Source organism: Lycium barbarum, chromosome 4, assembly GCF_019175385.1.
Source record: "Lycium barbarum isolate Lr01 chromosome 4, ASM1917538v2, whole genome shotgun sequence".
Lineage (NCBI taxonomy): Eukaryota > Viridiplantae > Streptophyta > Magnoliopsida > Solanales > Solanaceae > Lycium > Lycium barbarum.
Window position 1 is genome coordinate 12,120,502 of NC_083340.1, and position 128,534 is coordinate 12,249,035.

Consider the following 128,534-nt stretch of genomic DNA (forward strand, 5'->3'; position numbering starts at 1 on the left):
TATATACCTCGTGTTAGTCGTGTAATTTATTATACATTGTATGATGAATTTTATGTACCTCGTATAATTTTTTGCGTGAACTAAATTTTATATATGTTGTTATACCTCATATAATAATTATCTTTTGGATCTATTATTTTGAAAGGTATTTGCTGGATATTTTTTCTAACAAATGTTGCTTCTTTTATGAACTTTTGATGAATCTATATTACGTAAAGTTAAACTTGTGCAAATCCTCGAAACTCACTGAGGAAAGATGGAAATGAACAAGGAGATGAGTAGTGGCAGATTAAGGTGTATTAGTTGAAGAAGAGAGAGCAGTGAGAAAGATGTAGATATTTATCTTAAAGAAGAGAGATAATGATAATAAAAAGGAATTCATCCTTTCAAGAAAGAAGATAAATGATAGTGTAATACTCAATTGAGTCCCTGATTTAGGGGGATTTGTATTTTTTTAGCATATAAAATTTGCTATTTTTGAAGGACTTTAAAAGTTATGCTAATTATGTGCTTAAATTTAAAAGCGTGACCTTGGTGTAATTTTCTCATATAAATACAATCCATTCAATCTTGTAAGATTCTTAATTAACTTTTTTATAAGTCAACATAAAGCAATTCAATACAATGAAAATTAAACAATGGCATGTTTCGTTTACTTTTAAGAATTATTGATAAAACAATATCTTTAAATCGGAAATATATGTATGTGCTTATTAAATATTGACTTGTGAAAATGACAGATCAATAGATTGAAGTATTTGAACAATATTTGATAATGAAATGGACATACTTATTAGAATCAAGCTTTAAGATAAACTAAAATGTATACTCTTAAAAGGCATATCAAATATTATATCCCACGAAAGGATCACAAATATGTCAAAACTATTTTTTAATGAAAAAGAATATAAAATTTAGGATACTTATAAAAAATAAACAGGAAGACCAAAACCAAATGACACCAAAAATTTGTCAGTTTTAAAGATGATTTGATTCGATTTTTCGATTTCACTTGAAACCCCTAACCTCAGTTAAGAATCGTGATGCTTCTACACAATGGTGGTAAAAATTCAACCAGATTAGTTTGAGCCAATGGAATGCTATTTTTAGCGCGGATGGAATACAATTTTTAGCGCGGATTGTCCTTCATTTCGGGTGGTCTTTAATTTTTGGTCTTCAAATTGGTGGTCTTTAAGTTTTGTCCTTCGCCTAATATTCCGAGGTTGTGGGTTCGAATCCCAGCTCAGTGAAAAAAAATCGCAAAGCAAATGTTTAGATTCGCAAGGCAGAATTTTACAAAATTCTGGCCATGCAAATTTTGCCTAAGGCAGAGTTTTGAAGGTAAAATTTTACCTTGCGAATTCAAACTCCACCTTGGGATTTTTTTTTTTTTTACTGAGCAGGGTTCGAACCCGAAATCCTTGACCAAGAGATTTCTAGTGAAGGACAAAAGTCAAAGACCACCAATTTGACGGACAAAAATTATGCGCTCCACCCCCAGCAGAGGCCAATCCTGCAAATTGCCCATGGAATATGGGCTGCTAGGCCCAATAGCCTCTCACTGATTCAGCAAAGCCCAAGATTCAAAATTTTCTGAGCCTACTTCATTTCGGGGAATACTCTCTGGATGATGGACCCAAGCTTCCGAATGCAGGCCAGAAAAGATAAAAGCCCAATATGTCAAGTTTAAATAACGGGTCATTTGCACTTTTGGCCATATTTTGTGCTGGTCTTTAATTTTTGTCCATCAATACGAATAACTTTTTCGCTGGATACATAATTTTATATTTTTGCATCATAACTAGTTATCCCGACCATGGATGGTTTCAAAAGAGGTAGGGGTAGGCCAAAGAAATATTGGGGAGAGGTGATTAGACAGGACATGACGCAGTTACAGCTTACCGAGGACATGACCTTAGATAGGAAGGGTGTGGAGGACCCACATTAGGGTAGAAGGCTAGTATATAAGTCTCGTTATCTTTCCTTATTAGTAGGCGCATTATAATTTCTTGTGCTTTGATTTATGTTATTATTTGCTACTTTCTGTACTTTGATTACTCTATTTTATCTGTGCCGCTTTCGTGATTTGCATTTCCATATCGCTTTGAATTCCTTGATTATCCTGTTTTACTGTGTCGCTTGCATTATTTCATTGCAATATCGTTTTAAATCTTTTAACCTTATCTGACCCCCTTTTTATGCTTCTATTGAGCCGAGGGTCTCTCGGAAACAGCCATCCTACCTTGATAGGAGTAAGGTCTGCGTACATTATACCCTCCCCAGACCCCAAGATGTGGGATTTCACTGGGCTGTTGTTGTTTTAACTAGTTATCCCGAATCCCTCAATGAACTTATGCCCGGTTAGACATAAGTTCGATTTTGAAGGCTAAAAAATTAAAGACCAGCATATTTGAAGATCAAGCCTTCCCAATTTCTTCTCAAATAACAGTAGTAATAGGACAAGCCCAACACAGAAAATCAAGTGGATAATTTCAGTGCGTGTCAATCCTCTCTCCACGAAATTGCATGTCAAATCTCTCTTGACGAAATTATGGGCTATTCTAAAAAAATAAAAAATTATACAAGTTATTGCCAGTTACATTTATAACATGTTGCCTAAAGAAATGAAGAAATAAATGCAATTATGAATCTTCAAAATGGTCAAAACCATAACTATTTTCAAATTATGAATATTTCATTGAAGTGACAAACTGAAAAATGTCGGTCACAAGAATTATGAGTAATTACATTTTGAAAATCGATCTCACTGTCTTTCATCCTTTGCATTTGCTGTGTGATGGTAATTTTCTTATGTGATAATCCTATTTATAATGGTGAAAAGAAGAGCGTACATTTTGTACATTGCGCGTGCATCCCATGCATTTTGTGCACCGTGCGTGTATCCCATGCGTGCGTGTACATCACACTACGGCTCAAATTCGGGGTACCGTGAGTTGAGAGGAGGCAAAAATGTCGATATAAATTTTGAAATACTTTATCACTCCATTTATAGTTTCGTCCATCTTCATCTTCCTTTGTATTTTCATGTGTTGTATTTATTGTTGACTGGAAGCTCCTACTGAGATGCAGGATGCTCCTGTAGATATGAAGATATAGGATGCTCTTGTAGAGGAGAGATATCCCGTTGAAACAGATGCAATTATTAATACATTTTCCTTGATTCTATTTTCTAAGGATAAACATAAAGGGATTGTATTATATGTTTTAGCTGAGTTTGTTAGGGGAGACTCCCTATGAGTTCTCCCTTGTGAACACATGTATCACGATTATTGCATCGGTAGATGGATGTCGACTAGTGCTACTACTTCTTCGATCTATCTGCGCGACTATTATAGTTTAGGTTTTTAAGATAGGTATTATGGAAGAATAATTTTTTTACTTATGTTAATATGATCTTCATGTATCTTTTGTGTAATAAACTAACTTTAGATTCAATTGTTTGAAATTAATTGTAAAGGAAAGCCATCCAGTTGACATGGATGTAATTAGTAGTACATTTTCCTTGATTCTAGTTTCTGAGGTTAGACATATAGGGGATTGTATTATATGTGTAGCCGAGTTTGTTAGAGGAGACTCCCTACGAGTTCTCCCGTGTGAGCACATATATCACAATTATTGCATCTGTAAATGGATATTGACTAGTGCTACTACTTGTCCGATCTGTCAGCGCGACTCTTATAGTTTAGGTTTTTAGGATAGATATTATAAAAGAATAAGATTTTCTCTTATGTTAATATGATCTTCATGTATCTAGGTGTAATAAATTGACTTAGATTCAATTGTTTGAAATTAAAATGTGAGTTTCTCCTTTGTGTTGGATTTGTAAAGCAGGATGCACATCATTTCATAAGTTATCAAAGTTTATGTAATATTTGGAGCAAAACCATAACTATATTCAAAATATGAATATTTCCTTGAAGTGACAAACTGAAAAATGTCGGTCACAAGAACTACGAGTAATTACATTTTGAAAACTGATCTCGTTGTCTTTGTCTTTTGCCTTTGCTGTGTGATGATAATTTGCTTATATGACAATCCTATATATAATGGTGAAAAGAATAGTGTTACATCTCGTGCATCGCATGTGCGTCTTGTAGACGACGCGTGCATCCCATGCATTTCGTGCATTGTGCGTGCATCCCGCGCGTGCGTACATATCACGCTATTCATCAAATTTCGGATATCGTAAGTTGAGAAGACTCAAAAATGCCGATATGAATTTTGTAATACTTTGTCACTCCTTTTATGGTTTCGTCCATCTTCATCTTCTTTTGTATTCGCACGTGTTGTATCTATTGATGACCGGATACTCTTGCTGAGATGCAGGATGCTCCTGTAGATACATGATGCTCCTGAGAGGTATCCAATTGACACATATGCAATTATTAATACATTTTCCTTGATTCTATTTTCTGAGGATAGACATACATGGGATTGTATTGTATGTTTAGCCGAATTTGTTAGAGGAGACTCCCTACGAGTTCTCCCTTGCGAGCACAAGCATCACGATTATTGGATCGGTATATGGATGTTGATTAGTGCTACTACTTGTTCGATTTGTCGGCGCGACTATTATAGTTTAGGTTTTTTGGATAGATATTATAGAAGAATACTTTTTTCTTTTATGTTAATATGATCTTTATGTATCTTATGTGTAATAAATTGATTTTAGATTCAATTGTTTGAAATTAAAATGTGGGTTTCATTCCTTGTGTTGGATTTTTAAAGCAGGACGCGCATCATTTCATAAATTATCAAAGTTATGTAATAGTTGGAGCTTTACTTATTCGTATTAGAAGTTTTGAGAATTTAACTTTTTCATTATGTTTATTGATGAGTTAACTTAGATATTATTCATGAGTTAACTTAGATATTATTCATGAGTATCCATATAACCTCATTGGTACTTCTGTTAGAAGATCTTCTGTGAGAAGATCCCCTTGACCCAATCGATGACAGAGCGACACTTCTGGTTCTTGCAAAAAAATGAGATAATAAATAAGTAAATAACTACTATTTCATTATTTGTTCTCTAACAAAATAAGTTGCAACAACCAAACAGATCTAATATACATATCGGCATGTACCATATCGCTATTCTGTATTTTGTCATAATGCAATAAAGGCTCAGCTTTGATTTATATTTAACAAAAGAAAAACATTTTACTACAAAAATATAGCCTTCATGAACCATTTCCACAAATCTTCCTCTATATCGCATTACAAAAAAAGTTGTAATTTGCGGAGGTTTTAGCCTCCACTAATTACCCATTTTTTTGTAGTGTCATGAACTCAACTCACTATGTCATAATATAGGAACTGTAATTTAATCTTTTCATTTTTTACCTGAACATTAATGGTTAATTAGTAGAGTAGATAAAAGGGCAAACAAATAATTAAGATAAGTTTCGTTTCAATTTTACTAATCCACTGCCTTCCACATTTGTCAAATAAGAAAACTCTATGTTCTTTTGTTCTTTGAAGTCGACTTCGTAAATTATATTTGCAAGTTACAAGAAAGGGTGTCCAACTCTTTTAATGTCAAAGACTTCCATCATATGTGTTTGAGATCTCAAATGTAAAATAGTGTTAAACAGATAGAACTTACCTGCATTAACGTTAAGTTTAAAAGATATATTTAGTATTTAAACCCTTTTTACTACAATAATGGTACGTAAGGTATCTTTTATATATGTTGTTATTATATAATATAAAAATAATTAAAATGTTATTGAAAGTTGTTTACAAAATACCAACATTTACTTAAAGACTATTAGCTAAAATAGATAACTAAATTACCCATATTTGGAGCCCGTGCGATTTGCAAGTATTGTATATATGACGTTGCCGATTGAACTCAAATAAAATTGGTATCACATTTAGCTAGCTATAAAATAAAATTCTGGACATTTAGCATCTTCTCTAGTTACTTTAATGTTGATGTCAATTTTTATTTTACTACTATATAGAAGCATGGGTCTCAACCCATGTTTCGTCGTCCGTTAAGTAATTAAAAAAAAAAAATTGTGGTCTCCATATTAAACACCAACCAATAATTAAAAAAAACAACAACCAATATTAAAAAAAAAAGTAAAAAAAATGGAACCCACCATCTCCAAACTCACGGGAAAAAAAAAGTGGACCCCATATTAACAAAATCAAGCAATATAAAAAAAGTGAATCCCATATTAAAAAAACAAACAATGTCAAAAAAAAAAAAATGCAGACTTTGTATTCGTAGCAAACACTAATATAATAAAGTTTTAAATACGGAGCACAAACTACAATGTTATATTAATCGTGTTTTGAACATAGTATCTCATATTGACAAAATCAAGCAATATAAAAAAAAAAGTGAATCCCATATTAAAAAAAAACAATGTCAAAAAAAAAAGTGCAGACTTTGTATTCGTAGCAAACACTAATATAATAAAGTTTTAGATACGGAACACAAACTACAATGTTATATTAATCGTGTTTTGAACATAGTATTATATATATATTATATGCATAAAAATAGTGCAAACTAATAATGTCCAAAAGGGTGAGCCCCATACTAAACAACACCAAGCAATATAAAAAATAAAAATAAAAAAAAAAGAAACTATATAAAGCATGGGTTTAGACCCATGCTTCGTCATCCGTTGTCCCTTAAAAAAAAAGAAGGGGTGGGCCTCATACTAAATAACACCGAGCAATAAAAAAAAAGGAAGAAAAAAAAGTGGAACTCACCATCTCCAAACTCATGGGAAAAAAAAAAGTGAACCCCATATTATCAAAATCAAGCAATATAAAAAAAAAAAAAAAAAGGAACCCCATATTAAAAAAATATAATGTTAAAAAAAAAGTGTTGACTTTGTATTCGTAGCAAACACTAATATAATAAAGTTTTAGATACGGAGCACAAACTACAATGTTATATTAATCGTGTTTTGAACATAATATATGTATATCAGTATATATATTATATGCATAAAAATAGTACAAACTAATAATGTCCAAAAAAAAAAAAAAGATGCACCCCATAAAGGGTGGACCTCATACTAAACAACATCAAGCGATATAAAAAAAAAAAATGGAACCCACCATCTCCAAACTCACGGTAAAAAAAGCGGACCCCATATTAACAAAATCAAGCAATATAAAAAAAAAAGTGAACCTCATATTAAAAAAAAATAATGTCAAAAAGAAAGTGCAGACTTTGTATTCGTAGTAAACACTAATATAATAAAGTTTTAGATACGGAGTACAAACTACAATGTTATATTAATCGTGTTTTGAACATAGTATATATATATATACATAAAAATAGTGCAAATTAATAATGTCAAAAAAAAAAAGTGCACTCCATATTAAAAAATCAAACAATATTCATGTAATTTCCAAAGTAATGATGATTCATTGCCACGTGCGTATCAATCCATTAGTGGGAACAAATGAAATTGATTTTCTTCAAAAGGTTAAGTAGTCAAACCATACAATTTTTTTTTTTTTTTTTTTATATTAGCCTGAGATCTAATCTAGATATTAAACTGTTGTATTTGCTATTCCGCCATGTCATTTATTTGTTATGTTTACTAAAATAAATATACTTAAAATATTTATATTTTAAAATAAGATAGAATTTAATTACTTTTTTATTTTTATTCTTATTTTAATAAATGTGAAAAGAGATTAATGTCGTAAAAAAAATATATCAAATGGAGATCAAATAATGAATAAGGTAAATTAGTCAAATTATAATTCTAATCGACGTTTTCTTAAAAAATCATGCAAAAGACAACATGACAAGTAAAATGAGCTAAACCGAGAATATTTACCAAAAATTAAAAAATAGTATTTCTTCGTTTAAATAGAAAATCAATTTCTACTTTGTTTCGTTTTAAACATGTAAAATTAATTTAATAATTTGAATTAGAATTATCCAAATCAAAATTTGATAAAAAATAATAAGTATTTTACAGCTTTAAATTAATCGAATTAAAATTAAAAGTATCAACTGATGCTTAAATATCGCTATCGTTTAATCTCAAAGAGAGGAAAATAGTTTCCTTTTAAACAAGTTTTCTCTTTTAAAAAACATTAATATAATAAAATTTTAGATACGGAGCACAAACTACAATTTTATATTAATCGTGTTTTGAACATAACATATATATATATATATATATAATCATTATTCAAAGACAACTACTTACACATAAATGCACTATAATCTAAAGTGTTGGCCCGTGCGCAACACGGACATAGGCCGTCTAGTTTTATGATATGACAGAGAATTGACAACTAGTTACTTTAACCCTGTGGCACTCCTTTGAATGATCAAGAGCAACATTTAATTGCGTTTGAAAGTTGAAACTTAGCCAAAAAAGCGAGATGCAACTTTCTTGGTTGGAATTGTATTGTCCCCATGATAACATGGCCAGTCACCAAAACCACCGTCCTAATATCTAAAAAAAAAAACATAATTTGGTTGTCATTATTTATAAAATAGTAAGAAAGGGAAAAAACAAAGTAAGAAAGAGATTGAAATGGTAGCTTCCACCTAACAGAAATCAATCAAATGTAATAATGATAATATAAGAACAAGAAATTGAATGTTGCTTCTGATGCCAGAAAAGTCATAAGAGAGTACTACTTCCTTGATAGCACCGAACCATTTACCTTAATTTGTTTTTATGTTAAGATTCTATTGGTTGCTATGTCATATCGAGGGACCCCTTTGCCTTCATATAACTTCTTATTAGGGGTAAATGTATGATGTGCTTGGTTGGAAATGAAAATGTTTTTCGCAAAAATATATGCTTATGAAAAAAATGTAATTTTTTAACTTATTTCTTTAGTGTTCCATAAGCAAGCAATTAATAGTGACAGAAGATAATTTAGGCAAATATTATGGCGATACACAAAAAAAAAAATATTAGCGGGGCAATTTCTATCACGAACAACAAAATTCGATTGCTAATACGGGCTATTTGGTGAGGGGGTTGGGGTTTGAGAGATTGTGGAAATGGGGTGGGGGCATACGCTGAGGGTAAGGAGGGGAAATAATCAACGTTGAATATCATTTACAAAATCTTGTTTAGTTTTCTTACTTCTACGGGAACAATGTAAGTTATTGGATATGAGATCGATAGAACTCAATAATTTTGGCTCTGATAAACCTCGAATATGCATGAAGGAATTTATTAAATATATACAAAAGAATATGCTATAAATAGCACTTGAGGTTGCTATCCTAACAAGAATTGAACCATGTAATGATCAAATTTTGAATCCCCTCTGCTACCGGTACCAGGAAGGTTATTTTTTTCTGATTTTTAAGGGACTTGTATTCCTACAAAAAATGTTTATCAAAATATTTCGACCAACCGAATACGAAAAAATTGGAGAAAGTGTTTCCTCCATATAGATACCCAGATAAAGTTACAAATGAAAGGTAGTGATTCCCTGAGACAAGAAGGGGAAAGATTGAATCTTGAAAGATTGAGTCCCCCACTAGTAAGATCCGGAGGGTTAATGTCCTCTTAAAAAGGGGGCCGACTTTTGATTTAGAAAGATGAAAGGCCCAAAAATCTAAATAAGTTACAAATTTTGCAGTTTAAAATGGCAGAGAGGAGATGTCATAATTTGGGTTTTGGATAAACGACCTTTTGATTCTTTTTTGTTTTAATTTTTTATTATTTTATCATACTGTATGAGTATTCTTAAAATAGCGGAACTATCTAAAGTCTAGTTTTTAAATATGTCAGAATCTTCGCGAAAGCTCCTTCTGCCAGCTATTCCTTACAATAAACAGGCATTTCATCCTTATCATCGTCTTGCGTCTATTATTGAAATTTACTAATTAATTGTTATGTAATACCAGCATTTCCCAAGTATAGTCATATGATTTGTATAGACGGATTAAAGGTCGAGGAACAAATTTTTAGAAAGCAATTATAGTCAAAGACAGTGGAAAAATTAGAAGAAACGTACACATGGGGCAAGTAATTAATTTGTTGCATCCTTGTTTCACTAATCGCTTGCTTACACTTGGTGGGGTTATTGAACGCTGCATTATGATCGGTCTCATAATATGTGTTTTGCTTAACGTGCCTTTCATATTTGGTTTTCACTTTTCATAGTGCCTTTTAGCTTATGGAATTTGAATGCAATCAGATAAATTATCTAGTGTTTGATTTGATTTGAGTCCATAATATTGGATAAGGGAAAACTGCTAAAGTATGTCAGCAGGAATAGCATTTATTAGCCACTTTTCGATTATGATTTTAAAAAATAATCAGTGTCAAGAAGTTCCAAATTCACAAACAAGACTTCATGATTTCATAGTAGAATTAAAAATTTCATAACAATGGCTGTTTTCTCCATTACAAAAACTGAAAAGTAACTGTTTATGAATTACCCTGTCCCTTTATACTAAAAAGCATCACTTGGGACCAAATGATAATAGAGAAATGTCACTGTATAGATATTATAATAAGTTGAAGAATTTTAAAAAGTAATTTTTACTTGGCATAACTTATTATGTTACATATTTATGGAGCATAACTATATTTTTTAATAATTAAGTTTAGTAGCTATAATATTATATTTTTACAACTTATAGCTAACCACTTTTCTACCAATTAACTTACCACTCCCCACACCCCTATTTTTTAGCTGCACACTTCTCTCTCCCTCCTTTTCCTAAATATACACGTTTCTAACTCCCCATCTCCCCTAATTTCGTGCTTTTCAAATCAGTTTCAGATTTCTTTCACTTTTTTTTTTTACTTTGTATTAATTGCTCATTAATTTCAACCTTTTACCCCCAAAATTCAACTCTATTTCCTAAAATATGTAAGATTCTCTATTATTTTTGCGTTTTAAACGACGAATATATATTTGAATTCATCTGTTGAAATATCGAATTCAAGTTGAGTTCATAATTGAGGTAACAACGTTTTCACTGCAACATTTTTTTTTTCTGAAATTTTGAAAAATATAGTCAAAATATATGAAAAATATATCTAAAATATAGTCAACAGAAACCAGAATAAGTAATATTGAACATATTAATCAAAATATAATTAAAAAATATAGCCAAAATATAGTCATAATTGAGTTCATAATGGAGGTAGTAACATTTTCATTGCAACTTTTTTTTTTCTGAAATTTTTCTAAATATAGTCAAAATATATGAAAAATATATCTTAAATATAGTCAACAGAAACCAGAATAAGCAATATTGAACATAATAATCAAAATACAATTAAAATATATATGAAAAACAACTAAAAAGTTCAGAAAAATATAAAAAATAAAAAAGTTGCAATTACATGGTGAAACGTGTAATTCAGATGATGAACAAATCATGCAAAGCTTGATTTATGAAACATTAAAAAGAGATTTTTTTTAGTTATATTTTGGGAAAAATATGAAGAGGGTTTTTGAATTCAAATTTTATGTGAGTGATTAGATGTTGAATGAGATATGTGATTAGATATGGAAGAGAATAAGATTTGCTCGATTTATGGAACATTAAAAATAGATTTCTCTTTAGTTTGAAAAAAAAAATTTCCCCTTAAATAGAGGCATTATTTGCTCAACAGTTCCGTGTATTTAGTTTATATTTTGGCTATATTTATGCGACGCGTCCAGGACCTAAATATAGGAAAAACCAGCTACGAATTGTAAATAATAAACTTGTATTTATAACTTGTTAGAAGCAGCTAAAAGGTAGCTATTTGTGAAAATTTTACTTTTAAAAACGATTTTCATCTGTCTGTCCTCCTTGACAAAAGGCCAAGGAGTCATCAAAGAGCAAATTGAAATACGGTTCCCTAGCTAACAGAAAAGAAAATAAAAACAACACACACATAATGATATTAACTGCATATATCTGTAATTTTCAGAAAAACTTTCGGTGGTTTTATTTTAAATTCAAAATTGACACTTTCCCATGTCTTTTTGTAATGTCAAAATTAACATTATTAGCTACTGCCATCCCACTGCACATCATATCAAGGTCCCAGAGCCTATACTCATTCATTATCACTGATTCCCCAATAAGCAGGACAGATCTAAACCACAAGTTACGAGTTCTATCGGTAGAATTCAATAGCTTAAATCCAAACTTTGCATTTGTATTAAAATAAATCAAGTAGTAATATAATACATTATATACCCGGAACTCAGTCATTATCTTATCCTAAAATTCGAAATTCATAAATTTAAAATTCTGAATCCCTTGCTCTACTAATAAATACTTTGATCAGTCTTATAGAAAAATAATAATGGAAAGAAGAAAATGGCTGTATGAGTATGTTAAGTTTCTCAGCAGTGTTAATTTGGCTGCCACCATTTATTGCGAAAATTGATAGGATCAGTATCAAACAAAGGGCAATAAAACTAAAAGGACAATTCATATTGAGTGGGGTGCAAAAAGTAAGTGACAGAAAAGAAGAGCCCCAGATACTTCAATTTTTTTTACCCCTCGGGTAAATTTTGCGAGGTATCTATCAAAACTTTCGCTGTATTTTTTTTAAAGCTTTATATGCAGATGTTTCCAAAATATCCAAGTCGTTCCATAGTAAACATTGCACCCTAGAATGTAGGAACGAATCTCATAAATACCATTAAAAGATTATTTTGATTCTTGTTAATGGTTGATTTGTTTTCACTTAGAAGAGTGCATTGTAATTATCTTAGGTTGTACCAGAAAAGAAAAAAAAGTGAAGAAGTTTTCAAGGCTTTTCATGAGATTTTAATTACTAGGTTTGGCCATAATCTTGTTCTCCAATTTTACATGATTATCGGTGGAATTTAAATCGCGTCCATAATTATTAATTTTGCAAAAGTAGGGGCAAGGTTTGCATACATCATATCCTCCGCAAACCCCATTTGTGGGACTGCACTGGCAGTGGCGGAGCCAGGATTTATGCCAAGGGGGTTCAAAAATATAAAGAAGCCATAAATGAAGAAGCTAAGGGGGTTCAACGTCTACTATATATACATAAAAAATAATTTTCACCTTGTATATACAGTGCAATTTTTCGCCGAAGGAGGTTCGGATAACCCCCTGGGCTCTTACTAGGTCCGCCCCTGTGCACTGGGTATGTTGTTGTAATTATTAATTTTAAAGTTCCGTAGACCAAAGATAGATGGGGACCAAAAACATAGGTGCAATGTTACTTGTTAAAATGTGAACCTTTCTCCTTGTTTCTTCATCTTGCTGCCTATCAATTAGAAGTGTAGCTACGTGGACCAAACGGTTGTCAGCTGAATATGTATCATTTGTTGGGAAAAATAATAATTAGATCATGTATGTAGCAAACAACACTATTTATATTGGTAAAAATTACTTCTTTTATATATATATATATATATACTAAATCTTAGAACATTCTTTGGTGAAATTTGGTGACTTCCGATATATACTGAGAATGGGGAGTTAGGATTTGCATTATTGTGCATATGTCTGCAGTTTAGCTTAGAATGTGTGATGAGCATTTAAAAGAAGGCAAGTTAATTTGCTGTCCATGATAAGTAATTCTGACTCGGAAAATAATTGATTAGGTACATGTTCTTTTCAACTTATAAGGCTCTTCTGCTTTCATTATTCCCTTACCTTATACTCTTAACAACAGGGCTTCAAACATCATGTAAACCAAATCAATCTAATATACTAGTATTCATTAGTACATTTTAATTATGTCTATTAATGTTTTTCGTTATTTTGATATTAAAGTGGCCAAATTAAGACCCTCTAGATCACTTGCTTTACCTTGCTCAAGTAGCTTTGGAGGATCCGGGTAAAGAATGAGTTAGAAAAATGAGCAGAAATTTATTCATTCTGTACATTTCCTTTTGTTTCATGTGGAAAGTGAATGTAATAATTAGGTAACTTAGCAATCTTAGAGCCTATTTAAATATTTATGACATAATTAGGAGTTAAAAGACAGTACTAAAGAATCTGACATCATGTAAAACGAGCTAATTGCTAGTACATGCAATATAACAGTCCGAGTTGTCTGTGTCACGCATGAAAGTTTACCTTGTTGATGTCATAATTAATTAAATACAAAAGTGTACTCATTCTAACAGCCTAATTTTTAGATAGAATGATCACGCAATTCGATATACCATTACATAAAACATGAAAAAGAAAAATTCCATGGGGGCATTTTGACACTTTTTCTTGGCAAAGTTCTTAAGGTTCAAGTGTTGAAAGGAATATGGGCACTATTGCCCCTATTTTGGGGTGGTCTTTAATTTTTGACCTTCGTCTAAAAAAGTGGCCGAAAATACCTCGAGATTCTGGGTTCGAACCCCCAGCTCAGTCAAAAAAAATAATTAAAAAATTACAAGGCTACGGTTTCGCAATTAAGGCATAACTAAATTTTGCCTAATAACGCAGAAATTTCGCGAAACCTTGCCTTGCGATTTTTTTTTTACTGAGCTGGTATTCTAACTCAGAACCTCAGGATATTTTCGGTCGCTTTTTAAGTGAAGGACAAAAATTAATTAAAGACCAGTGGATTTTTTTTTTTTTACTGAGCTGGTGTTCGAACCCAGAACCTCGGGATATTTCCGGTCACTTTTTAAGCGAAGGACAAAAATTAAAGACCAACAATTTGAGGGACAAAGATTAATTAAAGACCAGTGCTTTTGAAGGACACCCCACGCAAAAAAAAAAAAAAAAAAAAAAAAAAAAATGAAGGAATATTGGGCAGTCACATTTCACAGGCCTCAATGTGTTTGGGCCAAGAATTGGATTCAGGTCCATGGTCTAGTTGTGTTTTTTTCATCTTTCTCTGATCCGAAGCCATGCTTTGGTGTATTAGCCCAACAAAGGAATGGACGGAAAAGAAGAGAGAGATTAAGAAAAGCATTCTTTATAAAATCCAATCATGATTTATGGATTTATGACAAACAAATTTCATCTTTTTGGTCTCTCAAATACTGGTTAGTTTTGATTTTATCCTATATGAAATCTAACTAAGCACTTTAACCTTCAGTTAATTGAATTGTACACTTTTGAGTTACATTATTTGCTTGTAAATATTCATAAATTTACCATATATTTATTAACTGTTCAACTACTTAATTACTCACGTTTTATGTTAACTTTGTACTATTACTCCATATTTGACGGTAGTATAGTTCTATCAATAGTCAAAATTAACATAATTTCTACCTGAAGGTTTCAAAAACACACGTTTTAATCAATTAAAATTAAAGTTAAATATGTTGAGTCATATATTATAAGGATCAAAAGCGGAATACGAATAATTTAGGGACTGAAAATGCTATTATCCCTTTCTTTTTATCCCTCGAAAAATCTCTACAAATCATCAAGATTTGTTTGGTCGCCAACTAGCTAATTGTTTTCATTATTATAGATAGAGTGATGGTGCCTTGTCTTCTTTTTCAAATTATAATAATAATGATATACTATATTTTTCTTTCTAGTTTCTGTTTTGCTTTATTCTTCGTGTGTGTACCTCATATTTAAGCACCACTTTTCTTGGTGGAGGTCCATCTTTCTATGACCATTTTCCCTGTCAAAATGCTTTCGCTTTCAATTGCCTATGCACATCTCAAAGTCACCTTTCTTAACTAAAGCACCATCTAGAAGGTCAATATTGGTATCATAAGTGAAATTAGAATGATTATTGTGTTCACTTGATAGCTTGAAATTAACAATTTCAATGACATGAAGAAAAGGAACCTCTATATTTTTTGTTTTCTACCTAAATAATGGACGTTAAAATTGTTTACCACGGAATCGGATAATCAATTAAATTTATATGTGGGTATAGGATATGTGTTTGGATCTTGATGTATGTTAGATAGAGAAAATGTGTATGTGAAAGCTCTTTAATGAAACGTCTACTGATGACAATTTGTTATGATAGCAATGGAAAACACTTGATATAAGAAACACAATAATAATGGAAACAAACGGCCTTGGCCGAATCAAATATTGAGAGAGAGATTGGATATGTGAATTCTTCTATTATAAGTGTTCTTGGAAAGTAAAAGGAACCAACCCCCCCCCCCCCCCCCAAAGGAGGAGGATATGCCCTATGCCCTATTTATAGTGTCACCTCCATGGGTCTCATACAATGGGAAACAATAAAGTAATAATAACAAGGACAGCTCTGCACGGATTTGGTGGGATTAGACTGACGGCGCCGTCTGACACACGCATGGTAGGTAGTTGACTGTGGCAGGACGCTACTGGCGCGTGGTCCGAATGCAACGGCCACACGGACCAACGGCTACTCGGACAAACGGCCATGAATGCTCGGGTCATCGGGCTTGGATGCTCGGGTCACCTGGCTTGGCCACTACGACAACGTCGAAGGCAGACCTGTCGGTGCCCTTGCCCAACACCGGCCCAAGCATTACCCCGGTCAAGGGCGAATAGTATCCCTCACATTCTCATTCCTTCCTCTGGTTCCTCGTTCCACCGGTTCGCCTCATATCCGGTTTCTACCGTATACAGATAGCCCCCACACTTCCCGGATCTCCGATCTGTCGGAGTAACGGGGAGTGGTTAAATTCCCAAACCGGTGGTTCTGTCAGCCCGGCGTTATCTTCGTATTTTGGCGGGAACGGTTGCGTAACGCATCCCCTTTTATCGGCCACGTGTCTCGCCCCTGGTGGTCCACTTTTGTCAACCGCCTTTTTCACGTCGTTTCGAGTCGCTTCGTATTAATGATGAGGATACGTGGCGCCGTCTGATTGGTCGTCCTCAGTAACCGTTCCTCTCCCATGCCTATATAAGGCCCTTCACCCCTTCATTTTACCGTTTTCACGCTCTGCATCCTCTCCAACTTCACTTCATTTCTGCGTTTTTCCCATTTGTACCATACTCAATTAACTTCAAACTTGATCTGCTTACTGATTCATTGTTTCATAGTGCGTGCAAAAGAACCGACTTGGTCACCACTGCTGCCGAATATTTTCTGCTCGAGTGTTGTTGTTTCATACTTCACTCCTCCTCGAACCACCAGTTCCTTCGTTTTTCTTAAATTCCTCTCTCGGACCTTCTTTCTTTCCTATTTCCAAGATGTCCGAATCTACTTCCCGCGATGCTCCACCGGTGTCGTCCCCGGGGGCCGAGACTGCGTCTCTGCTAAATTCGAGCCCACGGCTTCAAACGTTATACCGACTAAATTCAACTTCAACAAAGACCTTGAGGTCGAAAAGCCTTCCTCCGTTTCGGACAGAGGATTCGACGTGAGGCGGTATCCCTCATCTATTACCGAGGAGAAGCTCGATACAGTCTGGGCCGATTGCCGGTGGGACACCCGTCCAGTTCGGGTTTTCGCCCCTGGACCAGATGAATCCGTTATTGACCACCGTGAAGGGTTTATATACGTTTACACATACCCCTTCATGCTCAAACTCGACCCTCCGGTGGATCCGGTCATCCTCGACATGTGCCGGACTTACGGTGTTACATTGGCTCAGATCGGCCCAAATGTTTGGAGGGTCGTAGCGTGTCTCCGGTCGTTGGCCAACAATGCCGAGAAGGAGTTCACACTAGCCCACCTGATACGCCTATGCTCCCCAAGGCTGTTCCGGGGTGGCATAATGAAACTGGCTAAGCGCAGCCGGAATCCATTCTTCTAAAAAATGGATGAAGACAGAGACCGGGGATGGTTGGAGCGATACGTCCGGGTGAAGACCGAGGACATTATCCCAGCCGACCATATGCCTTTCCCGGAGAAGTGGAATAACAAACGTAAGTCTGAAGTCCCGAATAGTTGACTTAGCGTTGTTTCGTCAAATTTCGATCCCGCTTTCTCACTGTTTCTTCCTTATTTTTGTCAGCCAATGGGTACGTTCCTCCGGTCATTTGGAATCTGAGTGACTGGGTCACTGTACTTCTCGACCTGTATCCTTACGACGATCGGACATGGCCCACCTGTCACGCGGCCGGTGGATCGCCCAAAATCATGGTAACATTTTGTTTCCCTTCATGCTCGTTGTATTTCCCACTGTTCATGGCTGTTTTCCCTCTCAACCCTTGCTATTGTCTTTGTTTTTCAGGTTTGCCCAAGGGCTCGGTGGCCCCTAGACCGGAATCGGGGACCGCTCCCCCTGCACCGGTGTCCAATTTTGACACGGTGGGTTCTTCCCGTGTTCTTGCCGATGCTGCAAAAAGGTAACGGCCTTCCGAAAGGGGGCAGACGCCAAAAAGTAAGAAGGCAAGAAGCGTTGATCGGTCTTCAAGGGAAGAGACGGAGCCCGACATTATTGTTCGAAGAGTGGCCTCAGTTCCTTTCGTGGCTCCCATACCGGAGGAGACAGTCTTCTGGCACCGGGGGGAGTTCCATCCGTTCCCTCGGGAACCGGTTGACGAACTCCCGCAATAGCTCATCGTCCCTTTGGGTTATCCGGAAGATATCGACCTTACGGGCCTGCACCTTGATGGCACCGGCATATGCCTTCACGAAGGCATCGACGAGCATTTCGAAAGAAGTGATCGAATGCTCGGGTAGGTGGTCATACCACGTCAACGCTCCCTTCAACAGAGTTTCCCCAATTTTTTTCAGCAACACCGACTCGATCTCATCTTCCTCCATATCATTACCCTTTATGGCACAGGTATATGAGGTCACATGCTCGTGCGGGTCCGTTGTGCCGTCATACTTCTGTATATCGGGCATTTTGAACCTCTTCGGGATCAATTTCGGGGCCGCACTCGGTGGAAAAGGCCTTTGAATGTACCTTTTCGAATTTGGCCTCTTCAGCAAAGGTGGAGCCCCCGGTATCTGGTCCACCCGAGAATTGTATGTCTCGACCCTCTTTTCGGTTGAATCTACCCGTTTCGCCAAAGTTTCGAGCATCTTTAGAACCTCGGTAGAGGAGCCGGCTCCAGAGTCGTCGCTCTCGACCATTCGTGCCTCGTTTCTTCCGTTGTCGGCAACACCCCTTGCCTTTTCCGGCCCTGCTTCACCATTTCCGTTCTGCAGCCGGGCAATTGCTATTCCTTGCTCGGCGATTGCCGCTCTTTGTTCCTGCAACATTTCAAAAATTAAACGTAAGTTAACACCGTCGTTTGGCGCGTCTGGTTCTCTCCGGCCCCGATCCCGGGACAGTGTAACGGAATTGTGTGTATTTAGAGGATCAGTGGCCGGTAGGGCGGCATTCTCTTGATCCACAGTATTTTGCCGGTTGAGTCCCTCCCTTGAATCAACGGGGTTCGGGTCAGCGGGGTTCGGCAATGCCCGTATACCGCTACCTTCATTTTCCGCCACAATCTCGGTGTTATTGACATGACCGGATTGTTCGATGTCAGCCATTTAGTCCGTTTTCGCAGAGACGGGCAGGGTCGTTTTTGATTTTGATGAATATAATAAAAATCAAGGCCAAACACCACTATTATCCTAGCCCCACGGTGGGCGCCAAACTGTTTACCCCGGAATCGGATAATCAATTAAATTTGTATGTGGGTATAGGATATGTGCTTGGATCTTGATGTATGTTAGATAGAGAAAATGTGTATGTGAAAGCTCTTTAATGAAACGGCTACTGATGACAATTTGTTATGATAGCAATGGGAAACACTTGATATAAGAAACACAATAATAATGGAAACAAATGGCCTTGGCCGAATCAAATATTGAGAGAGAGATTGGATATGTGAATTCTTCTATTATAAGTGTTCTTGGAAAGTAAAAGGAACCAACCCCCCACAAAGGAGGAGGATATGCCCTATTTATAGTGTTACCTCCATGGGTCTCATACAATGGGAAACAATAAAATAATAATAACAAGGACAGCTCTCCACGAATTTGGTGGGATTAGACTGACGGCGCCGTCTGACACACGCATGGTAGGTAATTGACTGTGGCAGGACGCTACTGGCGGGTGGTCCGAATGCAATGGCCACACGGACCAACGGCTACTCGGACAAACGACCATGAATGCTCGGGTCATCGGGCTTGGATGCTCGGGTCACCGGGCTTGGCCACTACGACAACGTCGAAGGCAGACCTGTCGGTGCCCTTGCCCAGCACCGGCCCAAGCATTACCCCGGTCAAGGGCGAATAGTATCCCTCACATTCTCATTCCTTCCTCTGGTTCCTCGTTCCACCGGTTCGCCTCATATCCGGTTTCTACCGTATACAAAAATAAGATTAACTTCCTAGAAGACTTCGTATCAAAAAGAAAAGCCAAATCAAAGTGTATGAAGTATGAACTGATTAAACCCTATTTAATATAAAGAAAATAATAGTATTTGCAAGTCTAATGTTGTTATTGGTGATCTAGCATAAGCCCACCGAACAGAGAGCTATATCATTTTTGTAAAAAATAAAAGAAAAGAAAAGAAAGTGATGTGACAAATAACAGAACGTGTAGAGTTGGGAAGGTTCATGCTTATGGAAATATTTATCTGATTGATTATTCTTACCTTTTAGAAAAGTTTCGGGGACTGTATTCTGCAGTGAGGAATCATGTCTGCATATAATTATGGAGTTTGTGCCATTTTAGATGAGTGAATTGATACCTCTTCACAAAGCTATGTGTTATGGTACCAATTGCTTTTCAACTACAGGGCCACCATGACATGTTCTTGACATTCATTTTTGTTTGAACCTGTATTCCCTAAATTTCTTCAATTTGTGTAAATCTTACTTTGATCTTAATTAATGATCAATGCTTTTATTCCTTAGTTATAAGGTAAAATTGAAAAGGATATAGTTGTTGGTGTTATTAAACATCACTTGGTTGAGACAAACAGGACTGAGGGTTTTATCAAGTTTTAAACAATTTCAGTAGTTGCACTCTCCTTCCATTCGGGAAAAATTCACAAACAGCCACTTTGTAGCTTGTATAATTTTTCATGTTACTGTCCTATAGTCTCAAATCTACAAGTGAAACATCAGGGTTAGGAATGACAATATTAACTCATAGAAATATGACTTGTTTAATCCGTTCAAGTTTGAGTGGATATGACACACTCATATATTAATTCGAGCCATCTTGATCTGTCCAAGTTTAATCAATTTAGAATTTTGGCTGATTTGTGCTAAGTATATAGCCCAAATTGAACCTGAAAGACTGTCAAAATATTTCATATTTTTTGTTGTTTAATATGTTACAATAAAGAAAAATATCTTATTTTTTTTGTTTGGTAATTAAATAAATTATAAGAAAATAAATAACTAAATTAAAATTTGTTTAGAGTTGGAGAATCAAGCTAGGATCATTTTGATTAATAACCCATCCCATCTTGATCCAATTAACTTTTGGTGGAGTTGAAAATGCACCATTTATTGATTTAATTTATTTTGATCCGTCCAAAATTAATCGCAACCGCCCATTTGCCATCAGGCTAGGATAGTGTCTTGAAGGTTCGTATATGTAATTTGCATTTCCAGGATACTAATTATTTTTTACAAGATCGAAAAGTAGCCAGTAAATTCTAATTTCCATTCTTGACATTTCACTTTCTTTACCAAACAACGACAAATATATTTAAAAGTTTATTGTCTATTTCTTTATTTAGTCAGAGACGAAGCACTAGCTTTTTGGTAGAGTTGGCTTAGGCAAAACCGTCCAATGTTCCGATCTAAATCATAGACTTCTAGCTTTCTAGGTCTAATGTTTCCAAGCACAAGCCTACTACTTAAAAGATGATTCATTTGTCATTTGTTTGGAGTACAATTATTCTTATCATCTAATTATCATGCTAACAAATTAAAGTTTTGACGACTTTTAATAGATTAAATTAAAGTAAACTGACGGGTTTTCAAAATTTTCTTTGTGGAAGCTAGCTAGCATCTCAAAACACTAACAAAAAATTTCTTAATGGACTTCATCATTTTAGGTATGAAAATGACCATAATAGAGAAAAAGAAGAACACATTATTGCAAGGGGTTAGTTAGGCCAACCCTCTTCAAGGATGATAATAACAATTCAAAAATCAAAGACAAAGGCATATTATAAGTTTCATAAAATTAAATGGTTCCTACTATTTACTTAGGATTCTTGAAACAATCTTCAACAGCGGCAGCCGTGGGTTTCCGTACTAATTACCTAAAACATGTGGTACTCTAATAATATTCAAATAGAATGGATTAGTTCTTGTTTAATACGTAAGTGGTTCTACTCAATATGTTGGATTAGGCCAAAAAAAAGTTGTTGTTCAAAACGGTATCGCATTATGTATTCAGGGACACAACATAATTTCCCCAACTAATTCCTAGCTAATATATCATACAAAAGCTGAGCTAGGCAGGAAATAATTTCATGCTGCAGACGGAAGAAAAAAACCTCGCAGTGAGGACATGTGACTTGCCGAAGGCATAATTTGACCAAAGCCAAAACAAAAAAGAGAGGAAAATATAAGGATGACAAATAAAAAAATAAGATCGATGTACATGCATATGATGGGGGTGTTGTGGATGGATTGAATTGAATTTACCCTTTGATCGGCTAAGAAAGTTAAGACACAAGAAGACCATTTAATCAATACTCCCTCCATTCCATAATAATTGAGTTTTTAAGCTTGTGCACACCCCTTGAGAAATTACTCACTCGTAAAAAAGTAGGAGTGTTTTAACTAACTTACCCCCAATCAAGTTTTAGTACTTTCCAGAAAAAGAAAAGTTAGTTAATGAATCTTGACTATTTAAATAAGGGTAATCTTGTAAGAATTTGCCCAAAGTCTTCTTAAAATTCTAAAGCACTACTTATTTTAGAAAGAATTAAAATGACTAAAACACCACTTATTATAGAATAGAGGCAGTACCAGTGTTTTAAAAGGTAAGGGCGTAAGGCGGGGCGTTTTACGTCTGCCTTAGTGAGGCGTAAGCCCGAGGCACGGGGCGTAAGCCCCATGTAGTTTTAATTTTTAGTATTTTATAAAATGATATAATTATAATAAATACTTTTAAATAGGTGAAATAGCGTAAAAAATTTGAAGAAAGCTATAAATAAGTGATATATATATATATGCTCCACCCAAAAAAAAAACTAATTAGAACAATCTATTATATATATATATTTATATATGCGCTCCACCTCCACAAAAAAACTAATTAGAACAATCTATTATATATATATATATATTTATATATGCGCTCCACCTCCACAAAAAAATTAATTAGAACAATCTATTATACGCTACTTACAAGTACAAGTGATTGCTCGTTACTTTTTTGAGATAGTAGAAGACAAGATAAATAATTGGAAAAGAATATATATTAGGCATTCTAGCAATAAAAAAAGGTCTTGACTTTTAAATTTAATATTTCAGTTCCTTTTTAAAACATTTGAGTAATTACATGTTGACTTTTGAGAATTTAGGCATTATATTAAGGACTTATTTAACAAATTTTGTTTTAGTTTGAAGAAGTTTTCTGGGCTTATGCCCCAACACGCCCCAACAAAAAAAACTCGCCCTAATCGCCGGGGCGTACGCCTTTGGAGACTTTCGCCCCGACCCACCGCCCCGGGGCATTTTTGATATGCCCCACCCTAGGGCTCGCCCTGAAAATGTCTTTTAAAACACTGTGCAGTACTAACCAAACACAATTGAAGAAGAAGAGTGTGAAAATTAATTTCTTTAATAAAGTTAAGCATGCCTACATTGTGTCATAGGGAATTTTTGTTTTGTCCATTAGGACTGATCTAAATGGGCGAGATCAATATATCAAATTATCAAGAGGGAGGCTCGGCCAAAAATATATCATGGTAGCGGAAGCATTTGATTGTTTACTTTAACATATATATACTCTTTCTGTTTCAATTTGTTTGACACTATTTTTTTATTGATTCATTAAAAAAAGAAAGTCGTATTCCTACATTTTCTTAATAAGAAGCTTTTACAGTCATACAAATATTATGACAAGTTTAAGACTATGAGTTTCATAAAATTAATAGTCACACAAATATAATGGAATATTCAAAACACAATTTTTTTTAAAATCTTTATTTCTTTGTCAAATTTTATGCCAAACAAACCAGGACAAATTTAGTGAAACGAATGGTTACGTAAGAAGTGAATGGAAATGGGAATATATGCCAAAAGAAGGTGTAAGATGAGTAGAACAAACGTGAAAAAAATAATGGCACCCAAAAGTAGGGCTTGTGGCACTCAAATTAGGATGCAACATGGCAAAGCAACGTGGATGCAAAGGAAAGCAAAACGGTTATATATACCCATTTCTGCACTTGTAATTAACTTATATATTGAAAATGTAAAATTTAGTTTGAGCTATTAAAGTGAAAAATCTTGACGATCACAAGAGGTTGTCTATGGGTTTGGCCTATAAAAATTTGTCAATTAATGTCTACCATAATGTTTTGCTTACAACTACCTTATAAATTACTTGTGATGGTGTAAATTATATTTATAAGATCATGAGAGCATAAAACCTTAAACTTTTTGGCAGGGTAGCGTGGTGGGTGTAGTAGAGTACTAAGAGACGACTTTGGTAGCCCATTCTTAATAATGTTGGTTGAGGAACAAGATGTATAGTCTATATAGTACTCCTATATGTGTTGGATTTAATTTGGTTGTTTAAATTGTTGGAGATGGAGTTTTGAATTGAACAAACTCCACCCATACCTTTCTCATTTCATGTCATCGATCTGCTATCTTCCTAGGCCCCACAAAAATAAACAAAATAAAATGACGAAATAGTACTAAACTATATTTATAAATTATTTCTTCCCTCTCTCTGTCATTCCCAATCTTTTGTCATGCCTGTAGGTTGATATTCGCATTTGGCTTTATATATATCAAGAATGAATCTATACCTTTTACTTGAAGTTTCCTCGCTTTATAGAGTGAAGAAGTTGAATTCATGAGTGTCTACTTTTTCCACATTGTAAAATGTGCTTAATTTGAATTTTTCCTTCAACTAATTCGTTTGATGATATATTCTATAATTCTATGATCAATTAAAGATATGTAAAAAAAGATTCTGAAATCCACATCAGTTTTCTTTTGATTGAAGTTTGTCTACTATATATGTTTAAGTGTGAGGGCAGGTTCTTTGGTTTTATCTCACGCCAAGCCCTATTCCTTAATCAGAATCTTGAATTCAAATTCAGAGAATAAAGTTATCTTTAGTATAGAGTGTTTTACTCTCGAAATAGAATTATTTGGTGCAAACGAAATATATACGACCTCAAAACTGTACTAAATGCGGGATGAAAAAAAAGAAAAAGAAAAGAATATAGTCAATATTGAAGGGGCCCGCAATTTGAAAATCTCAATTGTTCGAGCCGTTGAATCGGTGCGATAAATTAAAGTCTATGAATGATTCACTACGTTGCAATTATCTCATGCATGCTATGAACGCGTCAGGATTTGGTGGTAATATTTTTATCTCTTCGTGTTATTCCATTTTTAACTTACTCTTTACAACACATACAATCAAAAGTGACTAGATTTGTTTTGATCTTTAACCTTTGTTCCAACTCGTGATTCAAGAAAATCTAATAAAATTTGAAAGAAGAACGTAGTGTGATTTGACCTTGATAATGACAAGAGGCATAGTGATGAAAGAGGTTTCTGTACAACACCAGAAAAAAAGAGCAGCTCATTAATAGCAAAAGAATCAAAAGGAAAGAATACAAAAAAGTAAAAATAAGGGAACTCATTGAAGGAAGATCATCTCAATGTGTCATTTCGTTGATTCCAATTTTTTACAGCTTACACTAAAAACAACACCTACTGCCTGGATTTTCCTACAGTGTTCAAGCACCATTACACAATAATCTTTTGTTTTGTACTGACCCATAAAAAAGAAGAAAAAAGAAAAAGAAAACTGAAGCTCCTTCTTGTTTCCAGTACCTGTGTAGCTGTTATGGTAGCATTATTTTGTAGGTGAAGTTTTATGGATTCTGGCGTGGACGCTATAAATGCTTCTCTTTTTCCCTTAGGAGAAAAGAACAGAACAAAATAAAAAAACAGACACATATAGAGAAAAAAATGAAAATAAAAAAATCAGTAACTCAGACATATCTTATGAATCCAAAAAGGAAACAACAAGAAAGAGCATTGTTTTCAAGAAAGAAAAAAAATAATGGAAACAGAGATTAGAGAATCCTTCAGTCCCTTTCATGCAGGCCTAACAGTGGTCATATCCAGCCTGGGAAAGTAACAACTATTTACTATATATAGTTTTCTTGTGTAGTAATGGCGGAAAGCATATTCCTATCTTTTCTTTTACTAAAATATGACAACGACTTGAAATTTATGTGAAAAAAGGTAACAAATTAAACACCATATCAACAGTAACAATTCTTTGGTTATGCATAGATTTTCTAACATTGAAAATTAATTGGCAAAGTGATGTACAATCGAGGAAGACACTTGTGAGATTCTCCTGATTTACTTTATTATTTCTCCTTATCTATCGTCCATTTCTCTTTTGATCATTTGATGCAATGCATATTGCTACATGTTTTAAATCTTAGACAATTTTTGGCGACCCTGTAACAATTAAGGATGACCAATTCATACAGAATAATCACCGAGATACACTAGAAAAAAATTGGTCTATCACTGATAGTTTGTTTGTGGCGATTTATATGAGTTTTATAATTAAAGACTCACTAAAAAATGTAAATTATAGCGGTTTTGGAGTATTTTGCAGCAATAACAACGTTTCAATTGAAGAATAACAGCGACAATGAATTAATTCATCTCGTGGGGTTTATTAACAGTGGTTTATGGTAAACCGCCGCTAAGGTCCCTTAATAGGCTCTAATTAGACGGCAACTAGTGCGACTTTGGAGTATTTTGAGATAGTTGCACATTTAATCAGATTCTCCCAATTTTATTTGATGTTCCAAAGAAACATAAACATGCGATTTAGTAAACAAAAATCCATTGTGAGGTGCAACGGGCTGGGAATAACATCATTTGGAAGGATCTAATATTGAAAAGACAATTGAAAAATGGTTCCTAAAAAGGAGATTAAAATTGGACGGCTGATCCTCAGAATCTGAAAATAAAGCATAGACAGAACTAGAATGAAATCACTATATTTTAGTGACATATCTAATCACGTGACCCTTTAAAATAGAAGCTTCAGTGATTGTTAGAATTCTGGGGTGGGCTAAATTACATAACGAAAGGAGAGTTATTATATCAAAAGTAATTCGAACTACAAATCCTCAATTATGGGGTTCGGAACTAACAATGACCATTTTGGTGCATTTGGTGGCAGTTAGGGCAACAGTTTCAGATACTGACTAGCTTCGTAATAATTTGTTAATTAAAAATAATAGAAATTCAAAAGTAAGAAGTTGTTTTAAAAATATTATTATTAATAATAACATGTTCCTGAAAACTATTTCTAAGATAGTTTTAGAAAATATGGAAATTTAAAATTTAAATAATTATATGCAAATTAAATAGTAGTAACAAATTTAAAAGATAGTTGTCCAGTATACGAAAAATAGTTGTCCACTTTTACTTGTTCAGATTGAAAAACCACGAGATAATTTATTATTTCATACATATTTTATCCTTATTATTAGTTATTGGGTTGGAAAGTTTAAGGAATTCCTAATAGTTGCACAATTTTTAAAGTATGTTTTATTGATTTCAATCATTAAATGACATGATACTCCCTCCATTCAGTTTTATTTGTCTACTATTCTAAAAATAGATTTTCACTTTTATTTGTTCACTTTCACATATTAAGAGAAAAATACTTTATTTTTTCTATTTTACCCTTAGCATTGATTATTCATTCCAAATCATTTTCCAAATCCATTAATACCATACGCCAATTAATATGAATATCATGATAAATTATACACTTCATTTATTGTTTCTTTAGGGGCATGCAAAGTCCTTAATGGATCAATAAAAGTGAACGAAGTGAGTAATAATTATGGGTATTATATTTAATTATCATGACTCTTAAGGGGGTACTGGTTAAATACAACACAAGTAAAAATCGATGGATGAAATACTAAAGAAAGGAAGAATAAAGGTGGTAACCGGTTTGGCCTTACCGGTTTTAACCGGTAACCGGACCGGTCAAATCGGAACCGGAACCGGAACCGGTAGAACCGGTTAACCGGTTCCGGTTAACCGTTTAATGGTTTACCGGTCCGGTTCCAATATTTTGGAAACCGGAACCGGACCGGTTAAACCGGTTTAACCGGTAAAAAATTTTTTTAAAAAAAAAAACTAAAGTATATAAGTAGTATATATATATTAAGTTATACACATATATAAGTATATATAGTATATATATTAAGGATATATAGTATATATAGTAGATATGTATATAGTATATATAATAAGTAAATATATATATTAAGTTATACATATATATAAGCATATGTAAGTTATACATATATATGTATACGAAAAGCACTATTCTGTATTGCTGACTTGATGTTAGGCTGTTAGGCAGTAAATATTTAAACTTAAATTATAAAGTTGTATAACATATGAAAATATAGCTACAATATACAAATAAATACTATAATATATATATATAATACAAAAAACAAAAAAAAAAGATTTTAACCACTCCAAACCGGACCGGTTCCGGTTTGAGGTTTAAAACCGGTAAACCGGAACCGGCCGGTTTCCTAACTGGTTCCATAACCGGTTCCGGTTGGAACCGGTTGCCACCTTTAAGGAAGAAGATAATCCCTCCATCAATTTTTACTTGTTATGTATTGACTTGACGCCCCTATTAAGGAACAAAAAATAAAATGATAATTTTACTATCTCATCCCTAATTATTGCTAAGTAACCTAAAGATAAAAATCAATAAGATATACTTTAAAGTTGTGCAGCCAATAACAAGGGTAAAATTGATATCAAAAAGTATCTCTTAATTTTACAAATTAGACAAGTAAAAATAGATAATTATTTTTAATATACATGACAAGTAAAAATAGATGGACGAAGCAATAATAAAATAAAGAAAGTAGAAAAATCAGCTTTTAGATTCGCAATCCGTAACCCGTTGAGTAATCCATTTCTCTACTGCCACCGCCATTGGTATTTCCCGGCCACGCAACTTGAACTGGCGCCTCCGTCATTGGTATGTATACTTTCTTGCCTATTTTTATTGGATAATTGAGGGTTCTAAATATACGGCTGTTTTGCATAATCCAATTTGGGATTCTTTTATTGATATAAATTGTGAACTCTCCCTCTGTTAGGGTTAGACTACTGAATTCTCTTAAATTGTAATTGCATCATACAACTTTAGAAACAGTTATGCATAACCTAATTTTTTGACAGGGCACTTACTAAACACACAGTTTCTCTTCTCTGTTTCCTTTAATGATTTGATTCGTAAGGATTTAAATCTCAATAAATATTGTCAAAACCCTGAGATTCAATACTAGTAATTACTGTGAGTTCTTAAATAAGAGGTAACTATTGTTCCTGAAATTGCATCATTACTTATTATTTTGGAGTGACAAAAGATTGAATGTTTCTACTAGATATATGACATTTGCCTTATTACTTAATTTTGGTTTGATATTTCCTTAAATCCAATGATTGTTAGCTGCAGCTTATCAAAGAAGAAAAATGCTGATGAAAGGTGATATACATTAGAAAATAGTGAAGAAAAGAAATTCCAAAGAGAATGCATTTCTTTAACATAATGTTTAGTTATTTACCAATAGACATGTATGTGGTAAAGGTACAAGTGCCATTGGAAAAGTTTCCTAATCTATTGAAGCGTAGAATTTGGAAAGCAATTGTTATTAAAACCTACTGATTTAGAATTTTGAATACATCTGTTGCAGCCCACGGATTTTGAAGCATCCGAAAATAAGCGTCCAGGATTGACCATTACAACAAATTGTCCATATAGCCTATCTGGGTGGCGAACTATAATTGAGGCATTGGAAGCGTCTGCGACAGGCAAACTCCATATGAGGATAATCTGTTACTTGTAAATTCCAAGAATGAATGCTTATTAATGAATCGGTAAGCTGATTACGGATGAACGAAGTCGCTTCACTTCAAAGTAGAGGTGCAATGGAATTGAATGCTAACGAGACCACAACAAGGATAGTAAACCCAAGGAAGACGGATATTGGTGGTAAACCCTTCATACTCATCATCTGCGGATCCCTCGTTTACTACCACTGTGCCTATCGGAATTCTAGTCTCGTCTCTCTTGTCTCGGACGTCTTTATTGTACTCCTTTGTTCACTCGCCATTCTAGGCCTCTTGTTTCGTCAGATGAACATCTCGGTTCCTGTGGATCCGCTTGAGTGGCAGATCTCTCAGGATGCTGCCAACAGGGTTTTCGCCTGCCTCGCCAATACTGTCGGCGCTGCTGAGTCTGTTCTTCGGGTTGCTGCTACGGGCCATGATAAGCGCTTGTTCTTTAAGGTTGTGGCTACTCTTTATGTGCTATCAGCTCTCGGAAGGATAGCGTCGGGTGTTACCATTGCTTATGCTGGGCTCTGCTTTCTTTGCCTTTATTTGCTTGCTGAGAACTTGCAATTGATTAGCTCGAGGAATCCAAGGAGAAGGGACTTCACGAACACAGTTCAGGACGATTAAATTGATTTGATCTATTTCAAAAGGGAAGGCGTAAGAGGCATATTCCAAATTTTGCCAGGTCTGTCGCGTGTTCTTGCCAATTAGATGTGCATTCTCTTTGCATTTTCTGCAGCCTTGTGATTTCGTTACCTGTCTCTGTAATATATTTCCAGTCCCATGATGATTGTTTCCCTAGTTAATGAGGAGACATGATATAAATTGTTAGCTTGCTGTTAGCAGTGCTTACCTGTTCGCAAAAGAAAAATGGAAAAGAAAACACTTGTGATGTCAATTGATGAAAGAGCTATGTTCTTTTTAAAAATTAAAGCTAAGTACTTTATTATGATATCTACAAGATTGGGTGGTCAAATCTTTTGTGGACATTTTGGATATCAATGGCCAAAAAGGCGAACCACTAGAATGAAAGTAAAATATATATATATATATATATATATGACTTTGCATATTTGATGATTTAGATAGAGGAATCTTGATTTCCAATGACATTGGTCATACTTTTGGGTTTGTAAGAGAATCCTAACCAGTTGCTGTAGGTGTCAAATTTTGCTAGAACCATTATATTGGAATTGTTAGTTTGAATGACACTTATTCTCATGATCACTGTCAATTCGATCAAGTTGACACAAATATTTCCCGGTGAAAATTACCAATCACTAATAAATTATTCAATACTCTTTTATATTTTCTCATCCATTTTAATTAGCATTCAGTTTATGATATACTATTAAAAGGCGTAGTATGATATGGAGTTATTAGAGTCTGAAGATTGTTATTAGTAACAATGATATAGAATTTGATTATTTTCTATATAATAATTAATAGCACTAGTAATTTTTGTTTGAAGAAGCTTGTAAACTAGACTTTGTTCACAAACTCCCAATATTCGTGCCGTATAAACTATGTATACAGCTCTTAATATAAGGGAGTAAAAGGGGCGGTGGCGTAGCTGTCCTCCTCCTGACAGCGAGATAATTTGAACTAGTATCAAAGTAAGTATTACATGGAGTAGTAATTTTTTTCCCTTTACTTGTTGATGAGACGAGAACAAATTGCTATTAACTAGTTCTCCGATCTATTCTATTATGGCCGGCTTGGAGATCAGAGGAAGACCATCATCTCTATCCTTCTTAGTTAGGTTGGGCAGGATTGACCAGAAATGCTATGCATACATATAAGACTATCCCTCTTCCCGAAAGCTTTGCGAGGACTACTTAGGATGACAGACGGCCTCCGCGGGTTTACTGCACACGGTTTCTACAGAGGAAAGGCGTTATCCCGGCACATGTTACAACATACAGACAACTTCACATCTAGTTGAGAATATATAATTAGAAATAATGAAGAATAAGATTGGAGGAAAAACCAAAACACATGATTTTCAAAGGCTGGCAGTTGCCCTGATCGAGTTGATAAACTGACCCCTTCTTGATCATGAAAAGTATGACAAGATACGAAAGGGACCATATATAATAGTGTCATTGCATTAAGGTATATATCATGCATTTGTCAAAAAGAGAGGTGCCTTCCAAAGCAAATTCAAATGATGATATATTCTCTTGGCACCATTGAAAAAGATGAAGGGCTTCTCTATCTCTCTTAGCTAGCTAGCTAAATTTTAATTTGTTTTCATCCATGTCAACATACTGCCATTACACACAATATTCACTCATTAATTCCGTGAAAATTAATGGCCAGTCCGTTTTACATGATTTTCCCCACTCTTCTTGCCTTGCCTAGCTTGATGGTTCCCATGATAAATAAAGGAATACAAGAAAAAAGATGACATGAATACAAATATGTACGCGTATAATATATGTGTAGTCGTTATCTTTATACACAATTAATATAATTGAAGTTTCATACTAATTGATAATTACCGTATTGGTTAGTATTCGTGGTGTATGTAAACTTGAAATGATCAAATTCTAATAGGTGATTTTCTTATTCTATACGTAATAATTGAACTAAACTAGTCAAGTAAATGAACGACTTTTCTTCCCCATAAATACACACTTATACATGTATTATGTAAATGTTAAGTATATATGTGAACACTGCCATGAAAAGTAGAGTTTTCTTGGGATGCTAAAGTGTGGACACAGTAATATATCTCTTGAGAGAGTCATGGGTCGTGCCTCGTGAACTTGTCTAGTGGTTAACAAGTTTGAATTGAACATTAAACATGGGTGGTTATAACTATGAGCTCATGTATAGCCACCGCAATATATATATATACTTTCTAAATTATCTGAAATTTATTGACTCAGACTAATTTAAATTTATATTGATACGATTGATTTGAATTCGCGCTAAATAAGTCCACAAAGGAATTAGGGAGTTTGAATTGAAAATAAAAAAATGTGTGGCTACAACCATGAACTCATGGTTGGTTCAGCATCATATATAGTCACATAACAAATCGCTTTCTCTCCGACGTACCTCTCAAGGCATATTTTTTCTTCTTTAATTTCCTTGAGTTCCTCACCAAAAAAATTAAGGAAGATAGGAAAATATTGGCAATACTTTTTGTAGCTAGCAACTAGCTCTTCTTAATTGAGTAACTAATTGAAAAATGGACCGACAATCCAATAAAATGGTGCAGTCATAACTGATGTTATCATCTTATTAGATAACCAATGGGGTCAACTATTTTATTTGTATATTAGTATACTTCCTTGGATAGGTTATGGGTTCGAACCTTGGAATCAACTATTGATATTTGCGACAGGGTAAACTTCATAAATCATACCCGAATGCGGCATTGAATCCTGAAATCTTATGTAAACACGAGATACTTTGTGTCTGTCTTTTAGGTAAGTTTTGATTAGTATGAATGTCAAAGTTCATATAGTAGTGATCTCTTGCTGGCCTAAAAAGGCTAAGGGAGAAGGATAATACATAATAATAGACCAGCAAATGCCTGGATGTGAGGGGAATTCGGTTCTTTATGCTTAAGTTTTCCTTTCACTAGATGACAGTTCATGGGTCTTGTATTTAATTAATTAAAATAGTTTGATAGGAAATTATACTAATCAGAGTTTTTTCAATGGGAAAAAAAAATCTTGGAGTTTGCATTTGCTCGAATTATGACTAAACCAGTGGGACACAGCAGGCTTCTTGCTGCATGATCTGATTTAATTTAAGTAATGAAAGTAGAGATAAATTAAGTATCTTTAATTTTGTGGAGGTTTTTATGGTACTGCGTTTGATGTAGGCAATGAACACGTCAACAGAGTTAAAAATCCATTAACTGTAAAGACTTGTATTTTCTGGATCCGTGTGATAAAAAGATGTTACATTCTGAAACAATTGTACTACATAGTAACTATTCAATTGTTATTCTTTTCCATTTTCCACGATATATAATTAAGAAATGGTATATGCTTTAATACGTTAGAGAATATTCTACATACATCATATACAACAAGCTTCTAGTCGAAATAAAGAGGTGGTATTTTTTCTCCATATAGTAACTATTAATACTTCATATAGTAGTAGTAGTTATCATTATTATGTTTTAAACCAAAATGTTTTAGCACATGCTTCATAATGGACAGATACTTCTCTTGTTATATAAATTTAGTTAAGGAATACTTTTATGTTAAGAAAAGTACTCCACTAATGCTGCATTTTCCAACACTGGATTTCATCTTTTTAAATTTTGTGACGAAGACGGGCAAATCTAGTCTAGTTTGCCAAATGTTTTTCTATTTCCAATTTAAAATTGGTCCCCAGAAGTATCCTTAATTAGGGATTGACCCCACTTAGTTGAAGAAAGAACTGACATTCCCCCTTCTAGTAGCCATTATTTTAACTTTACCATTTGGAAAATGGAAAATAGCACTTTTAGTCTTTCGAATATTGAAACGATCTGATTTGGGTCCTCGTAGTATTTAGTTAAGCACATTTAACCTTCAATTAATTTCTACGTGCACTTTTGATTCCTTTGATAGTGATTCTTAAAAAATTTAACGAATTATTAAGTGCTAAACCATTCGCTTATAAATGTGTTTATGTTAAGTTTGTATGTTACTCCATATTATTTGTGGATATATAATTCTAAAGATGGTTCGAGTATCCCATATTTGTATTACTAGTATATAAAGAGATAAGAAACACACATTTTCGTTAATTAGCTATCAAATATGCTTAACTAATCATTAAAAGGATCGATATCCAAATTTACTAAAATTTAAGGGATCAAAATGCAATTAGTACTTTGGAATAATATTTTTTCGAAACCAAAGCATTTAAAAGTTAGGCTAATGTGATGTGCAGTGCTCTATAATTATCCTTTTTTTTAAAGGGAGGACCAATGATTTTTGTAGCCTTCGTCATGTAGCATTATTATTAGTCATTGAGTCATGACCCTCTCTTTTGCACATGAGATTTTATTAAAAATGAATCATGTCATGGAAATGTGATGCCGATATATGATATTTGATTCAATCCCTACTGTTGTGGTTGAAGCCATTTGCATGTGATGATCTGTCTTTTAAGTGTTGCCAATCCGCATTTCCTTTTTTGAATTTCTGTTTTGTCCCCTCTGTAACATTAACTATAGACATAACAGTCCTTGGTAGTGACTGTGTACGAAAAAAAGATTGGGATAGTTATTGCACTTTTTTGAAGGATATGGAATTATGGATTCTCTATAGTCTTCCTAAAGGTCCTCTTATTCTGATTTTTCATTTGGATTTTTAAAATTCCTTCTCTTTTACCTCTGTATTTGAACTAAATATAAACAAGATATACTGGTAAATTTGATTAAATGTAATACATAATTAGTATTATTCTATAACTAATAAAGTGAGCTCTTTGTACGATATATGATGCAAAACCTACCAGTATTTCTGGACAAATGAATTAAGTTCCCTGTATCTACACAAACATCTTAAGAACAATATTACGGTGGTGAAAATATATAAATTACCCAATGTCACAAAATATGGAGAAGGAACTTAAGTCTAAAGACTAACTGCAGGAAAAAAATTAAAAACTAAACGGGCCTTCTGTCTTTTTCGTCATTCATTTAAACTTTTGCAAGGCAATTAAAATAAAAGTTAAATGTGGGGGCTTTTGCTTGTCAAGACTCTTGGGACATATATTACATAGAAAATATCGAGAAGAACAAACGCAAACCTACCCAGGGCCCTCAAAATGACTCCAACACTGTCCATTGTGATCACAATGAATAATTATAACAGATTTTTGGCTTTTGAGATTCTCTTTTCTAGGTTATGGTAGTGAGGCAATGGGGTTGAGAATTTTGATTTGCATATATTGGAGCTTTGTATCTTTGCAACTAAATACAAGCAAGAGATCCACCACAGATAAATGGATTCAGGATTTAAGTTTTATAGTTTCAACGTTTAAGATCTTTAGGATTAAACTCAGATAGTTTTAAAATTATGGATTTAGACCTATTATTTGTTGTAATTTTAGTTGCTTTTTACACATAAATTTATATTTCGTATCGAAAGTATTGAGTTCACATGAACCTAATATTACAATGTTGCATCTATTTTCTACCACCACACTGACCGTTGAAAGATATGATAATCTTTAAATCGGAGACTTCTCGAACCATAAAATAAAGAACTTTGCCATTAATTTCCCTTAGGTGATACAAATTCAAACTAATCAAATGAGTGAGCTTTGAAAGCACAATGGCTAAACCGAAATTTTAATGGCCATCACACCCCACATGTACACACAAGTGATGTTGCTTCATTGAAGGAGAAGGGAGAAGCATGGTCTAATTTATGCATAGTAGCTCCTTTCTTGTGACAGCCATTATTCCTGATATATGCATATCACCACACAAAGAGGAGGACAAAAGTACTTTGCATTGCTTGGTTTATATATTATTAAACACCCCCACCTTCTTCCCCTGACATTTTCATTTATTAAATATCTACCACCCCTCTTTCTCATTTCTTCATAATACATCCTTATATATACAAAGCCTGACAAGTTCATTTAACACGATGCATGAGTACACATTGTCCCCAGAACCCAATAATTTTCTCAAAACATAAATTATATATATATATATTTATTTATGTTGTTGCTACTTTCTAAGTAAATCAGGAAAAAAAATCTTTCGAAAAAGAAAAAGAAGTATTATCTGTCTTTTTTTTTGTTTTGTTTAATATTTGTGTTCAATACGAGCCTAATCGTCTTCTTTTTTTCTTATATATATATATATTTATGTTGTTGCTACTTTCTAAGTAAATCAGGAAAAAAAATCTTTCGAAAAAGAAAAAGAAGTATTATCTGTCTTTTTTTTTGTTTTGTTTAATATTTGTGTTCAATACGAGCCTAATCGTCTTCTTTTTTTCTCATGACAAAAAAGAAGAAAATAAATTGGAAGATGTGATCATATCCACCTGCTAGCACACCTACGAGTAAAGCAAAAGCAAAGTCATGCTTATAAGTTGTCATATATTTAGATAATGGTTTTCATTTAAGTTGATCCATTAACCAATGGACCTTTCGTCAATACCAAACAATTAATTATTTATATTATACTTGTTTCACCACTTCCCTTTGATGTTCTAGTTTCAAAATAATATAATTCTCTTTGATTGCCTCTTCTTTGATGGATTTTGCACCAAAGATTTATTTAGTAGGTCTCTCATCTATGTCAAAGGTAATAACTTGCACCAACTAAGAGTTGTAGTAGAATGGTAAATACTTTTTTGTCCTTAACTAGATGTCTTGGACTCGAGTCCGGTATATGAAGTCGCTTTTGTATAGCGAGTGCTTTACCACTGGCATGAAAGTTTTTGATGTGAACCTTGATTTAGTCAGCCCAATATGGATACCGGACATTGGGCGGAAAACCAAGTCTATATCAAGTGAGATCTTTAAAGGTTTAAAAATACGTTCTCTTTTTTTTTTTAGGGGTTTTTCCGTGAATAAATTTAGGTGAACAAGATTGAAAAGGAGTAGATATGGAAGAGATAAAATAATGGAAATTAGGAAGAATAAATTTATCCCATTTGTAGATTAAGGTGGAGGATTGATTGAGATGTGCTTTTCAGTTTTGAGAAAAAGCACAAATAGTGGGTGGACTGTGGGGAATGGTGGAATAGGCATGGTGTTATATATATGTCAAGAAAATAAGCCAAATTTAAAAAATGGGGAAAGAGAAATTAGAAAACCTAGTGCATCTGAAAAGGAGTTGGGAAGAGTGTGTTTAGGTCAAGAAAATAATGGATGGGGAATAGTTGGATAAAAAGTTTGTTGCAAGTCGTGAAAGGAGTCTGGTTTCATGACAGTACTCTCGGTGATGACGATTTTTCAATTCTATAAGATACAAAAAAAGGAGAAAAACAAACAGTGTCTGGAAAATGAGTACTGTAGTACTTAATTAGGGAATCAGTCAAATCTATTTTTTGTTACATGTACACTTCGAACATGCATGATTCAGTCCCCAGTAAACTTAACTATGGTTTGTAGTTGTTTCCCAAGTTACAAGTTAAAACAAAGATTAATTTTCTGGAGAAACTCAGATTTTTTCTCATTTCCTATAATTGATTTTAGTGCCCGATTATTTTCTTTTAGACCGTTGCAGAAGTCTAGAATAACTTTATCTTTATAGTCAAAAAGAAATTAAAGACTCCAACCAACAACCATTTAGGTGAAATTGTAAGTATCATACTGTTTTAAATTCTTTTTCACTCGAACACCATGTTAGAAAAATCTACTTTTACATAAACAATTCATGAATTTGATTTTAAATTAACCATCAAAAGAATTTTATTATGGAGTATTTTTTAAGAGATCGATTAGGAAACTGTTTAAGTTTATGCAAGTTAGTTGTGTTAGCAACAAATTAGCTGGTACACTGTACTGTCTAAACATGTAAACCATGCATGCATTGTCCGAATTCAAACGCTAATGTCATTGATTCAGCTAATACAAGTAGTAATTTCAGATATACTTAATGCAAAATAAAAAGGTCCATTAGTACTTAGGTCCTGTTCTCGAAACATGCAATTAAATAGGAATTACGCGTGTATTCTTCTGTGGTGTATATATGCGTGATACAAGTAGTAGTTGAAATAGTAATACTTATTAGCTTTGTGATGGCTTTCAACATATTCATAGTCAAGACTCATAATCACAAGGGTTGCTTTATTTAAGTACTCCAAAACAATATTTAGGCAGCACTATATTAATTGTAGTAGCTTCCAGCACAGAAAACAACTTCGAGGATTCTAAGGGCCTCTAGAACTTAAAAAAGAATTCGTCTTACATGTTGGAATTTGTGTGCCTCTCGACTCTTCACGAGATTTATAATTAAGTAAAATTTCTCATTTAGCTCTTACACCTTTCGATTTATTAACTTATATTTTATATTTCGAAAAGTTGATTCAGGATTTATTTTGCGGGTTTAATTTTCTGAGTTTTAATATCAAATTCATTGTATTTTTAAGATTATGGGTTCAAATTTACTATTTGTTATAGTTATAGTAAATTATAACTCATAAATTTGTAATATGCGTCTAAAATACTAGATTCAAATGAACCCAATGCTACAAAACAGCATCCGCGACTGATAATATACTTTTTATGCAATAGAAGGACATGGCCGGACTTATCTTTAATTTTATTTTTATTTTTTATCTCAACTCATAAGAACCATCGTGGCCATCGTATTTTTACCGGTGTTTTCAAGAACACACGAGTAATTACGCGGAAGGACAGAATGTTACAATATGATAAACTATTATGTGTAACAAGGGTTAAATAAGTCCCAAATGACAAAATAGAGAAGGGAATTATTACATGATCTCTTTTTGTGCCATAAAAATAGAACTTCAAAGTGAACGGTTTAATCCCTGGTTTTCTCAATTAAAATATCATGGCAATTAAATTTCAAAGAATTAAAAAAAATTAGATGATTTCCTCTTATTTGTTCAAGCTTAGATGGACGGTAGCATAATTACCCGATACATGTGTTGGTGAAGGTAGTTGGTAATCCATGAAATTAATCGAGGTACGTGAAAGTTAAACCGAACACACATATATATATATATAATGGCAATTACACAAATGATTTAGATCATCTTAAATGATATATAGATCATCTTAAGTTAAAAGAAATTATATGGTCCCCCCTCTCCTCAAAATTGTAGAAACATCATTCTCCAATTTATCCTTGTGGATTTAGTCTCTGATAAGGTGGTTGTAGTCTTCCATTTTTATTTCATTTTTTAATTCTCGTGAGATGGAGAGTCAGTGTTACAGAATTGAATTAGGACCATTATTCGTACCGCTATAGGAGGCTAATACGTACGCGACACATTTTTTTTTTTTTTTTGGAACAAATTGATTTGAAGTGACACATAATGACATAAAGCATGAAATAGACCTATTATAGTAGCTGCTTAAAATTCTTCAAAAAACGTTGCGTACCTGCAATCTATGTTGAAAAACATATACACAAAAATTAGAAGGAAAGATCATGGATATATCATATATTCACTCACAAAAAAAGAAAAAAAAGGTCTCATTTCCGGCATAAATTTGTGACATAATTGTGACAAACTGTAATTTCTATCACAAATTTGTAACTAAATTGTGATGGATTATCACGTGCATCACAAACTTCGTTCATATTAATAAATTCCGTATAAAATTGTCACAAATTTTGACAGATTTATTTATCATAAATATTTCATCACAAATTTGTGTTTTTCATGTGGTGGGGAGGCTGAAGTTTTATGAAGGGATGAGCAAATAAAGAATGGTATAGGTTGGTTTGGCCACCTCTATTGCGTGAACAATTGTGTACCACTCAGTAAGTATTATTATTAGGACAATAATTTCAGTAATTATCTCTAAAGTCAATCAATTCGGCCTGCATGCATTTCTGACTTGACTTGGATTATTACGTTGTGCTATTTAATTTATTAGTCAATTAATCAAACAAAGCTTGCTAATCATTATCTCCCTTGTAATTAGATGTTAGGTTTTTGGTCCTACAAAATAAACGTGTATAGAGAAGTAGATGTGGGAGGGCCGGAGGGGGGTGTACACATCCATTGTCTTCTATATATATTAGTTGAAATGCTAATTATCTAAAACATATATTTGTGCTTAATTTACATTCATTGCTACAGAGTAGTGTACAGTACTAGCGTCGACTTAAAGGTAAAATATGTCTGAAATAAACATAAATCAGCCTCATAAAAGGTGATTAAATCCTTTGAGAACATATTATATGGTTCTTATCATTTTCCTTGAAGATATTAAATAGTGAATTTTCCGTGAAATAAGAGCCACATTTATCTTCTTTGAATTCTGTTAGAAATGATGATATTCGAACCTGCTAATGCATCCTTTAATTATTGCACTAGGTGTTTGGTGTAAATATTGAATAACTCTATTCATCAGAATTTGGCATATGAGAAATAAATCACTCAGCATTTTTGCTTTTTCGATGGTCCGATCTCTGCCACTTTGGTCTCCCGTAATTTTTTTTTGTTAGTTTATGTGCATCTCAACTAATTTTACTCAAGTACCTCCTACCAACACATATACCGAATTAATTTTGAACTTAACCCCAAAAATTAACTTGTCTCTCATGATTGTTATTACAGTTTTATCAACAACTAAGCCATACCTTTGGGTCCATTTTCGTTGAAATCATCTCGCTTGCATTTTTTTTTCTTCTTCCCTTTTTCTAGTGGGGGTTTAGTTGGGCGGTTCAAGACAATAACATTGTAGTACAAGTGTACAACCATGTAATGAGATTTCTATCAAATGCAACACGTTATTTGGCATCAGTTACACATTACGTGGCAAAGTAATTACAACTAATAAATATAAATAATGAAAATTTTGAGAAAAGGACAAAAACTCTAAACTTAAGAAAGAAAGAAAATTGGAATAAGAAAGTGTGTGTCATGAGAAAGAGACATAGCAAAAAAAACAAAATATACAAGAGTTGGATGGGGGAGAGGTATATAATTGTGCACATAGAATCTATGATCACCAAATGGTATGCTTGTGCATTAAAGAGTAGAGAGAGTTGTAACAGTACATGGGATGATGACCAGAAACGGAGTCACATTTAAAGTTTATGAATTTTGAACTTATCATATATTTATAGTTTGATTTAGGGTGTGTTCGGTATGGAGGAAAACATTTTTCAATTTTCTCATGTTCGTTTGGTCAAAAATTTTGGAAAACATTTTCTTTAGGAAAACAAGTTCCTCAAAAATGGAGAAAATGACTTCCCAAATAAAAGTAGGGAAAACAAGTCTATAAGTGCATTCAATCCACCCCCAACTACTCCCACCACGCCACCCCTTCCCCCATGCCTACCTCACCCACCCATCCTTGCCCCACCCCTGGCAAAAAAAAAAATAATTTTGTTTTGAAAAAAAAGTTTAGAATTTTTTTTTTTGGTTTTTTGCACCACCCCACCCCACCCTCACGCCATCCTCACCCCACCCACCCCTGCCCCACCCCAACCCCCTCCCAAAATAAAATTAACTTTGTTTTGAAAAAAAGTTTTGAATTTTTTTTTGCACCACCCCACACCACCCACCCTGTCCCCATCCCCCACCCAAAAAAAAAATTAATTTTGTTTTGAAAAAATAGTTTTGAATTTTTTTGTTTTTTTGTTTTTTGCACAACCCCACCCCACTCCTGCTCCCCCCACCTCCCAACCTTGCCCCACCCCCACCACCCCTCCCAAAAAAAATTAATTTTGTTTTGAAAAAAAAATGATTTTTTTTTGTTTTTTGCACCACCCCACCCCACCCCCACCCACCCCTCCCAAAAAAAATTAATTTTGTTTTGAAAAAAAAAGTTTTGATTTTTTTTTTTTGTTTTTTGCACCACCCCACCCCCTTAAAAAATTACAAAATCCAAAAAAATAATTAAATAATTAAAAAAAAAAATTGGGGGTTGGGGGTGGAGTTGTGGGGCTTGGGTGGGTATTTTCCTGAAAATGTTTTCTACCAACCTAACGAACATGAGAAAATAGGTAAGAAATTCACTTATTTTGCGCTACCCAAACGAACATGAGAAAATAAGTAGAAATTCACTTATTTTTCAAGAACACATTTTCCAGGAAAACATTTTCCTTCATACCGAACATACCCTTAGTTATTAAATTTGGGTAATAAAATATTTTTAGAAATTTAATAACTTTCTAAAGTTGTTGTCATGTGACCAGGAGGTCATGGGTTCGAGCAAGGGTAATGCCGCGTACAATAGACCTTTGTGGTCCGGTCCTTCACCGAGACCCAGCATATATTGAGAGCTTAGTGCACCGAGATATCCTTTTATAATTCAACTAACACACGGCGCATACATACTGTAAAAATAAAGTAAATTTAAAATTCAAAAGAATAAAGCAAGAAATGTGATCATTTGATGTTTTTTTTTTAAAAAATTCTCCCCTCCCCAGGAGATCCTTGATGACTCGAACCCAAAATCTTAATGTTAATATTAATTTAATCGATGCAGTGAGTTTTGCATTACGAGGACGTTAATATTATTGTTTATCTCATTTCTTTTTCTTCCAACTCAATTTGTTCGTTTGATGGAGGTTCTGACAATTCGTGAGAGTCGTGTAGGTTAGGGGTTTTCCTTAATGAGCACTTCATTTTATTTACTCTTAATGTTGTTTTCATCAATGGTGTTTGGCTCAATTGATGGAAAGGACAATTCCAAGAGAAAGAATGGGCTGGCATATGCTTCACGAATGAAAGCACACAGGATGGATATTTATAAATGACTTTTCATGGTTGACAGTAGGGGTGTACATGGACCGGATTGATTCAGATTTTTTAAACACCAAATCAAACCAATCGCGTCGAGTTTTTAAATTTATACACCAAATCAAACCAAACTAATAAAATTCGGGTTTTTCAACCTCGGGTTTTCTTGGGTTATTCGGTTTTCTCGGGTTTTTCGAGTTTTTTTTCCGGAATAGTCTTGATACAATACATATAACTTTTACTTCAAATATTTCTGTCCTAGTAAGATACAATTATATAATTAAGGTGTTTCTTAAAAAAATAACACAAAATGTGAGAAGAGTGATGACATTATATTTAAATATTCAACAAAAACTAATAAAATCGGTTAAAATAAATATTGCTAATTAACGAGCCATAAAGAAAATGACCATAATCTAAAAATACTAAGTCATGCTAAAATAAGCACGGCTAATAAGTATTAATTACATGACAAAGAAAAAAAACTTAAGTTATGTATTTTCACTCTCTAAACTAGTTATGCAAAACTAAAGAATATATATCCAACATTATTGTCATTCCTAGTGGTAAATTGAATTTCTTTTGTTAGCGTTAGTGTTGAGTTGGTTTTGGTTTGAATTTTATTTGAGTTATAAATATCCATAGGATATAAAACTTATTGACATTCAAAATTCTAAGTTCAAGCTTGAATAATATGATAATAGATAAAAAAACTACGAAAAAATAAAAGAAATGTTTATAAATTCCATTACAAATAAATATTTTTATGTATAAAATATTTTAAAAATTGAATACATGTAATATCGGGTTGGTTTGGTTCGGTTTGACTTTTTTTAGTTAAAACCAAACCAAACCAATTATGATCGGGTTTTTTTTTCTCAACACCAAACCACTAGTCGGGTTTTTTTCTCGGTTTGACTCGGTTTATTGGTTTGGTGCGGTTTGTCGGTTTACTTTGTACACCCCTAGTTGACAGAAAAAGATGCTAATTTTTGTCAAGATGGGAGAGATTTAATTAGGATGTATGGTGGAGATTTTTATTTTTTGCTCAACCATAAAAATGAACATATTTTCCAAATAGTCACCCAACTTGTTAGTTCAATATTAAACGTAAATGGTACAATTTAATTGGTAGGTAATTATGGGGTGTTCAGCTAATCAGCTTTACCACATGACTATGTTAAGAGGAAAAAATAGCTTGTTAATTACACAGTCAAGATTCCAGAATGCAAAATAAAAGGGAGAAAAGTTATATTCATAGCCCCATCTTTTTCTGATTCCTTGCAAATTAATCTCTCCTTTTGTTTTAATAATTAAAAGGGTTCAGGTTTCTTGAAGTTTCCATTTCCACCTGCTCTTAGGCAAAATAATAGGAAAAATGGAAGGGATAATAGGTGAGTGAATTTGACAGATTCATTTGAAGAAATTTTTTGGTATAACATTAACTTTGAGAGTAGAAGAAGCGAACTCAGCCAACAAACATAGCAATTAGGTCGGAAGTATTCGGGATATCTTCTTTATTTGTAAGAAAAGGATTGTGATGAATACTAGCAGTTAAGCTGTTTGAATCTTGAAAACCAAGTAAGATTCAACATATGTCAGTAAAACCTTTTTTTGTTTGAAATTTCAAAAAAAAAAAAAAAAAAAGACCTTTGATGTGTGTGTACATCTCATCCATCCGATTCCACTTTGGACAAGCTCAAACAGCAATATCTAATTTCAAGAATCATAATTTTTCAGGACCCACTAGGCAAATAATCATCATATTATAAAAATAAGAAAGAAAGGAAGAAAACTATTTCACAATGAAGGTGACCTCGGCTTAACAACTAGATAGGCATCTTGCATTAGGCAAATGGATCCTCTGTGACCACATCAAAAAATTAATTATTGGAACAAGAAACCAATCCCCTTTCTCTATGCATACAGGGACAGGTTTGTCTCTCGCTTTAAATAGTGCTCCATTTACCAAGACTATAGACTATATAATATAATACAATACAATTACATTTCCCCCATTTACTTAAAAAGATTAGACCCCATTTTCTTTGACAAATTATTCCCTTAATTAGTACTCTAATTTTTTTTTTTTTTTTTTTAAAAAAAGGGTGGAGGTAGTCATATGAGGGATAGGTGAGCAGCATGGGCCATATACAAACAATTCCAGCGGCAGGGGTAACGGCAGAGACCTTCTGCACGCCCAACAACAATATCAACCCCAACTCCAAGACTATTATCCTCACATCTACCTTATTGATTCTCCTTCTATTTCTCTATACTCTATAATTATTATATATATATGTACACAAAACTTTACGTATGTGGATAATACCAATATATATGTACAAGTGAAAAATTCAATGAATCATAAATAATAGGGGGTGTGAAGGAAAGAGTTGATAAGAAACACGAGAGTTCTCTCCAAAGAAAGAGCCAAACCAAAGCTAAGGCCACGCAAAAGGAGAAGAACAAAGCAAAGAGGAAAACCAAGAACCAGAATAAGACGGGCTACCCCTCCTCTTTCTTTCTTGGACTGATTCTCTCTATTTCTTCTCTCTCTCTTTTACATATGCTTTCAAAAGCAATTTAGCATACCAAAGAAGCAAGCATAAGGGAACAAGCAAAGGAAGGCAAGTTTTGAGGAGGGAAAAAAACAGAAGAAAGTTAAAAAAAGATAAAAGTTTTTATTAGGTTGGGAAAAAAAGTGAAGGAGCAGGCAGAAAAATTGGTAATGTTGGTGTTCTTGGAAATGGCTTCTCATATGTAAAAAGATTCATTCACTCTTTAACATCACTCACTCTCTCTCTCTCTCTCTCTCTCTCTTCTCTCAAAAAGCTTCTTTCTTTTTCCTCTTTCATAACTTGTCCTCATTCTTTACATTTCTTTGGTATTTTCTTGAAGGGTGTCAGTGAAGAGTCTGCCTTGGTTTAGAGCATCTTCTTCTCTATCTATTCATGCTGTTTATGTGTTAGCCCCTTTTAATCACCAATCACACATCTCTTCATTACCATCTTCCAACTTACAATCCCCTTTTCTCTCTATATAGTCTATCTATCTGCCTTTCTCTTCTCAATTCTCTAATCATATCCCCATTTCTAGAAATGGCTGTCCAAGCTCAATATCCATCTAATGTTCTCTTTTTAAACAGGTATGCATTCAACACCCTTCCTCTGTTTCTCTCTGAATCTTATCTCCCTTTCTATTTATTTTATTTTGTGTATACAAGTACTTAATGGAATTTTCCTTGATTCTTGGCTATTGCAGAAATGTACAAGAAGGAAAAAGCCCACTTGGTAATGATTATTCATTGCAACATCAACCTGGTGGTGGTGGTGGTGGTGGTGGATCTTTTCTTGATCAAACACAAATGCTATTCAATCCAGGAGGTAAGGAAAAAAAACTACATAGCTACATAACAACAACAAAGTTTCAAATTCAATCCCATAAGTCAAAAAAGCTTGAAACTTAACTTTTTTTTTTTCCATCTTTTTGAATCAATCCTGAATTGAACATACAAATTTCCATCTGCTTTTCAAATTCAAGCCCATAAGTCAAAAAGCTTGAAAACTTTACTCTCTTTTATAATCAATTTGAACGTACAAATTTCAATCTAATGAGTTTTTATGATCATAAATTGATGTGATTTTGCGATGGCAGTTGGGGAAAATACACGAAAACGAGGAAGAGAACTTACAAGTACAACAACAGCAGCAATGAATTATCCATTGATGCCAATGCAATCTCAGCCTCAACCGCAACTCATTGACTTAACTCAGCTTCATACATCGCCTCCTTCGCAGCAACAGCCTCCGAATGTTGTCTCCACCGGTCTCCGTTTAGCTTTCGGAGACCAACAGCAACAACAACAACAACATCATCATCACTCTCTTTCTCCTCAATCCTCTCAATCATCAGCTTTCTATTCAATATTAACAGATGACTTAGCTACTCATATCAAACACCAACGCGATGAAATTGATCATCTCCTCCTAATTCAGGTACAATTGTTGTCCAAAATTCTACCATACAAACAATAACAACTACGTTTTCAAAATAGTTGTAATTGACTATATGAATTGTCAGTATCGATTTTGCTCCAATCATGCCAAAAATGTATCATGAGAATTCATCATACTGTGGCAACTCCTCTCTTCTCTTTTATCCAAGTTAGGAACAGGGCGACTCAATTCTATTGGCGGCCTAAAGCTATTTGAAATCTATTTTCTAGCTTTTTTAAATTCAAAGTTATGAATAATTATTTTATAATCTATTTTTCTAGATTTTACTATGGAATTCTAGTTCAATATTCATCTCATTTGCAAAATCAGCAATGTGAGCGAGCTCATACAGATAGAATTTTCCTCCCAAATTTACCATGTTTTTGAATTTGTTTTCCGTATTTCTCAATTGCAGAAGATTATATTTATATTCAAATATGGAGAGCAATTGAGGCGTACGTTAGCAGAAAATTTTTCGCAAATTTGCTATATGCTATTTAAATTTGTTTTCTGTATTTCTCAATTGCAGAGGACTAATTTTTTTTTTTTAAAATCCAAATAGGGGGAACAACTGAGGCGTACGTTAGCAGAGAAGAGGCAACGTCACTACCGTGCGCTGATAGGAGCAGCAGAGGAGTCAATAACGCGAAGGCTAAGAGAAAAAGAAGCGGAAATGGCGAAAGCAGCGCGTCGAAACGCGGAACTAGAAGCGCGTGCAGCACAATTGAGCGCAGAGGCGCAAGCGTGGCAAGCGAGAGCTAGGCAACAAGAAGTTACAGCAGCAACACTGCAAGCGCAGTTACAACACGCGATGATGAACAACGGCGCGTGTAATAATAATAATAACAACGAGAGAGACGAAGGGAATAATAATAATGGTGAACCGGAGGATGCTGAATCGGCTTATATTGACCCGGACCGGGTTGTTGAATCGACCGGTCCGAGTTGCAAAGGGTGTAACAAACGAGCTGCATCAGTGGTGATATTGCCGTGTCGACATATGTGTGTGTGTACAGAATGTGATGCTGTTGCTCAAGCTTGCCCATTGTGTTTCTCCATAAGAAGCTCAAGTGTTGAAGTCTTTCTCTGTTAAGTCCCTGCCCAACTTGAGAGCGGACGGCTAATGCGTTTTGCTTATTAAATAAGGTTCTATGATCAATCTGTGATCCGGCATGCCGAGCGCTCTAAGTTTGGAAGATCTGCGGAATCCCTCCCGCTTATGTTAAAACTAATGCCCAAACTTTGTTTAATAACTATGGTAAAAAGGAGTTACATTTGAAAAAAGAAAGGTTAAACAAAAATTAAGAAAAGATGAAACAAAAATAATATTTCATTTAATAACTATATATTCCTTTTTTCCAGATTTTTTTTCTTTTCTTTACTCTTTTTCTTGGGGTTTACTTTTTCCAACAAATCAAGGATCTTTTCCTTTTTTTTCTTTTATTTAGGAGAGGTAAAACGCAGTTTGAGATGAGGCATCATTTTGTGTTCTCTTCCTATCTTTTTCCTTCTTTTAGAAATTTTATTCATTTGTAAATTCGTTTATTTACCGTCCGTGACATTATAAAACAATTTTCGTCATTTTTTTCTTTCTTTTTGCCTTCCTACGACGGCATCATGAAAATATTACTATTATCAGTTATTCATGATTCATATTTTATTACTGGCAGTTCATTGCAATTTACATGCCCCTGATTTCCCTGAGGTATATAGGAATAGAAGACACTGATAACAGATGGAAGGTTTAAAAAAGAAATATCACCACGAGTAAGCACCCTGAGTCACCAAGGAGCAAAAAGGGGAAAGCTCCTAAGGAGGGGTGAAAAGAAAATATCAAGGGCTGAGATAAAAATCCAAAGTCACCAAATAACATGCCAAAAGTAAATAAAAGTACCAAAACTTGGTGGAGGGTGGGGGGCATACTATTGAGATATGACAACGGAATTGAAAAGCTTAAGGTAGGATTTCAAAACAATTTGAGTGGACTGTTCTATTTTTGAACTTAATGTAACTTTATTATGCAAACGATTCAGTCAACTAATTGGAAACGTGTAATGGGATAGATGAGATTTGTTCGCGTTTAATGAGAAGTTTTGCGTTTGAGTCTTGAGAACAAAGAATTTATGGTTGCTACCTATTTAAAGAGCCCTACTTATGAATTTAAATTAGTCAGGCCAGTGAATACCAGTTATATTTTTAAAAATAGTTATAGACTATATGAGACAAAGTTGATTCGACAAGTTGCAACCTTAATTAACGTGATGAGATCGTTAGGTATTTTTGGTGTGGATGAGACATGAAAGTAATATTAGTAATATTTCCTTTGCCTTTTCTGGAAAGACAATTTTTTCCCGAAAAGGCACGTGCTTTTTCAGAAGACACACCTAATTTCTTAACAGACACCTGGTGTTGGCTATAAATATCTAGTCATCCCTTCAGATTTTCTTTATGAAAAATTCTTATCATCTTCTTCTTTCTTTTTTGTATACTTCAATTATTTTCTGTGTGTGATTTCTACCATGTGTTGTGTTCGCTGTTGACCGGAGTTTGAGGTACCGATTCGTTCTATCTTGGGAGGATATATTTCATAACCTCGGGTATTTGAGGGAAATAATTTCCTTAAGGACACACTGTGATGTGAATTCAGTGGACTCGAATTTATTTTCCTTTCTTTCCAAAACTTTTTATTTTTTCATTTTCATCCACTCTGCTCTATGAATAGCTAACTATGATTTCTTGGAGCTTTGATAGAAAGCAAGGTAATTTAAACCTAAGCTGTTAACCTGAGAAGATCAACTTATCTTATAACCTCTCTAGTTCTAGTGTTCTAAGAATGGTCCAAAAGTCTAGGAGAATAAAAGTGTTCCACTAACATATGTAGTGCTAAAATGGGAACCATTACACGGCCTAAAGAAAAGTCCGGCTTGACTTTATTTTTCTGACCTAAAAGAAATGAATTCAGGACCATGGCATAAATTGAACTTCGACACGGAGCTGGATTAAGAGTTTGGCTAAAATTTATTTAACTACCTATTTGTATTTAAACATTAATCTCCTTCTTGAACTTTAAGACATCGACATTCTCCTTTATTTTGTCAAAATTTGGCGTTTAATTATGTAGCTATTACGTATACATGAGTGGTACAATTGTTTCCAATTCCCCTTCTTATAAGCTTTTGCCATATAGTGACAGTTAAATGTATTTGATCTTTTAATTGTTAGTACATTATTTGTGGTTATCTTGAATTTTTAGAAAGAGGAAGATGATCATAGTACCTCATTAAATGGACATGTAAGATGTTTAGATATGGTGACCGACGAATTTCAAAAGCTCATTCCTATACACTTTTTAGTCTCTTGAGTTAATTTTCTTACTTCTTTTGAAAAAAAAAAGAAGGGCGTGTCTTAGCTAATGGATATTTCAAATCCTTTTCTGCCAACAAATAAATGATTTGAGTAAAGAGAAAGTAGATAGTAAAAGAAAAATCAAGAAAAGGCGATGAAGAGTGAAGAAGAAAATATTTGACTCACATTTTTATCGTGTTTGCATGTTCACGTATCATTTCACAATTTTTTAATTTTTATATGACTTTGTTCGTTCCATCATTGAATCAATTAAAACTGTTTTGAAGCATCAAACATGTAACAAAAATCACAATATTGAAAAGTGGCAAAAAGATTAATGACATAAGAAGAGGTACAGGATATAGTCTACACAACGACTATTTAAATATTTTCTTCGAAAATACAAGATAGTACAGAAAATAAACTAAAAGAGAGCATCAATGGATGAAAACTTGATGAATTTAATGTTGAACGGATTTGATATGTTGAGTCTAAAGATTACTTGTGACAGTCCACTGTCTTGGAATAACGTAATGCAAGAATGATCTTTGAGCACTTCATGGATTCTTTGATTACAATTTTGAGTTTATTTTTGAATATCTTTTTATTGGGATACTTGCTTGAACATGATTTTTCTGTAATTCCTATCATGTGGAGTCTTACGTTTTTAGGAGCAAAGAAAGCTCTTGTTAAAACAGTAAATGCTATATGTTTATGCGCATATTTTGTCAAAGCTCGAATCTATGACACGTATTATCCTTTTTCGCCAACATGCCTCACGAATTTGTCTCTCAAACTACACCATCATTGCCCAAAACTGTGTATCACGTGAACTTATGTTATGCCTTATGAAACCTTTCACATACTTTACTATATATTTTTTTTTATAGGTGATTCTCCATTCAGAGCGGGATTCATATCTTTACTTCTTTTGTTCACTTCAGTTATCAGTTCAGTTTCAATACTTAGAGTTCGTTCTTTCAGTTGCTTTACATACCAGTGCAATTCAAATGTACTGACCTCCCTTTTGCCCGGGGCTTGCATCTCGCGATGCAGGTAACGATTTTTAGGACGACGAATCTGCTCGCTAGGATTTCCAGTATCTGCTGATTGGTGAGCCCCATTCTTCCGGAGCCTTGTTATTATTTTACAGATAACTGATAACTGATGTGAACTTCTCAAAGTCAGTCCTTCACTTTAACTCAGCCCTCATCCGCCTACCCTCTATTATGCACACATTTATACAACTTAATTATGATTGATGTATTCTAACTCTTATTTTAACTGTAAAGATCAGATGCTTGATCTAATATAAATATCAAATACTGGTAAATATCTATCAAATTATAATTATCCTATTGTTTAAACCACCTTCAAGTTGTCTGTATGTCTTTCTTACCATCTCGTATGTATGTTGGATATATATCCTATCAATTATCGCAATAAATAATGGCAGCTACACACAGAGGCGTATGTAGCCTATAAGGTTGGGGTTCAACTGAACCCCAAACTTTGGACGCGGAGTCTAAATTTATGTGTAAAAAATTATTAAAATTGCAATAAATAGTAGATATGAACCCCTAATTTTAAAAATATAATGGGTTCAATGCTAAAATTCTATAGATTGAACCCATAAAATTTAAATCCTGAATCCGCCTCTGGCTACACATGCAACAATTTTGCTTCGGTCGACAATTATTTGCTCAAAGACTTATTGTATGTACTGATTCTGAGAACATCTGGCCAAGCTAGCCAGAAAGGAATAATAAAAATTGTACTACTCCACTAATAATGAATATGGACCCCTGAAATGAGGTGCAGTGCGATACTGACAGTAGCTAAGCGTCAATACTCAATACATTAAAAAAAAAATTGAACATTTCTGAAAATTAACACAGGCAGTTCAGTGACGTGGCTAGTTTATTTCTTGTGTATTTTTGTTACTTTTCGTTATGTGATTATGTTAGGTAATAACCCCGTTTCCATTTTTCTATTTGATACTCCTTCAGTTTTACTTTATTTGTCACATTTACGATTTAGAGAGTAAAAAGGGATCTTTTTACCACTTTTAAAAAAAAATATTTTATCAATATTTAAAATTATTTACTATTTTAATTTATAATACCTTTTATGTAGTTTAAATATGCGAATTATATTTTTAAGAACTTGAAAAATGTACGTACGAATTCACACAAAAAACTTAAGTACTTTGATATCAAACATAGTCCTGATCAGCTTCATGTCATTTGATCCTTTCGCCCACCTGCTGCTAATGGAAGCTAAGTTAGCCACCACCTGATGCGTATTTCTTGGCCTTCAAGATAACCAGATAAGCAAACAACGTCAATAGTATACATTTACGTTAAATCATAAAAAAACAATGTTGTCAAAACCAAATCAAGTTTGAGTACAAATTCATTTTGACAAATTATAGTTTAGAAAAACATAAACAGATGATGTGTTGATTTCTTCCAAATCGAAGATCTACAATAACGTAGAAGATACTGCAAGGGTATGATATGCCCTCCAGCTGCCTAGTTTAGTACGTAGTTTCATTTAGGTCCATCTAATCGTAATTTATTGAACCAAACGAGAACCCCAAGAATTTGACTTTTCAAAGTCAAAATTGCAATTGAGTCAAATGCCCCAAATGTCCTTTCCATATTTCCATTTGGTCCGTTAACCATTAAGGGGTCGTTTGGTTTGAACACAAGTTATGATGGGATTAGTTATATTGGATAAGTTATCCCAGGATTACTATTCCACCCTCTAATGGGTATAAGTTATCCCAGCACCATTTTTAATTCTAGGATAACTTATCCCACGATTAGTAACCAAACAAAGGATAAGATGGTACTATATATTTATCCCATCACTATTTTTGCTTATCCATCTTATCAAACCATCCAAAAATCTGATGCGTTTACTTTGAAATATACTGTCCTCCATACGAGACTATTTTGTAATGACGTAGTAGTACCCATTACTTTTAGTACAAAATTGTTTCTAGTCAAATGGAAAAATTAATTAATTAGGCATTCAGAAACAGATGGAAGAAGAATTGGCCCCTGACTTTAGGTCCATAACGTCTTGAGGAAATTAATTAAGTCGTATGAAATTAGCATAGGATATCAGTAACTAATTAATAGAGGTGCAACCAAAATAATGTCATTTGTTAGAGTCTGAGCGACGTACCAAACTCCAATCTATAATTGTTAGACGAGAAACGTTTTGATATAAATTTATCCATGCTCAATATTTACGCCAACTAATAAGTATAATATATTCACATACACATTTATAATTTAATTGTAGTTAAGTGATATATATGTAGTTCATGCCTGTTTACCTCGAATTTGGATAATCAATTAAATTTGTAAATGGGTATAGAATATGTGTTTGGGTCTCAATGTACACTAGATGAAGAAAACAAGTGTATGAATGTTTTGTAATAAAGCGGCTGACAATAGCGACTTGCTGTGGGTATGAACACTTATGAGCAATATGAAATATTTGATGGAAGAAGTAAGATAAAGATGAAAATAACAGATCACAGCCGAATCCAATATTTAGAGAGAAATTATATATATTTGCTATTACAATTGTTCTTGAAAGTGAGGAGGCCAACCCCTTCAAAGGAGGGGGATCAGCTCTATTTATAGTGTTGCCTCCAAGGGCCTTATACAATACAAGTCATTAAAATAATAATAAGGACAACTTTGAACGGATTTGGTGGGATTAGGTTGGTCGTACGGTCTGACACACGCATGGTTGGTGGTTGACCGGGCAGGACGCTACTGACGTGTGGCCTGTGTGCAACGGGCGTACCAGACTAACGGCACGGGTACTCGGGGTAACGACCTCGATCAACTCGGTGATAAATGAACCGGAACAAATGGTAAGCTCTATCAGCTCCGGACAAGCGTCCCTTCGGTTCGGAATGAGACTCTTCGTGTACGTTCTTGTTCCTTTCTCTATCCGGTTTGACTCATATCCGGTATTTACCGTATAGAATGCCAGGTTTTTAATCCCATTTTCCAATATTTATATCAGTAATGGACGTCAAAGCACGTGCATTTTGGTTGTTAAATGATTCATGTACCCTTCACCACCCTCCGGCTCCTATTCAATCACCAATCATTTCTCGGGTTATCAAGTTTATTTTTTTCTGCTTTTGGACGTTAATTGGCATAACAATAGATTTTTTTTTTAATAGAAAGCGTTTTCCCCTTACGATTCCTATGCCACTCGTTCGAATTTAAATTAAGCGAATAATTGGATTCCAAATACCAAATTGTTACAAATAAAAAAGAATGATAAACTAAGAAAGCATAACATATAATGACAGTCATCACATGAAGGTGTTATAAATTGTTTAAATAAAATTAAATATTTAAAATGAGAATGTGTCTTTTAAATGAAAAAATGTGTTTTTTCATACTTTGGTTACCACTAGTTCTATTTGAATTCAACTCCTTCTGATTTCTAACGTTACTTTACAGGAAGAATCCTTCTTTACTGTTTCTCAAAACTGTTTCCTCGTCCAACTTCTACTAAAAAAAAAAATCAAAGTTTAATTAAGTTCTTGATTTAATTTCTTGATGCATTTCTCCACTATTTACTTAGTGAAGGCTTGTTATATTTATTAAAGCTATTTACATATAATCTCATAGCAATCTCGTTGCTGAGATGGAGCAAATATTATTTTTAGGTATAAGCGCACCTCACGTGTTTCATGCCTTAGCAATTTTTTTTTTCCTTCATATTTTGCAAGCCTTTATCTTTGCGTTCTTGAATGATATGTTCTAAGGGGTCGTTTGGTTTAAGGTATAAGGTGGGTTATCCCAGCATTAATTTTTATACCATGTTTGGTATAAGGTATAAATTAGTGCTGGGATAAATTTATACCTTGTACCAAACATGGTATAAAAATTAGTGTTGGATAACCCAACTTATACCTTTTTAACCCACTTATACTGGGATTATTTTATACCATCTTTTAGATGGTATAAAATAATCCCAATAGATGAGATAAATTAGTCCCGGGATTATAATCCCGGGACTAGTGAGTCCTTAAACCAAACGACCCCTAAGAGAAGACTAGCATGGATAAACGAGATTGCACTTCTCCTTTTCCTTCAATGAGGTAAGGAAGAAGCAACATCACCAGTGTGTACATGTGGGCTGCGGGGGTTACTTTGTATTTGCTTCAATTATTCAAAGCTCCCCTATATGCAAATCAATGACCTCAAGTCCTCAACCCTCCTATCATCACTCTCCACCCCAAAAAGCAGAACAATAACAATAATTAAAAACAGAAAATCTCAAAAACCAAAAATCTCTTAAAAGTTATTCATTGGGATCATAACTGTGGACTGTGGAGTCATTTTTTGAGGGCCCTCTTAGTAGGTTTGCTTTTATTTTTTCTCAATATTTTCTGTGAACTTATCTAGGAGTAGATGTAACTTTTAACTGCTTGCAGAGATTTATGTGAAAGGACGAAAAAGAGATGGGGAAAGAAGGTCCATTTCGTTTAATTTTTGCACAATTAGTAATTATTGTTGAAGTACTAATAGTACATTATGTTTACACAAGTGGTGCACTTTTAGTCAAACTCTCAAATATTTTTTTATAAATTTAACGGAAAAGAACAAAATTGCCCCTAAACTTTTAGAAAAGGTATAAAAATACTTTTTATTCATCTATTTTGCTAAAACTACCCCTCAATTCAACTTTTTGGCTCATTTATTCCCCTTGACTAACGGACAACACTAATTTTTTTAAAAAAAATATTTAAATTGCACATGACATTTTATTACTGAAAAATTGATTTATTTTAAAAAAAAAAAAATCTGAAAAGTCGTTATTTGTAGAATAAGGAAAAATAATTTTTCAACATCCGTTTCTTTAAAAAACAAATGTAGTAAGCCTTTTATATATATGGAAAAAAAAACAGAATTGCATTTTCATTAAAACATGTGGAATTTTTTTAAATTTGGAAAACTTTTTTTAACGAGTAAAACCTTGACTAACGAACAACACTAATTTTTTTTTTCTTTTCAAAATGTGAATAACTGGATTTTTATAAAAATCTGAAAATATTAAATTTTTTATAGAAAAACTGTGTTTAAAAAAAAACCAGAAAACTATCTTTTTTTAAATCTAGAAGAAAATTATGGAGTATTAGTTTTGCACATTTTACTTAAAAAAAACAATCAGTTTTTCAGATTTAAAAATTGAATTATCTAAAAAAAATGGGGTTTCCACCCGTTAAAAAAAAGTTTTCCAAATTTAAAAAAATTCCACATGTTTTAATGAAAATCCAATTCTGTTTTTTTTTTATATATATAAAAGGCTTACTACATTTGTTTTTTAAAGAAACAGGTGTTGAAAAATTATTTTTCCTTATTCTACAAATAACGATTTTTCAGATTTCTTTTTAAAAAAATAAATCAATTTTTCGGTAATAAAATGTCATGTGCAATTTAAATATTTTTTTAAAAAAAATTAGTGTTGTCCGTTAGTCAAGGGGAATAAATGAGCCAAAAAGTTGAATTGAGGGGTAGTTTTAGTAAAATAGATGAATAAAGGGTATTTTTATACCTTTTCTAAAAGTTCAGGGGCATTTTTGTTCTTTTCCGTTAAATTTCTAAAAAAATATTTGGGAGTTTGACTAAAAGTGCACCACTTATGCAAACATAATGTACTATTAGTGCTCCATGTGAAAGAATATGTATGATTTTGATCCAAACTCAAACATAATGTATGATTTTGATCCTTTTCTCGATTTATATATTTACGTCTCCACCAATTTAAATATAATAATCAAAGGCATATCCTCCGGTAATTTTCTTATGATTTTTTGTCTAGATAGAGCGAGCTTACTTCATTTGTCTACATAAGAAACCATAATGCTCTAGTAGCCTATAGGTTCTGCATCATATTGTACACTGCAGATTCCACTTTTGCAATAATATTATAATATGATATAATCAAATTTACCATTATATCTTGTTTATATTTACGCCAAACAGAGATGAAATTCTATAAGAAAAAAGCAATTATAAAGTCCAAAATTAAAAAAATCAGAGCGAGAGGGCCTTTAGGAAGAATAAATAGAATACATGTCCTTAAAAAAACTCTGTAATAATATTAACACGTGACTATATTATCTATATTAATAACAGAGGGACATGACAGAAGTTCAAAAATGGAAATGGGGACCGATTACACTTCGAAGACAGATCATCAAACAAAAATGTATAACATAACAGTAGAATTAATAATAACGGAAATGACTCATTTATGCCACTCGTCAATAGTTTGGCTCATTTATGTCACTCATCAATAGTTTGACTCATTTATGTCATCGCTCGTTACCAAAATGACTCATCCATGTCATTTTTCATTAACGCCGGTTTTATAATACCAGATATGACACGTGGCTCCCATTAGAGGTCTACGTCATTTAATTAAACCAGCCAAATTTTAAATACCAAATTAATAAAAAAATCCGATTCATACACCTTACCCACCCACAACCATAATCTAGTTGGAGGCCACGTGTCATATATGGTATTGTAAAACCAACTTTAATGAAATATGGTATGGATGAGTCATTTTAATAACAGGCGATGGCATAAATGAGTCAAACTATTGATGAGTAGCATAAATGAGCCATTTCTTATAGTTCAATGGCATAAATGAGCCATTTCCTATAGCTCGATGGCATAAATGAGCCAAACTATTGATGAGTGACATAAATGAGTCATTTCTGATAGTTTAATGGCATATTTGAGCCTTTTCTGTAATAATAATCATATCGATTTATCAAGTTATATGACAATTCATTTAGGAAAACACATGCTTGCAAAGGAGATTAGGAGAGAGTCATGACTCATCACTATCACTAAACAGGACCGGCTCAAAGTTCTCGGTGGCCTAAAGCCAAATCTTAATGAGAGGCCCTAACTTTTCTTTTTAAAAAACTTCTAATATATTTTTATTATGAGGTCTATTTTTTCTAATAGGTGCAATCAACATTAGCAACTAATGTAAGTTTTTCATCCCTTTTTTTATTTAAAATTATACTTTTTTACTTTTAAATACTATTCCCCCGTCTCAATTTATGTGATATTTTTCGCTTTTCGAGAGCCAATTTAACTAAATTTTGAAGTTAAATTAAATTAGATTAATTAACTCAATATTTTAAGATTAAAATTTATATATTTGAAAACTACATGAAAAGTACGATAAGTTACAATTTTTCTCTTATCGATTTGGTGAAATAATACATTTAAAAATGTTGGTTAAAGATTATGCAATTTGAATCTCGGAAAACAAAAAATATTACGTACATGAAGACAGAGGAAGTAATTATTTAAAAATAATAATAATTCATGAACCTATTATTAGTGAAAATGGGACACCCAAAAATTTAGGGGCCTAAAGCCATTGCTTAGGCAGCCTTGCCCTTCAGCCGGCACTGTCACTAAATAATAATCCTGGACGTGAAGAAGGGAGTATCAATTATAAAAGGAAACAAATAGTATTAACATTGTAAAAAAGAAAGAAGAAACGAAAACGTCGGTCCTGTAAAAATAATAACTATAGAGGTAAATTTGGGCACTACACATGCAACAACATAACCTAAATGCTTTGGTGTAAAAAGAGTGATTTTCCAAATAGTAATGTTAAAATATCGATTGTTGTCATTCCCATTTTTGTGTAGGGACTTAATAGCTCAGTTGGTTGGCTACCTGAACTATCACCTTATTGGTGAGGATTCGAATCCTCATATTGTAATCGCCTCCCCCATTTCCCCTTTGTTGACACCCAATTTTGTCCCGCCTCTCCTCCGAAATACATATTTGCGCTTCTAATATTTTCAAAAAAAAATAATAATAATAATAATATATATTATGTTTACTATAGTTATTGGTCTCTTATCAATAACGGCGTTTTATTATTCTGTTACAACTATTATTATTATCATTATTATTATTATTAATAACTATTATTATTATTCTTAAATTATCATTATTACTAATTGTCATTATTATTATTATTGTTAATTACTAATCACTATTATCAGCGTTATTTTGTTATCAACTATTAATCATCATTATCATCGTTATTTTATTATTAATTATTGTCATTGTTTTATCAATAATTGTTATTTATTTATTATCATCATCATTATTATTATTATTATCATTATTATCTTATTATTACCACTATTATTGTTATTATTATTAATTTATTAACGTTTTGTCACTATCAATAATTGTTATTTATTATTGTTATCTTGTTATTAATTATTATCATCTTTATTATTATTATTAATTATTATCATTATTCTTATTGTTATTTTGTTATTAATTATCAATATTTGTTATCTACTATTATTATTATATCTATTATTATTTTTATCACCATTATCATCAACATTATCATTATTACCGTTATCATTATTGTTATTAGCAGTATTACTACCGCTATTTATTTGCTGCTATTATTTAGTATTATTCAAACTTGCATTTCTCAACGTTTCTACCAACTTCCGCATACGCATCGCATTTACTTCACACATTTTAATGATAGCGTTTGTTATTAAATATTATTGCACGGTCATTGCAACATCATGTAATTTTATTATCCGGATCTTTTATAATCGCATATTTCCGTATTAGGTGATATTCTGGCACCATTAGTACATCGTTAATCAAAATGGGTCTTTTATTCAAATTTAGAAGCCAAACTATTTCTTGCACTCGGTCCGTATTTTGATTTATCGGATCCCAAATCAAAGTCCAATCAACTCATAAATATTTTGACCAGCCCATATTTTGACCCAAATTTTAGGACCAGTCCATGCTCTTAATTCAGCCCATTCATTTAATACTCAGTCCAAAAAATAAATTGACCCAGCCCACAAATTTTCGGATCCGGCCCACCCCGTTCAAAATAAGGGAAACCCTTTTAGGGTTTCCCATCATTTTTTTCTCCTTTTCCCGTCCGCCGCCCCTACTCCTCTCTCTCCTCTCCTCCTCTCTCTCATCTTCTCCGCTCCCTTCCTCTTTCCCCCCACTTCTCTCTGTTCCTCTCCACTTGCCCCTGTCCCCCCACGTTCTCCTGTCCCCCCCGCTCCTCTCTCTCTTCCTCAAAACGAAACCCTAGCCCCAAATCCGAAAATCTAGCTATAAATAATCGTTTCCTAGAATGAGTAAGGGGGAGATTTTTTTTGGTTCATAAAATTACCTTGAATGACTGATTTTTCGGATCAGTGAAAACCCCTCCCAAAAATCAAAGTCTTTGAATCGCCAGATTTACCCCAAAAATACAGATCTTTGATTGTCTCCAGTTCTCTTTTTAAAACATAGGTTTTCAAATTTTCTCGATATTGTCACGAAAAAATCAAATCTTGTTCTGTTCTTGTCGAATTTTCGTTTGAATTTGAATACACGCGAGTTCGAATTTCGACGTGTTTCGAGGTATATCGGAAGCTCGAATCTCACTTCGCTGCGCCCGAAGGAGGTAACTTCTTCTCTTTAAACCATTTTGCCCGCAGTCTGGTCTACATATATGTCTGCTCTGTTTGGTGTTTTAGAGGAACTCGTCTTGATTTGTTTTGTGTACTGATTTTATTTTCTGTTTGTTATGTGTTTGTTAATATTTGTGATCGATAATTAAAACTAAGGATTAGTTCAGAGTTGTTATGGAGTCTTAGTATCATAAGTTTGTTTCTGTTTAGTTTAATGTAATACCATTTGTTTATAGGTTAGCTCAGCTGCTATTGCATTATTATTTTAATATAGTCCAGTTTCCAGTTTGGTGTTAGTTTTTGTCTGATTAATCCTTAAGTATGTTATTGGCTCTTATGTAAGTTTGGATGCTGTCTATTATCTTATTTGATTGGTGTTCATGTTAATTCATTCTTGGTCAGGTATCCTCGCTCCATAAATTTAAATCATGTGTAAGGGTCATTTTAATCTGCAAAATAGTTTGATTAATAGTGGCTTGAGTCATTGGCACCTATATGAAACTCCGTTACTGTTAGTTATCCTCTATACTCGTATGATTTCCCCCTTTGATTCAGTTAATCACGAGTCTGTTTAGCTGAATGTTAATGAAAGCACATTCATCTGTTTGTCATAGTTAAATAATTCCATGGTAATATGAATTATATATATATATGGTTGGCTTGCTATTTCTTAGAATAATGTTTGCTTTAGGCCAGGTCAGTAAGCCCCTTTTTTTTTTTGGCAGTGAATTAAACATTTCTGTTCGGATTATGTGTTTTATGTGCTTCATTTCTTTTGTTTGGTTTATTGTTGGGCTAGTCTAATAGTTTGACAGAATCAAAAGATATTATCCCAATTTCGCGTGAGATTATGCTTGGGTAGTTTCTGCATAGGAATTAGTTAATTAGTAGTCTTGAATTAACGTCAATTCTGTCTTAGTTTACACATCAATGTTAGCGGGTAGCAGTTGAGTTCGATCAGCCCATATGTGAATCTCCTCCCTTTAGTTGCTTTATTTCTGTTTTATTCTGTTTGTTTATCCTGCTATGTGTTCATTTGTTAATCAATATTTGGTAGTGCGAGCATGATTAGGGTGCATTTAGATACGGTTTGGCAGTTAAGTTAGTATGCTTAATTTGTGTTGTTTAGATAAAACTGTTGTTGAATGGCTATCTATATAAGCTTGTTGGCGGGTGATGGCTTAAATATGGTAAGTAAGCATTTAGCGGTCTATTAGTTAATTTTTCCTGATTGATAGTTGCTTAAGCAGGGTCAGAGTCAAGTTTGATTGGTTATGATCATTTAATCCATGTTAACTCTAAGAAGCCTTGTTTGTTGGTCTGAGATCAAATATCTGGTTATGTGACATTCTTCATGTATGAGTTGAATATCAGTATTTTGTCTTAACTGTCCCATATAAATTGGGAATGCACTGTTTCCCCTTTGAAATTTCAGTGTCCTATTTGCCTGTCAGTCCTTTACATGGAAATTCATGCTTACTCTGATTTCCTACGGTCATAATAAGACTGAAAACAAGGAACAAACCATCTAGCATGCATACCTGTCTGGTTATGTGCCATACTGCTAGAATATGATGTCAATTTGCACCTATGTCGATTTTCTACCTCAATAGATATCTACTATGCCAGTTTGTTTTTTTGATGTTACCCTATTGCCAATATGCTGAGTCTGTACCCTACCTGAAGTCTGTTGAATTTATCTATCGTGGACATATTTAACTTAGCTTTAGTTATGCCATAAGATTACCAAGAAATGTTGTCTGAGCTCTCCATTATGTGTAGGACCTGAGAGGACTGTGCATGTTGATTAAACCATGCATAAGCCACTGCCTATGATGGCTGTTTCTTTATGTTATACAATGAATAAAAGTAAAGTGAGTTCATAAGTGTGAGTTTGTGGTTGTTGAAATCTCCAAATACTGTTGGATGTGTCCAAGATGTATGCCCTTGAATCATAACAGTCCTTTGCTAAGTTCTGTAATTTCAATAGCATGTAACTTGTTCCCTATATGTAGAAATAGGACTGAGAACACCCCCTAAATATTGTTTGAATCCTGTATATCTCTCTGTACATGCCATGACCTGTTTGTCTTCGAACTCAACTGTTGCTTTACTATGCCAATCTATGCTTGCTGATTCTCTTCATCACTCCTTTCGACATGCCTCTCGGTTTGTTTTTTTTTTTTAAATTTCTGCTTATTCCTTTGGCTGTATCACTACTGCTGCCTGCACTACATGATTTCTGGTCTTTTCCTTCTCTTAAATTAGGAGCTTCCTGAGTTTGGATACACTTTTTTAGCAAATCCTAGAACAGTTGTACTACTTCATGCTTGGCTATGCTTGGTTTTCCCCATTTTCATTCAATTTTGTCATAGTCACACCAGTATGATAATAATACTGCTCCTTGTCCTGTATTAGCCTGCTGATCCCTAAAAAAATGAAGTTGCCTATGTATGTTTGCCTAAACTACTTGGCCCTTTGTCTGGTGTGGCATTTGAGTTAACTTAAAAGTGTAGCATGCTTTCATATAAAAAATGATAAGGTGTGACTTTGTAGGTCCTTTTTTTTCAGTCTCTGTTCATTAACACTAGCATGCATGCTTATCTGACCTAAGCCTCAATAAGAAAATGTGACTTTGTATTTGAATATTTGTCTAGATAATCCTACGACAATATGGTTTCCTTTCTATATTTATAAAATAGGCATGTCTGTTTCAGCTCTGCGCATATATGTTGGACTACTTTTGTTTGGTATATGGGCCTCGTTGTACATGCAATCTGATCTTACATGGTATAAATGTCGGCTGCAAGCTCTCGTTCGAGGCTTGGAATATTTGTTTGTCTGAGTGTCTTTTTTTTTTTGTATATGAGCTAATTCAAGCTCAATATTTAACATTTTGTTTAGGCCCCAGTCTTTTGATTGTACTCTAATCTTTTCATTTTTTCCTTTGCATGACCATCGCATACGAGTCTGAGAGACTCGTCTCCTTCCGCGTTTGGTGTTGGGCTAAAGGCCCAACAAGACTTCTTCTCAACCCATCTCTGTCCGCAGCCCAGTTTAAAGAAATAAATTCTGGGCCAAGCCCAATTCTAACAGCAGCAGCAGCAGTCCAGTAATAAAATTTGCTGGGCCGAAGCCCAACAGCAAATAGTAATCTCAAAATGGGCCGAGCCCACTTAATTTTATTTATGCCTTTGTTTTATTTTATGTCTTTTAACTTGTATGTATTATTTGACTAACACTTTCGTATTTTTCCGTTCTTCCTTAGCTTAGTTGAACTATTGAGGATTAGTAGATAGTTTAGTAAAGGGGTAGTTAGATAAAAAGACTAACGATCAATCTCATAAGTCGTGTTCTTCTCTTTTATGTCAAAACTATTTATAAGCATCTAATATTTATCTTATTTAGAATAACTGATTTACAAATGGCCTAATTTTATATTTTTTTTGAGTCAAAGGATTCACGCTTTATTATCTCGGGAATTTCGAAACGTCATTAACACGTAAATAGGAATTAAAGAACATTTTGAACTTCCAAAAATGCAAAAGTCAATCAATACATCATCGTTTAGTTTGTTTCAAATATTTGTTAAAGCATTACGCAAACTCGCGTTTTCTTTTTTGCTTATACATTTCATGCGAGTTCTATTAGCATCATTAATTAAAATCTTTGCAACATTTATAAGTTATTTTCGTATGGCATTTGCAGTTTCTTTTACGCGAATTATTACATTTTTATCTATAAAATTTCACTTTATACCGCACTTTTTCTTATATTTCAACGTTAACAATATTTACAAATTATATGGCATTTGAAGTCTCCTTTTATACAAATTATTACCTTCTTTTTCATAAGTTTTATTTAGTATTTTATTTTAAATCTTAGCAACATTTATAAACTTCTATTTCAAATAGCATTCTAAAATTCCCTCTCATGCGAATTACTAGTCCCATTTTGACAACCTTATTACTTGAAGTCTTTTTTATAAAATGACATTTAAAATCCTCTTTTGCATAAATTGCTATATTTTACAAGCCTTATCTGCATAAACTATTTTCTTAAAATTTGATACTATATCCAACATTGATTAATTAACCTAAGTTTGGCCGGATAACCATGTTTAACGGATTCTAAAGGATGCCTAACCCCTTCCCTTTAGGATGATATAGAACCCTTACCTAGAATCACACTGGTTAAGCAGACCATTAACAGAGGTTTAGTTTTAACTTTACCTTAGTTAATAATTAGGTGTCCTAATTCACCGTAAAATTAATTAGGTGGCGACTCTTTAAAACAAATCAATTTAGGAATCACCAATATGTTGTACTCCGCTTCAACCCCGTTAAAATGGGGTATAACAACTTGGCGACTCTGCTGGGGACTATTCTAGGTTCTAACCATAACAACTTAGGTTAATAATTAATTTGTTGGATGTTTGGTTGTTTTCTTTTGTTTTTATTGTCTTGTTTGTTTCTTTTATGATTGCTTTATTATGTGAAATTTTCTATGTAATAATGTGTTACTGCTTTCCTTAACTGGCATTCCGTTCATATTTCTTCTACTCCTGGAAATTCACACTATCACACGTACACGCGAGGTGTGTTTTGCGCACCCGCAAATTTCTTTCATAGAATCCAAATTTTAGGAGAGTTGGCGTATGCGCGGGGTGCCCGAGTAACGGGGACCGCGTAGCCTTCTCACTCGAGTAGTCCGCTCGGGAACCTTGTGTCATAGGAAGCCAACTCTTAGTCTGCCTAAGATAGAGCTAAACCAACACCCTTTATTAGGAGCATACATTTCATGACCTAGGAGGTTTAATACCCTTGGTGTATTAAATTCATTAGATGACTTTACCCAAACGTCCAAGCGGGTTCGCGACCCCGAGTGACACCAATCATACTTTATGTGCATGTTTGAAGGATAATTGTGCCTAAATATTGACTATTTGCTCTAATTAATTAAACTTTAGACATAGGAGCTAGAAGTTAGACATAGGAAACTTGTATTTACTTTACTTAAATTAGGAAACACTTTATGTTGTATTCATTTGACATGTAATAAATATTACATTATCTTGTACTTTATTTGAGAAATAGAATCTGTTTAATTAATCAAAGCAACGGGATGACATATTATGACGCACTTTACCCTTCAAACGACGATAGGCCTACCTCTGGCACAAAGGGATCACATGCATATTAGGACGCGTTATTGTTTGATATACTTGTTTGACAACTTGTTTGACTTATTTGATTAATTATTTGCTACATGTCTTACTTGACTTTACATAATCATGACTTTACCTAGATATGTTCACGAGACTAACATCATTTATACTTTATGTTTCTTTTATCTTATTCCCGAAGAAGAGTTGATTCGTGTTGACACTCAATGGCCGACCATCCTTACATCACAAGGTCAAAGACATTATCGTTACCTCAACACAGCTGGGTTGTCCAAGGAAAAGCAAATATTACGTCTGATCCAGCCGCATCTATTTCAACTAGCCGGAAAGCATCATGGTTTCTAATGACCCCCCCGAGATTTCTGAACACGGAACTACTATTCAACGGGATGAACATATCGCCCGCCTGACTCAAGAGATTGAGGATCTACGCGGAGAGCTAAATCGGGTTAGAAACATGACCAACTTATCCATTACACCCCAAAGTCCACCTCCTGAACCTAGGAGTGTCGCACCAAACCCGCCTTATTTTCCATCACTTGAACCTTTAGTTCCAGAACATTTTCCTCCACAAAACAATGCACCTACCAACAACAACTTACCTCCAATCACACCCGTCAACCCACCAAATCAATCACTAGGTAATACTCCTTACATTGCTTTATCCACCAACACTAACCCACCACCTACAATTACTCCTCTAAACCCACCAAACCAAGTCCTTACATATTTTGGCCATCCACAACAACCTTTCTACCCTTACCATTACGTTGAAACCTACCAAGCTCCACTATTCCCTTACCCTGTCTATAGTACTCCACCAAATTACTACCAACCCCCGAGCACCTCAATATCAAAACTTACGTCCATACCAATTTGTCCAAATTTCCACCCACCGAAATCGACCACATACCACACATAGAGCCCGTCCAAACCCTGTCATAAAAAACACCCGTAATTACACTCAGTTCGCTGAACCTCTGTCTCAGTTATTTGAAAGATTGAAAGCGGCAGGCGTGGTACAACCTATTGAAGGGAAAATTCTCAATCCTATCCCAAAATGGTTTGATAGTTCCAAGCATTGCGCATATCATTCTGGAGTTCCTGGGCATGCCACTGAGGATTGCTATGGCTTCAAAAGCAAAATCGAAGCCTTGATTAAGGAAGGAACAATCCAGCTCACTGGAGCTCGACCCGATATGGATCGCCATCCCTTTTCCTACTCACAAAAACGCCAACGTGAACATGATAATTATCGAAAAGTTAAGAATCGGAAGGAGGCTGTTACGCCAATTGGAAAAGATGGAGAGAGGCGTGTCATCAACGTTCGTTGCGCCTGTGGGGATGATCCGAAAACAAGTGCCAATGAAGATGGCTGCAACAACTACTGAGACACCAACCATCCAGGGTACAGAACCAGGAGAGACTCTGAAGAACTGGACTTGTACTCCGTCCCTGATTCGCCAGGAGCCTTGGTAGCATGAACATGTAGTGAACTTGTTTTCTTTTATTGATGCTTGAACCGTACCCAAAATTTTGTTTGTTTTGCTTCACCTCGTGGAAGCTTGAATTGCAAAACTATGAATGCATTTCTGATTTTCCTTAATCATCTATTGTCTACTTCACTTATCAAATCGGCCAACTCTACGATTGTGACATGAACGAATAGACAAATCCTGAGAGAGTAACAAAGAAACTAGGGGGCAAGACAAGATTCCACTCGAAAGAATTTTTAAATTGCCAATAGGTGATGACGTAAACCTGAAAGCTAGCAAACCAAGAACAAATCAAAGGACGGCAATAGGTAAGACAATCTAGTTTTGCAACCTTTCCTTTAACAGCAGTCCGAACTACGTTGACCTGATTCCCATGGTGGGATACGTAGGCAGCCCACATAGGGTTCGGTTGCTTTATAACAAAAATCCAAAATATTTTATGCGTCACGAACTACGCTTGACCTGATTCCTCGGTGGATACGTAGGCAGCCCACATAGGGACTCGGTCATACTAGGTTAGAATTTTTCCCATTTGCATACATACGAACTACGTTCTGACCTGATTCCTTGGAGGGATACGTAGGCAACCTATACAAGGTTCGGTCACACCGCATCATAAATTTAGCATACTTTTCTGAACCCCAAACTGGGGCATATTTTGAAAAGATATAGACGAAAGAACGGTTGGACATCGACAATATTTAGGCTATCAGACAGGAAGTATTATAGACCAATTACTTTAGAAGTGTCACAATCTGAAGTTGGCAGAATATTTTACAACTTACATATATATACATTTACATATATATCTTTCCTTACATACATACATCTACACAACTTATATACATATAGTTACATTTCCTTATACATATACTTGCATACCTACCTTTCAAATGAAATACTTTCTTTCAATTATTTCACTACTGTCCATCTACCGAGGCTTGAACGGAGATCACAAGATCCAAACAAACAAGACAAATGGAGCGCCAACAACGTCAAGCTTCGAGTCAAACACAAATCAACTTCCCCCTCCCCAAACTAAGAATTTTTCTTTGAGTGCAGGAATCAAAAGGCCACGAAATCAACAGTCAAGCCTAGGTCACGGCTAAAAGCATCGCCTAGCCATTGTGGCCTCGCCTCAAAAGCCATGCGGCTTTGCTTTCAGCCTTATCTTTTTTTTTTTTTTTTTTTATTTATTTTTTATTTTATCGAAATAATTCTATAACTTTATACACCTGTTTTTGAAGGTTGACGAGATTAAAGACGAATCAAATCAGGATTACGTGCCATCAATTCAGCCTGTCACGATACCGTCAAACTACAAATTCTAGAGCTTCTTGTGTCCTTCTTTTACGGGTTATCTGGCATTAAACATTATTTTGGCTGCGAATCTGCATTAAGGACGAGACACAATGGCAAAAAGATTTGAGTCATTCAACACCGGTGTGGGGTTGGTGCAAGCGCAAAATGAGGATAGCGAGAAGAATGTAGTACAAAGAAGCGTATTGGTCAATTTGGAAAATACCCTCAGCCTTCTTCCTAACACAAGTTCAGCTTCCAGCTCTACCCAAAACATTTCCTTCACTATTTCTCCTCACCCAGCTCCTACAAACATACCGCCAAGATACTCTATTAAACCAGAAGCTTTGCAAGTCACATTGATACCTAATGTCCAAAAGCCTGCACTTGCAGCGCCCTTCACAGAAAACCAGCAAAATCAGCTAGCGGTATACCCACACAAGAGATTGAGAAATGAAATGAATACAATCAATCAGAATAACTCGAATAGAGAGCTTCACAATTTAAGGAGAATTATCGAAGAAGAGATGCAGGCAAGAAATGTCCAAAGTTTAAGATATGAAAGTTTGTGCATGCTTCCGAATGTTGATTTGCCGCCAGGATTCAAAGTGCCAAAATTCAACACCTTTAATGGCAGAGGAAATCCTGTTACGCACTTGAAGGACTATTGTAGCAGATTAATGGGAATTGGACAAGATGAAGCCATAAGAATGAAATTGTTCATTCAGAGCCTATCAGGGTTGGCGTTAGATTGGTACACGGAACAAGACTTTCGCAAATGGTACACATGGGAGGACATGGCCCGCGACTTTGTAGAACATTTCAAATTTAACATCGGGGTTAGTCCAAATCTGTATGATATGCTTGAGATAGAAAAAATGCCACATGAGTCTTTTCAGGAATATGCCATCCGGTGGAGATTGGAAGCTTCAAAAATACACCCTCCGTTGCCCGAGAATGAGCTGATTTCAACTTTCATCCAAATGCAAAAGGGCATATATTATGAAAAGTTGTTATGTGCGCGGTTACGCGACTTTTCTGATTTAATTCAAGTTGGAAAGCAAGTAGAAACGGGCATTCGAGCAGGAAAAATTGTTGACACTTCATCAGTACAAGAAACTTTTCAAGCCGAGACATTCAACAACTTGCAAGGCAAAAACAGAGAGACCGACTCAACTGTCAGGTCCACACGTCAGCCGCAATCACGGCAGAACCATCAATGTTCGCGTGATCATGTATACCCTCATCAACGAGGCTTTCAAGACCAACCCGATCAAGCACAGTCTAGCTTACGACAGTCAGAGCACGCAAAATTCCGCACTTTTACTCCTCTTGAAGAGTCATTAACCAGCATATTTGAGAAAATGAAAGCCAAGGGACTCCTGAAGCCAAAGAAAGGATGGATCCCTAAAAGCCTACCGCCAGATTTTGATTGGTCCAAGAGTTGTGCTTACCACTCTAATATTCCAGGTCATGACACAGAAAATTGCCCGGCTCTTAAGCATAAGATCCAGAACATGATCGAAAAAGATAAAATAAGTGTGCAACAAAATAAATTGTGCGACAATGATGGCCCTTCAGTTGCAAATGCAATTATTGTTACCGGTGATCTGTCAAAATTGGCACCGAGACATTTGAAAAGGAAGTGTGGAACTAAATAAGACGATTGAAAGGATCTACCGTCACTAGCATTCTCCACCCATCAACTTTCCTTCTTCTAATTTTTGCTAAAGCTTGTTATGAATTACTTTCGACCTGATTCCTTCGGGATAAGTAGTGTCACGACCCGACTAGGGGGCCACGACGAGCACCCGGTGCTACCCCACCCGGGCACCCCGTTATCATGCATATCATAACATCTAGGTGAACCATAATTCATTTCATGCATTTTAAATCATTAATCAAGCTAGTCCCATTGGACGACCATCATCAATTAACATATCATGGGCATCTATGCCATGTCAAATATACAAGGCCGACGAGGCCAACAAAAGATATACAAAACATAGGCCCACATGGCCAAACATCTCTACCCACATACACATGACTACGAGCCTCTAAGAGTATGACATATCATGAGCGGGACAGGACCCCGCTATGCCCATAATTATATACACAAAAGAATGAGTACCCAAAATATATGGCTCCGAAGGAAATGGAGCTCTCTATGAAATCTTCAAATAGGCAGCTATGGGTCAAATCTGTCTCCCTGTGCACCTGCGGGCATGACGCAGCGTCCACAAACAAAAGGACGTCAGTACGAAGAATGTACTGAGTATGTAAAGCATGATTAACATTGATATACAACATAATGAACAATATATGGAATAGCATAGGAGGGGAGACAATAATATCATCATCATCATGTCGCTTACTTACTCACATCGTCATTCGTGCCCCATAATAAAACTCGTACCATGCTTGTGCTCGTATTAGTGTACATGTCCTCATTCGTCTTCTTATACATAGTCTCATCACATTCTTTTACATAATATATACATACATAATCATTTCGTATACATGGCAGTTACATAACGTACCCGACCTCATTGGATCAGTATTTCATATACATACTTGGCCAACCAAGGCTCAATGTTACTCATACCTGGCCTTACCAAGGCTTCAGGGTTATCCGTACCATCTGCAGATGTGTGCGCGCGTTTCGTAATCGTATACATATTCTATACATATTCATACACATATATTCTACCCGGCGTTATAAGCTCGGGGTTTCATTATAGCCCTTCATAGGCACGTATGAGTATAACAGCCCATAGGCACCTTTAGCATCATTATTATCACCATCATCATTACTATCATTATCGTTATTGTTACTTCTATATCGTAGTCTTACTCGTCACCTGAGGTGCGTAGCGCATTCGTAGTACCAATCAAGGATAGTGAGCTTATGAGCTCGGAATGTGAAACATTTGTAGTCAACATGCTCATATAGAGGGATTAGGAGTTTGGCCAAAGAACCATGCCTTATGAAAGAAGGGTTAGCCTTACATACCTCTTTGTCGAATTATTCTACACTTGCACGTACTCCTTCGATGCTCACGTTTCTACCTTCATTAAGGCCATACTATCATTAGTATCGATAACTAGTGCACATGGCTAGAACTAGAGAAAATTGGACAACATCTCCTTTATCTATACAACATTTGTCCATATCATAATTCAACCCCAAACGTCAACAACACATTTATAATATCATTTCCATGGCCATTAATCATCTACATTATCCACATTCTCAATTCACTTCCATTTGTCCCTATTTATGGTCACGACACCCAACTTCGTTCATCCATATACAATGTTTATTTCATGATCTTAACGTCATTTATAACACACTCATATCACAATACAACAACAATCATGATTCAATTCAAACTATGTCTCAAAAACGTCACTATTCATCATTCATGTCCTAGTGGACCATGTTTTCTACAATCCATGCATTTTAATTCTCCAATACCGTAAACATCATATAAAAATCATGAATCTTACCTTAGAAGTTGTAGGGACAAGCTTTTGTTGATAATACTCCACTTTGAGTAAAACCCTAGTTTTTCTCCATTTGGGTTTCTTGACTTTAGATGATCCTTGATGGGTTTCTACCTTGGATTTACTTGTTTAATGTGGTTGATGGATTAATACCCTTGAAAACTTGTACAAAAGTTGTAGAGAGATGTTTTAGAGAGAGAGAGGAAATGTGGAAATGATTTTCATGAACTTGGTCTTTATTTATTAAATCATCACCGAACTGTCGGGTTCCATTATACGGTCCGTATAATGGTTATACGGTCCGTATAATAGACCGTGAAATGGGTCTGCCCAGCACCCCTTCACTGTGACTACTTGACGGTCCGTTATACGGTCCGTAAAACAGTTTTACGGTCCGTATAACCGGCCGTAAAACGTTACCAGTGAGCAACCTTTCACTGTGACCATTCGACGGTTCGTTATACGGTCCGTATAAATTTTATACGGTCCGTATAACTGACCGTAAAATTCCACCAGCAACCAACCTTCACTGTGATGGTTTTACGGTCCACTATACGGTCCGTATAACATTATACGGTCCGTATAATGAGCCGTAGAACTCATCAGTCACTGAACTTAGTTTCGCCACTTCGTTTGATCTCTGATCCTCATGGAACCTTCTTAACACTTGTTCAACACTTCAATACTAATCTAAGGGACGTTATAACTCTTTCCCAAAATGCCCTTAAGTCATCATTAACCCGATACTCGTATTTCGTAGTTCATTCACTTGCGTACCAACGGAAGATTTTTCCGTGGTGTAACAAGTAGGCAGTCCATTCTCGGACACGGTCTTAATATAGTGAAAATTCCATCTTCCCCATAAAGCAACACTAGGGCGGCTTTGCAAATGGCCTATCATTATTCGACAAAAGCATGAATCGAAATCTCGAGCAATGTATTAGTGTCACCAGATTGTTGCAATGACATCACCTCGAGAAATGCAGATTCAACGCCAAAGCTTTGGTGTTCAATGCAAGGCAACCATTTTATTTTACACTAACAAATTTTCTTTGAGTAACGCAGGGGCATATTTTAGCTATTTTTGAAGGATATCGCACAATATCAAGTCGGCAATTGCAAGATTCAGATAGAGCAAAGGGCAAAGTCAACTTAATACTAATTAAATTTGAAATTTACAAATTTCTTTGAGTGCAGGAACTTTTTTAGATGCAAATTCTGGCAGGGTAGAAGGTCCCCAAATCTTCGGCATTACGTCATGAATATTTGCTGCTGCAAATTACGTACTGCGTCAAACTCGGCTCACCGCATACAAATAAAAGCATCGCAAAAGCTCCTCGCTCCACACTAATTTTAGTAATCATAAATCAAGCACTGCATTTAGGCTCGTCCGCCTTTAATAGGACATTTTAGGCTCGTCCGCCTTTAATAGGACTTTTTTTTTTTGGGCTGTGCACCGCCCCTTTGAAATTTTAGCATAAGACCGAGCACCGTCTTCTATCTCAATTTTATTCTGCTTTGTAATTTGAACTACGCTTGACCTGATTCCCTTAGTGGGATACATAGGCAGCCTATGTCAGGCTCGGTCTCGTCATTCGCAAAAGCAGCATCCTCCTATACCAGAAACTGGGACAAATTTTAAGGGCATCACCGCAAAAGCTCAATATCCTCCTATACCAGAAACTGGGACAATTTTAAGGGGCATCATCGCAAAAGAACACCCTCTTATGCGAGTAACTGGGACAATTTTTAAGGGCATTATCGCAAGCGACATCGAGAAACGTGAAAGAGAATATGGCCAACAGAGTCATCAGGCAAAAAGAAGACTTGGGAGAAAGGACGCTCGCTTTGTTTCACGGTTCCCAAGTTGCGGAAGCCAAAATATATAATGTTCGCAGCCTTGCAAGGATTGCACGTCGAACGGTTTGATCTTTCTTATAACAATTATGCCTCTCGAGTATCAATAATCTGCGAGATTCGCAACAAATTAATGCTTGAGTCTTGCAAATGATTTTTCAAACGTGTCGATGCACAAACATTTCCAATTGCTTTCAAATGTCTTGCATAAATGCTTTCAAATACAATGCGCATGCACTATTGCTTTAAATGCCCCGCACTGCACTACTGTTTTCAAAATGCCCCGCACTGCAAAAGCAACCGCACCTGCATTACATTATTACTTTCAAATGCCTGCAAAGGCACATCATCATTGTTCGCAAAAGCACCTCATTTAGGCCCGTCCGCCTTTAATAGGGCAATTTAGGCCTGTCCGCCTTTAATAGGACATTTAGGCCCGTCCGCCTTTAATAGGACATTTAGGCCCGTCCGCCTTTAATAGGACATTTAGGCCCGTCCGCCTTTAATAGGACATTTAGGCTCGTCTGCCTTTAATAGGACATTTAGGCCCGTCCGCCTTTAATAGGACATTTAGGCTCGTCTGCCTTTAATAGGATATTTAGGCTCGTCTGCCTTTAATAGGACTTTAAGCTCGTCCGCCTTTAATAGGACACCTTAGGGTTGTTCGCCTTTAATTGAACATTTTAGGCTAGTCCGCCTTTAATAGGGCATTTTAGGCTAATCCGCCTTTAATAGGACATTTTGGGCTGCGCACCACCCTTTGAAAATTTCTGCATAAGGCTGTGCACCGCCTTTCATATGATGCATGGGCTGCGCGCCGCCCTTTGCATCGCTTTCATATATTGCCTAAGCCATACATCGCCCTTTTTAAATTTCTGCATAAGGCTGTGCCCCGCCTTTCATATGATGCATGGGCTGCGCACCGCCCTTTGCATCGCTCTCATGTATTGCTTGGGCCATGCACCGCCCTCTAAATTTTTCGCATAAGGTTGCGCTCCGCCATTCATATGATGCATGGGCTACGCACCGCCCTTTGCATCACTTTCATATACTGCCTGGACCATGCACCGCCTTTTAAATTTTCTGCATAAGGCTGTGCACCACCTTTCGTGTTGCATAGGCTGCGCACCGCCCTCTGAAAAATTTCTGCACAAGAGATCACACCGCGCTTGTTTTGCTTTATTATTATCTTTAATACCCCTGCGCGTGCTCGCAGCCGTATTGCACCGCACTTGCATCGTCTTACTTCAATATTGGTTTTACTGACTATTTTATTTAGTTTGAAGTTTCGTAGGAGCTTTGGCGCAACGTGGAACTATTTCTTCGGCAGCGAACTGGGGCAATACGTCGGGAAGGACAAACAGACATCCCGACAAGGGTCAAAGATCTACCTCGAACACTCGGCTCCGAATTCAAACTTCTTGTTCACGTTCCATTTTCAGAGTTCTATCACAATACCCAACGTCATCATAATTCGACACTGGGACAATATTTTTGCGAAGATTCGCATCAAATCGTGAGTTGCCAGTCATAGGTGTCGTAGTCTTCCCAGAACTACACACGGCCCGATTCTCGTGCAGCCCGAGATATGTAGGCGATTCAGAAACTAGAGTTCGGCCGTAATTTTCTTTACCTTAAGTCCTCCACAATCCTCTAGCCGGGACAAAATAGGCTACTAAGTCAACGTCTTTCCCCGAAAATTCTTTCATTATTATCAGGCAAAGAGGGACAAGTTGTTGACACCCAATTTTGTCCCGCCTCTCCTCCGAAATACATATTTGCGCTTCTAATATTTTCAAAAAAAAAAATAATAAAAAATAATAATATATATTATGTTTACTATAGTTATTGGTCTCTTATCAATAACGGCGTTTTATTATTCTGTTACAACTATTATTATTATCATTATTATTATTATTAATAACTATTATTATTATTATTCTTAAATTATCATTATTACTAATTGTCATTATTATTATTATTGTTAATTACTAATCACTATTATCAGCGTTATTTTGTTATCAACTATTAATCATCATTATCATCGTTATTTTATTATTAATTATTGTCATTGTTTTATCAATAATTGTTATTTATTTATTATCATCATCATTATTATTATTATTATCATTATTATCTTATTATTACCACTATTATTGTTATTATTATTAATTTATTAACGTTTTGTCACTATCAATAATTGTTATTTATTATTGTTATCTTGTTATTAATTATTATCATCTTTATTATTATTATTAATTATTATCATTATTCTTATTGTTATTTTGTTATTAATTATCAATATTTGTTATCTACTATTATTATTATATCTATTATTATTTTTATCACCATTATCATCAACATTATCATTATTACCGTTATCATTATTGTTATTAGCAGTATTACTACCGCTATTTATTTGCTGCTATTATTTAGTATTATTCAAACTTGCATTTCTCAACGTTTCTACCAACTTCCGCATACGCATCGCATTTACTTCACACATTTTAATGATAGCGTTTGTTATTAAATATTATTGCACGGTCATTGCAACATCATGTAATTTTATTATCCGGATCTTTTATAATCGCATATTTCCGTATTAGGTGATATTCTGGCACCATTAGTACATCGTTAATCAAAATGGGTCTTTTATTCAAATTTAGAAGCCAAACTATTTCTTGCACTCGGTCCGTATTTTGATTTATCGGATCCCAAATCAAAGTCCAATCAACTCATAAATATTTTGACCAGCCCATATTTTGACCCAAATTTTAGGACCAGTCCATGCTCTTAATTCAGCCCATTCATTTAATACTCAGTCCAAAAAATAAATTGACCCAGCCCACAAATTTTCGGATCCGGCCCACCCCGTTCAAAATAAGGGAAACCCTTTTAGGGTTTCCCATCATTTTTTTCTCCTTTTCCCGTCCGCCGCCCCTACTCCTCTCTCTCATCTTCTCCGCTCCCTTCCTCTTTCCCCCCACTTCTCCCTGTTCCTCTCCACTTGCCCCTGTCCCCCCACGTTCTCCTGTCCCCCCCGCTCCTCTCTCTCTTCCTCAAAACGAAACCCTAGCCCCAAATCCGAAAATCTAGCTATAAATAATCGTTTCCTAGAATGAGTAAGGGGGAGATTTTTTTTGGTTCATAAAATTACCTTGAATGACTGATTTTTCGGATCAGTGAAAACCCCTCCCAAAAATCAAAGTCTTTGAATCGCCAGATTTACCCCAAAAATACAGATCTTTGATTGTCTCCAGTTCTCTTTTTAAAACATAGGTTTTCAAATTTTCTCGATATTGTCACGAAAAAATCAAATCTTGTTCTGTTCTTGTCGAATTTTCGTTTGAATTTGAATACACGCGAGTTCGAATTTCGACGTGTTTCGAGGTATATCGGAAGCTCGAATCTCACTTCGCTGCGCCCGAAGGAGGTAACTTCTTCTCTTTAAACCATTTTGCCCGCAGTCTGGTCTACATATATGTCTGCTCTGTTTGGTGTTTTAGAGGAACTCGTCTTGATTTGTTTTGTGTACTGATTTTATTTTCTGTTTGTTATGTGTTTGTTAATATTTGTGATCGATAATTAAAACTAAGGATTAGTTCAGAGTTGTTATGGAGTCTTAGTATCATAAGTTTGTTTCTGTTTAGTTTAATGTAATACCATTTGTTTATAGGTTAGCTCAGCTGCTATTGCATTATTATTTTAATATAGTCCAGTTTCCAGTTTGGTGTTAGTTTTTGTCTGATTAATCCTTAAGTATGTTATTGGCTCTTATGTAAGTTTGGATGCTGTCTATTATCTTATTTGATTGGTGTTCATGTTAATTCATTCTTGGTCAGGTATCCTCGCTCCATAAATTTAAATCATGTGTAAGGGTCATTTTAATCTGCAAAATAGTTTGATTAATAGTGGCTTGAGTCATTGGCACCTATATGAAACTCCGTTACTGTTAGTTATCCTCTATACTCGTATGATTTCCCCCTTTGATTCAGTTAATCACGAGTCTGTTTAGCTGAATGTTAATGAAAGCACATTCATCTGTTTGTCATAGTTAAATAATTCCATGGTAATATGAATTATATATATATGGTTGGCTTGCTATTTCTTAGAATAATGTTTGCTTTAGGCCAGGTCAGTAAGCCCCTTTTTTTTTTGCAGTGAATTAAACATTTCTGTTCGGATTATGTGTTTTATGTGCTTCATTTCTTTTGTTTGGTTTATTGTTGGGCTAGTCTAATAGTTTGACAGAATCAAAAGATATTATCCCAATTTCGCGTGAGATTATGCTTGGGTAGTTTCTGCATAGGAATTAGTTAATTAGTAGTCTTGAATTAACGTCAATTCTGTCTTAGTTTACACATCAATGTTAGCGGGTAGCAGTTGAGTTCGATCAGCCCATATGTGAATCTCCTCCCTTTAGTTGCTTTATTTCTGTTTTATTCTGTTTGTTTATCCTGCTATGTGTTCATTTGTTAATCAATATTTGGTAGTGCGAGCATGATTAGGGTGCATTTAGATACGGTTTGGCAGTTAAGTTAGTATGCTTAATTTGTGTTGTTTAGATAAAACTGTTGTTGAATGGCTATCTATATAAGCTTGTTGGCGGGTGATGGCTTAAATATGGTAAGTAAGCATTTAGCGGTCTATTAGTTAATTTTTCCTGATTGATAGTTGCTTAAGCAGGGTCAGAGTCAAGTTTGATTGGTTATGATCATTTAATCCATGTTAACTCTAAGAAGCCTTGTTTGTTGGTCTGAGATCAAATATCTGGTTATGTGACATTCTTCATGTATGAGTTGAATATCAGTATTTTGTCTTAACTGTCCCATATAAATTGGGAATGCACTGTTTCCCCTTTGAAATTTCAGTGTCCTATTTGCCTGTCAGTCCTTTACATGGAAATTCATGCTTACTCTGATTTCCTACGGTCATAATAAGACTGAAAACAAGGAACAAACCATCTAGCATGCATACCTGTCTGGTTATGTGCCATACTGCTAGAATATGATGTCAATTTGCACCTATGTCGATTTTCTACCTCAATAGATATCTACTATGCCAGTTTGTTTTTTTGATGTTACCCTATTGCCAATATGCTGAGTCTGTACCCTACCTGAAGTCTGTTGAATTTATCTATCGTGGACATATTTAACTTAGCTTTAGTTATGCCATAAGATTACCAAGAAATGTTGTCTGAGCTCTCCATTATGTGTAGGACCTGAGAGGACTGTGCATGTTGATTAAACCATGCATAAGCCACTGCCTATGATGGCTGTTTCTTTATGTTATACAATGAATAAAAGTAAAGTGAGTTCATAAGTGTGAGTTTGTGGTTGTTGAAATCTCCAAATACTGTTGGATGTTTCCAAGATGTATGCCCTTGAATCATAACAGTCCTTTGCTAAGTTCTGTAATTTCAATAGCATGTAACTTGTTCCCTATATGTAGAAATAGGACTGAGAACACCCCCTAAATATTGTTTGAATCCTGTATATCTCTCTGTACATGCCATGACCTGTTTGCCTTCGAACTCAACTGTTGCTTTACTATGCCAATCTATGCTTGCTGATTCTCTTCATCACTCCTTTCGACATGCCTCTCGGTTTGTTTGTTTTTTTTAAATTTCTGCTTATTCCTTTGGCTGTATCACTACTGCTGCCTGCACTACATGATTTCTGGTCTTTTCCTTCTCTTAAATTAGGAGCTTCCTGAGTTTGGATACACTTTTTTAGCAAATCCTAGAACAGTTGTACTACTTCATGCTTGGCTATGCTTGGTTTTCCCCATTTTCATTCAATTTTGTCATAGTCACACCAGTATGATAATAATACTGCTCCTTGTCCTGTATTAGCCTGCTGATCCCTAAAAAAATGAAGTTGCCTATGTATGTTTGCCTAAACTACTTGGCCCTTTGTCTGGTGTGGCATTTGAGTTAACTTAAAAGTGTAGCATGCTTTCATATAATAAATGATAAGGTGTGACTTTGTAGGTCCTTTTTTTCAGTCTCTGTTCATTAACACTAGCATGCATGCTTATCTGACCTAAGCCTCAATAAGAAAATGTGACTTTGTATTTGAATATTTGTCTAGATAATCCTACGACAATATGGTTTCCTTTCTATATTTATAAAATAGGCATGTCTGTTTCAGCTCTGCGCATATATGTTGGACTACTTTTGTTTGGTATATGGGCCTCGTTGTACATGCAATCTGATCTTACATGGTATAAATGTCGGCTGCAAGCTCTCGTTCGAGGCTTGGAATATTTATTTGTCTGAGTGTCTTTTTTTTTTTGTATATGAGCTAATTCAAGCTCAATATTTAACATTTTGTTTAGGCCCCAGTCTTTTGATTGTACTCTAATCTTTTCATTTTTTCCTTTGCATGACCATCGCATACGAGTCTGAGAGACTCGTTTCCTTCCGCGTTTGGTGTTGGGCTAAAGGCCCAACAAGACTTCTTCTCAACCCATCTCTGTCCGCAACCCAGTTTAAAGAAATAAATTCTGGGCCAAGCCCAATTCTAACAGCAGCAGCAGCAGTCCAGTAATAAAATTTGCTGGGCCGAAGCCCAACAGCAAATAGTAATCTCAAAATGGGCCGAGCCCACTTAATTTTATTTATGCCTTTGTTTTATTTTATGTCTTTTAACTTGTATGTATTATTTGACTAACACTTTCGTATTTTTCCGTTCTTCCTTAGCTTAGTTGAACTATTGAGGATTAGTAGATAGTTTAGTAAAGGGGTAGTTAGATAAAAAGACTAACGATCAATCTCATAAGTCGTGTTCTTCTCTTTTATGTCAAAACTATTTATAAGCATCTAATATTTATCTTATTTAGAATAACTGATTTACAAATGGCCTAATTTTATATTTTTTTTGAGTCAAAGGATTCACGCTTTATTATCTCGGGAATTTCGAAACGTCATTAACACGTAAATAGGAATTAAAGAACATTTTGAACTTCCAAAAATGCAAAAGTCAATCAATACATCATCGTTTAGTTTGTTTCAAATATTTGTTAAAGCATTACGCAAACTCGCGTTTTCTTTTTTGCTTATACATTTCATGCGAGTTCTATTAGCATCATTAATTAAAATCTTTGCAACATTTATAAGTTATTTTCGTATGGCATTTGCAGTTTCTTTTACGCGAATTATTACATTTTTTTCTATAAAATTTCACTTTATACCGCACTTTTTCTTATATTTCAACCTTAACAATATTTACAAATTATATGGCATTTGAAGTCTCCTTTTATACAAATTATTACCTTCTTTTTCATAAGTTTTATTTAGTATTTTATTTTAAATCTTAGCAACATTTATAAACTTCTATTTCAAATAGCATTCTAAAATTCCCTCTCATGCGAATTACTAGTCCCATTTTGACAACCTTATTACTTGAAGTCTTTTTTATAAAATGACATTTAAAATCCTCTTTTGCATAAATTGCTATATTTTACAAGCCTTATCTGCATAAACTATTTTCTTAAAATTTGATACTATATCCAACATTGATTAATTAATCTAAGTTTGGCCGGATAACCGTGTTTAACGGATTCTAAAGGATGCCTAACCCCTTCCCTTTAGGATGATATAGAACCCTTACCTAGAATCACACTGGTTAAGCAGACCATTAACAGAGGTTTAGTTTTAACTTTACCTTAGTTAATAATTAGGTGTCCTAATTCACCGTAAAATTAATTAGGTGGCGACTCTTTAAAACAAATCAATTTAGGAATCACCAATATGTTGTACTCCGCTTCAACCCGGATAAAATGGGGTATAACACCCTTCCCCTACCCCCTATGTAATAAAAACAATTTTTTTTAAAATAAAATAAAAATTCTCATTTTTGTGATGTTGTTTGATTGGATACACAATTAAAAAAAAAAAAAACTTTTAAAATTTTTGGCAAGTTATATATATTTTTGTGTCTATAAAATAATTTCATTATGTTAGTGAGAAGTTTAAATTTAAATTATATCTAAATATATAAATATATTATTCTTTTGGCACAAACTTAAATGGAAAAAGATCACAACTGTGACTAGAGCTATCAAAAAGGGCCAGCTCAGCCCAACCCAACCCAAGCCTCGTGGGCCAAGGAATTTGATGGGCTGGGGCGGGCTGGCCCTTCATTTGAATGGGCCTTAAAATGGCTAGCCCAACCCAGCCCTATAGGGGCTGAGGGCTGGAGCGGGCCAGCCCTTCATTTTTTCAATATTTTTTATAAGATTTTTTTTTTCAATTTAAATTCTAGCATTTAAGTATATACCAATTTGTTAACATTTCTAATATATGATTATGTGGAAGTACATAAGTCTACGACAACTTACAACATATTCAACACCTATACATTGTCAAGCACAGTTGAATCCATTTGTGATAAAATTGTCTTAATTAACATCTCCATCTTCGTCTACAGCCATATGCAAATTTAATTAGTTTATAATTATCAAATAACCACGCTTCAGCAACTAATCAGTAGTATTTAAATTCGCTCAATAATATTACCACTTTGAATTTGGTAAAGCTCGGCTACTAATTTGAGTAACAAATTTGACAAGTTCATGATGGATGCAATTTTTATACGTGGTGATTAGAAATTTTAGTATTAGGGTACATTTGGTGATTAAGAATTTAATAATAGGGATTTAACGCTAACTGAGAAAAATATTGTACGATACTATGACTAATTCGATAATCACTATTCCTACTTTTTACTTCTTTTTTTATTTTCTTTTAAATTTTAAGTTAAAATTAAATTTGCAATCATGAATACAACTTCTATGCTTGATGATTAGGATTTAACGCTAGTGAGTAAAGTGTTGTGTAACTATTAAAACTTATTTGTAATTACTTTCCTATTTTTTGCTTCTTTTTTCACAATATTCTCTTAAATTTTTAATTTAATCTAAATAGATTTTTGGCCCACAGGCTGGCCTCGGCCCAACCTCGATCAAGCCTCAAGGGCCAGCGGGCTAACTTAGGCTGGGCTTATAAGCCTCGGTTTAAATGGACTTAAATAATCTTAGCCCAATCCGACCCTTATAGAGGGCTGGGCTGGACTCAAGGGCTAAGCCCATTTTGACGGCTCTGACTGTGATGGAGGGAATTAATAGTTGCAGGGGGAGGAATATGAGTTTTTTCTTCTAAGTGGGGTCAATTTTTAATTACGGATACTTCCGGGGTCCAACTATGAATAAAGGCAACGACGTCATTGCCAAAATAGACTACATTTGGCCATTTTCTTTTCAATATTTAGAAAGATAATATTCTATATTAATCAGAAAATGCAGAATTAGTGGAGTACTATTCAGCATAAAAGTAGTGGCAAAAAAAATATTTATAAAAAAATTGAGAAGGACATGCCTATTTACTGGGTGGGAAATACAAGAGCCTTTTGCCCCATTCATAAACTCTGATTAATAAATAACTTCCTATTAAACAATTTTAATTATTTAAGCATAAAGAACACAATTCCCCTTAAATCCAGGCGTTTGCTGTTATGCATCGTCCTTCTCCCTTAGCCTTTTTCGGTCAGCAAGAGATCAATAGAAGTAGTAGGTATTATCAGCTTTGATATGCCTACTAAATCAAATTATTAACTAATGTATTACAAAAAAAAAGAAAAACAAAAGAATTGACGCTATTAATTATGTTACTCCATCTAATAACTTGAGTTATCACTAGACCTTTTCATGGGATTTCCAGTTCATTTAATTAAGACGAGCAAGCTATAGGTAGCTACAAAAGTATTACCAACATTAATTTTCCGTACTCCTTTATTTATTTCTTTATTTGGAAAGAAACTTATGCAAGGAGCATTTTGTGGGAATGAAAAAAGAAAAGGAAAAAAATAGCTCCTTGAGAGAGACATAAAAAGATATGACTTATAGCAACTAAGATACTAAGATAAATGAAGTGACAACCATGTGATAGGATGATTGAGATTTCTTTACAATAGATGGTGTTGAGGTCACGATCCAATTTAGTCAAGTCGTGCGGATACTTACCTTTTCTACCTCGGTAAGCGAATTCTCAACCCAACGATAGTAAAAACGTAAATAAATAACTAAATAAGCGGAAGAGAATAAATCACGTAAGTCTAACGATAATAATATAGAATAAGTGCGGAAATAAGAAAATACACCCCAGAGTCTGATCTAATCCATACAAGAGCATCTAGCTAGAAATATAATAATACATCAAGTCTGAATATGTCTCAGAATGGAAAGTAACACCGAGATAAGAGGAGTCTTCAAGTCAGCGAACGTCTTGTGCTCACCCTATAAACTCTAAGTTGTACTGATAGCGACTATCAGCCACGGGGGACGGAAGCAGATCTAACCTGAAACTCTGCATTCATAAAAGAATGCAGCAAGTGCAGGTCAGTACAAAACCACAGTACTGGTAGGTATCATAGGCCGACTAAGTATAACTAACATAATTCGGACAATAAAGCAAGATTAGCAGATAAATCATCAAGTACAAGTCAAACGCCAGCCAGAACCAAGTACACGTCATCACCTAGGTTGAAGCATCTAAACTTAAGTGTGTCAAGTCTCAATATATCCAATCCGAAACTAAACAACACAAGTAAATCACAAGAACATCACAATATAAACCATAACACAATGCAATACAAAGATGTATGAATGCAAATGCAATGCAATACTGTGTACACATGTACTCCGGACAGAAGTATCGACGTCTCGGTAGCACAACTCATGGGGGACCAGCAAATTCCATGTACCTCACGGTTCTGGCACAAACCTCAGCAACCGTGTCACTCAATCCATGATTTCGAGACAACCATCGGATATCAGACTCTCATGCAAACTGAGCCCAGCTCATCACAGTGTTTCCTCAAGTATCATCAATGTATCAACAATATATCATGAAGGATGATAATGCGTGCAATGTATGAGTCGACATCAATATCACAAGTACCAAGCATGGGTACGCAAACCATATCATAAAGACTACATAAATCATATAGAATACTATTCTCGTATCAACATCAACCAGTGAGGTACCACAATATCATGAACAAGTTATATCAATAGTCTCAAATATCTACTATTACCACGTGGCATCAAGCCAAATAATAATAGAGCAATCAAGTCACAGCACAACGGGGTGGCTAGCCCCAATCACACAACAAGGCCCAACCTAAGACAATATCCAACCCAACTTTATACCCTAAGGTTTACATGCTTTCTCCGACAATATCATCTAAATATATGCTTCGCTACACAAAGTCTCACCAAGGGTAAGCCGTAACCTACCTGGAGGGCCGAACAACAATAACACCAACAATCACTCCTTAACCTTCCCTTTCCGCTGAGCCTCAAGATCAAGAAAGTCTAGGCATACTTGAAATCTAGATTAGAAATCATGAAGATCGATACCTATATTACTATCATTCAAATTAGGTCAAGAACCAACCCTAGAATTTAGGGAAACGGGGCCTACAAGGTCAAAACGAAAAATTCGGGGGTAAATTATCCAATGAAACACTAGGTGATCAAAATCCATCAACCAATTGCTAAATTAACTCAAGGATTCATCCAATTTCGAAATCCAAGCAAAATCTCCAATTTGGGTTCTAACGAACTCAACACTAATAATGGAAGGTATTTGATTAACAACCTTAGATACCTCATAATCTAGCATAAACCCAACCAACAAATCTTGATTTAGAAGCCTAGATCAAATATCCATTAAACCCACTTTAATCTTCCATTACTAATGAACTACTAAGGAAAAGGGGATTCTAAGATGATGAAGGATTATGAAATAGCAAGGGGATTAGAAAGACTTACCACCAAGAATCCTCTAGAATTGTTCCCAAGAGCTCAATTTTCGGAATGGTAATAAATGAGGGACTTAAGGCATTTAACACTTTATTTAATGAACTAACTGCCCGTCACCGGCATTTCGCGACAATATTACTGCGCCAGTGGTGCCACCCCAGCGGTCCCACAACCGCTTCATCGGCAAGGTGACCGCTACAGCGGTACCGCCAAAGTGGGCACCAGACACCAGAAACTATTCTTGTTTTAACAAATCAACCCGAATTTCTGTCTAATTTCCGAGGCCATCTGCTCACAAACCACATATACAGACACAAATAAAAATACGCTACGAACGCACTCGTGACCTCGAAATTCCCAACGGAGATCTCGTTGACTGAGTCAACCCCCGAATACCTCAATTCTAACTTCCCAACCCAAGTCCCAAAATGCATCCGAGTGCATTGGGAACCGAACCAGATATACACACAAGTTCTAAAAGACCACCCGGACCTCTCGGAATCGACGGATTTTCGAAAAATGACCGTTTATCCAAAAGTCAACTTTGAGTCAACTCTTTTTTCGCTTTAAGTCCAAATTTCACAAAAAGTCGCTCGAATCAAATCTAGACCTCGGGAAGCGTGTCAACGGTCTCCTCGAGTCAAAAGTGAGCTAACCAAGCTCGGAAAAGGGTCAAAAGAGCCGGAAATGCAATAACGACTCGTTACAGTGAAAACTTCTTGAAATCTTGGTAAGGAAGTGCTTTATCCCTTTAGCGGTCGCCATCGAATTCGAATTAGCCGCAGCAATGAATATCGCATACCGATAGCTAGTTAGGTACAATAATCTATATATAATATAAAGCTAGGCATAGATAAGGTGATGTGACACCTCTCTATGGCCTAGAATGCTATTTATCTTTTTTCTCAAATTTTTGACATTTTTTTCAATTTTTCCTACTTATATAATTATGATATACTACTAGAAAACCTGAAAATTATTTCTTAATTACATTTTCTGAATTAATTACCAATAACTATTTTCAGTTTAGAAAACCCAAAAGTCATTATCATTAAATTAGTAATTTAGTGATAATTTATTATGCAATAAAACTACATAAATGTAAAAATATGGCTCTAAGATCTCCTCCTCTCGCCCAATCTTCCACTTCCCATTTGTTCATCCAACAAGAAAGATTCGACGTCATCCAGGAGTTAGAAGAACAAGTGGACACTTCTTTTGTTGGGGGATAGGACTTCCGGTGGAGCAAGTAGATAATATTATGGGGCATCCCCTTTTTTTGGGTTGATTAAAAATGTATCATATTACTGTTTAATTTTGGTGGTACAATATTGCAAATTTTAGATTGTTTTATTCTTTTTTTCTTTCCTTTGACAAATTCTTTTTCAATGTAAACATTTTAACAAACTTTATACATGCATGAAGGAAGTACTCAAAGAGAGATTGTGTCACAAAGCAGTAAGCTTCCGGAGGTGCTTAAAATTCCAGCAATGAAGATAAAAATTTGATGTGTACTATATTCTTAGTTTAATTATCCGGTCATTGAAACTATCATTTTTGAAGTTTTAAGAATAAACGTATTGTTATAGGCTGATCAAGAAGATTTTTTTCTTTTTCTTTATAGGGCATGAGTTTAGATACTTTGGCCCTTTAGTTTCTTATATGAGGTGTTTGATGCACGCGATATGTAAGTCTATCTGATGTGAATATGGTTTCCATTTTAGAAAAAATCTTAATTACGTTAAACGTTTAAATTCTCTTAATTATGCTTAGAAACTATGACTTTTAGACATTAGTCGATTTTTCGTTACTTGTATCTATCTATATATTATATAAAGTTAGGCATTAAAAATGTGATGTGATACCTCTATTATACCAAGAAAGTGATTTAACTTTTTTTTTTCTCTCATTTGTTTTTGCTTTTTTCTTATCATTTTTCCAATTAAATTATATGTTTAATTGTTTATTCCTTTCAAAAGAAAGGGTGTAACAGATTCAACAATCATAATGATGGAATTACATTGTGATAAATTAAATAATATCCTTAAATTGTATGTCCGTCTGGTAAGGAACTAACTATTCACATCCCCTTTGTCCATATTTATTTATTTATTTTAAAGATTTGAGATGAAAATTCTCTTTGCCCATATTTTGTGCAAGAAAGGTAATGTAACTACACCAATTCATCTTCCATACACGAATATATATAAAATTGTAATTTTTTCTTCACATACCTATGTATTTTAAGCTCTCAAGTTCTTTCATAAAGGTCTCGAGGCCTTATTTCTGGTATATATTACGATACTTTAATTTATGTTCTCATTTTATTGCTTTTTTAAAACGAATGTTGATAAGAAGACTTTAAAATATTTAAAATTTCTATATCATACATGATAAATGTGCAAGTACCGGGCAATAGAAGAAAGACAAATTTGCATAAGTTCATAAGGCATAAAAATGGATCACGAAGTTAATTTTCAAGAAATTTTAACAAGTTTCTAAATAATGCTCTTACTTCTTAGTCATTATGATGGCAAAATTATTTTATATTGTCTTTCTTTCCTTTTTCCCTTTTGTTTTGTTAATGTCAGGTTATTAGGTCCATTTTGTATTTCGGAACAGAGAGAGGTACGAGGTTAACAAGCACATGTTATATTCCTATTCCCCTTTATTTTCCTTTTCTCCATATTTTTTTTCTTTTCAGAAAATCTATCGTTTTGTGCTTATAATTAGCATGTTCATTCTAATTTTTGTGCATATTTTAAAACTTCATATCCCCAATAGAAACAAATGTTTTAAACTATATATACGCATCAATGTATATACCTTCAGTTTATTTTTCTGCATAATTCTTTTTGTATTCAATTTTTATTTTTGTAAGATAGAATATTACGCGCGGACAGATTCACTAGTAAATTAAAAGAGGTGATTATACTTGCGCAACTATCTAACACGGTGATTCAAAATATTCAAACTTGTGACATAAAATAAATTTTAAACCGCCTTTTACAATAAAAATTTTCTCAAGGGAACTCAAAAGTTTATACAAAAAAGATTCTCTATGGCACACTTTGCGAATAAAAAGGATTCAATTAAACACTCCATTAGCCATATATAACGAGTAACGACACATTTTTAATGTTCAATTCAAACTTGTAACCACTAGACAAGTTCACAAGGCACGAGTACAAATACATGGATGTGAAGTAACTATCTATAGAGATATTTATTTCGTTTACTAGCTAATTTAAATTCTTTGTTACATAACAGATAAGAAGAAGACATATTAGAATATAATTACTTCAATTTTAAATATATTACAAACTTTAACCAATTTTTTACACTACAAGAACACAAGTGAGGCTGTTATACAGATAAAGAAAGGGAATCATAGAAAGAGTAGATTTACTCCAAAGTTCAAAGATGGCTGGTAGATGTAGAGAATTAGTGCAAAAGGTGCTTTGTAATTAGTTGCTGCTTTTCTTTTCTGGTGTTCTGAGGCCTATTCTTTTTTTGGGAATGAGGTGCTCTTAGGCTGAATTGTGTTTTTTGTTGGCATGGTATATTTCATATGGTTACCCAAAAAAAAAAACAAGAATTAGTTACTGATAATTTATGTCGTTGAACAATAAAAATCCTATTTAATAACGCATTTCTGAGTGATTATCAAAAACTAATGTTGGCGATGAGCTATTTAGTGATAGATTAATGACGAATTGAAATAGCTAATTCATCGTTTTTGGCTAGTAATAATAAACATGGTTTCAATAATATTGACAGCACATATATATATATATATATATATATATATATATATATATATATATATATATATATATATATAGACAGAGAGAGAGAGAGATGCGTTTACATATTAGTACTACTAGTAATGTTTGGCCCGTGCTAAGTCCGGGCCCAAACTAATATTAAAAATTAAATTTGCAATTGCTTTTAAAAAGTATTCAATACTTGTCTTATTATTTTTGTTGCGTCATGTTATTGAAAAGTACTATAATATTTTCTAAAGACTTCTAACATGCTATATCAATCAAAAGTACTTGAAAGTTAAACAAGAACAATTTTCTTGTTATAGACTTTCTTTTTATTTTTCAAATGTATGTATAGCATAAAAGCTCTCGTTGTTTTCATTTTACAGAAAGTTTTGAGAATATCATGTTCCAATAGCCAAATTTATATGTACACACTTCAGATGAGGCTTATACCTATTAAACGATCTAATATCATTTAATACGTGTTTATTAAATTTCTTATGAATAACCTATAAGGAAAATATATCACGTGAACTTCACACGTCGTGGTATGACTAAACAATGAATGATGAGTTAAAGGTTAAAGTTTAATCTAACGGTTTTGTCCTAAACTTCTACTATAAGATGTAGAGTAACCTATTATACGCACAAATACTTCAATATTTGAAAAAAGAGTTAGAAAAGTTCACTTCCCTTTACAATTTGTTCAGTGTTATTACAATTCACATAGTTAAATTATATTATCTTTTACCTGCAATGTTTTTCAAATAATGTTAAATATAAAAATTGTAGTGTTTTATGGTTCCGCTTTTAATATCGACCTTTAATAAGTAAATTTATTTAAGAATATCAAGAAATTCATATTCAAATTCACACCAAAATTATGATATAAAAAGTACATCAACTGAAAATTCAGACTTTATTTAAACTTTTAAGGGTTTTAAAAGGTAGCTTTAGTTCTTCACACCATTAAGAAAAGTAGAAAATAGATAATAGAAAATATAATTTACTAAGCTATCCTTATTTATTAGATTTTTTTTTAGAATTGAGCAATATTAAAAAGAATTACTTTTTAAATTTTAATAACATGATTGACAACAATTATCAACTTTAGTCTTGAATTCCTAAATTACAATTATTTTGAGACAATTCAAAGGCAATAATTGATATCACAACTCTTATACCTCTTTGGGTATTTAATAACTAAAAAGTCCTCCAATTGGCAATTATTATCAAAGAAAGGAAAAACGCTGGAGCAAAGAGCCTGGAAAAAAAATAACCATCAACATCATTCACATACCACAAGGGGACTCACATTTTATCTCTTTGTCAATAATATAACTCATAAAGTACAACAACAGTGAATTTCGACTTGTGTCCCTTATTTTTGCATCATACCCTGTAGTAGCTCAAGCAATAACGGATAAATTTGGAGGGCTAATTAATAAGAGGGAGCCTTTGTCGTCCTCTCAATGACAATACAATCCACCAAGCTTCTACACGTGGCTGCTTTCTTTTTCATTTTTGCACTCAATTGTTTTTTTCCTCAAGTTTATCCCTACTTGGGCTTTGTATTTGGTGTATACCCTCTAGATATTTTAGTAAGTTCCTGTGAATCTTTATGGCTCCTTTCTCCTTCATTTCCATTTTTTGTGGCTATTTTTAGTTTTATTATTTAGTTTATTACTATTATATATAAGAGTAAATGTGGGGACTTTTGTAGTCCTCATAATAATTTTCTAATTTTTAAATTTTTTTTTAATTAATTACTTTTAGGTTCTAATCTTATTTATTTAAGTCAATTTTTTTGTTTTTTGTTTTTAAGGTCTACTTCACAAAAGCTATCGAACCTGGGGACTTTTGTAGTCCTCACAATAATTTCCAATTTTTTTTAAAATTTTTTAATTAATTACTTTTAGGTCCTAATCTTATTTATTTAAGTCAATTTTTTTGTTTTTTGTTTTCAAGGTCTACTTTTGAAAAGCTATCGAACCTCCTACCTCATTTTTCATATTCTTTAGTTTTCTGGTTGGTGCTCGATATCCGCATTTGAGCTCAATTAATCCAGATAATTCGCACTATATCGCGCCTATTCGGGGGGAGCGCTTCCTCCAAAGATTTTTTCCATATCCATGTTCGAACCCCTAATCCCTAATTAAGAGAGGAGCAGCTCCATCCGCTGCACAAGTTAAATTATGTATTTGTCTTAAAAGTTCATTAACTATGTATAGATTATTTATTTAGAACTAAATAACTTCAGAAAATTAGGATACATAAGTTATAAATGTCAAATTCTGGCTCCATATTTGATTTGAAGTAAATAATTTCATCAAAATGGAAGTTAAAATATTAAAGGAGTGGAATGAAAATTTTGCTTTCATATAACTACCCACTTGTGGGACTACAATGGGTATATGGTTGTTGTTGTTGTACACTTGTACTAACACAAATTATATTTCTTTAGTTAAAATATCTACTTTTATATCTTGAGTTTGGACCCGGACTTAGCACGGACCTCACATAACTATATATATATATATATATATATATATATATATATATATATATACATACATATATGTTATTGTCTATTTTCTTGAATTTCTTTCCCTGTCATGGGGACCATCGATCAAGCTACGCAAGGTTAGAGGAGTGGGAAAAATCACGCAGATTTATGGGTTGCCCATTAATTTCCATGGAATCACTGAGTAAATATATGTGTATGTAGTGGCACTATATATTAATTATTGACTTGGATGAAAACAAAGCTTAAATTAATTAGCATAGCTAGCTAGGAGATAGATCTAGAAACTCGATCATCTTTTTCAATGGTGCCAAGATAATATATCATCATTTGAATTCGCTCTGGAAGACACGTCTCTTTATATATATAGACTTAATGCGATCAATGGCACTATTATATATGGTCCCTTTCGTATCTTTGTCAGTTTATTAACTCTATTAGGGCAACTGCGAGCCTTTGAAATGATCATGTGTTCTTTGGTTTTTTTCTCCAATCTTATATTCTTGGTCATTTGTGGTTATCTATTTCTCACTAGATGTTAAACTTTGCCGCCGCCAGCCAATTTGTACTTCCTAATATGAAGTGGTGTATAGATAGTTTATATGGTTAGCAATTTTTGCACGAGTTTAGAAGTTCGAGCAAGCCTAGAGTCTGTTTAGTCGAAGGAAAATATTTCTTATGAAATGTTTTCATTAAAAATATGTGATTTTCTTACTTATGTTTTTTAATTGCAGCAAGTAATTGTAAGAAATATTATTTTATAGATGAGTTGGGGGGAGGGGGCGGGGGGTTCGGGTGGGATGGGGGAGGTTGGAGGATGACAATCAATATGAATTTACTTATGAAACTTGTTTTCCTATTTTTATCAGAAAAATTATTTTGTAATTTTTAAAAAACTTGTTTTCCTAATTTGATTAATCAAACATGAAAGAATTAAAAAATATTTTTCTCCATACCAAACACCCTGATAGTCTACAAGCTCCTTCCACTACAAAAATCTATATCATTGCTATTAGCTAGGGTAAATATCTTCAAAGATGATTCTTTAATCACAAGGAAATATTTGACTCTAAACAAAAGAAAAAAGATAGTTGGTTCTAGCCAAATTTGACACGTAGAGCAATTGGCTAGCTAGACTGCTAGGTTTGGATGCGCATATCCCGCAAATCCAAAAGTATATATGGACCAATAACATTGGAATCAAAATTCGAACATGAAGAGCACATTTAGAAAAGAATGATCTTACACCTATTAAATCCAAATCTAATGTGGAATTATTCGTTTATCCTCTTTGTAAAGTCTATCTTGTACTACTTTTTGTGTCTCAATTTATGTGATATTTTTTGTTTCTTAAATTTAAATTATATGAACTCTGACTAACATATTAAGATGTATTTTTCATCAAATTGATATGAGAAAAGTTGTAACTTATAATATTTTTCATGAAGTGTTCAAATAGATAAATTTTAATCTTAAAATATTAAGTTAATCTAATCTAATTTAGCTTCAAATTTTAGTTAAATTGACTCTAAAAAGCGAATATATCACATAAATTCGGACTGAGGGGGTATATTTTTGCATTGTGCGGTTTGACATTTTGTCCAATTCCATTTCAAACTGTACATATAGATTGCAAGCACCACTTTTGTGGATGTCACGATAAAGTGCATATATAACTTTCGTTGCTTTTTCAAAATTCACATCACAAATGCACTCAAAATTCTATGTTTCAATAGAATGTGGAACTTTCAAGTTTCAACTGCATTTGTACCTTCATCACACGCGTTTGGAGTTTCTATGGTTACATGTTGTGGAAAATAACCATATTTTGATTTTGAGTGTCAAAAACGACACACTTTTACTAAAAAAGGTATTGATCACTAGCAGGAGCAGACCGGCCACGTGTAGTTTTCCCAGTGTTCGAGCACCTATTAACCTGAACGCAAACTATATATTTTTATATAGAAATTCCTTAAAATTATCATATATTGGCTGAATAGCACCCCACTGTACAAAAGTTGGGGTGGCTGCTTTGGTTGAGGTGTGAGATGAAGGGGCTAACCTGGCGAAGCGTAAGGGTTCTGAATCCTGTTAACCCTATTTTTCGTATACTTGGTTTTAACATAAAATTTCTTATGTTTTCACTGACTTTTCCTTCTTTTCTCCAAAATATATATTCCTTTTCTTCTTTTTTTAACTTTCTTTGTTCACTTTTTATTAAAAACAAAAAAATTAAATTGTTTTTTCGTTAACTTTTTTTTTATTATTGTGTTCAAATAATTTTTTTTTATTATTGAGTTCAAATAATTTTGCACTTCTATTTTATGGTTGGTTGAACGTAGCAACTTTAAGGTAAAGGAAGTTTAGCACCCACGACTTTAAAATAGTGAATCCGCCACTGATCCTAGCAATGTAAAAGTATTTATATGGAAGGTGCCAACTTTTAGTGTCTATTTTATTGTTATGCCTAAACATAATCTATTACTTTTAGACTTGAACTATATATCTATGCAACAAATTTGAAAGTTGTAAATATAATGCGACTACACTAATTCTAAACCGACTTACACTAAATTCTGAATTCGTTGGATAATGTTTAGCCATAGCCAATATACATATATGAAAATCTTACCATTGATGTGACTTTTACGACCTTTTCTAAATTTTAAGTCGTTGTATTCAACTTAATGGTCTCATGAACTATATCGTGTTTGAGCCCTATTTATAAATGGAAAAAATTATTGCAGGGAGCGCTTTTCCCCTTAGCTCTGTGCAGCATGGATAATTTAGATAGTTGAATCAGTGACTTTCAAATACTATATTGTTAAATCAAAAAGAAAAATTCACGAAATTAAACTAATGAGAAAAATAAAAGAAATAGTAGCAGAGATATGCTTTGTTTGATATTGGCCAGATTATTACTACACGAGAGGGACTGAAGGATTCCCTTATAGATCTGCTCTTTCTTGAAAGCAATACTATTTCTTTGTTATTTCCTCTTTAAAATCAGAAAAGATGTCTGAGCTTCTGATTTTTATTTTTTTTCATTTTTTCTCTATATGCGTGTGTAATTTTAATATTTTATTCTATTCTTTTCTCCTATGGGAAAACGAGAAGAATTTATAACGTTCACGCCAGAATCCGTAAAACTTCACATACAAAATAATGCTATACCACGCTGTCTACTGACTTCCTCACTAGTAGTGGGAAAAAAAGGTTTCTTTTTCCATAAAAATAAAATTAAATAATGATTCAATGCAGCTTTCATTGTATCAGCTCTCAATCAAATTAAACTAGCTAGAAATTTTACTTTGTTTCCTTCTCCTTTCTTACTGAAGCAAAATAGAGGGGTCAGTCTTGGAGTAACAATAAAATTGTTTTCATGTAAATTATACGGGTTCGAGCCGTGGAATCAGCCGCTTATTAATACTTGTGTTAAACTAGCTAGGTTGTCTACATATATAACACCCCCTAATCATGGGTGGAGTATCGCAAGGGGCAGAGGCGAATCCAGAATTTCAAGAGGATGGATTCACCATTGCTTTAAAGATAAGATATATAATTTTATAGTAACATTAACTTGGCAAGCAAAGAATAAGTAAATTGTTTTATAATCACAACGGCATCAAAGAGACGCATAATTAAAGCCTGCTTCAGATTTTTTTTTAAAAAAAAAAAAATGCAAAAGTGCAGCAAGTAGGTTTCAATCCCTCAACCTTGAGGATTTAGATTTGACGATTAACCAGTGCTCCGCTCAATCTCAATTGACTATGGGTTCCTTCAACTAATATTAGATATAATTTAAGAATTAGACACATAATATACCGAATTTAATCGGAGGATCATGTGTTCACGTGACTCATTTTTTCAACCTAAATTCGCCACTGGCAAGGGGGTTACATTGTTTGTTTGTACGAAGTCAAAATTATTTTTTAAGTAAATGTTGAATCTCTTGACTTCTTCGTATGTTTACTTTTTTATATATTGAATCATCTTAGTAAAAATCGTGGTTTCACCGTTGTTCGTAATGCAATCCTTTTTTCGAATCTTATATGAATGCGGGGTGATTTGTGGAACTAATTATCTTTTTTAAGGAGTACAAAACAAAAGAAGTAATGGTACTTGAACACTATAGGAAAATCAAGACAGTAGGTGTTGTTTTTAGGGTAGGCTGTAAAAATTGGAATCAATGAAAGAGTACACATGCATGACATGATCTTACTTCAATGAGTCCCTTCTTTTCACCTTTTTGTATTCTTTCCTTTGTCATTATAATCAAGTAGGCTAATTAACACACCTAGTTATTTTAAAACTTTCTCGGATATATCTTTCTTGGATTCATGAGAGTTGGATTAAGGTTAAAGGTCAAATGTAACAATTTTTGTCAAATCCAACACATATATGATCTTCTTCTCACCAGTTCATTTGATCTATTGCACCTCAACCAATTGCATTATGAAGCAATGCGCTACCAAAGTCTTCTTTTATTTAGCAGTTAGCAGTTAGCACTATGTACCCACCACACCATCCTTCAATTCCCCACCTCTAACAATACAAATGCAAAAATGGGTGCCAGTGTTTTTCTTTCCTTTGCATCCACGTTGCTTTGCCTTGTTGCCCCCTTTGAGTCTTGTTGACTTAGCTTCCAACGTGCAATATCAGATTCATCTGAATTTAATATTTTTAATACGAAATATAAATTTATATGAAAAATTATAATAAATAGTAGATCAGAATACATAGTTTTAAGAATACAATATGAGTTCAATACTAAAACTTTACAGGTTGAATTTTAAAGTTAAAATTTTGAATCTATCTCTGTCCATAACCCTTCTTTAATTTGTGTGTCATTAGTATCACGCTTAAACCTTCCTTTGGAGCATATTCCCATTTCGATTCACCTACCTTTAAGTAAGCAATCAAATGCTTATATAAAAGTGTGTGACACAATGTATATATTGAAATCTTTCACAATCTTTCTCTTCAATTATATTGTGTTTGTTATTAATTAAGTGGTTCCCTTATGTCTCAACTTTCTTTGACTGATCTAAAGGGTAATTCAATTCATTGTAACCCCAACTTCCCATCACATGTACTCATGTACATATATCTTATTTCTTTGGTTCGATTATATTTTACTCTTTAATTTCTCTTTATGTTTTGGTCAAATGATGCCTTGAGCTAGTCACATGACTTCACCGCGAGGATACTTCCATTTGCAGCATCAAATTATGTCCTGCCTAACTCAGCTTTTGCATTTTATATTACTTCGTTGAGAAGTTCATAGTACCAAGCTTGCATTTGACTTGAGCAACAAATTGTTTAAAAGAGAATCAATAGCAGAGTACCACTCTTTTGGTACTCTAATTAGTATGGAAACCACGAGTTGCCGCTGTTGAATGTCATCAAGAACCATAAGTAAACAGTAGGGACCATTCAATTTTGAATCTAATAATATGCTTTTGTCTTTGATCTGATTATTGTTATTATCATCCTTAAGGGGGTTGGCCTAACTAAACCATTCAATATAATCCTTTAGTTTTTTCAAAATCATTGTAATAAGAATTTCCAGCATATAAAGTGCACAAAATATTTTTCTTATATTACACATGTAATATCCAATTTTGACCTTGCAGATATTGCTTTAGGTATGGTAAATTAGCAGCCTTTTGCCCGTTTGATGGGGAAGGAAAGAATCATTTTTTATTAAGATGAAACACTTTTTTAGCACTTGGCTTGGCCATGATAATAATGGGACGAAAAGAAAAGGCTATTTGTGAAGAAATTAAAGGTGAATTTGAAATGTGCATAGGCCGTTGAAATTGAAAGTATTTGACAGGGAAAATAGGCATAGAAAGATGGACCTCCACCACGAAAAGTGGTGCTTAAATATGAGGTACACGCACACAACGAATAAAGTAAAACAGAAACTAGAAAAAAAAATCATTTAGCATTTGAAAAAGATGACAAGGGACCATCAGTCGACATATAAATGAAACAATTAGGTAGCTGTCAACCAAACAAATCTTGATAATTTTAAGTTTATGAGTTTTTTTTAGGGAAAAGAGGAATGAAATTACTTTGTCCAAACAAGGAATCTAGGATACTTTTCTTTCACTTTCTCTCTTAATTTTCTCTTTGTTTCCGTCCATTCATTTGGGCTGATAAATGGAAGTATCACAGCATGAATAGAAAGACGTTTTGACAATATTAGTCTAGCTAGAAGAATACAAAGATAAAGTAATTGAAATTGAAACTGAAAAAGAATCATTTAACGTGTTAATAAGGGCATGATATGACATAGATGACTCTACAATATGTATCCTCCAAATCAAAGCTCTTAAAAGTGAACACACAATAACGTACAAGATATTGCAAAATAATTCGATTATTAGATGCTTTCGAACTGCCTAATTTAATAATCTCATTCTTGGGGACACTATACATCCAAATTTCGTTGACCAAAGACACTGCCTCTATCACTGCCCAATGTATGTTTAATCATATAATTGCTAGAATTACTGTCAAAAGAGACGTTTGAATTTCTGAAATAAATTTTTCTCCCCCTCTTTTTTGTCTTTTATCTATACTTTTCTCCTATGGGAAAAAGATAAGCATTTATAAGGTTCATGAGCGAATCCTAAACTTCACGTTCCATTTTCATACATGTTGCTACTTCTGTCAACTGACTGATTTCTTTATCAGTACTAGAATCAACAACAAGCTTTTAATTTTTCGTTCTTATTGCAAAAAATAAAAATTGATGCAGGAAAAAAAAAAAAAAAAAAAAAGAGAACAAAAAGAATATTTTTTGCCCATTAAAATTGATGACTGTTGTAGCCTTCGTTGTTCACAATCAAACCAACCCGAAAATTTGATTCTTTCTTTCATTCTGTTTTTCTTTTGAAGTATAAGAGAAAACAAAAGAAGTATTCGTGAACCTCCCCCGAATGAATGTGGTAGATTGGACAAGACCCCGTCTCTTAGGGTGTACAAAGTAAACCGATAAACCGCACCAAACCGATAAATCGAGTCAAACCGAGAAAAAAATCCGACTAGTGGTTTGGTTTGACTTGGTTTGGTGTTGGAAAAAAAACCCGACCATAATTGGTTTGGTTTGGTTTTAGCTAAAAAAAGTCAAACCGAACCAAACCAACCCGACATTACATGTATTCAATTTTTAAAATATTTTATACATAAAAATATTTATTTATAATGTAATTTATAAATATTTCTTAATTTTTTCATAGTTTTTCATCTATTATCATATTATTCAAGCTTGAACTTAGGATTTTGAATGTGAATAAGTTTTATATTCTATGGATATTAATAACTCATATAAAGTCCAAACCAAAACTAACTCAACACTAATATTAACAAAAGAATTTCAATTTACCCATAGAAATGACAATAATGTTGGATATCTATTATTTAGTTTTGCATAATTGGTTTAGAGAGTGAAAATACAGAACTTAAGTTTTTTTTCTTATCATGTAATTAATTAATACTTATTAGCCGTACTTATTTTAGCATGACTTAGTATTTTTAGATTATGGTCATTTTCTTTATGGCTTATTAATTAGCAATATTTATTTTAACCGATTTTATTATCTTTTGTTGAATATTTTAATACAATGTCATCACTCTTCTCACATTTTGTGTTATTTTCTTCTGAAACACCTTAATTACATAGTTGTATCGTACTAGGACAAAAGAAATATTTGACATCTAAGTTACATATTTTGTATTAAGATTATTCCGGAAAAAAAAACCCGAATAACCCGAGAAAACCCGAGGTTGAAAAATCCGAATTTTATTGGTTTGGTTTGGTGTATAAATTTAAAAACCCGACGCAATTGGTTTGGTTTGGTGTTTAAGAAATTCGAACTAACCCGATCCATGTACACCCCTACCGTCACTATTATTTAGAGGTCTCGAGTTCGACCCTTGAAAAATTGAGAAACTTTTAATGTGAAAGTTTACTTAAATGGACCCTACACAACAAAATCTAAAGTGTAAGATTCACTTTCAACCCGAAGGTTGCGAGTTCAAGTCACCAAGGAAGCAAAGGAGAGAGCTATTGGGGGGAGGATTAAAAAAAAAAAAATCACCCTTAGTAATTGAAACTCTATGACAATGATCATTTTCGAAAGACATAGCCAAAAAGTAATTACTGATTATTATTTTTACAAATTTAAATTAATTGGACTAGTGAGTTGCTAATGGATTTTAAGAAACATCTCAATTTGTACTTTTGATAGACATAGTTATCTATATGTCCGTTCCTACCTAAAAATATGCAGAGAGTAGGTTGTTTTTAGTGTACTGAAAAATATTGGAATCCATGAAAGAGCACATCTTCCTTCAGTATTTTTCCTTTTTCACGACTTTTATATGCTTTCCCTTGATTCTTTAGCTGCATTAATAATGCTGTTACTGACCTTCCCTTCTCAAGGATCCTTTGGCTTGATGCAATTACCCCTGTCATTTTCATATGGCCTAATTTGAAACATCTCAATTTGTATGTTTGACAGACACAGTTATCTATATGTCTGTTCCTACCTAAAAATATGTAGAGAGTAGGTTGTTTTTAGTGAACTGAAAAATATTGGAATCCATGAAAGAGCACATCTTCCTCCAGTATTTTTCCTTTTTCACGACTTTTATATACTTTCCTTTGATTCTTTAGCTGCATTAATAATACAGTTACTGACCTTCCCTTCTCAAGGATCCTTTGGCTTGATTCAATTACCCCTCATTTTCATGTGGCCTAATTTTCATTACCTCGAGTTTAATTCATTTCTCCCTGTGAGTTACAACTATTTTCAAACCTTCTTGGATTCCATGAATTAAAAAAATCAACTTATTTATGCTAAGGTGGAATTGATTTTTCACGCAATCAAAGTAGTTTAAGAGCCCGTTTGGATTGGCTTATAAGTTGCCTATAAGTTGCTTATAAGCTGTTTTCAGTTTTTTTGAGTGTTTGGCTGACCAGCTTAAAGTCATTTTGTGCTTAAAATAAGCTCAAAAAAATAATTGGGCCCATTTGACTTAGCTTATCTAAAGCAGCTTATAAGCTGTTTTCAGCTTATAAGCCAAAAAAAATAAGTTAGACTACCCCAACTTATTTTTTTTAACTTATAAGCTGCAAACAGCTTATAGGCATAAGCCCATCCAAACAGGCTCTAATATACAATTCACCTGACTAAATCCTTTTCTTCTTTCTTAGTCGTGCTAGTTTAAACATTTTTTATCCTCGTGTCCCTAGAAACCATTTAGAGCTTCCGCTTGGGCTGTACTAATAGTCTTCTTAGCTCTCTTGTATTCTTCAATTCAAAGGTTTCCCCGTCTTGCTTTTGGAAATTTCCTATGACATTCTCTTTTAGCTTTAATATGACTCTTTATACCTCCTCATTCCACCACCAGAACTTTGTAGTCGAGACTATTAAATGCATTTTGTTATAAAATGAAGCTAAAAGAGTCACAATATTAAAAGATGAAAACAATAGAAATAGAATGACAAAAGAGAAGAGATTTTTACTATTCTTCCAAAATGTGTTACAAGTGTATTTCATATGAAAACTTATGCCTCTATTTATAGTGCTATATATGCATTCAATATATGAGAAAATGGAGGAACCATTAAGATGGTGGAGGAAAATGGAGGAACCATTAAGATGGTGGAGGAGAAGCATTATATTTGTGTATTGGACATCCATAATATATTTCATAACACTCCCCCTTGGATGTCCATAGATGATGTGCATTGTTAAAAACCTTATTGGGAAAAATCCTGTGGGAAAAAGCCTCAATGAAGGAAAAAAAAGAGTACACATATCTAGTAATACGCTTTGAGAACTGCCTCATTAAAAACCTTACCAAGAAAACCCAATGGGACAAAACTTGGTTAAGGAAAAAAGAGTACAACGCGTATTTCACTCCCCCTGACGAAGACCAATATTCAGATGTCGGAGTCTTCACATTCCAATCTTGAATATCATCTTCTCAAGAGTTGAAGTTGGCAAAGATTTGGTGAACAAATCTGCAGGATTGTCACTTGAACGAATTTGTTGCACATCAATATCACCTTTCTTCTGGAGATCATGTCTGAAAAATAACTTTGGTGAAATGTGCTTCGTTCTATCTCCTTTTATAAATCCTCCTTTTAATTGAGCTATGCATGCAGCATTATCTTCATATAATACTGTGGGTAATTTTGTATCACACATCAAGCCACATCTTTTTCTGATGAAATGTATCACTGATCTCAACCACACACATTCTCTACTTGCTTCATGAATGGCTATTATCTCAGCATGATTCGAAGAAGTAGCAACAATGGACTGCTTTGTGGATCGCCATGATATAGCAGTACCTCCGCATGTAAACAGATAGCCTGTTTGAGATCGAGCTTTATGTGGATCAGATAAATAACCTGCATCTGCATAACCAACAAGATCTGTACTACCTTTGTTAGTATAAAACAGACCCATATCACTAGTTCCCTTCAGATATCGCAATATATGCTTAACTCCGTTCCAATGCCTTCATGTAGGAGAAGAGCTATATCTTGCTAGCAAATTAACAGAGAACGCTATGTCAAGTCTTGTAGCGTTAGCAAGATACATAAGTGCACCAATTGCACTAAGATATGGTACTTCAGGACCAAGAAGCTCTTCATTTTCTTCTTGAGGTCGGAACGGATCTTTACTCACTTCAAGTGAGTGAACAACCATTGGAGTACTTAAAGGATGCGCATTGTCCATGTAAAATCTTTTTAAAACCTTTTTGGTATAAGCAGATTGATGGATAAGGATCCCATCTGTCAAATGTTCAATCTACAAACCAAGACAAAGTTTTGCTTTTCCCAGATCTTTCATCTCAAATTCTTTCTTTAAATATTCAATCGCCTTTTGGAGCTCTTATGGAGTTCCAATTAGGTTTATGTCATCAACATAAACAGCGATTATAACGAACTCCGATTTTGATTTCTTAATAAAAACACATGGACAAATGGCATCATTTATATAACCTTCTTTTACCAAGTACTCACTGAGGCGATTGTACCACATGCACCCTGATTGTTTTAGACCATACAACGATCTTTGTAATCTGATTGAATACATCTCCCGAGACTTTGAGTTAATTGCTTCAGGCATTTTAAATCCTTCAGGAATTTTCATATAGACTTCATTATCAAGTGAGTCATAAAGGTAAGCTGTAACCACATCCATCAGATGTATTTCAAGGTTTTCATGTACAGCTAAACTGATGAGATATCGAAATGTTATGCCATCCATAACTGGTGAATATGTTTCTTCATAGTCGATACCGGGTCGTTGAGAGAATCCTTGTGCAACAAGGCGTGCCTTGTATCTCACAATTTCATTTCTCTCATTCCTTTTTCGCACAAAAACCCATTTATGGCCAATTGGTTTTACACCATTAGGCGTTTGGACTATAGGTCCAAAAACCTCATGTTTGGCAAGTGAATTCAATTCTGATTGAACTGCCTCTTGCCATTTTGGCCAATCATATCTTCGTCGACATTCTTCGACAGATTGGGGTTCCTGATCGTCAATGTCTTTCATAATATTTAGGGCAACATTATATGCAAAAACATTATCCACCATAATCTTCGATCGATTCAAATTTATCCCATCACCAGAAGAACTCAATGATAGTTCTTTATTTACTTGAGTCTCGGGTTCCCTAATATCTTCAGGAGCATCAGGATTAGTCAGATCTTGAATATCTTCATGATATTCTTTCATAGTGTCATTTTCATCATTTTTCGTGTTTCTTTTTCTAGGATTTTTATCCTTAGAACCCAATGGCCTACCACGCTTCAGGCGTGCATGAGATTCAGAGGCTATGACACTAGTAGATTTTCCATTTGGGACATCAATTCGGATAGGCACATTCTCTGCAGGGATATGTGACTTAGTTATCCTTTTCAAATCAATAAATGCGTCTGGCATTTGATTTGCTATTTTTTGCAAGTGAATGATCTTGTGGATCTCCTGTTCACATATGGGGGCACGTGGATCAAAATGAGATAGTGATGGAACTTTCCACACAATTTCTCTTTTGATTTCTTTTCTCTCTCCCCCTAATTGTGGAAAATTTGTTTCATCAAATCGACAATCTGCAAATCGGGCAGTGAATAAATCTCCCGTCAATGGCTCAAGATAGCGAATAATAGAGGGTGATTCAAACCCAACATATATACCTAACCTTCTTTGGGGGGCCATTTTAGTACGCTGTGGTGGTGCTACAGGCACATATACAGCACAACCAAAGATTCGGAGATGAGCAATATTTGGTTCATGACCAAATACTAATTGTGACGGGGAGTATTTATTATAATGAGTCGGTCTGAGGCGAATAAGAGATGCTGCATGTAAGATAGCATGTCCCCAGACGGAAGTGGGCAACCGTGTTTTCATAAGTAGTGGTCTTGCTATCAATTGTAGTCGTTTAATAAATGGCTCAGCAAGGCCATTTTGGGTATGAACATGTGCTACAGGATGTTCAACTTTTATCCCAACTGATAAACAATAATCATCAAAAGATTGAGACGTAAATTCTCCGGCATTATCGAGACGTATAGCCTTAATGGGATAATCCGGACACTGTGCCCTTAAGCGTATTATTTGTGCCAATAATTTCGAAAACGCCAGGTTTCGAGACGATAGGAGGCACACATGAGACCATCTTGAAGATGCGTCTATTAGGACCATAAAATATCTGAATGACCCACAAGGTGGATGAATAGGTCCACTTATATCCCCATGTATATGTTCTAGAAAAGCAGGGGATTCAATGTCAACTTTCATTGGTGATGGCTTAGCTATCAACTTACCCTGATAACAAGCAACACATGAAAATTCACCACTTTCAAGAATCTTCAAGTTCTTAAGTGGATGCCCATTTGAATTTTCAATAATTCGTCTCATCATTATTGATCCAGGGTGACCTATTCGGTCATGCCAAAGCATAAAAGTACTTGAATCATTAAACTTCTGATTTACGATCGAGTGTGCTTCAATTGTACTAATTTTTGCATAATACAGACCAGAAGACAAAGTTGGCAATTTCTCCAAAACATATTTCTGGCCGGAGACATTCTTTGTAATGGCAAGATATTCATCATTTATTTCGTTTAATGTCTCAGCGTGATATCCATTACGGCGGATATCTTTGGAACTTAACAAGTTTCTTGGGGATTTAGAAGAGAATAATGCATCTTCTATAACAAGTTTCGTCCCCTTAGTCAGAAATATAGTAGCTCTTCCGGAGCCTTCAATCAATTTTAAATTTCCAGAAATTGTATTAATATTTCCCCTTTTTCTATGCAAGTGAGAAAAGTATTTCTCATCTTTGAATATGGCATGTGTTGTTCCACTATCAATCACACAAATATCTTCATGATTGGTCATTGATCCAAATAAAATTTGAGGAATTTCCATAGATTCTTCAAAATGAAATAATAGATAAAGTGAATATGAAAGTAGATATTATGATTAGGTAAAGCATTACACACATTTTATTACATATATTACTATTTAAACAAAGCATTACACACATTTCATTTACATAAACATGGAAACATAACCACATACAAACGACACGTATGAAATATCTAAGTTTTTACAGATCCATCACCGATCAAATGATCTATTTTCCCTTCAGGGAGTTCAAAGAAATCTGCCACATCTAGATGCATGGGCTCAACATTATCTTCAGAAATAAAATTTGCTTCGGCATCCTTTTCTGCCCTTTTGAGAGAGGCTTGATACAAATCAACTAGGTGCTTTGGCGTACGACAGGTACGTGACCAGTGCCCCTTCCTCCACATCGGAAGCATTTATTTTCTGAATTTTTCTTTTGCACAACTTTATGCTTTTCATCCTTCCTTTTACACTGCTGGTGGTGAAGGATATTTTTTGGTGCAAGACGAGAATCATGATTAAAATTCCTTCCTCGACCACGACCATGACCACGACTGGGGCCACAAACTCTTTGACGCCTAGAATGACGAAAATTTGCCTCATTCACTTCAGGAAATGGGGCAGTACCAGTGGGTCGGCTTTCATGATTTTTCATTAATAATTCATTATGTTGTTCAGCCACTAAAAGATGTGCTATTAAATCAGAATATTTCTTGAATTTCATCTCTCGGTATTGCTGCTGCAGGAGCATACTCGAGGCAGGATAAGTGGAGAATGTTTTCTCCAGCATATCATGATCAGTAATATTTTCACCACATAATTTCAACTGAGAAATAATTTTAAACATGGCGAAATTATATGCCTTAATAGATTTAAAATCTTGTAGCCTTAAATGGAGCCAATCAAAACGTGCTTGTGGAAGTATGACCATCTTCAGGTGGTCATATCTATCTTTTAAATTATTCCACAGAGTAAGAGGATCTTTAACAGTGAGATATATTCCATTTTCAAGTCCTCATCAAGGTGATGGCGGAGGAATATCATAGCCTTGGCACGGTCTTGGTTTGATGTCTCATTTTTATCTTTGATCGTGTCTACCAGACCCATCGCATTAAGGTGAATTTCGGCGTCAAGAATCCAAGACATATAGGTATTGCCGGATATATCTAAAGCTACAAATTCACGTTTGGTAAGATTTGCCATTAGTAAAGAAAGATAGAAAATCAATACCTTCGAGGCTTTAAAGTATTTGCTCGGAACGGCAGAGTCTCGTGCTGATAACGTGTTATAAAATGAAGCTAAAAGAGTCACAATATTAAAGGATGAAAACCATAGAAATAGAATGACAAAAGAGGAGAGATTTTTACTATTCTTCCAAAATGTGTTACAAGTGTATTTCATATGAAAACTTATGCCTCTATTTGTAGTGCTACATATGCCTTCAATATATGAGAAAATGGAGGAACCATTAAGATTGTGGAGGAAAATGGAGGAATCATTAAGATGGTGGAGGAAAATGGAGGAACCATTAAGATGGTAGAGGAGAAGCATTATATTTGTGTATTGGACATCCATAATATATTTCATAACACATTTAACATTTTAGTTGCCACTTTTTCAATGCAACTTGACATTTCCTTCTACCGAGTGTCTGCCTCCCCCCTAAAGCTCCCAATCTCCCTTGTCCCATAGCTTTTTCTGAAACACCAATTGGTTATTGCCCTTTAATGTCGATTACCCAATTCAGACTGTTTTCAAGTCGCCTCCTCTTCTCACTCTATTCTTAAGTGTCACATTTAAGACCTCTAAAAGTATAATGTTGGGTGGTCATAGCTTCTCTCATGATAGTCTCACTGCACCAAAGAGGTTTTTAGTGGCAATATATTTTTCTTTTAGCGGTAATAATTATTTTCACAAAAACATTTACCAGCAATTGGTTAATGTCATTAGATCTAAGGTCGGTAAAGCCTTTAGCGGCATTTATTATTAGGGCTGAAGTTTGGTGTTGCCGGTAATAATTAATTCTAGAATATAATTAGCGGCAATAGTTATTGCCACAAAATCATTTACCAGCAATTGGTTAATGCCATTAGATCTAAGGTCGGTAAAGCCTTTAGCGGCATTTATTGTTAGGGCTGAAGTTTGGTGTTGCCGGTAATAATTAATTCTAGAATATAATTAGCGGCAATAGTTATTACCACAAAATCATTTACCAGCAATTGGTTAATGCCATTAGATCTAAGGTCGGTAAAGCCTTTAGCGGCATTTATTGTTAGGGCTGAAGTTTTGTGCTGCCGGTAATAATTAATTCTAGAATATAATTAGCGACAATAGTTATTGCCACAAAATCATTTATCAGTAATTGATTAATGCCATTAGATCTAAGGTCGGTAAAGCCTTTAGCGGCATTTATTGTTAGGGCTGAAGTTTGGTATTGCCGGTAATAATTAATTCTAGAATATAATTAGCGGCAATTGGTTATTGCGCTTTAATGTCCATTACCTAGAGCCTGTTTGGATGGACTTAAAAAAAAGCAGCTTATAAGCTGCTTTTTTTAAGCTAAGCCAAACGGGTCAAATTTTTTTTTGGGCTTATTTTAAGCACAAAATGACTTATAAGCTGACCAGCCAAACACTCAAAAAAACTGAAAATAACTTATAAGCTAAGCCAAATGGGCTCCTAATTCAGACTGTTTTCAAGTCGCCTCCTCTTCTCACTCTATTCTTAAGTGTCACATTTAATACTGTGACACTTATAGTCCTTACACGTACGTAGTACTATCACTTTTCTTGAAAGGATGAATTATATTTGCCTATGTTTACCCCTGCTTACAAATTATTAGGTAAAGTCTCTCTTTCTAAAATATGTGTAATTAGCTATGATAAACATAGCCCCAATTGCTTGTTCAAAACCGTCGTTACCTTTACCTACATGACCGTTTAGATCTCTCCATATTAGGATTTGTTGATCTTCTGGAATCCCTTGGACCAAGGTGTCCATATCCTCCCAAAACTTAGATTTAGATTTTGCATCTATTCTATTTAGCAGAAGCACTAATAACATCGACTTTCTCCTTTCCTTATACAAGCCTTAACTTAATGCATGCAATAATTATTTCTTCAACTCGTTTTATCTTTATAACCTTACCTTTGGGTCTTGGTTCTACAATAATTCCAACCCCAATTATATTTTTATCTATCTCAAAATATCATAATTTATAACTTGTATTATTTAGAGAAAATACATAAAATCACTCCTAGACTTGCATCGAAACCTCACTTCAGCAATTAAACTTTACGGGCATTTAAATACTACCTAAACAACTTTCAAGTGAATTTTATTGGACCCGCCCTTGCCCACAGGCAAGCGCGTACTACACCTTTGTTAATGGGCGCGTTATTCACAAAATTTAACCTACTAAAGATTTTTTTTAAAAAGCAAAAATAATTTAAATCCCAAACTAAGGCCATACTGAAATTAATTTTTACATCCCAAAAACATCTAACTAACTCGCCGGAATTTTCACACTTCTCCAAGCCCATATCGCCGGAGAATGAAATACTCGCAAGGCTAACGAAACCCAACATGTTTAATATACCGGTGACGCCATCTGCCAGAAAATCAAGAACTAGTCTCTACCCGGAGCTTTCATCATTTTCTTCCTGCTGGAAGTAATTGTTTCTGGATCTACTCCATCAATTAGCTTAGATAAAATCTATGGCCGCTATGAACCCTCTAATTACTATTCTCTTTGTTTCAATTTATGTGATATAGTTTGACTGGGCACGAAGTTTAAGAAATTAAAAAAGATTTTGAATCTTGTGGTCTAAAATAAGCTAAGGATATTTATGTGCTTATAGATCTTCTCGTTAAGCATAAAAAGTAAAGTTTAAAGTTAAATTATTGTCAAATAAGAAAATGTATCATTCTTTTTGAGACAAATTAAAAAGAAAAGTGTATCACATAAATTAAGACACTATTTTAATTCAATTTTCTTTCCTCCGGCAGATGAACATTAATGTTTAGTTGACATTAATTAGCGACTCTTATTAAAAGGAAATTGTTTAGGCTGTAAACCATGTGTTTAAGCTGTTTCATCTACAAAATATGACGTGCTTAACAAATTCCAAGTTTAATTGACCTATATAATACTATTAATTATCCATGGCCGACTCGAATCTTGCTGCTGACTCGACTCTCTACCTGTGGCTTGGCTTTCATCATTTTGGGGTGGGAAGGTGTTTGTTTGGGAACGAGTTGGGTTATTTTATTTGGGGGACGGATTGTAAATATGATAGTTGTTTTTTGGTTTAGACGGAAAAAAAAAACTCATTAAATGACGTGGACCTATCACAAGGCGAGTGCTGAAACAACACCCAATTCTCAAATGGTCTGGGCCAAGTAAGGTTGAACATAATCACGTTTAAGTTGTTTAGGGGGTAAAGAATTGTCAGTAAAGTTTAATCGTTAAAGTGAATTTTCGGTGCAAGTTTAGGAGTGATTTGATGTTTTTTTCTCTATTATTTAATCTCTAGCTTTTGCCATGTCCATTCACGTAGGTTGATATCAAATCTACTGTTTAGGATATCCAGTAATTCCATTGAGTTGCTTGTCAAAGTGCCTATGTTTCATATACTTCTCCGAATTCGACTCTTTTGGACTAGCTTTTTTTACTACCATACGACCTTAATGCAAGAACCTATTTTTTCAGGTTGCATAGAGCGGGCTTTGATGTGGTGAAACTAGTTTTTTAACCCACGTTTTTTCATGATGTGGGTGTCTTTTGATATTTGCGCCACATCTAGACACTTATTATTACTTATATAGTGGAGTTAACTTCTTTACATGTACCTCTCATGACATGAAAACCCTTGCTCATACTTCCTCGCATACACAGACGGCAATGTGCCCTTGCTCTTTTTTATCTCATCTTGGTGCCAACGTAATGCGTGCCAAGGTGGACTACACATTTCAATGATATATGTATTATGAGAATTCATTATGAATTGATAAGTCTTACATCGGCTGTTAATCTACCACGGCTCTCGTATATCTTTTATTCTCAAAAGCTCACACATATTGAGTTATTTTTCTCAAAAGCAATCTCAACAAAAATGATTTTGAGTTACCCCAACTCCTGTTTCTTTCCCTTTTACCCTTGGAATAAAAATACTGATCAAATAATGTGTAAAGTTTACCCAAATTGAAGAAATTTTGTACATGCGATGGTGGCCCTTTTGGAGGGACTTGACAATGCAAAGCAAAAATGTTACTCCATAAAACTGGCTAGATGTCCCACTGAAATTATTGACAGAAAATAAAAGGACAAACTCCATAACTACTTCCACTCTAAAATTGTACAAACTCCATAATTATTTCACGACATGAATCTTCATGGCAGAACACACATGCCCAAACTTTTCTAAATGGGAAGAATAATCAGACAATCTCCATAACTTTGAAACTTCCTTCTCCATTATTATCTTTAATTTGATTTGTTTGTCACATCATAATTATTTTCTTTGATTTTTTCCTTTTAAAAGAATTACATAGCTGTCTATTCAGTGGGCTTATAGCTAGATCACGATTGACAACATCAGGCTATTATGCATCTTCTTATTTAAAAAATACAAATCGCGTTGATCATAATAATTAGTGTGTTTGCGTAATTAAGATTTATTGCCACCATAATCATTTTTGCTCTCCCGTGTGTCTTCACTTAACTAATTGAATCAATTTTCATATATTCAAGAAAGGGCTCCAGATGGAAAGCATTTTATATTAAAATAACTTGAATGGTGTATATAGATAGCTAGCTAATTAGCAGTTAGCAGCCCTTTGTTTTTTTTTGGTGGGCTAAATAATTTATCTAAATTAATCAATGGTAATGGGAAGAAGAGAACCATTATGATCAGGATGAAAGAGTTAATCACGAGGAAATGAGATCTCTTAATTTCTTACAATTTGAATAGAGAAGAAAATGACATTTTCAAATCTCTTATGTGTAAAAATAAAAATCTCTTGTAAAAGGACATAAAACCGTAAACATTTTGTAAGTAGGCTACAAAACCATTTCTCTCGTTAGAGCAATTGGCTTGGCCACTATAATAATGGCATATAAAAATAACTAGATGTGCATGGCCGGTCCTGAGTACAAACATTTTAAATTTGCAAGTGGTGCATGATTTGTGGATGCTTCGCATAGTTATTTGGTGATGAAAGGATGACAGTAAAGAAAAAAGAGAAGGAAAAAGCAGATCATGTAAAAAAAAAAAAAAACATAAAGCTAAAATTGCCTAAGCTTACGTTCTTCATCTAGTTGCAACACAACATTAAACAAATAAAGTATCCATCCAAAAAATGACCTGGCACATAAAATAAGTCCAAAACAATTATTCAGCTAAATAACTAATCAACAGGACCAGTTCTTCTCGTTACTGAACTCAACCTGTGATGACTTTCATTCCACTAAGCATACTTGTGCTTCCTGTTTCAGTGAGTCAACACATCTTTGACTGCCAGCTTTCTCCCAGCTGCAGCAGCAACAACAACAACATATCCAGTGTAATTCCACAAAATATCCAGTGTAATTCCACAAATGAGGTTTGCGGAGGGTAGTGTGTACGCCGACCTTACCCCTACCTTGGGAGATAGAGAGGTTGTTGCCGATTGACCCACTGCTCAATGGAGAAGCATATCCCAGCTGCAATTTCACCAAAATTGGAGGAACTTTCGCTTGATATATACAGTTCATTGTTCATGTCCAGTGAGATAGTGAAAAATCAAGAGAAATGTCCAACTTATAGATGAATTAGAGAGCCACCCAGAACGAACAAGAAGGCAACAATAAGGATAAAGCATGTAACATAGTTTCTTGTCACAAACATTAAAGGACTTGAAATGTAACACAAATCAAAGCCTTTCCAATTTGCAAAAGAATTGTTTGTATAAATTAATTAAAGTAATATAGGCTAATATCCACTTTTTACATAGCAGCTTTTCACTTTCATCACAGGACATTCAGTTAGGAAAACAACAATCTAAAGCGGCACTAAGCCTGAACCAAAGAACGACCTCACAAGACTAAACACATGCCGATAATGATCTACGGGCATGCCAATTTATGAGTAGTGGGAACAAAGCTAAGAGAAGCAAGACCTTCTTGTTGCTCCTTAGTATATTGTAAATATATGTAACACACAAAAAATATAGGATGTATAGTTGCATCTTCAAGCACATTGCCACGCCCCCAACCATGGCCTGGGCGTAACACGGCACTCGGGCCTTGCTTGCATGTGTCCGAGCGAACCTCATGGCTTGCTTGTTAACATGGGCATCAAAACAATATAATATATATGATGCAATTTAAATGAATCATGAAAATGTAATTTGCGGAATAAAGTCTTGAAATTTTCTCGTAGCATGAAATATCATGAAAACATAACAGTTTGCAAACATGAAAGCATAACTGACTCTGTGGACTAACATCTGTCTATAAAACCTCTAAAACATGTTTGAATACTAACTACCAGGACATGGCCCTGGACTACCATAAACTGAATACTAATGTAGACTTTATGTTGAACCCCGAGAGGAGTGGGGCTCACCAATAAGCTGGTAACTGAGGTGATCCTACTGCGCAGGTGTATGCTCCTGAAAACCGGTATCTGCACCGTGAAGTGCAGGCCCCGGGCAAAAGGGACGTTAGTACTTGGTGAATAGTACTAGTATGTAAAACCTGCTGAGGTGAAGAACGTGGCACAGCATAGGTATAAGACATGAACTGAAATTAAATGTAACATGAACATGAGCATGAAACGTGAGTAAAGTCTGAAAACAGTAAATCAATGGAAATACATGTATATAAAACTGCTTGTAACGTGGGGAATGCTATAGTATAACCGACAACCTGATCTGGTACTTGCGTCCTACTAGCAGAACACTCACACCTTGCCAGGGATATGAGATTTAAGTAATAATAAGCATGTAAGGATCCAAACTGCATAATGAAGGTGTTGCCTCCTTGCTGACAACCCTTATCCTACGGTGGTAACGTAGTTTCAGGCTATCTGAGCCTTCTCGGTTAACTAAGCAATTCCCAAAAACATGAACATGATATAGTTGGCTAAGAAGCCCATGATTTTCGTGAAATAACTTGTAAATAACTTGTAATCATGATTTCACGAAATAACTTGTAACATGGTTTCATGAAATATCTTGTAATATGGTTTCTTGAGATAAGTTGTCAAAATCTTGCAAACATGTTCTTGATTCATGAGTAATAACAATAGTTCATAATTATATATATAATTGACTTGAAAACATGCTTGTAACTTGCTAGATAAAATCATAAAGTTTCATATAAAAATAATGAGAACACACGAGGAAGAATTCATGATTCATGGATTAAACTAGGGTTCCTAATAACCGTAATGGAAGATTAGGAATACAATAACGAATATAGATACAAAATTCATGTACATAAATACATAAATACGGGCTACCAATATGTTGGGTTTAATGCCCTAGGATTTGAACTTCATGAATATCAAGAACGGAGCATGGGGAAGAACGTAGAGATTCCCATATGTGGATGGAAGTTCTACATACCTTAATTGCTCCAAAACTTGAATTAAAAACTTGAGTTTTGGAGAAGATTTCCTAAATCTTGATTCTTGAACCTTGAGATAGGTTTTCTTGGAAACCCTAGTTTAGGAATGATGATTTCTTGTTTAGATTACAAGGATATGTATAATAATTGAGTTGGAATAATTAGAGTAGTCTTACCTTGGTGTTCTTGATGATGGAGGAGGGTAGGAGGTCATTCTAGGGCTTGAAGGAATGAAAAATAATGATTTGAACTGATATGGATGAATATATACTGTTCTGGAAAATTGAAATTTCCGCCTAGTTAAATACTGGCCGTATTTTGAAATACGAACTGCATTGCGTCTCTTCAGTAAAATGGTCATAACTCTTTGCACAGATGTCCGTTTGACCCCCATAATATACCGTTGGAAAGTTATTTCAAAGCTCTACAACTTTCATCAAGGAAGTTTTTCCAAATTCCAAATACGTTTTGAAACACGGGCCGTATTTTGAAATACGGTCCGTATTTAATCATTTGATATCCAAATGTCAAATTCCAGAATGCTCAGAAATCCTTGGTACCAGTTTGCGACTTGAATTACGGCCCGTATATTGAAATACGGTCACTGTTCATGGGCGTAAACCCCTATCTTACAACTGAATAGGGAATTTTCAATTCCCACATTCTTTATCGAATTTTCTAAGTCTAGGATCATGATTAAAGCTTAGGTTAAAGGTACGGGGTGTTAAGCACATTACTGATGCCCTTAATCCGATTATCAACTCAGTCCGCAGTTTGGTGATGAGATATTTTGCTCTTCCTAAGCCAGCATAGTGGTAGAAGGTTTTGTTAGTACTTTCAAAAATCAACCAAGCACCAACAATACAACACAAATTGACATGATTACCAAACCAACTAAAATAACAGAAAAATTCAAAGCGAAAACTATGTTCGTCATTTACAATAAGAATCTGAAACCAAAGCTTTTATCCGGAATGAAGCTCAACATAAATTATTACGGTGGCAGTAAATTAACAGAATTATATCTACATAACTTGTAACTTACGGTTCAACCAAAAATGGATAAATTGATTAAAAAAGAACACCAGAAGTAATCTAAACGCATTGTCGTTGGAAGATGTATTTGGAGGAAAGGCTTCATCAACCCGCCAAAGCCACATTGTGATGTTCAACTTCAAAAATTTGCCCCCTACCTAATTCAATTAATTTTTACTCTCCTGGGAAACAAAAAAGGCTACTCTCCTGGATTTACTTCGAAAAGAAACAATTTTGCGAACAATGATAGTGAGACTTTACCATTCTTCTAAGAAACTAGAAAGATTTTTGTTTCCGGTGGCGCATGCTTAAGCAAATCCACTTCCTACAGTTGAAAAACATAAATTAGGATAAAAACGTAGACAATAATTAGTGGAACCACAGAGAATGGAGAGGGAACCTGATAATCAATACCAATCATCTACCTGTGCTGAATGAAAGATGTAAAGAACACATAAGTTAGTCAAAGGAGGTCAAGCGTGATAATGAATATTATATTTACACACAGGAAAATAGCAGATACATTTCAGGCTAATATATTCAAGAGCATTAATAAGGTCAGGTCAAGAATGAAGTATTTTTTATTTCAGAAATCCAAGACCAACAACTAACATATTCAGTATAGAGTAGAATGTACGTAGAATTTGGAGAAGATAGAGTGTACGCGATTTATTCTTACCTCATAGAGATAGAGAGGTTCTTTCCAATATGACCCTCGGCTCAACAACAACATAATCAGTATAATCCAACCAAATGAAATTCGGGAGAAAAGGACAAAAATGGTCCCTTAACTATGATAGTAGGTTCAAAATAGTCCCTTAACAATGCACTTAACAGTTTTAGTCCTTTAAGTTTGTTACAAGTTAACAAAAACGGTCCCTTAACTATGAGAGTAGGTTCAAAATAGTCCCTTAACTATGCACTTAACGGTTTTGGTCCTTTAAGTTTGCCATAAGTTGACAGTTTTAGTCTCGACAAAATATTCATCGAACTCTATTGGTTAGATTTGACGAGAACTATGAAAAAAAGAGAAAAATTAGTGAGAACTCTAGATCGATCAAATAACTCGGGACAAAACCGACGGACGTTAGTCGGTTATAGAAAAAAACTGAGGAAAAACCTACAGACTTGATAATGTCAAAAAATAGTGTCTCGGAGCACAAAGACCGACAGATTCTGTCGATTAAAATCGAGGGAGTCCATTCGCTAAGTAAAATACACTAGATTCGTTTTTACTGAAAACTAGAGAAAACTAAATACTTCCAGTGTAGTGGTTCTTTTTTAAAAAAAAAAATAGTTTCCGCGCATTTTTTCTCAAAAATAACCGATGGACTTCCGTTGGTTTTCGTAAAAAACAATAAAAATTAAAAAAAAAAATAGTGTCCCTCGATTTTATCCATCGTTTTCCGTCCATCGTTTTTTTTGCTTGTTTTTGGTAGTGACAACTTTTTTAGTTTTTGCTATTTCTAAAGTCTAGTGTATTTTATTTAGTCGATGGAGTCCCTCAGTTTTAATCGATAGAGTACGTCGGTCTTTGTGTTTCGAGACACCATTTTTTGACATTATCAAACCGTTAAGCATACTTAAGGGACTATTTTTAACCAACCCTCATAGTTAAGGGACCATTTTGTCAACTTATGACAAATAAAGGACCAAAACCGTTAAGTTCATAGTTAAGGGACTATTTTGAATCTACTCTCATAGTTAAGAGACCATTTTTGTTAACTTGTAACAAACTTAAAGGACTAAAACCGTTAAGTGTATAGTTAAGGGACTATTTTGAACCTACTATCATAGTTAGGAGACCATTTTTATCTTTTTCTTGAAATTCGGGGAGAGTAGAATATACGCGAACTATAACAAAGTGAAAGAAACAATCATATAGTGCGATAATAAACAAATCTAAAAAAGATACCGATATTCCTAGTACGGAAAAGAAAACCGTGCAAGCAACCTACTAACATAAATTACCTCAACTGAGATCGTCGATACCGAGGTTGTCTCTGATTATTGCTCATCTTTTGACTGTTGAAGCAGAAAAGAGATGAAGATAAAAGCATCCAACGCCGAAAGAAAAAGAAAAAGAAGAAGAAAAGAAAAAAAGACACAAATAATACTCCCTCATTTCAATTTACGTGAATTCATTAACTGGGCATACAATTTTAAAAAGTAAAAAAGACTTTTAAAATTATGATATAAAATGAGTCATATATATTTTATGTGATGATAAATTATTTTTAAATATAAAAAAAATCTTTTTTCTTTTTGCACAAACTGATAAAAGAAATGAATTTACATAAATTAAAACAGATGGAGTAACAAATAAGTAAAGAGAGAAATAGTCAATTGCTTTTAATACGTAACTTTCTCTTTAATTTAATACTTTCAGCTGTATTTCACCGACAAAAGCGCGTATTCCTATGACTTTCCTGTTGGTCCCACACTCTTCTCTTTTCCCTATCCCTTCTTCACATTTTTCTAAAAAAAAAAGAGAGATTAAAAAAACAAACCCATTTGGAAAACGGAAAACCCAATTGCAGAAGCATTTTCAATTGTAACCATGGCTGAAAATGGTGAAGAAAAACTCATAGCTGTAGCTCGTCATATTGCTAAAACCCTCGGTCATACTGATACTATGACTGATGATATCCTTCAAATCTTCTCTAATTTCGATAATCGTCTTCGTGAAAAACTAACTGATGATCAAGATCAACTACCCAATGCCAATTCACTTGAACGTACCCTTAAATCTCTTCATCGTCAGATCTCTCGTTACGTCTCCACTGAACATCCCATATGGTCCGACTCAGCTGATTCCGCCACCTCCTTCCTTCATTCCATTGACGAATTGATATCCACAATTCGTGAATGGAATAACGACAAATCTGTTTCTGTTTCTACTTTTCTTGATAAAGCTGAGGATTTACTTCAACAAGCTATGTTCCGTTTAGAAGATGAGTTCGCAACGCTCCTGATGCAGCAACGCGCTTCTGAGCCCGTGGATCTCACGCGCGACGAAAACTACGATTCAGATTCGGATGATTTTAGTACTGATGAGATTCCTACAGCACTTCCTGTAACTGATTACGATATCCTTATTGAAGCCTTACCAGCTGGAATTATAGGCGATTTACATGAGATAGCTAAGAGAATGGTGGTTGCTGGGTATGGTAAAGAGTGTTCGCGCGCGTATAGCGCGTGTAGAAGAGAGTTTTTGGAAGAGAGTTTGAGTAGATTAGGTTTACAGAAGAAGCTAAGTATTGATGAAGTGCAGAAAATGCAGTGGAATGATCTTGAAGACGAGATTGAAAAATGGGTCAAAGCGGTCAACGCATCGTTAAGGATATTGTTGCCAAGTGAACGGCGTTTATGTGATCGTGTTTTCTTCGGATTGACATCGGTTTGTGATGTGTCATTTATGGAAGTTTCTAGAAGTTGTACGGTTCAGTTACTGAATTTTGCTGATGCTATTGCTATTTCAAGTCGGGCACCTGAGAGGCTTTTTAAAGTGTTGGATGTTTATGAGGCGCTTAGGGATTTGATGCCTGAATTTGAAGTGTTGTTTTCGGATTCTCAATATTGTGTGTTGTTGAGGAATGAAGCGTTGGCGATATGGAGAAGATTAGGTGAGGCTATTAGAGGGTTATTTATGGAATTAGAGAATTTGATTCGTCGTGATCCTGCTAAGGGGCCTGTTCCAGGTGGGGGGTTACATCCGATAACTCGATATGTAATGAATTATCTACGTGCAGCTTGTCGATCACGGATTACTCTTCAACAGGTTTTTGAGGAAATGGATGATGATAGAGCACTTTCGTCGTCGTCTTCCTTGGCTGTTCAAATGGCATGGATTATGGAGTTACTTGAGAGTAATCTTGAAGCAAAAGCGAAGACTTACAAGGATTCTGCTTTGTTGGCTGTTTTTATGATGAATAATGAAAGATATATTGTTCATAAGGTTAAAGATAGTGAGTTGGGATTGCTTTTAGGTGATGATTGGATAAGAAAACATGCAGCCAAAGTTAAGCAGTATCATGTAAATTATCAAAGAAGTTCGTGGAGTAAAGTTTTGGGAGCTCTCAAGAATGATAATAATAGTAACAATAATGGTATGTCACCTACGAGGTCTTTGAAAGAAAAGCTTAAGTTATTCAATTCATACTTTGAGGAGATATGTAAAACTCAATCGACTTGGATAATCTTTGATGAGCAACTGAAGGAGGATATAAGGAATTCTGTAGCAGGGGCTTTGTCTCCAGCATACCGCAACTTTATTGCAAGGTTGCACGATACGGGGAGGCACACAGAGAGGCATATCAAGTTTAGTGTGGAGGATCTTGAAGCTCGAATTGCTGACTTGTTTCGGGGCAGCACTGGGAGGAAGTGATCATTGCATCTCTTGTACCATATATGTACGCTTAGTTTAGCTGTTAGAAATTGTTTTTGTATGTTCATGTACTGCTGGTAATTATACAAGAAAACTGCTGGAATGTAGTGCCATTATCTTAGGTGTGATTAGTTTGTTTGAATAGCTTGTTTGTGTTAAAAACTTTGTGGCTGTATTACTAGTTTCAGAAATGAACATAAACTTTGGGCGTCCACCTCTATTGCACTCTTTAGCAATAAATTAAAACCAAAGCTTCCTTCAGGGAAAATTCTGACACTTGAATACTAGTACGTAATAAGATAAATTATTGTTAGATTAGTATCAGTTCTTCTTGAGAAGTCTTATCAAAAGAATGAAACAGAACTGCATTTTATAATATTCTGATCCTTTCTTCACTTATGTTGCTCGGACTCTTCAAAGATACCGCCTGTTGGAACCATAGTCAATAAGCTATGCATTTTCGGACGATCCGACATGGGTACAACAACATTTTGGAGGGTTCAAGACACATAGCTCTTCACAACATCACCAATTAACACTGGAATTGAAACCATTCTATGTCTGCCAAATGATCCACTAAAGTTACTCACCATATTGTAAGTCAAATCATTGGTATCGGATGTAACTTTTTGTGTATCCAACTTAAATTCAATAGTAGAAGAGAACCAAATGTGTTCCAATTGGGACGCGCATGTCGATCCGATGCATTTGGCACCTCTCTAGAGCTTAGAATGCTATTTATCTTTTTTGTCATTTTCTCTTAATTTTTCCATTAAGCTTAATATCTAGAAGTCCAAAAGTCCCTACTAATTAGAACCAACCATCGCATCCCTCAACTGGAAAACCAAAAGTCAAGCCTCATTAATTGGCTGTTATGTAAGTGCTTAACTGCTAATTAACACCAGCCATCGCACCCCTCATCTGAAAAGCCAACAGAAGAGTCCATTGAATTCGTGTGGTTCATACTAACGTAAAAGAAGGAAGACATACAGGTATCAATTTGGTCAGTATGCACGGATGCACATTACCCTATTTGTGGTTTTCACTCAATCCTTTTTTATGTTACCAACATATTTGAAGGCATTTGCTGGTAACATATAGTATGTGATGATATAACAATTTTTACTCCTGTTGTTGCATTAACTAAATGCTTCTTTGGTTATATTATTGCATCATCTTATGTATTATATTAGAGTCTTCTGAATCATTCAATTGGATAAAAATGCCTAAACTATCAATTTTTTTGCTATAGATGATGTTAACTATTGTGGAGTTCGATCGTGTTGTTTACTGTAGACTGTAGAGTGCATACACATTTAATTTGTTCCTTTTTCCAGTATCACTTATAGCTATGAATGATATAGCAACTTATTTGTTCACAGCGAAGATTTCAGCCTTAACTACTCGGTAATCTTTTTAATTCCTTTTTTTCTCTTTTTTAATAATTGTCATAATTGAGTCAAATTGATTTAGCTTTCTCATAAGCACATCAGATACTTAGAGCCCGTTTGGATTGGCTTATAAGTTGCTTATAAGCTATTTTCAGCTTTTTTGAGTGTTTGGCTGGCCAGCTTAAAGTCATTTTGTGCTTAAAATAAGCTCAAAAAAAATAATTAGGCCCATTTGACTTAGCTTATCTAAAGCAGTTTATAAGCTTAAAACAATTTATAAGTCAAAATAAATAAATTAGACTACTCCAACTTATTTTTTTTAGCTTATAAGCTGTGTGCAGCTTATAGGCATAAGCCCATCTAAACAGGCTCTTAATATGCATATTCATCATCTTGACGAATTTACCAAGTGGATAATCTACGTATTCTCTTGAAAAATGACTTGGACCTAAATGCATTTCATACACAAAAAACTTTGGTCCATCTAAATTGATTGCCCCTTACTTCTTTTGGCGTCCATTTCAACAATCTCTCTCTTTTTTCTTCTTTCATTTTGCAAGAACGTGCAACGGTATCATTTTTATATACGTCTACAAGAAATGTGAACAAATTGATCTAAGAAAATGTGTACAAGTATTTGCACCTAAGGGGTGACCTAGTGGTCAATGAAATGGTCAACAACCAAGAGATTTGAGGTTCAAATCACAGCACTAGGTGATTTATTCTCATATGTCCTGTCCTTGGTGGACAACAAACTGACCCGGACACCATAATTATAAAAAAAAAAATTTGTACAATTATAGAATCTAGGAGAGAAAAGGACCAAAATCATCCATAATGTTTGGGTTTGGATCAAAATCATACATATTCTTTCACATGGTGCACTAATAGTACATTATGTTTGCATAAGTGGTGCACTTTTAGTCACAATCTCAAATAAATTTGATGGAAAAGAACAAAAATGCCCCTGAACTTTTAGAAAAGGTATAAAAATACCCTTTATTCATCTATTTTGCTAAAACTACCCCTCAATTCAACTTTTTGGCTCATTTATTCCCCTTGACTAACGGACAACACTAATTTTTTTTTTTAAAAAAAAAAATTAAATTGCACATGACATTTTATTACTGAAAAATTGATTTATTCTTTTAAAAAGAAATCTGAAAAATCGTTATTTGTAGAATAAGGAAAAATAATTTTTCAACATCCATTTCTTTAAAAAAACAAATGTAGTAAGCCTTTTATATATATATATATATATATATATATATATATATATATATATATATATATAAAAAAAAACAGAATTGGATTTTCATTAAAACATGTGGAATTTTTTTAAGTTTGGAAAAAAAAAATTATCGGGTGGAAACCCCATTTTTTTTTTAGAAAATTCAATTTTTAAATCTGAAAAACTGATTGGTTTTTTAAGTAAAATGTGCAAAACTAATACTCCATAATTTTCTTCTAGGTTTAAAAAAAGATAGTTTTCTGGTTTTTTTTTTAAACACAGTTTTTCCATAAAAAATTTAATTTTTTCAGATTTTTATAAAAATCCAATTTTTCACATTTTGAAAAGAAAAAAAATTAGTGTTGTCCGTTAGTCAAGGTTTTACTCGTTAAAAAAAAGTTTTCCAAATTTAAAAAAATTCCAAGGTTTCAGATTTCTTTTTAAAAGAATAAATCAATTTTTCAGTAATAAAATGTCATGTGTAATTTAATTTTTTTTTTTTTTAAAAAATAGTGTTGTCCGTTAGTCAAGGGGAATAAATGAGCCAAAAAGTTGAATTGAGGGGTAGTTTTAGCAAAATAGATGAATAAAGGGTATTTTTATACCTTTTCTAAAAGTTCAGGGGCATTTTTGTTCTTTTCCGTCAAATTTATTTGGGATTGTGACTAAAAGTGCACCATTTATGCAAACATAATGTACTATTAGTGCACCATGTGAAAGAATATGTATGATTTTGATCCAAACCCAAACATTATGGATGATTTTGGTCCTTTTCTCGAATCTAGGAGGTAGAAGTTTTGTATATTTAATCACAGAATAAGCTTCATACTACCATACTAAACTGAGTAGAGTCCATTAGTAGCTAGTGCAATGATATATGATAGAAATAACAGTTCTTATTTCAATAGGTGTATTATGTATACATACGGTATTTGGCCAAGAGTGTATTTTTTCTTCTTTTTCTTTTTGTTTTGGTATCTGAAAGTGTTTTTATTTTTCCTGTAAATAGAGTATTATATATTGGCTATATACATACGGTATTTGGCCTAGAGTGTATTTTTTTTCTTCTTTTTGTTTTTGTTTTGGTATCTGAAAGTGTTTTTTTATTTTTCCTATAAATAGAGTATTATATATTGGCTATATACATACGGTATTTGGTTTTTATTGGACGTTATATATTGAAGAGTGGAATAATTTGACTGAATGATTAATTTCTGTTGTTTAATTTTGTTTTGTTTTTGCTCAAGTTGTTTAATTTTGTTTTGTTTTTGTTCATGTTGTTTAATTTTGTATTATTTTTTTGCTGAACTCCATATTGCTATTTTTTGTGAATGTAGTGTCAAATCATTATTTATTAACATAACGAATCAAGTCACTTTTAGTGTCGAAGTAACTATGAACTAAAATTAGTTATGCAAAACTAAGTGAGTTTTGGTGTTCAAAAGGATTAAAGTACATTGATACTTGATTTGTTTAAGTTTGGTGATCATATAAGTGAAAGAAAAAATGAAAAAAAAAAGTTTTTGACTAAATGCGCGCACCTGGACTCAATCTCGGGATCTAAGGGTTCTAAACGTGGACCTTGACCAATTTCGCTACAATAGCATTCGACATTTCTTGGAACGGAAATTTAGTTAGCTGCATTTTTTAATAGAGGAAAATGGTAAAATAAATGACTTTTCAATATTTAATAGGAAATTCAATGCGAATATTGGTTTGTTGCATTCTCATAATCAAATTGGCAGCATTTCATGATATTCATGCTTGGTTTGGGTTTTTTACATTACAAACTTGTTTACGCTATGATTGGTAACGATTCTCTTCGTTGTTTTACATTACTGATCGGTAATTGTGAGCTTCTTTATAATAAGACGACATTCTCTTTCTTTTAGCTCACTTTCTAAGTAAGAAAAGGTCGTGGAATGTAATGTTACGTTTTAAATATACAGTAAAGTAATTGTGATTACATTTAATAGTTGTCACTGTTTTTGCATTCTATTTTTAGCTTCTCAATAGACATGTCAAGTTAATACATAACAAGTCAAAAAGGATAGAATGAGTAACCCATTAATTTTGACAGGAAAAAACTATATTCACCTCTTTAGTTGCTTATTTCACAGTGAATACCTACAACGTGGCATAAAAGGTGATAGAGATGTAATGATTTGAAATCCGATACAATCCGACACTCTCCAAACGACAATCTCTCTTTTTTAGCTGACTTTTCTAAATCACAAAACTCATTTTATAAATCTTTGCTTTATAAATATACTAGATAGTAATGGCCCGTGCTGGAACAATTGATCTCTAATGCGTCTTTAGATTCCTACAGTGCAATTACCAAATCAAAACTTCCTAAAGCTAGGAAGCATTTCCTGGTATATTATATCATTGAAACCATAAGCATCTACTAAAATTAAGTAGAGTAGTTACAATATCAAAACAAAGTATTTTGAAAACAGGATATATATTTTACATTACAAGGAGTGAGAAACCATACAGTTAAGCACTACTGAGTTCACGAAATAAGAAGATTTAACGGAAGATTTGGAAGAAGATCTCTAAACATAAAAGTGATATAAGGTGTAAAACCTTGTCAGTCTTCCCTGCTGATTGATATCAAATAACCATTTGATTAAAATCCATATACTGAATTTGCTATTACTTGTCAATGGACACAAGCATAATATATATTACATGACGAACCTTTACATGCATTCTTTACATTACATAGTGGAGAACTATTTGCAGTTTACTGCAGGAAGAGAGGAATAAAAAGTGATCGGATGAAGAAAGGGGAGAAAGTTCTAGAAGATTGTAGAGAGTGATGATTATGTGGCCCATTTTAATTAATGGGAGTAGGACAAAATTACCTTTTACCCCTGATCGAAACTAAAACTTTTCTAATTATAGTAAAGTAATGTATCAGCAAACAATGATCAATTGTCAATGCTCATATCCCAAACAAAGAAGCCATAAACAAAACAACAAAGACAACAGAGATTGGAGTTTGCTCATGGTCAGCCTCCAATCAATGAACACACAGAAGACCTGCACTTTAAAGTCTTTGATTAGTATCAGTATCATACAATAACTTTTAAAAGGAGATCACAGATTTAATACTGTAGACAAATACGACATTTGCCTATTTATCAAAATCACAACTTTAAGTTATTCCTTCATTTCGGAAAGTCAATTAATTGAAATTCAGCATGCTTCAACAAAGTGAAAAGCCTACATTGCCAGGAAAATGATATTGCCAACTGATGGATATAAATTATTCATGTAATTTCAGTATAAAAGTATAATATTTTAAAATAAAATATAAATAATTTATATCAAATTCTCGCACTTTTCTAACAAATATTGCAGGAAAAAGAATACATGGAAAACAAGAAGAAACAAGAAATAAAAGTCAAGAAATGAGGATGCATTCTTGACAACTTCACCAAAGACTACACAAAGTCAAGAGATACAAAGTTGTGGCAAATTGTCACTAAGATTTCATGACAAATTATCATGTCAATTTCTCACCAAGATTGCGTGATAAATTGCCATGTAAATTCTCATCAAGGATATAATATTATATTGTTATTATCTTGCAATTTCTCACCAAAGTCTTGTAGGAATTCTCCTATAAATAGGCACATGTTTGTAGAAGAAAAGCAACCCATCTTTCATCCTATTTGCATCCAATAGTGAAGAAGGCACAAGAACTAGTCTTGGTGTCTCTCTTGGCTCTTTCTTGTAGTAAAAAAATATTTTCTTATCTTTATTTCTATTTAGTTTTCTACTCCATAATGGAGTAAGTTTCCTTGGTTTGGGAGACTAGATGAAGCTTAATGAAGCTATTATAATAAACATCTTTATTTTATTATCTTCTTATGTTGAGATTTTCTCTTTATCATCTTTATACACCAAGGTATTTGACATTAATTATATCTATTATTGGATTTAATTATATCTCTTTAAAAAAATCCTTATCTTGTTAATTTATTTGTTACTCGGGAGAAGAGGACGATTTAAACAAGTTTATTGATTTAAATGATCTTTATCTTATTTCTTTTAGTTGTAATTCTCGCGGAGGGATTAACTCAAAAAAGTTTATTGGTTAAAATGATATTTATGTTATTTCTTTCAGTCCTAATTCTCACGGAGGGATTGACTCAAATAAGTTTATTGATTTAGCAAAAGCTAATCGAAAGAGGTTTTTGTTCACTTGGTGCACTCAACTAAGATAATTCTTGTTTGAAGCCATTACTTTAATTGGTTAACTACACTAATCGAAAGAGGTGTTATTAATTAATTATTGTTTAATGTCACTAATTACTTGTTAATAAATTAATAGTATAAGCGAGAGTGGTGCTATTAACATATTGTCGTTTTGTGGAGTGATTGTATTAGAAATAAGCAATCATTCTTTAAACTGAGAAATAAATAATAAACTTTATTTTATTATAATAATTTTATCTGGCCGATTCAAAATATCCCAACCTCTACCTTTTATTAGAAAATCCAAAAATATTTCTTATTTTATTATTATTATTTTCAAGACTTTTGAGCAACTCTCTTGTCATCAATTTGATCCTCTCAAATAGTAACAAAAATAATACAAATTTGTACCCTAAGTGGCTCCAATCTCTATGGGACGATATCTTAAATTTTACTATAATTTGACGGAGTACGAACAGAAAATACCTATGCACATTGGTCTCGTCATCAACCCTGCAATTCGCTAATAAACTCTGGCAATTTCCCCTCTTACATATCAGCTAACTTACACCATGAGGATATATCACAAAAAATCACATGCTGAATCAAAAGAGAAATAAGTTTACAGTGATCCACCAATGTAGACGTGAAAAATAACATTCAGCAAAATACCTGACTGAAAAATGAGCACAAAATGTACTTTTTCTCACTCATATTGTGTCATATTAGGGATCTTCATATGAAACTTCAACATCGCCCAACAGAACAAAATTTAAAATTGGAATTTAAAAACGTATTGCATCAAATAAAGAGCTCCTTACATCACATTTATTAACCTAATTTGTAACAAAGATCAGAAAGTTCTGATAGCGGAGGTTCCTTGTTTAAAATATTAATATAAACTTATCCTGTATAGTAGAGATTGGGAGGAGGGGGAAGACTTCAGTAATTCAACCCCCTGTCAGAATTAAGGAGGGAATAATATTTAGTGCAATTATACTCCTCCGTTCCAATTATGTGACGGTGTTCGATTTTCAAGAGTCAAAGGAATTATTCCTTGACCATATTTTTTTCATATGCCTTTTATATATTTTGAATTTTGAATTATTGTATATTATAGTAATTTTTTAATGTAGTTTTCAATTATGTAAATTTTATTTCGAACAAATAAAAGATTTTATGTTCAAATATATGGTCAAAATTAAGAAGTTTCAATCTCGAAAAGTGAAAGCTAGATTATGATTATTTTACATTAATAATAATTGAGTTAAAGAATTGTTACAAAATAAGGAAAGTAAGTGTAATATCGTAAACCACATGGGAGGTCAGCGACAAGGAGTCAAACCTTAGGGAGGTTTCTGAAATTATCCCCCCAACCCCCGAAACAAAAAAAAAAAAAAAAAAAAAAAAACTCTCCACTGTGTACAAATAACCAAACAATTATGTAACGAAGAATTTGTAATAGGATTAATATAATTGTTCCGCACAGTCCCTAAATTAATTTTGATTTTTTCGGACACCGATCTTTCGAAACACTAATTGAAATTTACCCTGGTAATTATTAGT

At 34.1% G+C, this 128,534-nt stretch overlaps 3 protein-coding genes and 1 long non-coding RNA gene across 6 annotated transcripts; 3 read left to right on the plus strand and 1 right to left on the minus strand.

The window, feature by feature from the left end:
• Nucleotides 1-28,902: 28,902 nt before the first annotated feature.
• LOC132635219 (reticulon-like protein B22) lies at nt 28,903-30,873 on the plus strand. 3 transcript variants are annotated; one of them, XM_060351511.1, is made up of 2 exons: nt 28,903-29,061; nt 29,780-30,873. In XM_060351511.1, exon 2 carries the CDS (start codon nt 29,979-29,981, stop codon nt 30,546-30,548), a length of 570 nt encoding a protein of 189 aa, XP_060207494.1. In that variant the 5' UTR covers nt 28,903-29,061; nt 29,780-29,978; the 3' UTR covers nt 30,549-30,873. The 3 variants fall into 3 exon arrangements, with proteins under 3 accessions (XP_060207494.1, XP_060207496.1, XP_060207495.1); XM_060351513.1 differs by lacking the exon at nt 28,903-29,061 and adding an exon at nt 29,163-29,183; XM_060351512.1 differs by lacking the exon at nt 28,903-29,061 and adding an exon at nt 29,241-29,398.
• A 14,462-nt stretch (nt 30,874-45,335) lies between these two features.
• On the plus strand, nt 45,336-48,876 carry LOC132635220 (probable BOI-related E3 ubiquitin-protein ligase 2). The gene is made up of 4 exons (XM_060351514.1): nt 45,336-46,445; nt 46,562-46,683; nt 46,955-47,295; nt 47,858-48,876. The coding sequence occupies exons 1-4, from the start codon at nt 46,399-46,401 to the stop codon at nt 48,386-48,388; spliced, it is 1,041 nt and encodes a 346-aa protein (XP_060207497.1). The 5' UTR covers nt 45,336-46,398; the 3' UTR covers nt 48,389-48,876.
• Nucleotides 48,877-114,897: 66,021 nt separating this feature from the next.
• Nucleotides 114,898-117,712, minus strand: LOC132635222 (uncharacterized). The gene is made up of 3 exons (XR_009580470.1): nt 116,148-117,712; nt 116,009-116,072; nt 114,898-115,511 (listed from the first exon to the last, which is right to left on the minus strand). It is a non-coding gene; the product is annotated as an uncharacterized LOC132635222 (long non-coding RNA).
• Nucleotides 117,713-118,162: 450 nt separating this feature from the next.
• LOC132635221 (exocyst complex component EXO70B1) lies at nt 118,163-120,348 on the plus strand. Its single transcript, XM_060351515.1, has one exon. The coding sequence runs from the start codon at nt 118,308-118,310 to the stop codon at nt 120,132-120,134; it is 1,827 nt and encodes a 608-aa protein (XP_060207498.1). The 5' UTR covers nt 118,163-118,307; the 3' UTR covers nt 120,135-120,348.
• Nucleotides 120,349-128,534: the final 8,186 nt, after the last annotated feature.

Excerpts from the sequence above, each read along its gene's own strand:
- LOC132635219 (XM_060351511.1), top strand. The coding sequence starts at position 29,979 with ATGAACGAAGTCGCTTCACTTCAAAGTAGAGGTGCAATGGAATTGAAT.
- LOC132635220 (XM_060351514.1), top strand. The coding sequence starts at position 46,399 with ATGGCTGTCCAAGCTCAATATCCATCTAATGTTCTCTTTTTAAACAG. Across the intron at positions 46,446-46,561 it reads AATGTTCTCTTTTTAAACAG|AAATGTACAAGAAGGAAAAA; the intron begins GTATGCATTCAA and ends TGGCTATTGCAG. Across the intron at positions 46,684-46,954 it reads AATGCTATTCAATCCAGGAG|TTGGGGAAAATACACGAAAA; the intron begins GTAAGGAAAAAA and ends TTGCGATGGCAG.
- LOC132635221 (XM_060351515.1), top strand. The coding sequence starts at position 118,308 with ATGGCTGAAAATGGTGAAGAAAAACTCATAGCTGTAGCTCGTCATATT.